General features: G+C 38.4%; 2 protein-coding genes across 3 annotated transcripts; one reads left to right on the forward strand and one right to left on the reverse strand.

Moving 5' to 3' along the window:
* Window positions 1-39,518: 39,518 nt before the first annotated feature.
* On the forward strand, window positions 39,519-45,635 carry LOC145998102 (tubulin alpha-1 chain). The gene is made up of 4 exons (XM_083134669.1): window positions 39,519-39,614; window positions 40,836-41,058; window positions 43,176-43,477; window positions 44,660-45,635. Exons 1-4 carry the CDS (start codon window positions 39,612-39,614, stop codon window positions 45,482-45,484), a joined length of 1,353 nt encoding a protein of 450 aa, XP_082990795.1. The 5' UTR covers window positions 39,519-39,611; the 3' UTR covers window positions 45,485-45,635.
* Window positions 45,636-51,066: 5,431 nt separating this feature from the next.
* Window positions 51,067-101,525, reverse strand: LOC145984607 (uncharacterized). 2 transcript variants are annotated; one of them, XM_083118218.1, is made up of 8 exons: window positions 101,350-101,525; window positions 96,225-96,400; window positions 86,264-86,312; window positions 76,729-76,859; window positions 70,675-70,851; window positions 68,848-68,998; window positions 66,716-66,831; window positions 51,067-51,335 (listed from the first exon to the last, which is right to left on the reverse strand). In XM_083118218.1, the coding sequence occupies exons 2-8, from the start codon at window positions 96,396-96,398 to the stop codon at window positions 51,264-51,266; spliced, it is 870 nt and encodes a 289-aa protein (XP_082974344.1). In that variant the 5' UTR covers window positions 96,399-96,400; window positions 101,350-101,525; the 3' UTR covers window positions 51,067-51,263. The 2 variants fall into 2 exon arrangements, with proteins under 2 accessions (XP_082974344.1, XP_082974343.1); XM_083118217.1 differs by having other exon boundaries at window positions 51,067-51,354.
* Between the last annotated feature and the right edge of the window lie 9,273 nt (window positions 101,526-110,798).

Here is a 110,798-nt window from a genome sequence, read left to right on the forward strand (position 1 = left end):
CCACTTTAAACTGTAGGTCCAGTCCCGATTAGCCTTCCTGTGCGTAAAGTAAACTTAAAACCACAAATCAATCAATCAATTTTACAACTTATTTCTATTTAGATCGTTCGGCGCCTAGGGCCGACTCCCACCGTCCCCTAGCAACACTTGGCCGTAAATGTTTGCCCCCCCCCAGAACTCATTTCCATCCAAGGTTGGGGGGGCAATGACCCCCTGTGGTTGCGCCACTGATTGTTATTGGTGTAGATATGTTAATGGTCTCTTGAAAAATAAAGAGAGGGAGAGAGAGATTATGAAACACTCACAAAGACACAGAGATAGATAGAAATACATTATCCCTCGTTCTTTGTGTGCGTTTTCTAATCATTTCTCTTTTATCAGGACAAAATTGTTTGTGGTGGGAAAATTCCCCCTGCACGCCCCCATCCAGGATTACGCACTCTATGGGGGAGAATGGTAGAGAGAGAGAGATATGGAACGATAAACAGACGGATAAAGCTAAAGAGAAAGGTATAAAGAAGAGGCAGAGTAATAGGGAAAGATAAAAAGAAAAAGGGCAGAAAAGATATGGGAGAGAAGGATGTTAAAAATATATAGAGTAAGAAAGAAGACGGATAGAGAGATGGGCAGAAAAGTAGAAAGAAAGAGGCAGACACAGCATACGTAAAGAAGCAGAGAGAGAGAAAAGGATACAAAGAAAGAAAGGTCGAAATAAAGAGAGATACAGAGATAAGAAGCAAGGAGGATTACAGAGGCAAAAGAGAGATAGAAAGAAGACAGAAACTTTAAAAGTTAGAGAGAGAGAGAGGAAAGAGAGAAACCTAAAGTTTAAAGTGGGATCTGAGATCTGAAGTACTGCGAATCGAACCCTGAACCCCTCGATTATATACGCACCCTACTCACATTTTTCTAAAGTAAAAGTTTTAAAAACATTTCTAGAAAATTGTGTGGTTCTACCAAAGGCAAGCGAAGTATATTGACAAGCAGAGTAGAGATGTAAACGAAAAATTTACAAGACGAATCAATACGTTCTCTCTGAAACTTGGGCACCAACCGGACTGGCGGGTCTTAAATTCCCATGACTCATTGCGTGTTACCGATAGCCCCTGCATGAAGTGGGTCAATGCCAGGTGTCTACCGAGGGCAGCCAGCAATAACCAAGGATAGCAGCGGACGTAGAAATCGCCGCAGTGGGGCAGAGCTGATGGAAACTGCAAACCTGAATCTTTCACCTGGAAGACCACGGTGACGTAGTCCACATTTCTGGGGGTGGGGGCTTATCAACGGTGTACGAAATACTTTCAGTGGTGGTCGTAGCTGGTTATATACTCTGAAGCAATGGGAAAAAAACAGGGGCGTTTTTTGCCAGTCCACATCACTTTGATATTCTTTATTTCAATTCCGTTTTCTAACACTTTTGGCTAATCACGAATATGAGGATGAATGATGATATGATGAAATTGGCGAAGAGACAGTCACAAAGAACACCCATGCCCAGGGTTCGAACCCGGTGTCACAGTTTATATGATCCCCTCAGGAAATGGTAAGGCAGGACCAAATAAACCAGCGAATATGGTCCCCCTCGGACCAAATTTCACAGCAAGGGGGAACGAATATTTGGTCCGCTACCAGAAAATACGGTTCCCTAAGAAAACCATTGGCATTAACCTGCAAATGGAGAATGGTCCCACATGCGAAACAAAGTCAAGCATTTACTGGGGGGGACGCATTCCACCAGTGAAATAAGGTCCCCCTTGGAAATAAATCCGAAAAAAAAACTTTAGAAGAGGAAGAGATAAACATTTACACCAGGACAAACCGCATCCTAAAGTTCAAATATTTTTTTCTCGCAACATAATAATAAAAATGTAATTGTTAAGAAGCCATTCTCAAAATACAAAATAGAATATAGAAACTGCACCCATTCAATCAGAGATCAGTTTCATTCTATTGATTGAATTGCTTTATTTAACGTCTCATTTCGGCACTTTTGGCTAATCGAGACGATGCGCATGAATGATGAAAATATGATGTTGATGAAAGGACAATTGCAAACACTCATGAACAGCACAGTCTAATATTTATTTTCGAAAACATGCGCTGAGTAAAACATCATCCCTCCCCCCTTCCTGGCTGGTATGCCACTGGTCCTACGTGACCCTTTACAAGCGAGGGTGATGAGAAATGCACTTGGAAGTTGGAACCCAATGTTCATTTGCTTGGAACATATTCCAGGCTGCGTTAATAAAAGGGGTGTAATTTAAAAAGACTGCCATAATATTTTTTTCGGCAGCCGTGCGTAAAGTGACAAGGGTAGATGAATAAGCAATTGAACACTAAAGCCAGTTAACTGGCTGGCGACTCCAACCTGTGTCATATGAAACGCATGTGCTTCTGCGTTGATGATGGACTCATTAGCCTGAGTAACGCTAGGGCACCCCTAGAACGGGGTTAATGAACTGTTTTGCTACAATTAAAGACATGGCCGCAAGCAGCCTTTTTTACGTACATTGGCAGTTGCTTGGTCGGAATCGCAATTACACGTTACAGTTAGCAAAGCGGACATAAAAAGGAACATACTTAGTCGACAAATGAAAGCCAGGTCCAGTTAAATTTTGAATAATTATCTTAATTAATTTCTCCCTTGCATCCTACGTCGCACGCTAGTGCAGATGGGGGGGGGGGGGTCGAACCACTCGGTCGATCCCTCCCCCTTGGAATTGATAACCCTCGCTTCAAATACAAAATAGCAACAACAAATATTTTTTTTATAATTGATAAGAAACAAACTTAGAGAGTTTTTGTATAAACAATAAACACAAATAATTAGTTTGGGAATCGAATATACTTTACTGGAATAATATTGAAAACATACACAAAGAACAGACAACAAAGAGCCTCATCTCTAAGGACGCTGAACCCAGTAATCCCCAGAACAAGGAATTAGACTAACTTATTATTTCCTCTCCATTTCTCATCGCCTTTCATCAGCTACCGCAAAGTTTATAAATATATTAATAAAATACATAATAGCATTTAAATGCGAATTCTTTAATGTCTCTTAATTTTTGCCCCTTCCCCCTTAGTCACGCCAATCATCGTTCATATTCATAGCATTAGGAGTATATTAAAATATTCAATTTGCAATCGTATTTTAAATGAAGGACAGTCGATATATTCTATATTTTCTAATATAATTTGATTATTTAATAATTGACACACATTTAATGACATTATATATATATATATATATATATATATAGTGGGGGTCTGTCTCCTCCTCCCCCCTCCCCCCAATCTGCAGTGATTTCGCACCCTGCTGTAGAGCTGTAACCCACCCAATAATTTGTCTGATTGGTTAATTTAGTTTATTTTACTTCACTTTTCTGCTACTTTTGGCTAATTGCGAAGATGGGGATGAGTGATGATATGATGAAATTGAAGGGACACTCGCAAGCACTTGCCCAGGCCGGAATTCGAACCCGGGATCCCTATTGTCGAAGCGCGGTGTGATAACAATAATTTACATGAAGAAGCTTTCTAGGGGTATCAGCCAGCTGTAACACCATTAAGCCTTGTTTTCATGATATGAAAACATGCTGACCAAGGCATTAATTTATTTTATTTTAATAGATTTTAGTTTATGTTTTAAAATAAAGTAAATTTCTGCCTTAGTCAGCATATTGAGTTTTTCAGCCAGCTGATTTCCGGATAGGCTTCCGAGCATTCCTGAGCTAACATCACTCTCATCTTCAGGGAGAGATGAGAGTGACGTTAGCTCTCTGAAAGCTCGGAAACCCATCCGGAAATCACCTGGCTGATACCTCGAGAAAACTTCTTCATCAATAATTTACATGTTATTATATTTTGTTTTAGAAGTAAAGTCCCCACGCTTGAGAAAACAAAATGTAGAAAGAATTATCATAACTTAATTACCGAGTGTTATCAAAATAGTTCACAATAGTTTGGTACAACTTGTCCTATATTTTTTACACTATCCGATCCGTGGTCCCATAGCTATTACGAAAGTAAGGGAGGAAAAGGACTTATTACCAGGATGACGATCGATAATAGGCACTACAAACTCTCAAATTAGTAGGCAAGCATAATACGAAATAGGCAAGGAAACGGATGAACATCGACAGATTATACACTCAAAAAGCAGTTAGTACCTTCGAAATAGGCACTTAAGACTAAACCAGACACTATAAAACCCATATACGAGTTAAAAGATTTTTGAACTTTATTCCTACATTTTCTAGTCAAGGAACAAAAAAGGTATTTTAGGGAAAATTGTCAGCGTACTCATGACATAAAATTGCATAAAATTATAAAACAAATCTCCGAGTTCAGCCCACCCAATGTTTCTCTAAAATTAGTGTTTGAGTATTCTGACAGAATAATCTAATTAAAATTCAAGAAATTAGTACAAAATTCAGGAATCCGGTCCAAACTTCATGTTTTCATATTATTCCATTTCCAAATATTAACTAGCTCCATGAGTGTTAAAAATTCTAAAACTGATAATTTTATTTGAGAAATCCCACAACATAATTTAATGTTTTTAAAATTTTCCCAAGCTATCCAAATATTATTCTTGAACTAGAAAAATTAATAACAAAATAAGATCTGGTGGATTAAGAAGAGAAGATTCTCACAAAGAACATAATAATAATAATAATAATAATGACAATTAGAAATAATAGATAGTATTTCTTATTGGCTTCAAACAACAGTTTTATGTGAAGGGTCTGACCCTCCGGCCCTTGCAAACATTTCTGGCTGGTACTACTTATGTATTCTCCTACTAGTTGAATGAACATTCATGGTACCAAAGAATACAATAAACTGATATTTGATTTAACAAATATTAATAACAAAGTAAATTAGTCCTCTGTAAAAAAAATGGAATATTTGGTAAATTAATGGGGAGAAAGATGATAAAAAAATAGAATCAAAATAATGTCCATGTCATTACAGAAATCAAATATCTTTACAAGTTAACCTTTTAGAAACAAACTCTTCACAAGTGTGATGTGGTTACAATAGTAAAACTCAATTCGCAGGCGTTTCCCAAGGAATGCGTGGCAGAACTGTTGGCAACATCGCAAGGGAGGGGAGACGCAGGCATGCAGCTGTCTGTGGGAAAGAGACACGGCGGTCTTGCTGCAGCATGTGCTGTGAACATAGCTGTGACGTAGACACTGAGAGTAGGAACCGGTCATTGCACCTTTTTCCCTCGTGTTTTTTCGGCTGGCATTTTGTCAAACTCTCCGTACTGTAGTTCTTCTTGCAGTGACACAGCTTTTCCCTCCGCTGTTCACAATGTACATGTCCCTTACACTTACACAGGCCCGTAGCCAGGAATTCTTTGTAGGGGGGCAAATTTTTAATATATTGTGTCGCATTGGCAGATATAGCAGGGTACACAGAGGCACTTGCCCTCTCCCCCAAAAGAGATAAGTAACAGAAACAACAACAAACAAAAAAGACTTCGAGCAACATCAAATAGCAATATTTCGATAATTACCTTTCCAGATTGCCAAAGAATATAAAGTTTAACATAAATAGGCTAATAGGGACTGTATCTACTTGATATTTACAGGTCGATAATGTTAATAGATGATTAATATGTACCAACAGCTTTGGGTCTCTCTGCAGAACTGATTAAGGGAGTCCTTTATAAATCATGCTTCATAATGATTCCCTCTTAGTTTCCAGTATGCAAGATTTTTACGCACAAAGGAATCTAACGATAATCCAACAACACCATTGTGTTGTGTTATGCAAGAAAAACCAAATTAATTAAATAATAATGGTTACATATTATCTACACTTTGATGACTTGTGTAAAAATTTGTAATACATTTTTTTGTACTTGCTAAAACATTAAAACATGGGTCCATTGGTCCCCCACAGACTCTATTTCCTTCAAAGGGGAGACTTTTGCATCATTACAGACGATGTTTGCCTACTGGTTACATTAACCATTTTGCAAAATATTGTGTGAATTGAATATTATATTATAGTTCAAATACATGTTTTGACACCTGACAAACAAATAGGAATCCCTTGATTGATCAATGACTTCTTGGATTACAATGTCATCATTAATATTTCATATTAAGTTTCATAGAAAGAAATTGTTTTAATAGGGCGCAAATAAATTTACGGGGCGCAATGGCATTCTCTTTAATATTTTTTTTTTCATATAGATTGTTTGGCTTCCAGGGCAGACTCCCGCCGCCCTATACAGGATCTGCAGGCCAGGCTCTGAACTTGGACTATAATTATAGCAGAGATTGCGAGCGACGCGAACAAGAAAATTTTACGAAATGTATTTTTATTTGTATAAAATTTGAAATCGAGGGGGGGGGGGAATTGTCCCTCTGTGCCCTTCCAAGTGCCCTTGGCCGTCTGGAAGAAAAATGAAAGGAACACATAGAAACTAATTCCATCATGAGTACCCAATTGTCCTGCTATTCTGAGATTCTCCTAGTCTTGTTTTTTTTTAGTTCAATGTTTGCTTCCCCTAAAATAGACTTCCGTCCTAGGTCGGGGGGGGGGGACAATGCCTTCTGCCCCCTGTGGTTGCGGCACTGTTTATGAGTGTCTCTTCATCAATTTCACATCACTCATTGTTGCGATTAGCTAGAAGTGGCAGAAAAGCAACGCTAAATAACAAATATCCAATATCCACTCTCTGTATCTGCCACAGAATCACTATTATCAAAAGGTAGACTTGGGAAACAAAAATGTAAGCAGTTCAAAGTTCATAGCAATAGATCCAAGAAAAACATCCAAACACATTAGACACCTTTAATACAGACTACTCACACTGTCACAACTGTTCTAGATATTGAAAATTGCAGAATCATTTCCCGAAGTCTGAATCTGGACGGGAATTTTTCCTCCCAATCCTGATACGACATTATATGGAATCCCATACACCCTAATAAATCACAAAATCAATAAGTGTCTTTGTTATGTTGCTAGAGTAACACATGATATAATTGTAAAGATTAGTGAGAATTCCAGGTAGGGATGTGTTCTGTATTTTTCACAGGGGGGACAAAGCAGGCTCTCGGGGGGGGGGGCAGTTGCCCCCCTGCCTCCCCTCTAGCTACGGACCTGCACTTACACAATATTAAAAGCACAATTCTGTAAATCGTACATTTAGTGCACGAACACTAGCGTTAGAAATGATGTAGAGAACTTGCGGAACTCTTTTGCTCCCACAGAACGTTAATTATAATTATGCGTAGCGTACGTTTTATGTAACAAATATTCGATATGACCGATTTGAATTAGTAACGAGGTCAGGAGTACTAAGGAAGGAGCAGTGCGGTGCATATTTACCCATAATACCACACACAAAACTCATATTTGTATTAAATTAATATTTATTCGCAGGGGGGGTTATAAACTTTGAGTCCCTAGGCTACCCTTTGTTCTGGGCCGATAATATTATTATTTATTATTATTATTAAGTTTTGTTATCATGGTGCTTCACTTCCACTAATTGCTTGCTCTGTATTAAAAATACTTGTAATCCTTAAAATGTAAGCACTTTTGATTAAAATTATTCATTAAACTTCGATGAAACAATACATTTAGATTTAACAAGAGAACACAAACTAATAATTGTTTCCTTCTGGCTATTACGGCATGAAATTGACGACTCAGACACTCAAAGTAAATTCTGCCCCTTCAGAATCTAATTGCTGTCCCCTTTCTTTCCCCTGGATTTACGGCTCTCGTCTGGTTTTATTTGTTTGACTGGTCGACTGCGGAGGTAAGGGAGGGGGGGAGTCCAACCAATCGGTGACGTCCACATTCAGGATGTCCTGATTCAGGATCTCTTTGAAAAGTGTCTCGATTCGGGATGTGTTTATCACAGATTTGATGTCAGTGAAATTTGTCCGGATTGAGGATGTCCTTTAATTGCCCAAGGGAAAGGAGGGGGTAAGACTGGTTTCTTGAGAATTTCGACCTTTAGGAGCAAGGGGAGATCAAATCACCTTGAAAAGACAAAATTGCTTGCCAATACACATAACTTTAACAAAACATACAGACACAATATTTTTTATTTTGAACTAATAAACAAGTCAATACAGTATTTCATTTAAAATTTAATATAAGAAGAAATGGAAAGTTACTATTAAACTGTCTTTCCTTGAAAACTTTATTTGGGTTGGTTTTGAAATTAATATAAAGAAGAAGAGGTATTCAAAACATCATAATTAAAACTTGTAGTACATTTGTTACGTACCTAGTAAAGTATGAGAATAAAATATGAAGTTTGATTGTTCTAGTTAATGAAAATTTACGAAAAGTAATTAATGTAACAGACTTTTAGCCGCAATTTGCGTTTCCAGGGAACACCGCGGGGAGGTAGTTTGTTGTCGTTCCCCAAAAGTTCTTATTTTTAAAATATTTTTTTTACATTTTTATTGCCTTTAAAGCCATGGAATCCATGTTGTCAATTCATGTTTTCAAAAAGTGTTATTCTTCTGTTTCAGTCAAATTCCCCCTCCCCTACCTACAATACTACAAGGGAATTTAGGAACTATTCTTATCTACAAGAAAGCTCACCAAATCAATGGCTCAATAATACATTATTCCACGACGACTACCTATGCTTCAACGACTCTTGTTAACACGATATTCTCTATTTTTACAACAAATGCATATATTCGATTTAATGCATTTTTGTAAATTGCCTAAACATTTTGTAAAGTTACTAAGTCCAAGCTACCAAAAAGCATAGGGAATGTGACAAGCGGCTGTATTAGATAACGAACTTCACTTTTGATTTATCACTGGGAAATTAAAAAGAAGAAAGTTTAGAAGGAAAAGGATTACTTGTAGTAGATAGCACTATCTCAACGCCCTTAAGCGATCTCCTACCCCGGCGAAGGTCTGAGCATTTTCTATGTAAGCTTATGGGATGTTTTCGGTATTTTGGTCACGATTATCTCGAGAACCAGTCGACAAAAATTTTCCAAATTTTGATTGAACACTGAGAAAGGATGTTTCTAGAGACCCACTGATTAATATTTTCATTTTTTGCATCAACGTCCCGAAAATTAATTAATTCATTTTACTCTATTTTCACTTTTCTTGACACAGCAACCCTGCAGAGCCCAGTCGCCTGGCTCTTCACGGACCCTCGTTCACGACTAATGAGCCGGGAGGAGAAGGGAGGGAGGCCGAGGATAACTCACCAGATGTTTTCGAGCTGTAGAAATCTGCTTCAGGTATAAATATCCGGGGAGGAAAGCTCTCGGAAGATTTAACTGAGTATTTTTGAAATTATAGGGCTAACTTGAAAATGGACAAAAGAAAGTGTTCAGGAATGCGAATAGAATCAGCACAGATATATATTCACTTAGTCTGGAGTATGAAATTTCTCGAAGTACCGGGATGGCGAAAGTATGCTGTAAAGCATTGCTGTTCTCAAGGAGGGGTTGAGGGCAGCATATTCCCCAGTATCTCAGATGTCAAGAAGAGAAATAAATTACACAATGTCCATTTCAAGAATATTTCGGCAAAAATAAAGCGCAGGTTAAGTAGTTCATGAATATCTGGATAATGAACTTCTAACAATTGTATAGATCAGTCTCCCACCCCATCCATGACCAATAGCGCGTCCCCCCCCCTTAGATCATGCCATAATTCCCATAAAGTATTTTATTGCGACACTCTCCTATTACTGAAAGTCATTTTTTAAGATTTACTGAATAATTTACTTGATCTGCCCCTTCTCCCAATTATTCCTTTTCTTCATCTTGGAACCAATTATAGTGAGTTGAATTAATTACTAATCAAGTATGTTCCTCTCCGCCTCATCGCACACATTGCACAACGATGTCCTTTTTATACATATATTTTAGAAAAATATATTGAATTTTATGATAGTGAAAGGAAAAATATTCCTCACCAAGAATTTAGATGGGGCGGTCTGCGTCATTACCCCCTCACGCGCGAAGCGCCTAATAATCCGGGAGGAGGGGGAGACCCAAGAGAATAAACCCAGATGCACTCGACCTGCATGCAACCGGTTTCGGGTATATGTAACAGGGGAAAGACCCCTCAAGATCAATCTTGGTATTTCTTTTTCTAAATTGTGGACTGGAAGTTTCGGAGCAAACGTTTGATGAATAGAAACAGAATAATCGCAGATAGTGTATATTCGTGCTTCCGGCAAGGAGGGGCTGCGGGCGGCGGCATATTCCCAAGAATACAGATCAATTGCGCTAAATCAATTTCAATTTCAAAAATATTTCAACAACGACCAATACATTGTTTTGTTCCGTGGTGGAGGATTCTCCCCGATGGCACATTGTTAGCTTCATCGCCTTGTAATCAAGGCGTCCCTGGTTTAATAACCGGTGGAGACACATAGTACTAGTTCGGATCCCACTTTAAGCTGTAGGCCCAGTCCCGATTAGCTTTACTATGCATAAAATGCAATTAAATCAATGTTTCATGGTCGCAAGAGTGTAAAACATCTGAGTCACATAAAATATAACGTTTAGCTTGAATTAACAGTGTTACCTTCTCAAAGCATTTAAATAGAAATGGCATATGCATGGTTTCGTTACACATTCCAACTTTAGGCCAAAACCTAGTTTTACTAAATTAAAAAAAAAAATACTCTCAAAAGAGGAACACTGAAAATTTTGTTTAAAAGCAGATTTTCATGCCCCAAATATCGTACTAACAATAATATTACATACGCGTTTATGCATAATCACACAATAGCAGTAAAGTGGAAAATAAAATACGAAAATTGTATTTATTTTAATTCCACATACATACATGCACCTCCATAAGTGTGTTATGTATTATGTATCTGCATGTCTGTGTTAACTTATATTTCTGTTATTGGCCTGCAACCGTGGCGGAGTGGTTGACACAGCGCTCTACGACGCCATGGGTCCTGGGTTCGAATCCCGGCCTGAGCATGGATGTTCTTTGTGATTGTGCCTTCATCAATTTCACAATATCATCACTCATCCTCATTTTAGCGATTAGCCAAAACTGGATTAAAAGCGACGCGAAATAACAAGAAATCAAAATGATCCGTAAATATGTTTCATGCTTCAGGACGTACTGGTAACCTTCATTTTTCACCCCCTGGAAGTTCTTTTTGCCCTAGTCCATGTCTATGCAAGAATACGTTTATCTACGAATACGACAATTCTATTTATTACGTAAGGCATTATACAATATACCCCGAGGAAATATCATTATTTACGAGATTTTCTTCTCTCAGAAGATGTAAAATTGGGTTTTCATGTTGTTGTTTTTCCGTGAAGCACTGTTCTTCCGTCGAGTAGCTAATCTGGAGTACGTACATTTAATAAATCTTCTTACACATCTCACTATGTCCGAACAAACTGTCGTACAACATGATTTTTACTCGCCAAAATTCGTACCATTTGTTTTTATTGCGCTTTCTGTCCTGCCAAGACAAGCAGAATGTCCTATTGCGCATGAAATACATATATAACAGCGATGTACGTAACGTATCTAACCGTTATGGCCAGGGTTATGTATGTCCGGTTGTCCCTATGCTAAAACATAGCACCAGCTATCGTAAGGCACAACCAGGGACTGCAGTTGAAACCTACTTTCAGTTTCAGTTTCAGTTCGGCTCGGAATGAAACATTGCAGTTCACTTTCAGTTCTCGAACTGAAACTGGAATGAAACCGGAGTATATATGTCCGAACCAGAACTGGAATGATCTGGGGTTTTAGTTTCAGTTCGGCCCGGAATGAAACCTTTCGGTTCACTTTCAGTTCTCGAACTGAAACTGGAATGAAACCGGAGCATATCTATCCGAACCGTAACTAGAATGATCTGGGGTTTTAGTTTCAGTTCGGCCCGGAATGAAACCTTTCGGTTCACTTTCAGTTCTCGAACTGAAAGTGGAATGAAACCGGAGCATATCTATCCGAACCGTAACTAGAATGATCTGAGGTTGTACTTCTAGTTCGGCCCGGAATGAAACCCTTCTGTTCATTTTTAGTTCTCGAACTAAAATTGGAACGAAACCCGAGTATATCTACCCGAACTGTAATTGGATGGTCTGAACTTTCATATCCAGTTTGGCCCGGAATGAAAGTTTTCAGTTCAGTTTCAGTTCTCGAACTTAAACCGTTTCCAGACCCAAATGTTAAGGATCTGGGCGCGTTTTGCTATGTTTGAGATCGAGAAAAATACTGAGTAACGTTTACATTTTCTTCATTTAAGAACTGTATCTCATATTGTACTGACAATTGTACTTTTTTGTAATTATCTGTGAAATGAAAACGAAAAGTTTATATGAATCCGCCGCGTCACTTTTACCTCAGTTGATTCAGTTCAAAATGGCATCAAACAATGGGATGAAAATTAACTGTGGAAAAAGTTCATTACAGTAACCAAATTGTAGTTAATCAAACATACATTTCTGAAAGTAGCGTATGACATCACAGCACAATAACCAAAATGTAGTTAAACAAATACATTTATGAAAGTAGCGTATGTCATCACAGTACAGCAACCAAATTGTAGTTAACAAAACAGATACAATTCTATGTGAGCTGTGGCTAGCTTCATAAGTGTGTCCATTTTCGCGCAAAACTACATCAATAAGATTAATACACATTAGATTTTCCTATGGTTTGGTTTTCTGAATTACTGAAAATAGAAAATTAAAATAGTGTATGAACTGTTAATTTATGAAAAACGCAATAAGCATCTATCCTCGATGGATATTTTCACATCTACAAATAACCATGGATTAAAGAAAAAGCACTTAAAAATATGCTTCACAAACTTTGGTTGATTGTAAATGATACATGTCATAATTTTGTAGTAAAGGTTCCTCCTCCTCGTATGTAACATAGTATTTGCACTTTAACAGCTATTATTTAAATTTTGAATAAAAAAGGAAATTAGGTCATACATAAATCTTACAATGTTAATATTTTAAATGTCTTTCCAAACGAGAATTATGAAAAACGACAGCAAACATGTGAGCATGAAAGACAATGACTATTCACCTTCCTCCTCGACGAACTCGTAAACACTACTGGAGCTAATAGAGAAACTGAAAGAATTTTCATCTTGGTTTAAGGCTAGCAAGTGCTGATCAGAACGCTTTTGGAATAAAGCATTCGTCCGCAAGACCATGAGATCATCAAGTGTTGGAGAGGAAAGGTTGTACCTCAAATCTGACATTACAAACTTCACACTTGAGAACAACCGCTCCACGCTTACCTGGGTGGCTGGTGCAGCCAAAACCACCGGTGTCGGGAAAAATGCGCCCGGGAAAAGTGAGCTCTCGCAATAAAAGTGGGAAAATTCGCCCTCCCAAGAGTAACTACAATGAAAAGTGGGGAAAATGCGCATTGCACTTGCCTTACCCAGTTACCCATTGAAATAAAATGTATTGTGGTTTAAGCCGACAGTGTGTCGATCCAACTTCTTTCGTGACCGCACAACCAATGACCACCACTCTTGGACAATGCCGATATGAGAATTGTTTCTTGAATTGCGCTGCAGCTGTGGTGAAAAACACGATTCCAATGTGGATTTGACTAATATCTTGTATGAACAGGGTTATATATAGTACCTGGATTTAAACAGTTTGATGGCATGGCAGTCGGGTAGGAGGCCAGGTGATTGGTTGGGAACGGGAATGCAATGCGATGTAAGGCACTGTTGGAAAATACATACTTCCTGTTCCCTTCCTACAGGTGGTGACGCAATAGGAACTGGACCGGACGGACGTAGTGACTAGTGAGTCACCTACTGACTATTTGAATCAACAATGTTATTTTTTTTATGTTGTAACAATATTACATTTATTTTGTTATAATTGAAATCTGGGCTATAAAATATGAAAAATGACACCAAACACGACCAAGATATACGAATTACAAACATATTGCCACTCAGAAGTAAAAACTACGTATCCATATTATTATGTAGCGTATTGGAAGCAATGAGTTCGTGTTTGGTGTCATTTTTCACGCTTATTTCATACAATTTTTAGGTATATAAAATATTGAGAATTCAGGGGGTACACAAAAAAGTAAAAAAAAGTAAAGTGTTCCCCTGTGCTTAGCACCACGCCATGAAGGCGTATAGGGAGTGTGGGGGTAACGCCCCACACTTTCTTGATCCGGACGTGAGTGGGGGTGATGTGATCAGCATCACGCCCCTGACCGCCTTTACCCCCCAGGGTTTCCCCCAAGTACCCATGTATTCGACGCTGGGTGGGCGCCGGGGCCGCTTTCACCGTTAGAAAAGTTCCCGGATTTGAACCGGCCGGGGTTCGAACTCGGGACCTTTAGCATGGTAGTCAGACACGTTACCGACTGAGCCACCGCGGTACACAGAAATATTCAATTATGTCAAGGGGGACTCTCAGGCAAAAAAAATATTAGAAACACTGCCTTAATGGCATTTCGGATCTTATCTGTTTCCAAATATTCGGATCTGGCAGCCCCCAAAATACAAAATTGTTCACTACGAAGTTTTATTCCGAAACAAAACTGAAAGTACAAGGAGGGTTATGGTGCACCAGAATGTAGCGAAACATTTCAGTTCAGGTTCGGGTGCGAACCAAAAGTGTTCACAATGAAGTTTCATTCCGGAACTGAACTGAAACTGAAAGTACACGGAGGGTTATGGTGCACCAGAATGTAGCGAAACATTTCAGTTCAGGTTCGGGTGCGAACCAAAAGTGTTCACAATGAAGTTTCATTCCGGAACTGAACTGAAACTGAAAGTACACGGAGGGTTATGGTGCACCAGAATGTAGCGAAACATTTCAGTTCAGGTTCGGGTGCGAACTGAAAGTGTTCACAATGAGGTTTCATTCCGGAACTGAACTGAAACTGAAAGTACACGGAGGGTTATGGTGCACCGGAATGTAGCGAAACATTTCAGTTCAGGTTCGGGTGCGAACCAAAAGTGTTCACAATGAGGTTTCATTCCGGAACTGAACTGAAACTGAAAGTACACGGAGTGTTATGGTGCACCGGAATATAGCGAAACATTTCAGTTCAGGTTCGGGTGCGAACCGAAAGTGTTCACAATGAGGTTTCATTCCGGAACTGAACTGAAACTGAAAGTACATGGAGGGTTATGGTGCACCGGAATATAGCGAAACATTTCAGTTCAGGTTCGAGTGCGAACTATAAGTCGAACTGGAGCATGTTTCAGTTCGAGTTCAAATTCGGTTCGCAGTCCCTGGGCACAACCAACACCCCCCAGCTATCAATTTTATCTTGGAACCTTGAATATATGTGTACGACAGAAACACACTATTAGATTGTAGTAGAAAAGGTCATATGGTTCAAGAATAGTAGAATTTGATTACAAGTAGCAAGAATGATTTCGAAGGATTTAAATTTGAAACAGATTTTCGTAGTGATTAATTCTGCATAGGTATAATAGTTCTGCAGATGTGATGGAAAGATCTAGTATTGAAATGCAAATTGGAAGCCCTTTTAATACTAATCTTTTCATCACGATTTCCCTCTATTGATCGGTCTTCGGTCTGATTTTCCGTGTGACTATGATATGTACCGAGATTCCATGTAACACTTTCCTAGTCTTCCACGTTCATGACAAACATGCCGCTCTCAATATAGCAACTGCTACCGATATTTTCATTTGATACTACAAAATTTATGAGGATAATCCGAACTTTTTCTCTTGGAAAGATCGACATCTACCATTTATTCCCGGCCGGTCATTCACGCCAAAAATAGTTTAGGCCTAGAGGCCATACCAGATGCGCTGTCCTGTTGAGCCATCATATTTCACGGCATGGTCCACTGCGTTCTTTCACCTCGTGTCAGTTCAAATGTGTGTGATCTTCCTTCGAGACAAGTGTTTCGGAAAGCAGTGTCTGTCGAAGATTTGTAAAATGAAAAGTGGCGACGTTACCAGCAGAAAGAGGAAACGGTGCTACTCTCGGCTCCCGAGAAAGAAATCCCGACAAGCTTCTGTACTTCGGGCATATTGGCAAACCCACAGGTAAGTGAACATTGTTAAACTTTTATTTATTATAATTGTAGCATTTTAAGAATATGGCATGGTGCAATCACGTATCAGAATTACAATTATACTAAATTAATTCTGAGAATATACAGTCACCGCAAGAATTCCCAGCAATTAAAGAACAGAATATTTACAATAAAACTGAATTCCTTGATGGAACGTGTAACAGGATGAAAATTGAGAAATCCTGGGATTTGATTCTATGTGTTCGTCCCTCATCTAATTCTTTAATTCACCATCACCATTTATTACGACTGTTGCGATCAAGACGAACATTCCATATACCTAATCAAGGGGTGGGAGGCCAACATTTGGAACATTTTTTGGTATTGAACATTTCTTGTCAAAATAGCGAGTGTGAAAAAGGAAGATACATACATGTATACTTGGAATAGAAAGGGGTGGGCGGGTGTTTTGTAGCTCTCTCTTCCGAAGGGAATGTTCGCCACTGGTTGCAATTAATCTGGAGAGGTTGACATGCGATGGGAGGTAAAAAGAAAGAGCATAGTCCATTTTATCTAGGAAAGCGTTTGACTTACCTGTCAAGGACGTATTTAGGGGGGGGTCCAGGGGGTCCGGACCCCCCCGAAAGATTTATCAAGTACTAAAATTAAATAATGAAAAAAAATATTCTTTTAGCTGTTTGTGTTTAGGATTATATTGGGATCATTTCTGCTTTGAAGGTCAAGAAGGACGTATTCAGCACATCACTGCTTTGTATAAATAAGTCGAAATATATGATTTTCTGTTCAATTTGTAGGTTTATTTTTCGCTGTTCCTTGCGCAAATTGTTATTAGTTTATTTAAGTCCGATGTTATTACAAATACTTTTTAATTTGCAGAAAGACTAAAACAAATTGTCATGCATTATTAAAACGTGGGAAGTAACAGACGGGATAACACAATTAACAATAGATTAGAGTGTTTTCGCCGTGCTGTAGACTACTTTCCTCCCTGTTTTTTGGACTCGTTTACGGCGGAAAATGTCGTAAATCTCATATCACCTACCTTCTGACTATTCTTACAAAAGCTCCCTTTTCGTTATAATTTTCGGAATGTTCCAAAAGAACATCATCATCACCACAAGTATTAACTAAGGATGACCAGATCCAGACCACGGGTAATAATGGATCCGGATACCTACCATTGGAAACCAGGTTCTGGCCGAGCACGTATCTAGAAATGTATTTCGGAGGAAGGGGGTTGAACCAAGTTCCTAAAAATAATAATAAATTAAAACAAAAATAATTATAATTATATTAAATTAATAAAAATAGTAATAATTAAAATATTCAAATTAACTAATACTATATTTTTATAACAGCTTGTATTCATTATGTAGCTTACAGATAGTTAAGCTCTGCAATATTTGAAAAAGAAACAACTGCCCTGTTAAGAAAATTAATGTCAAGTAGATAAAAAATATTTATCAAAAAAGGATGTTAGATCCAGTTGACGAAAAATAAAGTTCCTGGTAATATTTTATGCAATTAACATAAGTATTGATACATTTTGCATAAATCTCTTTTGGTATTGTCAAAATCGTATGATCCCAATATAATCCTTACCTTCCAACAAGTTCGGTGAAAATAAAGAAACCTTGATTAAACAACAATTAAATTTACATTATTTAATCTTAGTTGTTTCATTCTAGTACTTAGTAAATCTTTCTGGGTGGTCCGACCCCCAGGATTCCCTCTCTAAATACGTCCTTGGTACCCCCTCCTGCATATAGTACCGTGCCGTGAAGGCACATTTAGGGGATGTGGAGGTAGGGCCTACACATTCCTGATCTCCTGACACGCACATTAGACTTTTTTTCAAAGGGTATACATACCTCTAAGCGGTAGTATACACCATTATTGACTTTTTCCTCAGTTTTACACATGTCATATTTTAACAAATTCTCTGTTTAGTCATTTTTACAAACACAAATATCCATGTCTGGGATTCGAACCCGGTACCTCTGGCTTCGTAGCGCGCTGCGCTGACCACTAAGCCACGGAAGCCGAGAAAACTGGACCGGCCGACTAGACCACCACAGCTTTTCTTTTGGCTAATACAGGTTTTAGATAATTGAAATATGATATTAGAGTAAATACAACATTTCCTGTGTATAATGATTTAATTCAATAGTGATAAATGATAAGACCGAAACGCGAAACTATTGATCTAAGGGGCTATTATTTGTCAAGGTTCACAATCCGAAATCGGGATACTTCCATCAGAACTATGACATCTAGTCTTCAATATGTATATTTGTGTTTATTTCATGTTATAGTGTGTAATGAATTGTTCGGAAAGAGCCATTAAAGTGCCCCTTGCCATTTTACGAACATTTATATGAAGTAAATAATTTAAATGAATTTTATAGACTACACAAACTGTTAAATTCCATCAGAACTATGACATGTAGTCTGCAATATGTATATTTGTGTTTGTTTGTGTTTATTTGTGTGTTATAGAGTGTGTAATGAATTGTTCAAAAAGAGCCATGAAACTCCCTCTTTTCCATTTTACGAATATTTATATGAATTAAATGAATTATATAGACTACACAAACTGTTAAATTTCATCAGAACTATGACATGTAGTCTTCAATATGTATATTTGTGTTTGTTTGTGTGTTATAGTGTGTAATGAATTGTTCGGAAAGAGCCGCGGAACTGCCTATTGCCATTTCACGAACATTTATATGAAGTAAATAATTTAAAATTAATTTTATAGACTACACAAAGTGTTAAATTCCATCAGAACTAGGACATATAGTCTTCAATATGTATATTTGTGTTTCATTGTGTGTTATAGTGTGTAATGAATTGTTCGGAAAGGGCCATGAAACTGCCTATTGCCATTTTACGAACATTTAGCTATATGAAGTAAATAATTTAAAATGAATTTTATAGATTACACAAACTGTTAAATTCCATCAGAACTATGACATGTAGTCTGCAATATGTATATTTGTGTTTACTTGTGTTTATTTGTGTTATAGTATGTAATGAATTATTCAAAAAGAGCCATGAAATTGACTCTTGCCATTTTACGAACCTTTATCTGAATTAAATTAATTCTATAGACTACACAAACTCGTTCCCCCAGAACTATGACATGTAGTCTGCAATATGTATATTGTGTTTATTTGTGTATTATAGTGTGTAATGAATTGTATGGAAAAAGCCATGAAACTGTCCTTTGCCATTTTACGAACATTTATATGAAGTAAATAATTGAAAATGAATTTTATAGATTACACAAACTGTTCAATTCCAACCGAACTATGTCGTGTAGGCTGTGATACACACACATATTTATGGGTGTCGGAACCAGAAAACAGAGGCGATGAATTTGATGGTTTGGCTGATCATGCGTCACCCAATTAAAAAGGCAATGTGGCAGGCCCTGGCCCATAGCTGTCGCACCATCGAGTTTACATATGTCTGTAGTTTTAGTTTCTGTGTGTGTGTGTCGGATTACGTTTATTCATCTTCCAAACCTTTGGAAAGCACTCGGCGGGAGAAACATGATACTTCGGTGGTGATTCTCGGAATTTGACCCCAGCTGGCAGGTCCTTCCAGTTTCTCCACCGCTGGAAATCGGCGATCTGGTGGTATAGGTAGGAGGGAAAATGCCAGAAGTAAACAATAATAGCTGCAGAAAACAGATCGAGGTTGAGAAAAAGGATTTCTGATGTTTTACAGTCTTGCAAGAGCCGAAGTGGTCTATTTTGTCTACCCCCGTCGCGAACCTGTGAATGCAGCGCGCTGTGACGCCAGAGTCCCGGGTTCAAATCCCAGTTCGGACATGGATGTTTGTGATTGTTTGTCCTCAATGAACAAGTCGAGATTTGACATCAATTGAGATGAGTTTTGTGTGAGGAAAGCTGCCCCTTAGGGGCTTCACTTTAATAAAAAGAAAATAAAAAGGATCTGACTGCCATGCGAAAAACCCGGGTTTGATTTCCGGGTAGGTGATCTAAGGTTGGAGTTTTTCCGGCCTTGTACCCGTATAAAGTGGCTCTGGGGCTGCCCCAGCCTCAAATCAATGGGTACCTGGAAGGGGGGGGGGGGGGCTAAAAGCTGCAGTAGTATGGGGCTGATCACCACCTCCAAAATGGTCCAGTTCGAGAATGTGTGGGGCCCTATCCCCACATCCTCTAAATGTGCCTTCATGCCACAGTGGTACGCACAGGTAACTTTATCTTTTTATAGTGTTTGCAATGGAATTGAAATATTAAAATATTATACTGGCATAAATAGGCTACTTGTATTTTGTGCATGAAATGTTTCATTGCATTAGTGATAAGAGCTTTCGAAATGATTGATTTAATAGTTAATTGGTTCTAATGTAGCCATTATGTAAAATTCATACATCCACAACCCGAAATCCGGACAGTCGGGCCGACCTGCGTGAGAAGTGATTAGCATAGCGTGCTAAAACGCCGGGTGTCCTGGGTTCGAATCCCGGCCACGGCGTAGAAGTTTTTTTGTGAGTTGCCGTTCAACAATTTCATCTAATACGCATTCTTCATTATTGTTGCAATTATCCAAGTATCAGAAAGCGACGAATAATAACAAAATTAATCAGTCAATCAACGGACACTCGGTTCTAGGATCAGATCCAGGTACCCGGTTCCGGTTAATCCGAACTTTATATTGTTTGCCATCTCTAGTATATACGTATGTAATCATGTATTATTTATACGCGGATCTTCCCGATGCCGTAGTGGTTACGTCGTCGTCTTGTAATCAAGGAATCCCGAGGTCGATACCCGGTGCAGGCACATTGTGGTTCGGACTCCACTTTAAACTGTAGGTCCAGCCCTGGCTAGCCTTTCTGTGCATAAAACAAATTTAAAAACAAACTCTACATTTATTTATGCATATATAGTATGGTCCGTTATCTACATTTATAATGGAAGAATAGTGTGTTTTACAATAATAAAAATAATGTAGTAACCAGCCCTGTTACGGAAACGCCACTGCTTTAGAAACATATTTGTCTCTCAGACTCAAACTCTCGGACCAAATTCCAACTTCATATTTTTCTTGGTCCGGAACACACTTCACCAATTTCATGCCACCACTTCCAGTCCATAATTTAAAAGCTACCCAGTTAAAAGACAAAAGACATGTTGCTTTCTTTTCATCTTCTAAACCTGTTGTGTGTTGGGACGAAACCACCCGCCGTGTTCCAAACCCTCTTTCTACAAGGTCATTAGGCGACCGCGAGCAGCTGCAGTGAACCTGCCGGCCGGCAACAGGGTTGCCCTGTCAAGAAAAGTGAAAAAAAGTCTGATATTTCACAAATAAAATGAATTAATTAATTATGGAGACGTTGATACAGAAAATGAAAATATCGATCAGTGGTTCTCTAGAAACATCATTTCTCAGCGTTCAGTTAAAATTTGAAAATTATCTGTCTACTGGTTCTCGAGATAATCGTGACTAAAGTTACGCCCATAAGCTTACATGGAAAATTGCTCAAACCTTCGCCGGGGTAGGAGATCGCCTTAACGACAAAAAATAAAATGAATGAGAAGGTTGAAAGAAGCCATATTTTCAAATATTACATTGCAAAATGGAGCGTAAATGGCATTGGAGCATGTGATAAGCCGGGCCCGATATTTATGAAAATACATATTTCCCCTTTGTAGCCAAGGATTTTTTTTTAAAAAAAAATATCAGTAAAATACACTATTAGGAACGATATCCATGAATTTCGTGTGACATTTTTTTCAGTTTGTGATATAGATTTTCCATTTAGGCTACATGCAATGCAATATTTAAGCTATTTCTCTAGTTTTCATTGCGTAATGCAGACTTGTGGCACAAACATTCCGAATACGAGTTCTTTAAACAAATGTCGGTAATATTTATCTGATTGTGACAGACCCGTTATCTTACTTTCAATTGATCTTGTTTCAGGGACGTCGTTAGGGGGGGGGGCCTGGGGGGGCTTTGGCCCCGGCAGTTGTAACTCTGGCCCCTGCAAACAAAATTTTGATCGATTAAAAATTATCCTAAATTAATACTACATATTATTTTCTGGTAAATTTGTATCAGAGTTGGAAACACTGTTCCGAAGAAAATCTTCGGAAGCAAATGTAGGACAGCAAAATTCCACCCTTTCCTTGCTTACCAGATTATAACCAAGGTCATAAAATCTGCCTGCTTAGAGGTTATTACCCTTGCCCTAAGTTCCTGGAAACCAGAGATCCGACCCTTTTGTTGCAAATGACCCTTCCAATACAGATGGAATCAAAGACTCCGCTGTGGCCGAGCGGTCAACAGTAGGTGGTCGAGCGACATAGGCTATGGAGAGAGTTCTCCAGTACTGACATTGTTCTGAGATTTAAAATTGCTCTATGCTTCAGCTTCACAGCCACAGATTAGCTTTGTGTTCTTGCTTGCGAGGAAGGTCTGCTATCGGGTTCATACGGTCACTGTGTATTTGTTCGTGTGTGGGAAGAGTTCTAGCGTTGTTGTGCATTTCCATCTTGAATGGATAAATTTATCAAAACCGAATATTTTAAAACTATCTCAAAACATGTGGAAGATGACGGCAATGAAGAGGGTGTTGGTCCAAGTTCTGACGTTCGAAAGTTAGACAAAACAAGTGAATGTACTAATGTGAAAACAATTACTGATCTTGGGGTAGATAATCCTAGGCAACCACTTTTGCAAAACTATCCAAATACTACGTTCGGAAAGCGAAAGCGGTCATTTCAAAAACACTGGTTTGCATCTGCGCCGTGGCTAGAATATAGTGTGGAACTTGACGCATGCTTTTGTTTTCCATGCCGTAAATTTGGCACAGATTCAGGATATGCAGAACCAAATTTCAGGAAAATAGGAATGCGCAACTGGAAGAAAGCATGTGAAAAATCAAGGAACACAAAGGAACGTCATACCATCTAAAATGCATGGAACTGTGGGCGAATTACAAAGTGAGTACCAATTAGTTTTGTAAAACAATTATATATGTGTGTGTGTGTGTGTGTGTTCGTAGATTAAATTAAAAAAAAATAAATATGTGTATGTCTGTATCCAGTGTTCAAATTGAAAAAAATGCTGAGGGAAAAATTTCACAGCTTCCCTATTCTAATTTTGAGAATTGTACCTGATGGAAAGCCAACTGCGTTGGGCAGAAATTTCTCTAGAGGAGGGGTTTCAAGAATCCAGTATCTAAAACATACGGACTGATTTATATAAATTTCTTGGGTTCAAAGTAAATAACACAAATTTTCCAATTAGTGTACAAGGTTTCAGTAATCACTGATCTCGTCTCAGTGGACTTTTATTTAATATCAGAATTATTTTTCTTAGAGGAAGGCAAATTAATCAGGAAATATTTTCTCATTAAATATATATTGTAATTTGCAAACCTACAACAGTATTAATTTTAATGTAAAATTTAGTTCAGAAACTGACAATATATATATGTTGATATTAATGTAACATTTACTTGAAATTGAAAGAAATGATTGCGTCAAATTCTGAGCAATGGCAAAATATTTATTTATTTATTTGAGAAAATTTCAGATACAGCACAGGTGGCCATTTTACACTGAAATTGTCAACAATGAGAAAGCAATAATTATAATAAGCATAAAAATAAAAAAATAAAATAAAATAAATAAATAAAAATAAATAAGAAATAATTAAAAGTAACAAAACAACATAAAAGTGAATAGAAAATGAACAAAAAAATAAGTAAGAGATGGCACTATGTGATATTAATTACAAGTATTTCTTCTGATAGAAGACCGAAAGGCAAACTCGGAGGAAAATATGTCAATACTTGAGGGGAGATCATTGTATTGTGCTGCAAGTCTATAAAAGAGAGATCTTTTTTGAATTTCTAGTCTAGGTTTTTTAGTATAAAATAACCTTGTATTGCGAGTTGTGCGCATAGGTACTCTAAAGTGGAATTCCTCAAGGAGTGTGTTGCAGCGGATTTTGCCATTCACAATTTTGTATAAGTAACTGAAATCATTCTGCAAACGTCGCTGATAAGCAGTTTGTAAGTTTAGAAAAGACAAGAGATGCGGAGATGAAAAATTGCGTAATGAGGGAACCCTGTGACGGACTATAGCTAGGAAGAAGTTAAAGACTGAATCGATTCTGGAGAGGTGAGTGGGACATGCCATGGACCAGACGGGAGAGCAGTATTCTATTATTGGGGAGATGAATGATTTGAAGTACAAAGTGAGGGCTGAGATGTCACTAATTTCAGTGAAACGGTAGAGTAAACCTAAGAGACGCATGGCCTTTTTTGTGGTGCCTAAAATATGTTCCTCAAATGTGAGCTTTTGGTCGAAAACAATGCCTAGGTCCTTGTGAGAGGATACTGCTTTGATGTTATTGCCAGAGATGGAGTAAGATGACTTTAACAGATTCTTCTTGAGAGAGATAGTGAGAGTAGTACACTTGTCAGGATGTAATGTAAGGCCCCATGTCAGGCACCAGGAAGTAAATGTTGCTATGTCATTCTGAAGAAGATGAGTATCGTCGGAAGTGGAGATTTCCCTGAAAATTTTACAGTCATCTGCGAAAAGAAGGTAATTGCTAGAGGGAGCTGTGAGATGGTCGGCAAGGTCATCGACGAATAATATGAACAAGAGAGGTCCTAGAACACTACCCTGTGGAACTCCAGAGAGGACAGGAAGAAAGTTAGAAACAGTTCCAGGAAGAACGACACGTTGTTGGCGATCGCTAAGGTAGTCTGTGAGAAGGGTGAGAAATTTGCCATGAATGTTGAATCTATTGCATAATTTGTGAATCAGAAGACGATGACTAACAGTATCAAAGGCTTTGGCCAGATCAAAGTATATTACGTCTAATTGTGAATTATTTGAAATGCATTCCATAGCATGTGAGAGTAAAACAGACAGGTTTGTAAGACAGGAGCTACCAGGAAGAAAACCATGTTGCTTAGAGCTTAAGTACGGAGAAACAAATTTGTACAGTCTGTCTTTGATTACTTTTTCACAGATGATGGACAGAGGAGAGAGTAAGGAGATTGGTCTGTAAGATGAAACAAAATTTTTGTTACCACTTTTGTGAATCGGTGTGATGTTAGCTTGTTATGATCTACTTGTAGAATATACTTATGAGGGTAAATTCTTTACATGGTCAGGAGTTAAATTAAAAACTCCCCCCCCCCATTTTAATTCGAACACTGGATGTACTTTGATTTTCGTCAAAGATATGCAACGGTGATACAAGAAATTAATGAATGGACAGTAACAAAAGGCACGCCTGCCTGTCCAGGGGAGGACATCGCGTAGTGGTAATGTCGTCACCATATAATTCCATATATATCCTTGGTTCGATATCTAGTGGACGCACATAGTGGTTCGGATCAAACTTTAAACTGTACGTCCAGTCCCGATTGGCCTCCTATTTGTGCATGAAGAGGACATAGAACATTTGGGGACAAAATCGTAATTCGGGAGCTAACGTGATCAGCCACTGAGGCGGCTAAAATTCAATAGGTTTCCATTTTGGCTATTTTACCTTTTTTCCTACCTCGTAGGTTAATTTTTACGACAAGTCGATGTGCATTGATGAATGATGGACGGATGGAAAAGTGATGGGAGCATAGACAAACAGAATGAGTCACCAATGGCTGGTGGAGGTTTGAACATGGGATCTCTGATTTCGTAGCCCTTTACGCTTACCACTCCGCCACGAACACTGGAATACATTAAATAAGTAATGCCATGGTTTAGAATGAATGTCGGAGAGAGTGGAAGCCGAGATAATAACTTGTACACTAATGCATTGTTGGCATTGCTAGCAGATGTTAACGGTCTACCGATACCTCGCAGAACGGAGAAATAATTTTTACCTATATTTGCATTGTTTTAAAAAATATATACAGCACTGACGAACGAAGGAACTAAACTAATCTCCACTGTCTAGAGCAGTGTTCCGCAACCTTTTTTTACTCACGGCACACCCCAGACGGGCCTAGACTCAATACGGTACACCAAAATGTCTGTCCCATAAAAATCATATGAATCTTAATATAATTACGAAATATTACGTCGTTATGTAATCAATTATTATTATCATAATTTTTGTTGTTCTTATTATTATTATTATTATAAAACGTGAATAGACATGCATTTATTAAAAATGTATTAACTTTAATTCACTGTAGAAAATACGCATTTCTAATACGAATTTTAAAGTAAATTACTCTACTCATACCTTCAATGTGATACTTGAGCCTGCTTAGCTGCACACAGACGGCTGATTCGTGGCGGAATAATTGACAAAGCAAGCCTCATTTCTTCATCGATGGATTTGAGTCTCTCTCTCTTTGATGTTTTAATTGCAGTCAACGTCGAGAAGCACAGTTCACACAAATAAGTAATTGAAAATGGTAATAACACATTAACTGCCATCTCGGAGATAGCCGGGTATTCACTGCTTATTGACAACCAAAATGTATCCAAAGGCACTTCGAAAAATTTGAATTTCAATGTTCTGTCTGCTTTCAAATCTGCCAGTTCCTCTTGTAAGCGTAAATTTTTCGGAAGATATTTCAAATCCATACTGAATGGATCACGAACCCAGTCAAAATCTTCAACGCTCTCTCCAAAATATTTTTTGAAAGTCTGCTGCAAGAGTACTAAATGTTCTTAAATTAAGTCCATCAACACCTTGTTATCGTCAGCAAGGAGCCATACAGTTTGGAACATCTCACACGATCTACTTTCAATTGTCTGTATCCACAACTTCAACTTATTAATAAATCCTTCAATCTTATCCATACTAGTCAGAATATTTTCGTTTCTACCTTGCATTTTTCTGTTTAGTTTAAGAAGCGCCGACAAACAGGCACAAAACAGCCAGCCGTACACAAAAGATGCAGTGTTACAAACAAAGACCTCGCTTGAATAGCTCTATTGTATGATTGGTGCGGGAAACTAAAAGGCTTGCTAAAAGTCATACGTGGCTTTCTTTGCGGTGAACACAAAGCTTGCTGCCTGTAACCCATCAAACCGGCCCAATATTACAGGCGAGAATACATATAAGATGAGAAAACTACAACAATATTGAGTAAATAAATTACATTTAATTTCTATGAAAATATAACAGTTATCAGCAAGAAAAAACAAGCACCTTCTTACTTAAAATCAACAATTAATTTCTTACAATATTACAATAGTAGGTAAAAGTTCGCGTCACACCTTTCACCTTGTGACGGCACACTAGTGTGCCGCGGCACACCGGTTGCGGAACACTGGTCTAGAGCAGGGGTTCCCAAACATTTTCGTTTCACGGCGCCCTTCGTGTTTCACGATTCTTCCACAGCGCCTACGTCATGAATGTAGGCCTATCTAGTACTTGCTTTGATTGACTGAATTGATGTTTTACGTCCATGCATAGTAAGGCTAATTGGGACTGGACCTACAGTTTAAAGTGGGATCCGAACCACTATGTGACTCCACCGGGTAACGAACCCGGGACCCCTTAATTACAAGGTGGCGAACTCTAACACTACGCCACCGGGGAGGCCCTATCTAACACTTGTAACGCTCTGTTAGTGTGCTTACGTTGCTTGCCTTAAGTTAAAAATAAACATATTTAAAATTCAGAAACATTTTTTATGTAAAATGTTCTAAATAAGAACATGTATTTGGAACAATCATATCGATGACTGAATTTCATTGAAAATATTGGAACATCACGCGGCGGCCCCGTAAGCCTACCAGGGCGCCGCGGCGCACTCTTTGGGAACCACTGGTCTAGAGATTACAATTTCTGTAAAACTGAGTGCTAGGTTTGAATCCTGAAGGAGATATTATTTTCTTTCATTATTACAATAACTTGTCATCGTAATCAAAAATAGTTTAAAGTCCATTTTATGCTCAAATATATTAATTGGAACTGGATTTATAATGTCAATTGGACTCCGACTCATTGTGTAATGTGCCTCCATCGGGACTTGAACCTGGCACTCTTTGGTTATAAGGGAACGTGGTAAACCACACCTGGGAGGCCCGCCGTGGTGAACGTGTCGTTATAAGAAATATGCAATATAAGGCAAAAATGTGAATTTATGCTTGAGAATGTTAAAAAACAACAAGAAAAACCAGAATATTTGAGTCGCTAATAATATTCTGCATATTACATATAATTGTGATGGCCGTTTGCGAGTTTCCCTTCATTAATTGCCATTCATAATCGTCAACATTGCGATTAACTAAAAGTAACAAAAAAGCGGTACAAAATTTGAAAAATAAAATATACATAGAATAAAAGTAAATGGCAATTAATGAAGGAAAACTCACAAATGAACTGAAAAGAAAGGTAATAACAAGTTGATATTCACTACCTATTTTTGGGCTTTTTGAAGTTGTCATTTTTGGCGCCAATTTACCTGTCTATTTAGCATGGTTTGTGGCTATTATAAACGCGTTCCCTACTGATAACACGAACTGAGACAGAAATAAACAAAGTGTGAAAATACCTAAGTCAGTGTCTTCATGACACTTGTACAAACCACCAACGTCGTTTTGCGATAATGCAGGGTGCAAGTTTAGAGGTGCACAATTTTCGAAAGAAAAGTGGCACGCGTCCTATTTTTCCTATTACATCTCGAGGCATTGGTGTACACATGGGGGAGCTGATGAGGCTACAACTCTCCCGAAACTTTGAGAAAAACAAAATTTTGAAATGAAATCTGTAAAGAACTCGGGGAAAAAACAAATTGGTAAGTGCAACCCCCACACCCCCTAAACTGACCCTAGATACCATTTCTCTCTTTGAACAACTTTAAAAAGGAATCCCAAAAGTGGTAATTACCAAATATTTTATATTGTCTCTCTCCACCTCCCCTCCGAAAGAAAATCCTGCGTACGTTTGTGTCTGGAGGAGAGTTACAAATCACTCGCGTAATGTAAAGTGCTGCTTGCGCTGGAATACTGCTAGAATTTAAATTTGAAAATAATTTCAATGTTAAAGGCGTCATCATTATTACTATTATTAATATGATTTTGTAACGTCCTATTATTGTTATCATTACGTCCCTGCCTAAATTCGCAGCCAGAAATACGATTGATTGATTGAGTTATTGTTTTAAGTCCACTTTATGCACAGTAAGGCTAATGGGGACTGGACCTACAGTTTAAAGTGGGGTCCGAACCACAATGTGCCTCCACCGGGTATCGAACCCGGGACCCCTTAATTACAAGGCAACGACGCTACCACTGCGCCATCGAGGAGGCCCAGAAATACGAATAAAACGCGATCTTCTATCTTCAGGAAAGCAACGTCTTGACAAGGCACAAGGCGGTCCTAAGACCAGCACAAAGCTTGAATGGAGACAATACAACAAGCTTGTTCAACAAATGTTGGCGCGAAGGTTGCGGACAACCAAAGGCGGCACTGCGTCCCAAATACTCTCTGAACTGCCTGTCATAAAATATTCCTGGGAGAGGACAGTCGTCACCTGTCGAACCTGACAAATTGCAAGGAGCGGTCTTTCTTGCTTTAAGGGAACAAGGGAAAGATGGAGAAGATAAAGGGAAGGAAATGACAATCAAATGGTAGAGAAGACTTATCCCTGGGTTGTACCCCTGCTGTTTGAGAGCACAGTTTCTGAAAGGCAACACGCAAATATGGTTAAATTTTCCCTTCCCCAGTAAATCTTTGTTTCCGATTCATTTTGTTCATTCTGCTAGATTTTGCTTCTATCCAGGGTGCCAAGTACCAGAACGGTCCAATGACCTCGGTGGCCTCGAGCAAGGAATAACTTGAGTGAGGAGGCAGGAGGGCTTTGGGGAAGGGTGGCGGGGCAGATGCAAGAGGACTTAGAAAATGTAGCAGTTTACTTACATGATGACTCGTGAAAGTAAAATTGTTATTGCTTGCTTGAAAGAATGAAATTAGTAATATTTTTCTAGTTTGCTTCGCTCTCAATATAAGCGTTTCTAATAAGTAACAAATTATAATTGTTATCCCAAAAAACTGTGTATGTGTGTGTGCGTGTATGTAAGATGTTTTGTTAATGATGACATACTGGATACCAAATAATGTAAAAAGTAAAGTGCTCCCCTGTGCTTTTCACCACGCCATGTAGGCGTATAGAGAGTGTGGAGTTTGGGCTCCATACTTTCTTGATCACGGCCGAAGGTGGCCGCCTTTACCCGCCAGAGTTCCCCCCATGTACCCACTTTATACGACGCTGGGTGGGCGCCCGTGCCGCTTGAACAGATTGGAAAAAATCCCGGTTCACCTCCGCCGGGGATCGAACTCAGGTCTTTCTCATGGTAGTCAGACGCCCTAAGTATTGAGTTCTAGGACACCAAATAATGACTAAAACTATATGCGGGAGTGCTCTGAAAATACTAAATAGTTAAAATCTGAAAATGTGTTGTGCTTATTGATACATAGAAATTATTCTCAGTTGTAATTAATAATGGTAATTATGAAAATATTTCGTTGTGGAATTGTATTACAATTAAAGAACAGGTATAACAGTTTATTCAGTGATTTTATAGTAAAAACAGTATGCTATTCAGCGCAGCTTTGTGTTTGTGTGAATTCACTGAAAACCGCAAAAGTAGCTTCTCTACGCCTAGCTGTATCTTTTCTTCGTGTTATTATTGCTGGAACCAGAAGTGTGTTTTTTTTGCATGTCTCAGCAGAGAGGAATTTTCAAAAACATCTCTCCTCTGAAAGTGCTAAGCAGATTTCGTAAATTCTGAAAAATGAATATGTGTAAGATTTCATCTGTAGGTTTGTTTGTTTGATTTGTTGTCTTCACTTTATGCACAGAAAGGCTAATCAGGACTGGACCTACAGTTTAAAGTGGGATCCGAACCACTGTGCCATTATCTCCACCGGATATTGAACCCGGGACCCATTGATTACAAGGCGACGACCTTACCACTACACGATCGGCGAGGCCATTTCACCTGTAGGTTTGGAAGAATCCTCATGATGGTTGCATTTGTAGCTGTGTTGAAAATAAATGTAGTAGTTTTGTCTTTCCGGAAACTTAATATCAAATATCTTGACAGACAATAATGCAATCCACAGGAGGATTCTCCAGAATAGCTAAATAGGAAAAATCCTGCACAGAATAATTTATCAGATGTCAAGAAATCAGCTTAGCACTTCCACAGTAGTTTCGATAAAAAAAGAAGAAGTTGTCATTGAGACAGGCAGAAAGTAAAATACATTAAGAAAACTGTAAAGTAATAGTTTAATAGTAGTACTTTCATAAATTGATTTGCTTCCTGAAAATTCTTGAACTCTAATGTTTATTTGACCTCCAGTATTCACATATATATTATATACACTTCGTAGTAGTTTTATATACCAATGCACTATATATGTAGCAATATTATAATGTAATATAATGTACATATAAAACATTATATATAATATATATATATATATATATATATATATATATATATATCTGTGTGTGTGTGTGTGTATCACACAGAGTTGTTTAACTTTACTGTCTGGTAATATTTGCATAGGAACAAATTTTAGATTTGGCCCCCCCGAACTGATCAACCTAGCTACGTCCCTGTCTTGTTTCAAGCCATGAAAATCGAACCAAAGAAAGCTCCTTGTACTTCGTTCTTCACTGCTACCATGTTTCTGCCCCCTGGCCAGCCCCATCGAAGTTCCCGCGAATAGCCAAAGAATAAATATGTATATACAAACTTACACCTCTTATTTCTAAGAACAGTGAGTGTAAGCCACAGGCACGTATCTAGAAGTACATTTCGGCGGAGGGGGTCCAACCAAGTGTCGCAATAATAATAATAAATAATAATAATTAGAATAATTATATTTAACTAAATTAAAATATTAATTAAATATGTAACTTAACTAATATTGTATTGTTATTATTACATGAATAGGTAAAAGATAGTAAAAGAAGAGATATATCCGCACGTATTCATTATCTAGCTTACGTGTAGTTAAGATCACCAAGATTTGCATAAAAACAACTGCCCCGGCATGGAATTTAATGTCAAATAGAAAAATAATTGAATATTTATTGAATAACAAAAAAGGTGTTAGATCCAATTAACAAAGAGTAAAGTTCCTGATTTATATTTTATGGATAAATCTTTGCATCCCTTCAAAGCCGTATGAGCCAAATTCCTTGCTTTCCAATAAGTTCATCGGAAATAACCATAGATTATAACAAATGCTAAACAATTATACTTTGATTATTTACTTTTACTACTTGGTAAGTCTTTCGAGGGGGCGGTCCGGACCCCTCCCCCTAAATAAAGTCCTTGGTAAGCCTGAAGCCACTAGTTCAGACAACGATCCTGATGGAATTTCCGCACGATTCGCTCGAATATGAAAAATAGAACATTAATGAAAGAATGAAGGGAACTACCGAAGATAGCAAAAATATTTTTACATATTTACATTCAGTGGCGGCGATTAGGGGGTTGTAGGGGCAACTGCCACATTCTGCCCACATACTATGTGGCCTCTTAATGCTAAGCCTTGTCTACCAAGAAAACAAAAAAACAAACAAATAAACTGTCCTTGCCCCCCAATTTTGGCACCCAAATTTACATGAGTTTAAGTTCTCTTTATGCACAGATAGGAAAATCGGTACTGGACTACAGTTTAGGGTTGGATCCGAACCGCTATGTGGCTCGAGAGGGTATCAAACCGGGGACCTCGATATTATAAAGTGACGCCAGTAGCAGCAATTGGGTGCTAAAACTTGAAGGGGGCAAGAATATTGTACTTTCTCTTGGTAGACAAGGTTTAGCATTGAGAGGCAATAGTGCGGGGGCGAAGTGCCAAAAGGTTGATTGATTGATTGATATGGTGTTTTAAGTCCACTTTATGCACTGTAAGGCTAATCGGGACTGGACCTACAGGTTAAAGTGGAATCCGAATCACTATGTGCCTCCACCAGGTATCGAACCCGGGACCCCTTGATTACAAGGCGACGACGCTACCACTGCGCCATCGGGGAAGCCCTAGTGCCAAAAGGTGGGGGAGGCAACTGACCCCCTCGACGCCACTGAGTGACGACGTTACAAATACGCCATCGACGAGGCGCTAATGTACAGTGGGATCCATGAGTATTACCGTGCAAATTGTCTTATGTATATTTAAGTGATGGATTCTTTTGTATGCTGGTGGAGAAGTTGTCAACAACCTGCCTTGAGTTTTCTTTTAATTCTTGAAGCTCTTATTTGGCCAAATAAAGGGCACAAACATGGTGATGGACAATTTGCACGGTAATACTCATGGATCCCACTGTACACCCAACGACGAAAGAAACAGTAGGCCAATTGTCCACCGCCATTTTCATTCGGTCTGAATTGCACAGTGTGATGACAATGAATTGAAATAAAAACGCCAATTAGCAGAGAAAAATGCCTTCTTCGAACCAACATTGGATATAGAATAAAAAAGTAATGAAAATAGCAGTGGACAATTTGCTTACCATTATTTTTGCCGTTGACTGTGCTCCTTTTACATATTTCAGCAATATTTTCTAAATATTTAAAATGTTTAGGCAATGTAATAATCCCGGTCTTAGGTACAGTATTTTACATGCCTTAGATTTAGGGGAGAGAGAGAGAGAGAGAGAGAGAGAGAGAGAGAGAGAGAGAGAGAGACAAAATAGATCAAGAAAGGAAGAGATATGATATGAATGATGTCAAGAAACAAAGAAGAAAGAAATGTAGAGAGAAAATAGAATAAAAGAAAGGTGGAAGGAAGAAAGAAAGAAATGCAGAAATAAGTGGAAGAGAGTACGAAATCCCACCCCCCTCAAAATTCCAAAGGTAACGAGGACGACATTCAAGCTATTTTTGTTGTCTCCTTAAGATTGCGATAGACAGTGTGCCGTGCAAGTTGAGTTATTGTTCTCTAGAAAACTTTTCGTGCCGTTTTTATGATCGATTGTGAAACTTTATCCACTTCGTCATTTCCATCACGGCAGGAAAAAAAAACAGCTTTCACGTTGACACAGCAAACGCTGCGTAGCAAACATTCGACTAGCTAATCGATAAAGTTCTTGCATAAAACAGACGCTGTTTTAAGGTTATGCAACAAGAATTTTTAAAAAATAAAAGTCGCACGCGTGGATGTTATTTTAATACATGTACTTAGGAAACAGAACGCTCGTCAAACACAGACAGTACAGAAAGGGCTAAAGTACACCTGTGCAGTCCAGACAATAAGTGGAAGGGAGTGGGTAGAACAAGTTTAAAGAAACGTGCTGACATGTTGCACTAACCTAGTAAGGTAACTTGGCTCTTTCACTCGACGAGGCCTTGTCCATATAAGGACTGGGTTATGTCAGTACTGTACACGTCATATGCCCACGCGCAGACGCTTTGCATCCTACAACAGGCCGTGAAGATACTAACCCGAAACTGCTTGAAAGTTTAAAGCTTTCTTATTAAATGTAAGACACCACATGTTTTTTAATCGTTAAATTGAAGCAATACGGGACTAGCAGGTTAGGTTAGGTATTGTCAACATTGCCCTTGAACCTAAAGAAAGCATTGTAATAAAATTTTCGCATTACAATTTAGAAGGTGCATTACGATATTGATAAAAAAAAAGATAAGAGAGGTTCAAAACTTACTGGGTATAGTGGCGTGCCCAAGTGAGAAGATTGAGGCTTATATTCCGCTCCTTTGGAGATTTTATGAAAAAAATAAAGGTTATATAGCCTAAACGGGGGACTGTACTTACTTATATGACTCACACTCCCAAAATAGTGCAGATATAGCATCAGATTTGCACTTCACGTTTAACATAGTTTATTACAACTTTTAATAATGCAAAACATTATCCCATTGTCATGGCAAGATGCTTTGAACATGTCTCGAAACTAGTGGCGTACTCAAGGGGATGGGTGGTGCGGGTCATAAGCCCCCTTTGCCCCAATTTCCATAAACAAAAGAATGTCAAAGGAAGAAACAGATGGAAAAATGAAGGCTGACTTCTAAAGAAAGTGTACGTAATCCCCCGCCCCTTTCGAAAATCCTTGGCGCGCCGCTGCTTGAAACTTTATTATCAGAAAACTCAATTCTGCACACAGATGTAACTTTCTTGCCCAACTTTTCTTATTACGAAACAAATTCAAATCTACTTTAGATTACTCACTATTTATGGTGTGAAACTGACGAAAATAAGAATTTCTGTAATTTGTATGCATGAGGTTCTATTTTTTACAGTGCATTTTCGATTATTTTAAGTAAATGCATTTTCTTATTTGTTTTCACTTTTAAAAAAGCTCACAACATAGTACAGTCACGGACAGCAAATGTTATCGCTACAACTCAGAAGTGTCCGTGACTGTACATCACACCAGAGCCAATTTCTCGAAAATCTGTTAAAAAAACAGAATAAATGATATGGGTATGTTTTTGTTGTCGTGTGTGTGTGTGTGTTCGTATTCTGAACCGAGGGAAACCCATCCTCCTCGTTCTCAATTCGATATTGATTTGCTTGAAATAACCGGAGGCAGTGACCACACATATCATTTTGGAGGTCTTTCAGTTCGTGAAAGGCATAAAAAAAATCACCTAAAAGCAAAAGGATAACGAAAATTCCGCATCCAGAATTACACAGAAAAATGACGACTGTTTACTTCTTGGATAATTAATTATCTGAAGGCATAAAACTGAGAACTGAAACTAAATCTGAGAAAAACGAATCCAACTGATACGATAGCCTACATAATGTAACGTAAATAAAATACTAAAAAATGTAAATTGACCGAGGTAATAGACTTATTTCGAGGGTCATGTAACATCGACTAACTTTAGGATCTAACCTGGATCCAGGATAGTATTTTGGGGAAAGGAGGGGAATTCTGGAATCCCCCTCTCGTTGCAAATTTTATCCCACATTTGGTGATATGCAGACTCATATCATCTTGTCAGGCTGGCTATGAACAAACCTGCAGGGTTTACGTACACAACACACATACCTATACAAACACACAAGTGAACTTCCGTTTGGTGTTAAGTTTGCTAATGCTTAATTAGAAATATTATTTCACGGTAACTAGGTGGGTAAACGTTTAGATCAGACCAAATGTCTGCTTCCTGAGTACAAAAATGGTTGAAAAAGTTGTAGTTTGATAATTTCACACGACTGTTTCTTGTTTCTGAATGCTAAGGAAGGAACAAAGGAATATGGTGTTATTCTTCTCAGAAACATTCATTCATGAGAAGTAGTCTCCTTTCACCTTATCTGCAATCTGACGTTAGCCTCTTGACCTATTTATTACGGGCTTCAACTACCCGAAAACAGCTTTTCACAGTTTACATTTCATCCCAACAATCCTTTACTCAGTTTTACTTCCCATCCATTGTTTGATCATTTATCCTTTATTGCAAGTGTTTTTTAAACCCAGTGTACGAAGTTGTTTATAATAATTAATGCAATACTATCGGGTTGAAATTAAATGAAGTGTGTAATTTTCGATTGGAATTCACTTTATGGCGGGGGGGACGACTCCTGCTCTCCCCCTCGTTGGACGCTCATGCTGAATAGGTGAAGCGAGCCGCCAACCACTTATTTACAACTGTAATTAGCAACTCACATTGATTACGAAATCAAACAGAAGTTATAATGAACAGAATGTTTGCAAAAAAAAGTTTGCTCAAACCAGGGAACCCTTGATTGCGACAGCGAAATGGAAGATTTGAACGTGCGCCAATTTTTTGTTATTTACTTACAGTTTGTTAATTGCCGCTTATCTATCTACATGATAAGCACACCCTTATCACGATGATAAACCGATTACATACTTTTTTCACTATAATATTTCATATTTCTCGAGTGGACTTCGAGTTACTCGCTGTTTTGCCAGAGGTCCTCGGTTGAAATCCTGTGGTAAGGAATGGATGCTTCTTTTGTTTCTTTATCGTAAAACACAAACAGCATAAAAAAGTATTTCTAGTATTATTTGTACATTTGTATATCGGTATCGTTGCATGCAACTTTGATCAGGAGGGGAAAGGGAATCAGCTCGGTTATTTCTTCTCAACCCCACTGCGACGTTCTACATGCTGACCTACATTTCGGCTGTTTCTTTACCAGGTTAGAGTTAAAGTAGGATAGGGTAAAGTATCATGTTTTCAAATATGGGCTTATTGCAGGTAGTTTTATTTTACCGTTAATTGTGTTTCCTCATGATTGTGGACATTATCTCCAGGAAACTAAATTTGTAATAAATGTGCGAAATTCACTTCTCTCTCAGATCAGGAATATATTGACTTTCAAATGAAATTCGTCGCGGTTTAAACGCACGCTTTGGATTTTTAAAATTACAAACGAAATCATTTTGGCGAGAGGAATTTCACCAAAAAGTCTCACCTCTTAGAATCCCACGATCGAGACAATAGAATCCGTCGTCGCCTACCTCCTACACTTACTTCACACAAAGCCAAAGCCCTTATTCGAAGGAACAAATCAGAGGTCTTCCCGCCGAGTTGCCTGCACGGTTGATGATCAACAGTGTAGCCAAACGAGAGTATTAAAAGGAGCTATATTGATGTGTCCTGTATATTTGAATTTTTAATTACCTTGGGTAGAACAAAATAACTTACCCCCAAGGACAGACTGGCTAAATCAGAATAGGGGTCCAGGCAGCATGGGAGAAATTCTAGGTTTTCGTGACCACTGTGAAAAGTACCCTTCATATACAAATTTATAAGCTCTTATTTGTAAATTTATAGGATTTATAAAATCCTGATTGTTAATTGTCTTCGCGCGATCCACTGGCGGTTTATACATAGCTGCGTTCTAGTGGAAATAGGGGACATTTCTAGCCTTCGTTTTAAAGGTTGTTCAAAGACAAACATCACAATCATTGACACTTTGGTTTTTCCAGGGTTCTTTACAGCTTTCATTTGAAAATTTAGATTTTTCAAAATTTTGGGAGGGGTTGCAGCTTTATCAGCTTCCACTGGGTACGCCAACCCCCCCCCCACACAAATATTACATAACTTTATTCTCTTTACGTACTTCTCCATTCTTCCGTGACTGAGTTGTTATCACTATGAGCTACGACGCCAGGGGTTCGAATCCCGGCCTGCGCATGGGTGTCCTTTGTGAATGTAGCTTTATCAATTTCATCATGTCATCCATCACTCATCCTCATCGTCGTGATTAGCTAAAAGTGGAAGAAGAGAGACGTAATTAACCTAATTAAATGAATCAAACGTTTCACCATCTTTGCCGAAAGAAATGTAATCACTGTTCGACACTAATTACATAATTTTACTGATGATAAAGCTACATACAATTCTATTCTCTGGAGTTTGAGTTTTTAAAGTCCACTTTATTGCAGATGTAGGCTAATCGGGGCTAGACTTACAGTTTAAAGTGGGATCCGAACCAGGCCCGTAGCCAGGCAGGGGCCAGGCGGGGCTGAGCCCCCCCTGGCATTGCCGTCACCCCCCTTGACATTAGGTAAAACCATTTTGTACAATTTATTTGCAGTGAAGAGTGAAAATGTAGACAGCAGATATTATTTGCTCACAACTTTGGTGAAGGATAAATTCACAGAGCATGAACAGCAGCGGCAAGTATTTAGAAGATTCTCTTCTCTAGACTTTAGATAGTTCCTTCATAGGGGAATTTCTTTATCTGTACCTTTGCTGCCTCTGTTGCAAACTCCCGTTTAGACAGAAATCAGTGACTTTGACGTCATCATGAAAATTCCCTCCGCATCTGCGTCTAAGGTTAATAGCTCCCAAGTTTTGGGAATGAAGGGTTGTTTCATTGCTTCAGCCGGAGGTAGAATGTACTGTAGGTACTATGATTAAATTTTGTCCATTTTTTCTTGCATGATATAAATACGTATCTGTATTATCAAAAGTAGTATGGAGTGTGTAGTAAGGGACGATGTAGAAAAAATGTAATTAGTATCTGAATATTTCTAAAATGTATGTAACTTAATGACCCCCCCCTCCAACACACACACAATTTGCCTTCATTTAATAATGTTAAACTTTGGAAAATGGACTTGGTTTACAAAGCCCCCCCTGATAACCCTTGAGCCCCCCCTGGAGATCAATTCTAGCTACGGGCCTGATCCGAACAACTGTGCCACCACCAGGTATCGAACCCGGGATCCTTGATTACAAGGCGACGACGTTTCCACTACGCCATCGACGGAGGGAGGGCTCTGGAAACCTTGTACGTGATTATATAAATTATTCCGATGAACTCTCTGCATTTTCAAAATCGTATACTACCTGTCAACCTGATATTACTCATAGTAGTTTATCGATGGACAGTACGCCCTTGCTTGTATACAAAACGTCGAGATCTGGTTTTAAAATATCCCGGTTGGCAACAGTTAGAATCAGACCGCGCCCGTATGACTCTTCACATGAATTTCTTTCGAGTTTAACCAATGGCAATGCGCCATTTGTATGACGTCAGGAAGTCTATATAAGCTTGTAACCGCTGAGGTGAAATCACAGTTTGTGCAGGAAGATAACCAACGTTACTCGGTGTACTTCCTTAACTACAAAAACTTCAAAATGGTAAGTTACGTTTGTGAGAATTTGTAATTAAGTTATTTTGCAAAAGTGTTAGGGTGTGTGTAATTGTATTTGTGCAGCAAACTTTTGAAGGAAGTCGCAAATTGCGGTAGAATGAGAATTGTGGAAATTTCTGTGCTTGCTAGAATGTTCGACATGGCGCCATAACTGTATTTGCTACGTACTGCAAGCAAGATCTTCCGCCATCGGCGTGTAGACATGCGATCAGACTTAAATATATGTGAAATCTTGTAAGGCTATGAAGCGTAATAAAGGGTAATTGTCATATTTACTAATATGTATGGACACTAAAAGCCTATAATAGGTTATAACTTGCCGGGTGTAACCACGTCTGGTTAATAAGTTGCATGTAATCTATTTTAACAATGGTTCGTTCTGATCTGTATATGACGCACATGTTTGATTTGGCAATTTGTAGCACTCTTTATTTCGCTTATTTTTATTGAAAGTCTGGGAAAGGAAGTTGTGCGCTCGTGTTTGGTGGAGACTAATGTCAAACTTGATAGGCATCAGTCATTTCGGTATTAGACTGAATTTGCCCCCTACGAACCGAATATTTGAATAGGAATAATTTTTTGGAAGACTGAAGTAGCCAATCGGCTTCGACAGCCATTTAGCTTTTCAAGCAATTTCCAGGGACTTATTCTTAACCTAATCGAAACGGAGAAACTAACCTTATTTCCTTTGTTTGCCAGTGCCATCAAATCTCGAAGGTTCGTGTTGAATATTGAAGAGTGAGTTATGTGCAAACTGAATTATGTAATACCTGGGAATGAAAGTAGCTTCTCTGTGTATGAAGAAAGTTGCTGGTCTGATGTAATTAACGTTAATATTTTGTTGCAAATTGTGAATCTATATGCATAGCAATAGCCGGGTTATGCAGTTGTTGGAAAAGCACGCTAATCAATCTCTAAGTATCTTGACAACTTCATTTTTTGCCCAAAGTGAATGTGCAAAGTATGCAATTTCTCGTGTTTAATAATTTTCTTGCTAAAAATTAACTTTGTTTTCAATAGGGTAATTGTCGTCCGGTTTTTCAACAAGCAGTAAAAGAAAGTATTAAATGTGACATTTGGAATGGAATTTAAATAATGAAACTAGTGGTGTGCACTAAATGTTAGATTTGCTACCAATAAGATTTTTTAAACCTGAAAGTAGTAGTGATATATCTATATTTTCATAACACAAGTGTTTTCTTTCCAGCGTGAATGTATCAGTATACACGTTGGCCAGGCTGGTGTGCAGATTGGCAACGCCTGCTGGGAGTTGTATTGCCTTGAACATGGCATTCAACCAGATGGCCAGATGCCCTCTGACAAGACTATTGGAGGAGGAGATGACAGCTTTAACACTTTCTTCAGTGAAACTGGTGCTGGAAAACATGTCCCACGAGCAGTATTTGTAGATCTGGAACCTACAGTTGTTGGTGAGTAAAATTTTTAAATCTTGTATTTACTAAAGAAAGCTAGAATTTTTCACGTTACCTTGTTAACTTTCGGTTCAAAAAAATATTTTGAGCTCTTATTAAAAGTTCCATTTTAAATAACTTGGAGTACACTGAATTTTTAATGTACATGTGTTCATTGTATCAAGTGTATCATTACATGGGATTATAAATCTTGTGCACTGTTAGCCAAATTTCAAAATCTGCAGCGATATATTAGAATGTATTGCATAGTTAGGGTCGGGTACCCTATTCTACACCCTCTAATTTTGAATTTTTTTTTTTTTCATTATGAAGGTTGTGATCCTATTTGTGAATAAAAAAACATTGGAGCGCGGAAAGAAGTATTTACGACTGTACAGCCGTTTAAAGTGGCGATTTTCTAGTTTGCAATTCTTGAGTCAAAATTTCCCACTTGTTCCCGGCTCCGCCCCTGGGGTAATTGACTTACCGCCCCCTACCGCTACCGCGGCCCCGCCTGTATCTATAGTGTCCCTTTTAAAGGCATGTTAGAAATTGGGCGAAGTCACCTGCCCCAACACTATTTCTCAGTTTTCCGCATTGAAGGCTAAAATTAAACCAAAGAAGGTAACTTGCCTCTTTTTACCAAGGCCAGGTATTGAATTGTGGGTTGAAGTTCAATTTGTAAGTCCAAAAATGAAGTAACTCCTACGTTGAAAGTCCTTGTCCTTTTCCACAGAATACCAACCTCTACTCCCTTCCCATTATAAAAATTAGAAGTCTCAAATTATCCCATCCCACAAGTCATTTAGAAAAAACAACCCTCCCCTTTACGGCATGCAGTTGCCAAAAAAATATTATTTCCAATTTCTTAAGTCGCATAAATGAAATCGAATGTCTGAAATGTCAAATCCGCCAATGTCACACAAAGAACATATCGCAATCGCAAATGTTCCTATTGCACAAGTCAATCATAAGAAGAAAAAGAAAAAAATCAGACGTGCGCCTGTGACATAAATCGATCATCCGAAATCTTCAGACTTGCGCCTGTGACATGAATGCATCATTCGCCATCATAAAGTTGTGAAAAACCTTTTTGACGTTACGCAAGGAATTTTAATTTAATGAAAAACGTAAGTTTCGTAGCACGTAGATCTCAAAAATTTATTTCTGCGCTATTTAGAAAAATCGTTTATTATGAACTAATTTTTGTAACGAGAATATTTGAAATGTGCGAAAAATCGAGGGTGTAGAAAAGGGTACCCGAGCCCATAGTCATGCTGTTACTGGTACTACCTTCTTTAGCAAGACCACTCTGTTGCAAGAATTAATTTTAATCCAATCTTGTAATAATTAACATGAAATGTTAAGGTAGTATTTCGTAGCTTGTGTGGGTCCATGTCAAAATCTTACACCCTCTTCATTTATTTGTCCTGCTAATTGTGAATAATAAAATTTGAAAAGCCATTTGAAGTTGAGATGCGGTTGCTGTGTTGAAATTTCCCACTTTCCGGGCTCTGCCCCTTGGGTAATTAGCCTACCGCCTCCAACCGGGAACCCACCTTTCTGTATAATCCCTTATGAAGGTATGTTAGAAACTGGCCGGAGCCACCTGCCCCTAAATACTATTTTTCGCACGACACATTTAGGTACCAAAGAAATAAGGCTAAAATTAAACCTCAAAAGGTTTACCTCTTACCTCAAGTGCAGGCTGAATTGCAGGCAGAGTTAATTTGAGAGTCCAAATGAGAAGTCAATTGTATGTCAAAACTTTGTTTTAGAAACCCCCTTATTTGACTAAAACATTTTTTTATTTTAGTCTACCCTAAATTAAATCATGCTTGTTCTTCAGAAGTATCTTTAGTACTTCTAAATTTAGTATTGTGGGAAGAGCTAATCTGCTTATTTGAAGTGTTCATGACAGTAATATCAGAATGCTATCAGAATCATTAGAAAACTGATATTTTTCTTTAAAACTGAATTAGTATTGCAAGAGATTTCATTTCACTGCTAGCATGAAATTCTTGTATGCACTTTTTTCAATTTGTTAATGTACATAATGTGATGTCTCCAGACACTTATTTTTTTTGGTTGTTTGGTTTTATAAAGTGTTAAATTGGCATTTATTTTCCTTCCAGATGAAGTACGAACAGGCACATACAGGCAACTATTCCACCCTGAGCAGCTGATCACTGGAAAGGAAGATGCAGCCAACAACTATGCACGAGGTCATTACACTATTGGAAAAGAAATTGTAGACTTGGTTCTTGACCGAATCCGAAAGTTGGCTGACCAATGCACAGGACTTCAGGGATTCCTCATCTTCCATTCCTTTGGTGGTGGTACTGGTTCTGGATTTACCTCCTTGTTGATGGAAAGATTGTCTGTGGACTACGGAAAGAAGAGCAAATTGGAATTTGCTATCTACCCAGCCCCACAGGTGAGAACATGGAAAACTTTTTAAAATTTTGAAATCCAGTAGTTTAAGGTAGTTAGTTTCCTGGATTCCTTGATGTTCAGGGATCCTAGACTGTACCCTCCTCGTGGATTTGTAAATTTTTTAAATTTATTTCGATATTTTATTTAACCAAATATTTCGGGCTGTAAAAACTAAGATATTTGACCCCAAAGCATGGCTTGCATAAGAACCTATCTGTAACTACTTCACTTTGTGAAAGCTTGGTAGTACACAAAACTGAATAGTTTCTTGCAAATGCATGTAATGTCAACAGGCGCATGAATGAATGACATACTTCTAGTAAGATAAAACCAATTTATTTCACTACATGTCCTCTCAAATCTTAAACCGTGCAAACTTTCCCCACTTTTTTAAGAGAGCAGAAGGTCAAGGTTACATACAATGTTTTATGTAGCAAATATTGTTATTGGTTATATGGAATCTGCTTATTAATTAATAGGCTAAATTATATTTTGTTTTCCTAATATACACTGGAGTTGACTAATCACCCACTCTCATAACAGTGTAGTATATTTGTGGTGCATAATGGTTATGGAAAATTTTATACAGTAAAGTTAATATTCTAGTTCATTATGCTTTCATATTTTGTGCGTGTGCGTATACCATAAGCAGTATTACTTACATTATGCGAATATGTTCAATTTACCAAACAAGGGGTTGAGTCTACTGCTCCCTTCAGGTTTCTTCCTAGGCTAAAGTTATCACCTAAGTTTCTTCCTGGGCGATAACGTGAGCCTAGGAAGAAACGTGAAGGTAGGGAGCAAGCAGTCGACTCCCGAAACCTTTGGTAAAGGGAACATGCTCACATAACGTAAGTAATACTGCTTATGGTATTTTATTAAATAATTTGTCATTATGCGGACTTAAAAATCTTAACTAGAGATTCTTTATAGAGCTTGAGTGAGTTCGGAAATTTCATTCAGTATTACCAGTGCAAAGACTGACAATTTCCACTGCTCCATTTTTTTTATAAAATTCAGTTATTCTGTCAGTTTTTATGGGAAAGTTACAGGTTTAGTTACCAGTTAGCTGCAAAATGTAGTTGCAGAAGTTTTTTTATTCCCATTACAAATAGTAATTACAAATTTCTTAAGCATAGTTGTATGGAATCTTACGGGAGGTATTTTTTTTGTTTACTTGCAGGTTTCTACCGCTGTTGTAGAGCCATACAACTCAATCCTTACAACCCACACAACTCTTGAACACTCAGATTGTGCATTTATGGTCGACAATGAAGCTATTTATGATATCTGCAGAAGGAATTTGGATATTGAGCGACCCACCTACACAAACCTGAACAGGTTGATCGGCCAGATTGTTTCCTCTATCACTGCCTCTCTTCGCTTCGATGGTGCCTTAAACGTTGATCTTACGGAATTCCAGACCAACTTGGTACCATACCCCCGCATCCACTTCCCCCTCGTTACCTATGCACCTGTGATATCTGCCGAGAAGGCATACCACGAGCAGCTGTCAGTTGCGGAAATCACCAATGCCTGCTTCGAGCCAGCCAATCAGATGGTGAAATGCGATCCAAGACACGGCAAGTACATGGCCTGCTGCATGCTGTACAGAGGAGACGTCGTACCAAAGGATGTGAACGCAGCAATCGCAACAATCAAGACAAAGCGTACCATCCAGTTCGTGGATTGGTGTCCAACTGGCTTCAAGGTTGGAATAAACTACCAACCACCGACCGTTGTACCCGGTGGAGATCTCGCCAAGGTCCAGCGTGCAGTCTGCATGTTGAGCAACACGACTGCCATCGCAGAGGCATGGGCTCGTCTGGATCACAAGTTTGATCTCATGTACGCCAAGCGAGCCTTCGTCCACTGGTACGTAGGCGAAGGTATGGAGGAAGGAGAGTTCTCAGAGGCTCGTGAGGATCTTGCTGCTTTGGAGAAGGATTACGAAGAGGTTGGCATGGATTCCGTTGAAGGAGAGGGGGAGGGTGCTGAAGAGTATTAAGTGCTCTGATGTAAGTCTTCCTGCAAGGGCCCAGACCGTTCAAAATTCTTTTTTAACTTGGTTCTTCCATTCTCTCAGCATTCCTGTTTTTATTCTTGAGATAAATTCCTGTTTCTATTGAAATAAAGTTTTTTTTAAGATACTGGGCAAATATTTTGTTTAATTTGCAATTGTTCCTCGTATTTGATTTCTGTAATGTTTAAATTTGCTCCAAATTTATGCCAACAAGCACGTGCCACACTTTTTTAGTGCATGTGCATATTGAATGGGTAAGAAGTGTAAATCTTTCTACAAACCAGGTGGCTTGGTAACTAATTTGCGTAACACAATTCTGAACATTGGCTCCATATGTGGATTAGTAATGGAGGCAAACTAATTGCATAAGTTCTTCCAGTGCATACATGTGAATTTTTTTGCAGATTAAATAGTATTTGTAATATCAGAAGCAAAGCATTCGGATTCATATAAATGCTCTGGAAGGAATTCTTTGTATAATTTATAGTGGTTTTGACATCATGAATGGTTTTCCTGCCATCAGCCAAGAGGTCCAGCCGAGCCTGAAGTAGTTGCACTAATTCTGGTACAGAAGTTTTCAATTTGTTGTATTTTAAAATTCACAAACCTTATGCTATTGAAAATGTTTTCCACTCAATTTGATTTACATCCAGTTTTTGTGAGGACCCTATTTTCTTGCACAAATGTCCAATGATTAAGATTGAATATTATTTATCCTCTACATTGGAGATTGAATATTATTTATCCTCTACATTGGAGACTTGTTGCCAATTCTCCTGGATGTTAGTGTAGAAGATACTTTTGTTGATTTTCTTTGCTCAAAACTGAAAGTGAATGTATTACATGGCCACAATTCAACATAGAAGTGCATCAATATACTGTATAAAATGCACCATATTACTAACTACTTGGGCTCGGTACAGAATGAATTTTACACAAGGTTTAATTTCCTGTAAAACCACCTTTCTGGTCATTGTAGTCATTAGTCTAGTATTGCAAGGATTAGGGTCAGTTATGTTGCAGTGAAGTCCAGTAATGAAAACTGGATACTCTTCAGTCAAGGTAAGTGCTAGATTTTTTTATGTAATAGACCACTAAAACTTGTGTAATTTGTGTTGCAAAGCTGTTTTTTCTTCAGCATAAGAGAACATGAAGAGTAAAATGTTACTATAGGACAATTATCACCATTCTCTCAAATACAACATGCTGAAAAGTAATGAAGCATAACATATAGCAGTAACAGCAGTCATGTTTTACCATTTTCACTTTTATAGAGAAATCTTGAAAAGCCCTTAGTTTGAACACACATCCAGAAAAGTTAATGTTTTCATCAAAAATGTGGAAAGTGGCAGACATTGAAGGGCTCCACCATAAAGAGAGCATTTACCTCAATGTTACTGTTTGAGGTAATGTTAGGATGGACTTTTAAATAAAAATAGGAACTTTATATAAACAATGCATTAGTAATAAACATTTGATAAGCTTTTAATATTCTAATTGTTACTATGCAATACATAACTCAAGTAATGTTTTTTTTTTTCCTTTACTATGCTATGCTTTGAAAATAAAATTTCCTGTATGTTCAAAACCTCGGGTGTCACATCAACAATTGCAGACCTTTGTAGTTCAGCAAAAAACAAAACCTGCATCATGCAAAAACTGATCTAGTTTCGTAGAACTCCTGGAGGTTCTGGCCAATTCTAACTTTTCCCATTTTGATGCTTGTGTAGTGCAGCACTTTCATCCAAAACCAAAGCATAACAGTTCCTTTGGTTTCTTGTGTGATTTCTCAAGATGCACCAGTTCAGTCTCCAAAATGTGCTTCCTTGCCATAGTTACATTGTGTGTGTGCCACTAGTTTGAATGCTTTGCAACCCTCCTTATCTAATTTGAAACAATACAAAGAATAACTTGGTTTATTTTTACCTCACTTTTCTGGCTAATTGTGAAGATTGGAATAAGTAGACCAGGCTGGGATTTGAACCTTAGGCCTCTGGCATCATAGTGTATAAGGTAGCTCCATCTGAAAATTGCGAATCATGCAAGAGTGCGTGACGTCATATGGGAGGCTGCTATAATTTCAGTTTCAGAGGGGGAAAGTGTTTCATTACTTTGAGGGGGAGATATTAATTATCATACTTCGGGATGGTATTGAGGTATTCTTTTAATGATTAGCAACATAATTAAAACATGCTACTTCTAAAAGTGAAAATTGCACATGCAAAAGTATTGTAAAAATCATGTTTCTGAAACCTGATCGATAATTGCAAAGGTTGTCGTCGTTCTCATTAGCATTTTGGATTTCATCATTTCATAAATCTTATGATTTTAATGAAAACTTTGCATGCTAAAGAATTGCATAGTGAGAGAGTTACAAAGAAATAATTGATTGACAGATTTTGCTTTTCAGTCTTTAAATATGAAAAGAAAACCCATAAGCAGTAGTCCCCCCCCCCCCCCCGTCGTTCTGTTTCCACAAGCCAGCCTCCTTGGTGTAGTGGTTAGCACATCGTGCTTCAATGCCAGGGGTCTGGGTTTCAATCCTGGCCGGGGCATGGACGTTTGGGAGTGTTCATCACACATCCCTATCTTCGCAAATTAGCCAAAAGTGGCACAAGAAGCGAAGCAAAATAAAGCAAATCAATCTTACCCGATTAGATTCGAACCTGGCATGGCATCCTAGTGCGCTGTTCTAACAACTCCCCCACAGAGATCGACAGAGGCCTCCGATGTATTGCGGGTCTTACAGAACGTCACAGGAGTATTATTGGATTATAAATTATGGATATTAAAGTTTGGATAATAAATAAATAAAAAAACACTCGTTCTTTGTTTATAGAATTTCAAAGAGCGATAGTTTGCTAAACTAAAAAATATCCTATTTTGTTCTCACGTTGATAAAAATAGAAGGCATAATTGAAAAAAAAAATTGGTAACTATATAGATTGACACAGAATTGAATAAGCTGAATTTTGATGTAACTCGATTTTATGTAGTTCTACTGGTTAACTTTTAATGGGAGTCCGAACTTGAATATCCATAAGTTTTAATCCGATAGTAGTCCGGTATAATCTATTTACAACATTTAACACAACGCAGTACAAAAGCCTAATATTTAGTTTTCAGACTGAATCCTTCCTGCCTTATTCATTCAGAATGTTGCAATCATTTCCAAGAACATTTCAAATTTTACATAACATCAGAAAGTATTAAAATAATACTGATATACTTAGAATCCAATCTTTACATTCTCCATCCATAATGTAACTTTATTTCTCAAATTATCAAGTGAAAGTAATTGAGGCCTCCTAATCACAAATCATAAGTTAAAATTTGTCGGAAACGTCTAGAAATTGCAAAATAAGTGAAAATAAGGCGTTAGTTTTCGGAATGAAAACTCTCGATTTTCGTGAATTTTTTTGTTTCACAACCAAATATATATATTCCTGATACTACCACGACACCAAATTTCAACTATGTTTGCCTAACCTAACCACGTGCCAATGGTTCGCAAACACCTACGCACCCATCCATTGCACTCTGTCGCGACTTTATGCAAAAAAGTTCCACTCAGGTGTATAGCCAAAGGCTTTCTCAAAAAATAAGAAGCGTGATATATTGTACTTATTTTTGAATTGTACTGCTGCATATCAGATAATATTTTATGTTAAAAACAATTTATATAAAAAAACAGCATAATAAAAAAAAACACTAGTTCTTCCACTTTCAATTCAATCTGAATCATCATCAGGGCTAACGCCAGCTAGAAGAACTTCAACCGCATCCCTTTTGTCGTCTATGGCCTCCCCTCCCAGGTTCGATACCTGGTGGAGGCACATAGTGGTTCGGATCCCACTAAGCTGTAGGTCCAGTCCCAGCCTTACTGTGCATAAAGTGGACCAACTCAATCAACCTATCATCATTTCTCGACCAGCCCAGATGATACTAAGATGGAATTGAAAGCTTGGAAGAACTATGCAATTTAACAAATATGTTGCCAGCACAGTTTTTTACTGTCAATATTTTACCTTTGTTTAGGTGTGAGTACAAGCTTTTAGTTCAGTGTTGGATGCAAGCATACTATATATATTTATAATTTCAAATATTAATTGCATGTTTTAAAAATTGATCTTTTAATCATTACAGAAGATCACCATTTACCAATAGTTGTTCTTTATTTAGAATTTTCATGGACTTCTTGTTAATCTCATAAAAGAGAATTTTAAAGGAGTAATTTAACATGAATTTAATTTTCTTATCTGCTGCTAGCGAGCACCAAAGTGGGTTTGATATAGCTTAGACTGAAAAATAGTGATTTGTTCCTTATCCACCAGTAGTACTTGTTGCTTGTTATGGTCAGGACAAATATAGAAAACAGACCATTCCTTCAAAATTCGCTCTCCCACATCTCCGAAGCTGTAGTTTAAAAAGCAGGGGTTCCACCAGGATCAATTTTAGGACCACTCCTTTTCACCCTCTACACCGTAGACTTAAATAAGGTTATAAAATTTTTCACACCACATTTCTATGCAGATGATACACAACTGTATTCTTTGACTAGATTAGATAGACTACAGTGCTAGGAAGTAGTATTTTCTCACTCAACACCGATTTAAGAGTATCTGCAAACCATTCACAGATAGCCCCATAAAACATTCATAAATGGCCCCACGTACCATGCACGGCAAGGTTAGGTTAGGTTGTGTTAGGTTAGGCAGTTAAAATTGTTTTTTAAAATTAGAAAAATTGAAGATAATTTATTTTTTGGGACATTCCAATTCCTTCACAATTCCATGGTGAATTATAAATTCTACTGGATCTTCAACGCCGTGCAATTTCACCATGCATCCTGTGTACGTCATGTTGTCGCAAGTTCGTAATCAGAAATGATGAACAGTAACGCACATTTATTTACGTTCTACAACTGTTACACAGTTACAAAACTGCATATTTGGAAACACTGACCGGTTGTTATAGCATGTCATTAAAACGCACACAAAAATTTGGTTCACGTAGTAGACGGACATCAAGGGAACAGCTTTCGTGCATCGGAGTGAAATTAATGTCGAAAATTACATGATTTAGCGGCAAAAAAATTTAAGTGAGGGGAAAACACACTTCCAAGACCTTCCTAAAGTATAAATAAACTCATTTCGGTAAGTACTTTCTCCTGTAAATTTGAAGAAATATGTTTTGCTGAAATGAAAATTTTACCCAAAGTTGCCTATATTTGAATCAGGACCTGTTTCCAGCTAACCACAAATTGTACAGTTGTACAAAATTTGGTCGAAGTAGTGCGGTAGGACACACAAAAAGAGCCGGGCATCACTATTTCCATTCCTCTCTCACATTTTGTATGTTTTAAAGGAATCAAATTGTACTAATACTATTGCAGAGGTTGCCTTTGGGGTAGATGTTGAATCTCACATTGCCTGAAACTGTGAATGAACACGGTGGTGGACAAATTATTTGGTACCATTTTATGCATCGCCTTTATAATGCATTTCTTATGATGGATAGGGAGGTTTTCATTGGCTGGTATAAGGTGATGTAATCAAGAAAACAGATACATGCTACTTGTTTATTCACACTAGCTACAATAATTATACAAAAATCAGATTGAATTGTTACAATGTTGTTTCATTCAGCAACCCGGATCGTTTAATGGTAATTTTATTCTTACCCGATGCCATAATCTGCTCCATATACCTTGGCATTGGTTCTCGCAAGACCCCATCTTCGACCAGCTGCTTCATGTATTTTACTACATTTGGGGCCTTGAATGTAACTTGCATAGGGAATGGTGTCTCTTGCATGGCAGGAACAATGTTGCCAGCTGCAAAATTCCCTTGACACTACACAAAGAACATAAAAAAATGCAAATAATAGCTTATGTGCTATGTGAACATGATTGTGCTTTAATTCTGTTACATGTTTCAAGGTAGAGTAAACATGACTGTCCCACCATGGGTCCTTAGATGTTTTTAAATATTCAACTTTCCAAGTATTTTAAAATCAAATTTCCACACCATTTTGTAACATTTTAAGTTACTTCAATTAACCTTAGCTTACTTGAAGGGGCCGCGGTGGCTCAGTCGGTAACGCGTCTGACTACCATGCTCAAGGTCCCGGGTTCGATCCCCGGCCGGTTCAAATCCGGGAACTTTTCTAAGGTTGGAAGCGGCCCCGGCGCCCACCCAGCGTCGAATAACATGGGTACCTGGGGGAAACCCTGGGGGGTAAAGGCGGTCAGGGGCGTGATGCTGATCACATCACCCCCACTCACGACCGGATCAAGAAAGTGTGGGGCGTTACCCCCACACCCCCTATACGCCTTCATGGCGTGGTGCTATGCACAGGGGAGCACTTTACCTTTTTTACCTTTTTTACTTGAAGGGGTCTGTCAGGCCCACCTCCTCTAATTTTTTTGATGTTTCAACTGAATTTTTTTGTCCAAAATTGAAAACAAACTACATTATTTCCTAGGATGTGCCCAATATTTCTGTAATACTTTTGTTCATAAAAACATAAATTTAATGTAAATAGGAGGCAAAATGCACTTCAGGTGCCATCTTTGAATGTGTGTCATTCGAGGCACTCATGCCAGTGACAGTATAATGATTGTATTTTTTGTAATTATTATAATTAATAAACAACTGCATCTCTATGAACAAAAAAGCATTAATTTTAAAAAAAATCTGTGACAGTATTTTTTGTAATTATTATAAATAACTGCATATACATAATCAACAAAGGAAGCAGTGATTCAATAACAAATTGGTTCCTTGAATTTTAGTGATAAGTTAGATTCTCCTATGGCATGGGTAAACTAGTTAATGCTTTAACCTTGGCTGGTAGTGGTCCCAGATTTGAATTTCACTGTAAATTCGAAAATTTGACCCAGCATCATTAGGACAACTGAGGAGCTACTTCAAAGCATTAGTGACAGGTTCTGGTCTCGAAAGTCAGAAAACGGTGGCGACTGATTTCAACTTAGCTTCATCCAACCAATGAAAAGCCAGTTGATAAACCTTGTGGCCTTAAAGGGCTTTTGCCCCATAGAGTTAGGGATGGTTGGTTGATATATTGGCCACGACTGCATCATTTATCCTGAAACATTTATCATGAACAAAAGTACACATGCTATCTCAGTTATGTTTCCTTTGTTCGTTTGTATACACGTATGAGGGTATGGCATACCTGAATCACAAAACTCAATCGTTAATATTTTTAATAAACGATTCCTGAAAAAGGGTTTTTTTTTTCTTTTCAGAAAACAATGTGCAATGTAACTCAAAACAGTTGTTTGGTGATTGGTTGATTTATTTTACTTCGCTTTTTGCCACTTTTGGCTATCACGAAGATGAGGATGAAAGACGATATGATGAAGGGACACTCACAAAGAATGCCCAGGCCAGGATTCGAACCCAGGACCCCTGGCATCGTAGCATTCTTTGATAACCACTGCCATGGAGGTCAGCAGTTTCTTGCTGATATGTTTTACTTATAACTGCATTAATGACTAATATTATGTACTATGAGACAGGGCTGTTTTCTTCGCAGTGCAGAAATTAGAGCTCCAGCAAGAGGTGCCAGATTTTGAAAATTTAATGGAAATTATAATTTTATAAAAATTACCCACATTTTCCCCAGAAATAGGGAGTTAAAAATTATGTGGTATCGAAAACTGGCCTTCGTTGTTCATTTCTGCAAATTTGATGCATCTAGCTTCCATAGGGTGATGCCGGAAGCAATTTTCTGAAAATCATGGCCAATAGACCCGTGTATTAAATGCTTGTAATAAAAAGATTTGTTAACCTTTTCGTAACACTTGAAGATACATATCAAACAATCTTAGATTACATAAATAAATTTTTGATAGCTCTTACAACTATGATGTCACAATATGAGATCTATTACAGTTACTGTTTTCATGCATGGTTGGAATTATTTGGTACATTTCTTTACCCCCCTAATGTTGTAAACAATAAATGTGCCACATAAATACATGTTTAAAATGGCCATGCTTCACTTAATTTTTTGTGTTTTAATCAAGATTTTGCAAAATCTTACATAAAAAGAGACATGCACAATGCACTTGAATGTTTGTTCTTGAAATGTTCAAAAACGAACTCTACAGGATATAGAAATAAATGTAACATTATGGTAATTATATTAAAAACTTTCAGGGTATAAAAAGGTAAGGTTAAAAACTGTAATATATAGTAATGTTAAAAATGTATGAGCATTTTGTTGATGATATTTTTTTTTGTTTAGATTTTCATCTTTTAAAAGAATGTAAGTTTTTAGCTTCTTTTCTAACTCCTGTAGTAGCCCAGTAAATATGGTGTTGAGAGCTGAAATAATTTATAAAAAGCTAATTTTTGCTCTTTGTGACTTCCCAAATAAAATCCCAAACTCCCCTAAAATCCGATGTGCATTGAAAAATGATTCTTTACATATGTAACGTAATTTTTACAAATTTCCACATATGTGTCAACATCAGACCAAATAACAGTGTGAAGTAGGAAGCCACCATCTACAATATAAGTTAATTCTGATGGTGGTTGTACACAGGGTTCGATACAATATCCATAACTACAGATTTTCTGTTTTTTCTCATTGAAATGTCATCAAATAAAGATGGAGGGTAAGGTGCTAGTTTGTATTTAAAATATTCCGGCAGTTCTTGATGTGACTGCAGCACAGCAGCAATCCGACTGAATAGCTTTCACTTTGATGTCAGCTACTAATCCGGTTGCAATATTGATGAGGTGCTCCTATTGCTTGGTCTGTTCAAAGGGGTTGTGAAGACGGAACCAATAAGAAAGCTTTATGATGTCTTCATCAATTCTAGCTTGGCGGGTGATGTCTTCATCATCTCTAGCTTGGCGGGAAGGTCTAAGTTCTACATGCTGTTCCGATGATGACAACTGTTTTCCACAGGAGTTTTCTATAGCTTCACTCACCTCCATGGTTATAGGAAATGACAAAACCCAGTGAGCCAATGTGGAATCCATAATACCTCGGCCATGACTCAAGCCTCCTGAAACTTTCATCGCCCTCATCAAACTTTGCTCAATTACAATATCTGCTGCAGTTCCACTCCAAGAACAGTCTTTCCTTCGAACAGTAAAATATCCGTGGTGAAAAAGTTTCCCAAGTTCGTCTGGTTTCATTTTATTTCCCAATTCCTCCATCTGTTGCACATAAAATTGTACAGATTTTGCATAGTTCAGATGTCCAGCTGCGTGAAAGTATGGAAGCATGCACTTAAGAGCATAAACGTAAAGGTCCCAGTCTCCAGGTGCTCTGCTTGAATATAAAGCATTATCAGTCTTACTTGTTCTAGGTACTGCAGCCACAATTTTGCTGTTCGGCCTTTATCCTTAATTTGTGCCTTTATCTCGGCTAGATCTGCTATTAGTTTTATCATGTCTGGATGATCCTTTGGTCATTTAAAGTTTTAATGCCGTATATCAAATCTTCACAACTAGAACGTATCCTACTTTCCCTATCCATAGCTGCTGGTAGACTTCTATGTACGTCAAAAAATGTGCTCTTGCGTATGCAGTTCCATTTAACATGTGAACATCAGTATTTTGCGCGTACAACAAAGCCCAAAGTTCTTCAAGGACACTACCTGACACAATGTGTCCAATGGTACCGAAATATGACATTAATAAGTGAAATCCTCCCAGTTTGACTACTACTTAGCTAAATCACTGTCTGGGTCAGCTGATGTGACAATTCCTACAGGCTTCCAATAAAGAGGCTGGTCAAAGGTAACTTTCTTTGCAAGCAAAGAGATGAGAAGTATAAATCGTACTGAGGTTTGATGCTTCCATATTAAAGAAAGGGACTGCAGTTACCAGTGGCAGCTCGTGGTGAACCAAAATAGAGGGGCGACAGCTCAAAAATTTGCTCTACTTGTAATGCGAGTTTAAATGATGAATTTCATATATAACAGCTAACGTGATAAGAAATTGATATATTCGAATATCATGTTTTGCACGTTTGCACATACTATGATAAATTATTTATTTATTTATTTATTCAAAGTTTCAGATACAGCACTTTTAAGGCCATTTTACACTGAAAACTCTAACAAATAACAAGAACAAGTTAAGATGGTTTAAGGTAAAAACAAGAAAAGTTAAATATAAACATAAGGCATAAACAAGGAAACAAACAAAGATTTTCATATTCATTTCTAGGGAAGATCGGAAAATGCTTTCAAGGGCAAGAATATCTATGTTTGTGGGTAGTTTATTGTAGAACTGGGGCAGCCTCTGGAATAGAGTGCGCTGTATAAGGGAAAGCCTAGCGGTAGAGTTGTGGAACAATTCAGCGTTTCGGGTGGATCGAGAGGGAACTCTGAAGTTGAATTCTGTGAGAAGAAATTCAGATCTTAATTTCCCATTGATGATTTTATAGAAAAAATTCATATCGGCCATATCACGTCGGGTCTGCAGTAACTGAATGTTCAAAGTAGTCAGGATGTCAGGTTTCTGAAGATGCCGCAAAGAAGGAATTCTAGGACGAACAATGGCGGTAAAGAAGCTGAGGACGGAATCCATGCTAGAAAGATTTGTATTGGAAGCCATGGCCCAGACTGGAGAACAGTATTCGAGAATCGGAGAAATTAATGACTTGAAAAACAGGCTAAGAGAAGTTGGAGTATCAATTTCAGTGAATCTGTAGAGGAGGCCCAAGAGGCGCATTGCACTTATAGTTGTAGCTGCGATGTGTTCCTTAAAGTTCAGTTTTTCATCTATGATAGCATCTAGATGTTTTTGGGTTGCAACTGTAGTAATATAATTGTTTTCAAGAACATAATGAGAATGTATTTTGTTCTTTTTTAAAGAGACTGTGAGGGAGGAACATTTCTGCGGGTTAAGTTGTAGATTCCACTGCTTACACCATGTGACAAGTTCGGAAAGAGTATTCTGGAGAATCACAGCATCTTGTGTGGTTGAGATTTCTTTGAAAAGTTTACAGTCGTCAGCAAACATGAGTATATTGACAGGTGGCTTTGGGGGGTGGGAGGTGTCTCCCTTTCTCTCTCTCTCTTGAAGGAAGTGAGGAAAGTCTTTGAGGGAGATCGTCCATGTATAGGATGAACAAGAGAGGGCCTAAGACGCTCCCTTGTGGCACCCCAGACAAGACAGGAAGAAAATCAGAAGAGGCACCTGAAAGGGTGACACGCTGTGTCCGTGAGTGTAGATAATCCTGGATTAAGGAGAGAAATTTGCCATGTATGTTAAATCTAGTTCGTAATTTGTGAATAAGAAGTGCATGGTTTATTTTGTCAAAGGCTTTAACAGTAATGCGAAGATTATGAAAGATGGAAGAAGAAATAGAATTCTAACAGATTTAATCGTAGCATTTTTTTGACTTAACAGAGGGGAAAATTCAGAAGAAGGGACATTAGTTTTTACACAGCTTGATAAGCACAATGACAAATGTTTACGTGCATTGAACGTGAAAATTACTAGTAAAAAAGTTTCCTGTCCAACATGACTAATTTATATGTGAAATAAGACAGCAAAGTAAATATCTCACTGGAAAGGTGATATCTGTGTTACCAGAAGCTCTACAGTAGAAACTTCAAAATTACCAGAAATCTTCTTGCGACATGCTTGTTCTAGATTCAAATTCGGCCTAGGTTTTTCATATTTATTTTTTCATTCTGGAAGAAAAATTCGCACCAACAAGTTCTCCACACTGTTCATAGCAACAAACGCACAACTACAGCAACAACACACTACTACCGAAAAAGCTTCACTTCTCCATGGAAAACAATGAAACAAGTGTCAAAGTCAATGCTATCGTCTTCCCATCTGGTTGTTTTATTGCCTAGGGGTTGCCAGACAATTTTGCCAAATTTTCAGAAATTTGTAGTTCACAGGTTGTAGCGGCTCTTGCTTAGTTTAGATGACGAGTTTCTAATTTATTTAACAGCCAGCTTGAAAAGAAATTGCGACAACTTTGTCACATTATCAGGAATTTTTTGAAACATGCTAATCAAAACATGTAATTAAATCTAAATAATGTACTCTACGTCATTGTAATCCAAATGTACTTTCCACTAAACTCAGAAAAAATACAACGCATACATGTGATAAGTTCACAAGTAATAAAAACCTGTAGCTGACTTCCGTGACTGTAGAGCGACCAAAAGGAAAAAAACCTTGGACGAAAAGTCCCTGCACAGCTTTCCCTTCTTCCCTTCAGCTCGGGCCATAAGGAAGCATGTGTCCACTCTCCCAATCCCCTCCCGGAGGGAGTACGGTGCACAGGAGTTGCGGGTCTGCGCAGGTTTCTTTGCTTGTGGTTTCACTATAGCATACTCCAATGCAAAGCCAGGGGTCCTGGGTTCAAATCATAGAATGGGCATGGATGTTCTTTGTGAGTGCCCCTCCATCAATTTCATTATATCATCATCATTCATCCTCATCCTCTTGATTACCAAACAGTAGCAGAAAGCAACGATAATAACAAAAATCAAGCAAGAGCGTACTTTTTCAGTTACCGATATTTTATTTATTCATTGGAAATTGCATTATTTATTGCTCTACTCTTATGTCATAAGTGAATAAGTTTATGGAATACAGAATGATTTTCTTTCTTGTGTTAACTCTATTGCTTCTGGCAGTTGTGACAGTCTGTGGCGATGGACGAGTGAAGTGAAGTGGCTTTGGTGCTCCGACATTTTGTGTAAATTTATCTAGTTTGAAGTGAGTGATGGCAACAAAAGTAAGACACGGAGAACAGTAAGTATTACTAATGACAACTGAATACAAATTATTCATTATAATGATGAGTTAAGCCAGCAATTCAGTTAATATTTGCCTTGCGGTAAGATACGCAGAATGTAAACAAACAGTATTGCCAATCACAAAAAAAAAAAAAAAAAGATTTATGTGGAGCGAAGTCACTAGTCGTTTGAGTATATATATACACAGGAATAGGGTTAGAAATGGTGCCAGAAGGGCGGATAAATACAAATAATGAAGGAGACAGTAAACACTTACCACACGAATAGAAATAATTCAATATTTCGCGATCTGAGTCGCATTTTCAAGAAGGTAGATAAAAGATCGACGACACTGTGAGTAGAGGTACAGAATACTGACCGTAGCATCTCTACGGTCAGTGTTGCCAGAAACAGTTGAAAGGAAACACAAAATACTTTAGCCAGTGTTTACTGTAAGGTGGGTGGGTAGTTTCGGGGAGGAGAGGAAAGAGTTACTGGTTGGCTAGATTGAGTCCGGGGGGTATAGTGGCGTGCATGCCTGCTATATAGGCCCTTTCCCATCGCCTGCGGAAAGATGTGTCAGAGCGGGGGGGTAAAAGGTGGATGATGGCAACACGGAAGCAGTTATTGAAGGTGGTGTTATGGCTGTTGGTGTGGATGGCAACTGTGAAATCGGAGTTTTGGGTGGAGGAACGGTGATTATTTATCCTTAGATTCAAGGGGGTGGAGGTTTCGCCTAGGTAGAAGTTGCCGCAGATTTGACAGATGAGGGTGTAAATTAGGTTGGATGAGTGGCAGGTGCCCTTGGGGTGAAGGGTGAACTCACCTGCCGCTGTAGGGATCAGGAGGGTGGGGGAGGTGATGAGTATGGGGCAGGTCTTGCATCTGGGTTTGTTGCACCTGTGGGCTGGGGGAAGGGGTGCGGAAGGGGTGGGGGTGTTTCGGACCAAGATGTTTTGGAGGTTGGGGGGGCGACGGAAGACGACCCTAGGTTTTTCCCGAAAGATGTCTCTGGTCTCGGGATCACTGTGCAGGATGGGGAGGAGGGAGTGGAGGGTATGTCTGATTTTCGTAATGTGAGGGTGGTATTGGGTGATCAGACTTGGAGGGTTGGTTTTGGGTTGTTTGGTGCGGTTGTGGGAGTTAGCTCTAGTGATTTGTTTGTTGATGAGGGTGGAGGGGTAGCCACGGTTGGTTAGGGCTTGGTGCAGGCGTAGGTTGTAGTTTTGGCAGGATGAGGGGGATGAGTTGAGGCGCTGGCCTCTGAGGGCAAGGGAAAATGGGATGGCTTTTTTGGTGTGGTAGGGGTGTGAGCTGGAGTAGTGGAGATACTGGAGGTGGTTGGTTGGTTTGATATGTATGGATGTTTCCAAGTGGTCTCCCGCAATGTGGATGTCCACATCGAGGAAGGTCACTTGGTCTTTGGAGTGGAACCAGGTGAATTTGAGGGTGGTGAACTCATTTAGTCGGTTTAGGAATGTTGTGAGGGAGGGTTCGCCATGTGTCCAGAGGAGAAAAATGTCATCAATGAATCTTAGCCAGAGGAGTGGTTTCAGTTGCTGGGAGTCAAGGAATTCCTGTTCCAGCCTGCCCATGAACAGGTTGGCATAAGAGGGGGCCATGCGGGTACCCATAGCTGTGCCACGTATCTGCAGGTAATGTTGGTCACCGAAGCAGAAGTTGTTGCAGGTAAGTACAAGGTTGGCTAGTTGTATCAAGAAGTGAGTGCTGGGATTGTGGGGTTTGGGTCGGCTGTTAAGGAATGATTCCGTGGCACGGAGGCCATGGGCATGGGGAATATTTGTGTAAAGGGATGTGACATCAACTGTTGTGAGGATGGTGTTGGGTGGTAGGGATGGTAAGTTTTGGATGATGTTGAGGAAGTGGTTGGTGTCACGGAGGTAGGAGGGCAGGGCTTGGACGAGGGGTTGGAGGTGAGAGTCTAGAAAGGCTGATATGCGTTCAGTGGGTGAATTGTAGCTGGACACAATGGGTCTCCCGGGGTTGTTAGGTTTGTGAATTTTCGGGAGGAGGTAGAAAGTGGGGGTGCGGGGGTTGTCAGGTATGAGTGAGGAGATGGTGGAATTGGATAGGCCTTCAGGGGGTCCTCGGGAGAGGACAAAATCCCGAATTTTGTCTAGGTGTGTGGTAGATGAATCAACCGTGGTGGGCTTGTAGGTCGATGAATCAGAGAGTTGACGGGAGGCTTCCGCCACGTAGTCAGAGGAGTTCATGACTACTGTGGTGGACCCTTTATCAGCGGGGAGGATTTTGATGTCTGGGTTGTTGCGGAGGGACCGGTGGGCTTGGTGCTGGGCTGGGGTTAGATTGTGGTGGGAAGAGGGGTTTTGGAGGTATGTACTGTCGGAAACATTGTTGACAACAGAGGTGATGTATCTTTCGAGGGGGTGGTTGTTGGGAAGGGAGGGGGGCAGAATTGGAGGAGACTGGGATGTATGTCAGAAGGATTAGCTTTGGAGGGGGGATTCTTGGCCCAAAAGTATGTCCACCTAAGTCTGCGGGCGAAAGTTTGTATGTCAAATAATAGCCGGAAATTGTTAGGGGTGGAGGCTGGGGAGAAGGTAAGACCTTTGGAAAGTACGTCAATTTCGGTGGTTGTGAGGTTGTGGTTGGAAAGGTTCAAGATGGAGGTGCAGTCAGTGGGTGGTTGGGGGTGAGGAATGTCAGTATGCTGGGGGGATCTTTTGTCCGAGGACTGGTGCTCTTCTGTGGTGTGGTGGGAGGGAGAGGCAGGGTTAGAGATGGTAGGTTGGGGTGGAGTGGGTAGCGGCAAGGGTGGGTCTGGAAGTAAGGGACATGTGGTTTTGTGTTGGTGTTGTGGTGGGAGGGGGAGGGGGAGGGGGAGGGTGCATCCTGCATTCAGGGCTTGTCTGCAGAGAATGGAAAGTTTTTGCAGGTGTTTTTGGTTCAGGTTGTGGGCAATGGACTGGGAAAGGTTCCAGAGTGTGTTATATATATATATATATATATATATATATATATATATATATATATATATATATATAAGTATCGACATGAGTATGAGTGTGTGCGTGGAATGTTCTAAAGCCGTACCAAGACAAGACATTACATCAAAAATACAGTGTTGTGACTGTTACAATTGGTTTCACATAAAATGTGTTGGTCTAAAGGAAACTGATGTAGAATATATGAAGTCCGTAAATCAAACATGGCGGTGCAAAAAATGCTCAAATACGAGGAGTAGCAGCTTGCAAGATAATAACATGCCACTACCTTCGCATTCATCAACTCCATCAATATCAGATGTTTACAACATGTTACGGGATTTAAAGACAGAAATAGAGAATTTGAGGAAGGGTAATGAGGAGACTGAGCGTGAGCTGGGAAAATCCCTAAACCTGGCACATGAGAAACTGGGCGAGAATGCGAACTTTATGAAGAAACAATCTGAGAGTATCAGTGCTTGTCTAGCACAAATTCAGGAACTGAAGGAGGAGAATCTTCTCTTGAAAAAACAACTGAAGGAAACTCAGGAACAAATCGATGATCTCGATCAATATGGAAGAAGAAACACGCTTGAAATCTATGGTATTCCGGAGAAGAAAAATGAAGACCCGTATGAAATTGTAAAATGTGTGGGATAGGGCATTGGATATTGAGATGACAAATGATATGATAGATGTGTGTCATAGGTTAAGAAAACTACCGAATCAAAAAGCAGGAGGTATAATTGTTAAATTTGTAAGGCATGCAGACAGGGATAGGTTTTTGGAAAGGCGAAAGGTGAAGAGAAATTTAAATTGTATTCATTTAGGTTATGAAAGCAATGAGATGGTATATGTTAATCAGAATCTTACCCCATATAGAAGGAATATTTATAGTGAAGCTAGGAAACTTAAACGCGAAAGAAATTACGCCTACCTATGGGTGGATAATTCAGGCACTACTAAATTGAGAAAGAATGAGGGAGAGAAAAATGTATATATATTGAGAACACTTGAAGATGTATCTAACTTAAATTGATGTCATTACCACTAATTACTTCTAGATGACGACTATTGATAACAACAGTTTATTATCAAAATGTAAGGGGGCTTAATACAAATACTCAAGAATTCTATGTAAACAATATTAAAAATGGCTATGACATAGTTATTATTACAGAAACCTGGTTACATGAAGGTGTCTTTAGTAGTGAGTTGTTTAGTGATAATTATAAAATATATCGTCACGATAAGAAAAACCGAAATAGAGGAAGAATGAATACAGATCCGACTAACCAACGATCTATAAGCAACGGAATATTTGCAATTCTGACAATGTAAAAGGTAATATATAAATGTTAAAGTAATGTTGTTTATTCACACGGCAGTGTGGCGTCCGTATCGTCCTTATGAGTGGTTACCCTGCTTATTTGAAACTCCGAGTGGTCATATTGAGTGATAGTGTGCATGAGACCATTCCAAGATGGTTTAGGTGAATTTTTCGTGAGATGCATTATCAACCAAACATTATCTGTAAAGAGAGCATGCTGGAGATTAGGTATTGTCATAGCCTCTGCTGACACCAGGCTCTTTATTTCAATATTTAAGAGTCCACTCTTTGTTGGTCTCTTGTAAAATTTTATATCCCTTCTTGCAAGAGCAGATACCATATCTGCTGGAGAAGGTACAAGACGTTCTACATGCATATCTTGGAAGATTTTCTCCAGAGGCATAGATATTCTTATCCCACCCATACTATGGCAAGTACCCTGTGGCAAGTACCACCTAATGTTCTCGTGTTGATATCTGTGTTGTCAAATACTAACTGGATCAAATTTTCTGAAGATTGAGGTTCTGTTGGAATATTTGAGCACATTCTAGAATATTCGTATCTTCTTACTTCGCTGTAGCTGGTCGACATTCCAAGACTGAAGGATGTCTACCAATTGTCGAGATCCATAATGTGGCAAACAGTAAACTCCAACTGCAATTGGTGATATAACAGTACGTTGTTGACACATTGAAATAATTGAATGGCAGATCATGAGACTTTCCAACACAACACATTCGGATCTCCTTTTTTTGCTTGATGTCAAGGCCTCAACAAAAATTTTCAAAGACACTGGAATGAGATCATCTTCTAATTATTTTTGCAGCCATTTTAACAATACGTCCTCTCTCATTTTGCTCGTTTTGTTCTCTCTTTTTGTACCAAAATTCATGTAGCAGCTTTTTTGTTGCACTTTTGATCATACAACTGGCTCATTGAAAATTGGCATTCATCTTCATCAACAAAATAACAAAGTTTGTCAAAAGCCTGTCGCTTTCTATCATCAATTGGTCTTCCCGCTTTCACAGATGTTACAGTTAAAAAAGAAGCAAAACAGTAAACTCCAACTGCAATTGGTGATATAACAGTACGTTGTTGACACATTGAAATAATTGAATGGCAGATCATGAGACTTTCCAACACAACACATTCGGATCTCCTTTTTTTGCTTGATGTCAAGGCCTCAACAAAAATTTTCAAAGACACTGGAATGAGATCATCTTCTAATTATTTTTGCAGCCATTTTAACAATACGTCCTCTCTCATTTTGCTCGTTTTGTTCTCTCTTTTTGTACCAAAATTCATGTAGCAGCTTTTTTGTTGCACTTTTGATCATACAACTGGCTCATTGAAAATTGGCATTCATCTTCATCAACAAAATAACAAAGTTTGTCAAAAGCCTGTCGCTTTCTATCATCAATTGGTCTTCCCGCTTTCACAGATGTTACAGTTAAAAAAGAAGCAAAACATTCTCTGTGATACTTTGCTTCAGCGGCCACCAAGTCCACTACACTGTTCACTCTAACAAGCACTAACCTACCCCATTCATCATTACGTTTTTCTGCTTGATCAATTATACAGGGGATGTTCAGCATATATTTGACCAAACGCGATTCCTTCCCTCTGCACTCAGAATGAACTCACCCAACCTTGGTCGGGCATGTTTGTCAGTGTAGTGTGTGAGCTGTAAAAGTGTGGTTGTGTTTTCTCACTGGGCCAAAAATCCCACCCAAACTGAGCCACTTTTGGGAGGAGTGCATTGTATAACTTGTATAACTGCCAAAACAGTCGCTTTTGGGAAGGTTGTAGCCTTTCGCAACGCAAAGTTCAGTGTGTCAATGATCAGGAAGTAGTGTAAGAGCAAGGATTGTGACGTTAGTTTGATTTTATTCAAGAATGTGATCGGCAAGTATAAGGATTGCATGGCCCCAGCGTTCGGTTCTCCAACAAAGGGGATGAGAACACGGCCGTGCACACAAGCCACCACCAGTATGCAGGCAAAACTTCGCAGAATGGCCATGCAAGAGAATCCACCGACCCAAAGACAGATGGAAAATCATCTAAATATGTCTTTGGAAACTGTAAACCGCACCTTGCACCTGCATACTGGTGGTGGCTTGTGTTCATGGCCGTGTTCTCGTCCCCTCTGTTGGAAAACTGAGCGCCGGGGCTATGCAATCCTTATACTTGCCGATCACATTCTTGAATAAAGTCAAACTAACGTCACAATCCTTGCTCTTACACTACTTCCTGATCATTGACACACTGAACTTTGCGTTGTGAAAGGCTGCAACATAACCTTCCCAAAAGCGACTGTTGGCAGCATTTTCGGCCAAGCGAGAAAATGCAAACACTTGGAAAGTTATACAATACACTCCTCCCAAAAGCAGCTCAGTTTGGGCAGGATTTTTGGCACAGTGAGAAAACACAACCACTCTTTTACAGCTCACACACTACACTGACAAACATGCCCGACCAAGGTTGGAGGAGTTCATTCTGAGTGCAGGGGCAAGGAATCACGTTTGGTCAAATATATGCTGAACAGCCTCTGTAGTCCTCTTAATGCTAAGCGTAGTTACTTCATGAATTGACCTTCGACATTTCTTATGCTTTTTAGTTTTGATTTCAAATGACACCTCTTTGGAATAAAACTAGCAATTCCTTTTAAAATCAAAAGGTGATGCCGCAATGCGTGTTGAAACCCTTGATGTACTGGGGGTGGCAGTTTCATCTACCTCAGATTTTTTCTTAATATCCTTTTTAATAGTAGACACTCGAGTGTAATTCTTACGACAGTCAATATGTACACAAACACTGCTCACATGTTTAAAATCTGTATCTAACTTACCAGAGCTGTTAACCCTCGCGTAGTTATATTTACAGTTTTTCCAGCACTCAATGGTATCTTGCAAATAACGCAGCTATCCAGTTCTACTTCCATCGTAACATTCATAGATCACAACACGAAGAAACACACAAGGGCGGACACCTACAAACACACATATGTATGCGAGAAAAAAAATATTATAGTAATCAAATTACAGTGTTTTATGTTAAATCAGTTTGAACGTTCCACAATGACAGATCGTGGCGGAAAAAAAATCATTCACGAACCGAAAACATGCCAGACAACAATGAGTAGAACTTCTGAGACGGAAGTAAACAACTGCTAATAAGTGCAGATCACGTGGTGAGTGAGTTGTGCATTGGTACGCTTCTATTTTTAAATACACCTTTCGACAGAGTTTATGAGTTAATTTTACATGCACCAAGAATCCTAGTGTTTGTTTTCCGAATGTGATTACAACGAAAATTTTCCGTTACTTGTTATTTAAGAGCTAATGCATGTTAATGAAAGTGGGTTATCTTGCAGTAGTATGAATGATGTGAATGATACGATACCAACAAACTACACATATTAAGCCTACCAAGCAATATTATTGGACAGAATCATCTTTAAGAACTTCCTCCTATGTGACAGAAAAAAAATGAGTGGGCCTCTTAAAAAGTGCAATATGCATAGCTGGGTGAACAACAAACAGCTTCACTCGTGTCTCGTTAAATAGTCCCTTATCGCTTTATCGTAAGATAAATTTTATTTTCAAGAGCATCGTTTTGCAGTCAGATAAAATCTCTACGGATTCCATTTCGAATCTTTTTCATTATTCTCTCAATTTTATAGATATATATATTTAAAGGTGGAGAAATGAAATTGTATGGAAATAATAAAGTAACATTTTTGTTGTTAGTATCGTTAAATATGTATTTTCTGGATATTTTAATATATAATCTGATTCACCAACATTTCTTGAGTAAAATAGTGAAAACAGGAATGACAGCTTTAAATTATCGATTAAAGAAAAAAGGACAACATGTGTTGCAAGCCCGGCCACTATCTTTGTCCGCCATTTTGGAGGTGATGCGCACATGGCATTTTAGGGGTCTTTTGGGATTTCATTTGGGAAGTAACAAAGAGCAAACCCTAAAAAAAGTAGTTTTTTATAAATTATTTCAGCTCGACACCAATTTTCGTCCTTCATTTACTGGGCTACAGAGGTTGTTGAATATTTGGAGAAAACATTCAAGTATTTCGGTAAGTAGGTCCAGGCCCTCAATGGGCTGTTGCACCATGGGTTATAATTATTATTAATAGTACTTACCGCAATAGTAAAGTTTTCAAGGCATGGAGGATCTGAACCAAAACAAAGTTCTGTATATGCTTTCCTTTTACTAGAATTGGTCCTATCTTTTATACAAGGGTGGATATCTGGTACATCTGTAAAATAATAACAATAAACATTTCACCTGTTCTTCTAAACTGCAATAATTTCAATTCTGCCAGGAAAATCTGATATCAAACACTTCCCTGATGTACAAAGTACATTTCAAAAGTAAGGGCAGATTATTTATAAAAATGCAATTGTCAACAGTGATTGTATCGCGCCTGCGCAGTAACATCAACTAGTCCATTGGTGACCCAGCAGTAATATTTTCGCCAGTCAGCTGTTGGTTATCCGTTAGAGCATGTTAAAATGGCTGCGCGATTACACAATCCCGCGAGTAGAGAAGTACGGTCTGTGATTTGATATCTTAACACCAAAGGTCATAATGTAGCCGAAATTCATGGAGAATTGTATGAAGTGTATGGTCCAAGTGTAATGAGTGAAGGAAAAGTACGGTAATGGTGTAGTGCGTTCACACCCACCAAAGGAAAATGTTCAAGCAAATTCCATCTGCACGAAAAGTCATGGCTGCCATTTTCAGGAATCAACAAGGTGTTCTTTGGGGTATTTCATGAAGCTGGGGAGAACAATCCCGTCGCAGGCATACTGGGAAACACTATACAAACCAGACATGCCACACAAAACCAATGACGTTGAATGCTGCGATCAGGAAATGTTCTTATCCATGACAACACTAGACCACACACTGTCTCTAGACAAGTCAAGAGATTCGGATGGGAACTTTTTGATCACTCCTCAAATGGTCCGAAACCTGCACCTAGTGTTTATCATGTCTTCCTGTATCTCAAAAAGTGGCTTATGTCTCAAAGATTTGAAAAAACTGAGTTGATGAAAAATGGTAGCGTTGGATTAACTGAACTCTCAGATGGCAAACTTCCATGCGGAGGGTATAAAAACCTTGTTCAACAATACCAAAGTGATTGCAAAATAATGGTGACTACGTTGAAAAATGAAGTGGATATGTAGGTGTTTGTAACCACTAATACATGATTGCTACACTTCTTTTATTGTTTGTTATATTCAATCGGTCCTTTCTTTTGAAATGTGCCTCGTACAATAGTATTCAATCAATATGTAGACTTTCATTAGAATAAACTGCAGAAATTAAAAACATAAGGAATTAACATTTCTATATTATATTAAAAGATATGAATTATAAAGCATATCTCATATCTTGTCCCAACATCTTATAAATAAGAACATAAGTGGTTTCTAGATTGTTTTTTTGGGATTCAATAATTTTTAGTACAATGTTTCCACTGTTCTAAAATAGTCTTCACCTGGTGGGTTGATGAAAAAAGTTTATCTTTATCAAGTCACCTGATGAAGATTAAAATAAAGAAGAAAGAAAGTAATTAATAATTATGTGCCACAGACACCAATAAAGTGTAAAACTCTATTAAGAGACCTGAATTATTGAAAATTGTTAGAATAACTTGTACTTTGACGTTATTATCCTTTAGAGGCATAATTTTATCCTAGTTCCCAAAACAAATGGTTGGATTGATTGATTGATTTGGTGTTTTAAGTTCACTTTATGCACAGTAGGGCTAATTGGGTCTAGACCTACAGTTTAAAGTGGGATCCGAACCCCTTCATTACAAGGTGACAACGCTACCACTGTGCCATCAGGGATGCCCCACAAATGGTTGGAAACGGATATTTTATGTGGAATAAAATCATTATCTTAAGCTGTTTAGACAGTACAATTCCCCTATCCCCCCTTACTGGAAATTTCTTAAATACCACATTGTATGAGTGTGCGTGTATTACAGTGGAACCTCGACTTTATGTTTTTTAGGAAGCCAGGCTGAAAAAAAACTTAAAATGCAGGAAAAATGTAAAATCTGGGTTGCACTGTATGTGGATTGAAATTTCTGTTGAAAAAAAATATCTGTCTACATGGAAAAACAATATTTTCAGGTCAGTTTGCTAAGTGTTGAGGTAAAATTGTAAACTATTTGGCCACACAGGAGCCTATGCAAATGTAAAATGTACATTTCAGCACAAAGCAGAATACATTATTTTGTATTGCTTCATAAACATACCTGGTATGACATCACGAGGGTCAGTGTTAATTGAGTTGACGCAAACAGCTTTGGATTCTTTCTGCTGCAGCATTTTCCGGAGGGAGTCCAAATTATGACCCTTAAGGCCACACGGGCGAATGTCATCACAGTCAAAAGCTTCTCTCCAAACCTTAAATAAAATCACAAAACATTAGAAATTTTTCACTTCTTCAGAGATTCAGAAAATATATAAAATTAGTATTGCGTTACTGTAAACATCAGCAAGTAAGGCAGAAGTGTGATGTATTTTAGGAGAATAATGGAATCACTTTTTGTCGGTTCAACTTCCTTGAACTTCATTCATGGGTTTTGTAGAGATCAGAGACAATGCATGTAAATTCACTGATATAGGTTGTTAACCACTGCTATCCAACAACCTTCCTGAATGGTAGGAGCCATAATTATCAAAAGTGAAAGCAAATAAAGGACATTTGAACAGGATTTTGAAGATAAAGTTAATTTTGGAGGTTTGTTTCATCAGATATCTAAAAGCCACATATCGAACAGTGGAGTATTCTCCCATGTGATCTTAGATCTGTTTGTATTTTACTTGCATGCCTGCATTGGTGTTTTATTTCCATTATATCTAATTAATATATACAATAAATAAAAATTGTTGTAGTAAATGAGGTAAAATTTCCACTGATATAAAAATCTAAATGACTAATAGAAATTGAAATTTGGGTAAATTTGATATCCAGTGATGTTTCTTGAACTCTTAACGTATTAGGCAATTCCCATCAAACATTGAGAAATAACGAACTATTTCCAATTTAAAACTTTTCCTATTACCATTTTTAATATTAATACATACTTTAACATGTTAGTTTACATGTTTTCAATGTAGTTGTGCTGACCTCAATGGCTGAGTGGTTAGCACATTATGCTACAATGCCAGGGGGTGCCAGGTTTGAATCCCAGCCTGGGCATGTGTGTTCTTTGCGAGTGCTCCTTCATTATATTATCACTCATCCTTATCTTTGCGAGTAGCCAAAAGTGGCAGACAAGTGAAGTAAAATAAACCAAATCAATCCATCAATCAATATATTTGTGTGCAAACTATTGGCAACACTAGTTAACTAATCTTTCTTGTATGTCTGTATTGTATGTATTGTAGAATTATTTCTCTTGTAGTTTACAGTTCTTACGAATATATAAAAACATTATTTAATGAAACATTTCAGGAAAACAAATGCTCTCTTCAGCAGACATTTAAGGGCAGGAGAAACAGTTTGTGTCGAGCCAGCCGCGAGATCCTAAACTGCTACTCCCCCACGGCGAGCTGGGAAAACAGAGGTCTGTGTGCTGGGTGTTCGTAGGAGCAGGAGAAAACTTAGCATTACACTTATGAGACTATTATTTTATTTGTTCTCTTGGGAATATCAAATCCCCGATGGCACAGCAAAACATATCAATGGAAAGAACTCATCTTTAAGATTTCAGTTGTCGGAGGAAAAGTCGAAATTCCAATTTGATTAGCCATAACTTGAAGTTGGTTCTCCATAAGTAATACATGAGATTCTGTAAACACTTATTATCATGTTTTTACAGATCGTATCTTGCTTAATAATCAACTTTAAAAATCGATTCCACTTGCAACATGGGGAGAAATTCATACTCTCTTATGTAGTCCGAGTTTTGTAAAGTAGAGGTGCCCATTCCGACGATATTGAAATAAATCCATACCTGGTGCAAAAGTATCACTCTTTCCCTTAATGGCGTTACACCAAATATTGTGTTTTTATGCTTGTAAGAACCGTAAACCACATGAGAAATAAAACTAGTTCAATAGTCTGTCTATCTCACCTTTAAGAATTCTTTATTATAAGAGCAGAAAAAGTACTTTTCTGAAGGGTGATATACAAATACGGACTTTTTCCGCGGACCATGGACAGATTTTGCACCCTTCTTACCCTTTGCAGGACGACGTGTGTGCAATACGATTATCCAGCAGGCTGAATTGTACAGTTCAGTCTCAATAATCTGTAAAGAAAAACAATCACAATCAGTTCTTCCAATTCGTTCCTACTTCTATAGTAGCACATGACAAGTCAAAATCACACAAACTTTCTGTAAATGTGTGATTTCTATGTCAGCGTTTAAATTCAACAAATAAATAATTATCATAAGAAATAATCCAAACTTAAGAATTGAGAACAGTGTTTATTATCTTCTAGCATGTACGTATTGCTTTCATTGTAGAACTATTAATCTTGAAATTTACTGTTGTTACAAACATTTAAACACACTATGTAGAATTTTTCAGAATCTGTAGCCTTTGAAACACTGTAGACGTTGACATTGCCCGGTTCCTCTCAGCATAGAGATGTACCATTGCGGTAGCACTAGTAGAGACGATTCCACACAGGCTGGCTCGGTAGCTCAGTGGTAGAGCAATGGCACTGTATGCCAGGTTCAAGTGCTGGTTGAGCCTGCATTTTTTCGCTGAAAAATTTTATGTAGTACATCTCCTGTGTGTGCCAAATCTTCATGTAATTTAAACACAGTTTGATGTAATGTTTAGGGAGAACACACGCTCCCATCATCTGACATTATTTTTAGTTTGATAAAAATAAAGAAGAATACAAGACAAATAAAGTGTTTGATAAAGCCATTGGTGGATTAGACCATATTCATCTAGTTCCTTCCTTTTCTTGGTTACACTACACACCATGCATTTCTTGCACCACCACTACATATGCAGGCACTAGGATGCAGACAGACATTTTATTAATTTTCATGATCTATACTGACTACTTCATACTTTCCCCAACTTGTTTTGATTGATTGATTGAATTGTTGTTTTAATTTTAAGTTCACTTTATGCACAGAAAGGCTAATTGGGACTGGACCTACAGTTTAAAATGGAATCTGAACCACTATGTGCCTCCACCGGGTATCAAACCCAGGACCCCTTGATTACAATGCGAGGATGCTACCACTGTGCCATCAGGGAGACCCGTCTAACAACTGGCATTACATATTTGGGCAACCTGGAACCCCTGGCATTGTAGTGTGCTGCGCTAACCACTCTGCCACAGAATGCACCGAGGTGTTAATCTCAATAATAAGGATTAAATGACGGAACAAATACAATGAAACTGGCTGGAACTCACACCCAGAAACTCTTGATGTGACTGCATGCCCAGTGACCAAGGCAATTTCAGATATTTGGTGCAAATTCTATCCATATACAATGTGTATGTATGATATTTTTATGTACACTTCGCAACATCTTATTTGACCGACCCGAAAGAATTCTAAGTCCCGAAATCGTAAACTTAGCAACATTGCACTTCAGCTCCAGGTGAGAGTAGCCAACTTTGAGTGGCCCTTCCACTAGACGAAAAACGCTGAGGTGATAGGTTTTCAATTTAACACTTTCCATGAACTTAGAAACTATAAACCGCTATTATAGTACACAATCAAACAGAAATAATAAATTGGAAAAAGAAACTTGAGGAATTTTTACGATTCTGCTTGCGCAACTTGAAATTTGAGGGGTTTGAAACACTGAATACAGTTTTCTCCACCTGGAGGAAATTGCCATCAAGTTTGCGCAGAAAGAAGCAAATTTATGAGGAGTTTATGCGACATTTCATTTACAATACCTTGCATAATATTGAACAGTTCTCAAAAACATATATTTTACACGACTTGTCGAGAAAATGTGCTTGAAACACAGGAAGGTGGGAGTCTTCATAAACGTCAACATGTTTTTAAGGGTATAACGTCATTAAGTTAACGTAGAGCAGTTGGTTAGGCACTGCTATCCTAATTTTTCATCAAGCGTGAAAGGTCGCGGGTTCAAATCCCACCCTCTCCTCTTTCTTTTCTTTCTTTTTTTTTTGTTTGCTGAAAAGATACCGTTGATATTAGAATATTTAAAAAATAAATCCGATGCACACTTGAGGAACGTCCCTTCTGCGCATATTTCCCCTTAGAAGTTGGAGATTTCCAGGATTTAAAGTTAAAACTTTTCTTTTTAGTTATTGTTCATATGTTGTGTTAACACACACATCATGATTAATTCACAAATCATATATATGTATTCAGGATTAAAAATGTAATGTTATTTAAGTTATGTATTGTTTGTTCTTCACTGACACCTAAATATTGATTATTTGATTTCGATATACTAAAAAAAGATACACAGTTATGTTAAGTAGTGATGTAGTGCAGTACTGTAACGTAGGAGAGCGTTTAATGAGTTCAAATTGCTAAGATTGGTAATTTTATGTCCATTCCTTCGTAATGACTGTTGCCAATCCCCTCACCACCATCTTACCATGCGTCTAAAACTAATAGTAAATTGCTAATTAACATAAATAAATTGTTATTGCGACGAAGGCCGATTCGATAAGAATCTACTAATAAGTATTTATATAGTGAGTGACAAACAAAAAATTCAAAACCTCATAATGATCGTTAATCCCTCACTGCTTTGTATCTAAAATGTTTGTCTTCTTTGAACAGAAAGTACGAGTATCAGATATAACAAATTTTCCCCACTAACTTTGCAATATTCGAAACCACCATTACAGACTTAGCTCTCTGTAACTTGATTCTGCGCATTCCACGTGGCATGTGACTTCCTCCTATCATCGAAATAACTTTCTCTTACTACTTCCTTTCCTCTCGTGAAATACAGAGACCAATGTTAACTTCTTAGCACGGTGAATAAACTTTACACCCAACGATATACTCCTGAAAAAAAAATCTGCCTAGGTGGAGAATCGAACCTACGACCTTCCTCGTAAGAATCAAGCACGCTACCTCTTCTCCAGGTAGCTGATGTTAAAATTTGCTACCAGTTTGAAGAAACCAATTCACACATAATGTCATGACTATAATTTCCTCATGGCAATTTTCATGAGGAAACGAATTCAGATAAAATCAAGAAACGCTGAAAGGGAAAAAGATGAACATATCTATTGGCGTTTTGTCATGTTTTGTAAATTGTGTAAAAATTCTGTGTTTTGAACAAGCAATCGTTTAGTTACGAAGTATTTTGTTGTTTGTTTAAAGTAGGAACAGGAGAGCGAAAAGGAGTCATTTGAACCAGACCCCGTTTGACAAGAAACTTCAGCTTTTTTCCAAAGACTGTATGAAAAGAGAGAGGAACGTATGAAATATAAAATATGTGTGAAATTAAAACAATGGAAACCTTGAAAGATAATACTAACAAACTTCAAACTATGAAAAACATATTTTCGTGGTGGAAAACTGCAAGTCATTTTCGAAATATGAACTTGATGTTTTTCTTTATTATGAAGTGGAGATATGGGACGATATGATCCCTCAGCAAGAAAATTTTAAGTAAGCTACCTCCAACTTTTTCAATGGTCATAATTACTAATTAGGGTCCGGAAGTTGATGAAAAATCAACTTTTTTTCTGACCCTTAAAAACAATGCTCGAACTGATATCATATCCGTTTCCCTTCAGTTAGAGCCGGAAAACACTTTCTATTTTACATTTCTTTATTTATTTTTTTATTTTTTTTTGCATTTTTCGGCCTTTAGTTTATTTGTCAGTATTTGTAACAGTTTTTTTTTTGCATTTTTACTTATTTTTGAGGTTTATTTTTCTCCTCCCCTGTTGTTTCGTGCATTTTAAATGCATTTACTAGTAAAACTTACATATTTAGATTTCTTGACATGGTCCTTTTAGCAAATTCACCATGAATCGAAAATACGGTCAATGGAAAAGCATAATATTATTCTTAACTGAAATGTTTGGCAATGGATTAAAATACTTTGTGTGTAGACTACTTTGAGGTTCTTTTTCTGGACACTATTATCGCTTTAATATGTGGTTTTAAAGTAAAATTAGTCACAATATTAAATGCAATTACACTCTGGTATATGCGAAGCAGAACTGTATTTTCAGATGCTGGCCGACTACAGTGTCATAGAAGGCTAATCGGGACTGGACCTACAGTTTAAAGTGGGATCCGAACCGAGTGCATAAAATAACGTGAACCGTGTGGTATAGGGGGATCGTTTGCTTATGGAATGGAAGGTCATGGGTTCAAACCTACTTCTTTGCAAAATCTTTTTCGGGAAGTAAAAGGCTTTGGACGAGAATGCTTATCTACGTTTCTTGGATATTTCCGTTGATATTTATGCGATTTATGTCCAGCATTACCGGATGCAGAAAGTTGACATGTAAGTTCTTAATATGTGTTAACTTATAACAGCTGAATGAAAGGAAAAGCATTTCCTAAAATCCTGCCAATCACTGAAACATTAAAAATATTAGTAGAAGCATCACTTGAGGCATGCACAGTGGAGACATTTTATGGAGTGTGGAGGGGCAGATGACCCAGCACTATGCTAAACATTATCTACCAAGGGAAATAAACTGTCCTTAACCCCTCCCCCATCCCCCCCATTGCCCCATCAGTTTTGAAACCCAATCGCCGCCACTGAGCATGCATCGCATAAATATTTACAGTAATATCATATAATATTATATTACGTTATTAGAACACTTCGAACTCGGTAAATAAAATGGGAAAAAAAATAAGCAAAGGGTGGGATTTGAACCTACGATGTTTCGATCTTGACGAAAACTGTAAAAAAAAAATGAAAGTACTGTCATCTAACCAACTACTCCAGGAGATTGCTAACAGATATCCCAGTAAAACACGTTAATCTCAGTTGAAGCAACATTGTGCCGGAGTTTCGAACCATTTTTCGCCAAGAACCAAGGGAAAGACACGCTTTGCAGAATCGTTTGGTGTTGTGCAAGGTATCTTTACTAAACATTTCGCATAAAATCATCATAAATTTGCCTTCTTGCATTCAAATGTGACTGCAATTCTTTCCACGTGGATGAGAACCTGTTCAGTGTTTCACAATGCACATACATTTTCCTATTTTCAAATTCAGAACGAAGAATCTTGAAATATTTTCAACATTCATATTTCTACTTAACATTTTTTTGTCTACTCATGTATTTTATTACTGCTTTAGAGTATCTTTACTTTATGGAATGTGAAAGAATGAAAAAAAAAATCACGAGCGTTTTCATTCAGGAAGAAGAAATGTTGCAAAGTTGGCTACTCTTAGTTGGCTCTGAAGCGTTATGCTGCCAAATTTACGAATTCCGGACTTTGAAATTTTTCAGGGCGGTCAAATAAGATGTTGCAAAGTGTACATGTCAAAGTTGTCTGTATTCTATTGTATATCAGGCCCGTAGCTAGAATTGATCTCCAGGGGAGGGCCTTTGCAAACCAAGTCCATTTTTTAAAAGTTTAATAGTATTAAATGAAAATAAATTATGTGTGTAGATGAGGGGGGGTCATTTAGTTAATATAAATTAAATATTTAGAAATATCATACAAATACTAGTTTTTCTTATATCTTCTAAAACATCTCTTGGAGTGTTAATTGACTGCTACTGACATCATTCCTTACTACACACTCCATACTACTTTTGATGATAATAGAAAATGACAATACAATAAAAAATGCACAAAATAAATATGCCTACCATACATTCCACCTCCAACCGAAGCAATAAAACTTCCCTTTATTTGCAAAACTTGGGAGCTGTTGACGAAGGTACAGATAAAGAACCTCCTCTATGAAAGAACTTTCTGAAGTCTAGAGAATCTTCTAATACTTGCCGCTACTTAGACTTCGCCTCATAAACAAGATGAACGAATGTAATAGCTGGAATTCAAGTTTTGAAAATTTATCCTTCACCAAGTTGTGAGCGAAATAATATCTGCTGTCTACATGTTCACTATTCTGAGCCTCCTCCTGGCCCCTGTATGGCTAAGGGCCTGTTGTATATTATTATACAAGTGAAAATTTAGTGATTAATCAATTATGAATGATCATCTACTTACCGCATTGTATCCAAATTTCTCACATGCCCTAGAAAGCATCAGTTTGATTTCACTTTTTGTACAGTGTTTTGTGTCGCTCTTCACTGCCATCATTGCTTCCCATTCAATTCTCATGCTATGCAGCATAATATCTAAAATAAATGTCTATTTTAAATTGCAAACATACAATTCAAGAACAGCACTTTGTTTTTTTGACATTTAAAACATGAATAGTAACACTGTAAAATAACTTGTAAAAATGCCAAATAAAAAAGGTATTTATGACCTAAAAATAGTAAAAAAAAATCCAAAAATTTAAAAAATAAAATAACCGATAGGGGTATTTTAGTGTTACGTGTGTGACATTCAAACACAAAATGTAAGGTTCTAGACATGCGATTGGATTAAAATATTCGTGCTGAACAGATTTCATAGAATTATGAAGTGCTTTGTGGTGTCTGCTAAAAAAAAATAACGAAAATGTGTCACGTGTGTGACACTTTAAAACTGTAGCAAAGTTTGACTTCATTTGTCTGTGAAGCATATGGGCTAGTGATGCTAATAATTTTTGTTATCAAATATGCAATGAAAAACATATAAACCTTAATGCAATTAAAAAAAAAAATCCAAATTAATTCATTTTGTTATTCACGTGGAGTAGGACTATTTTCCGTGGAATGCCCCAATAACTTTTTAAAGTCATTTCCCTATTATTAAATCCTTAACAGGTAATGAATCATTTTTAGAGAGCAATTTAATGGACGACGTTACAAAATGCTTAAATTTACTATAAATCATTTCCCTGGACATCCACCCTGTAAGAAACACATTGATTACTGCAGAAGTGGCAAATATATGCAACATAAAATCAATTTACACAAAATAATTTTATCCAGTATTGGCTTTGAAAACACAAATAAAAATGATTGCCTATCTTCTGCTAGTAAAGGCATGTACATGAAGAAGTTTGTTCACTACCGCCACTGAAGCAATTGACTGGATTTAATTCAGTCAGAAAGAGAAAATGTTTTATCTGACAGAACTTGAAAAATAGGAGCAGGGCTTAAAGTCTACTATGGTTCCTGGATATGTTGTTCATTTATGTATGGACAAGCATTAACAAGCAGAAATATTCAATTATAAATAAAATCTTACAAGGAAAAATGCCAGTGACTTCCGGAAAACTATTAAAAATGCTCAAAATGACCTAAAAAGTGACCAAAAATGATGAAAAATGCAAGCAAAATGCCCAAACAAATTGCCATTACTTAATTAATTATTTCATGATACACATTTTTATATATTTAACAGGGTGTCTACCAAAATAACAATTCCAAAATTCTTGACCTTTCCCCCCCTTTTTCTTAACATTTATTTAATGGCCTCCTACTTAGGTATAGTTGGAAATTAAGAAATTAAGAAAAACCCCTACTACAAGACCGGTTAACATGAAAACTGAAGCTCACAAGAGATTCGGACTTACTTTAATTATTAACGCATGTAGAAATTTATGCTGGCACGCTTCATCCTGGATTGGAAATGGGCACATTACTTTATTTAATATTTTTACAAAACTTCACACATACAAGAATGTAATTCTTAAGAATCAAAGTGAATAAAACTTAACCACATCTGAATACAATTTTGATTTTCAAATATTCAATTTTATGAAATCCCAGTACGTAAATTCACTATACTGTAAAACAAAATAGCAAAAATTCTTGACCGCAAGCATAATTTCTTATCTTTTTCTTGACATTCTTGACTGGTAGACACTCTGTTTAAGTAATCTTTCAACCATTTTGTCTTAAAAAAAAAAAAGCAAAATCATCAAATATCTTGCTCTAATTATAATGCTAAGACTACCAAACCTGATCCACTTAATCTACTTATGAAACCATTCAGGAACAGAATGGAAAAAACCCGTTCTGCTTCTAGGCAGAAACACACTAAAAACATTTAAAACAGGCCCTTACAAAGTCCTTTTAAAATTAAAAAAGCACCTAACAGACAATGAACACTTGTTATTTCAATTCTCCTTGCCACTTGCGCACTTACTGTATTTTATTTTTCTTATTTTGAATCATTTTGCCTATCACAACAAGGAGGATGAATAATGATTACATGAAACAAATAGTCTACTGATCTGATATTGGAAAATCCCACCACAAGGAACTTGAATCAAGACAATGATTGATTAATATATTTCTTCACAAAATTAAAAACTGGGTCATTCCATGTCAAATCGAGTAATTTGAGAAAAGTTTCCAGATCATGGTTTTTTGATTTGGATGAAATTTAGCATGAAGGTTCATTCATGTCTGGAAGGCTTGTATTCCAAATATTAGGTTCCTCCGAGAAATAGTTCTAGAGTTATAGCCTGTGGAAGAAGGTGGTGCGCAACAGAAAATGTGATCCAATTATGAGAAATGAGCCTCAGAGCTAACTTCAAGACTCAATAACTTTGGAACTATTGATCACAGCCTAGTGATATTTACACACCAAACAATCCTCTCACCAAGGAACATGTGTATTGCATCAAAATAACCTCAGCTTGTTTACATTAGCAAATAAAATACGCCAAAATATGCCTTAAAAAGCCTTGTGGGAAAAAATGCATATTTTGTGTGCCTGCTGTTACAACTGTAATCCAACCAGGAAGGTGGCATTAATTTTTCTAGTAACCCTGATGTGAGCTCAGTATGCACACATTATGTCGTCTCCATATATATCACCCAATCCATATCATATGTGGTTGAATATGCAAGAAATTGAAAAATCACCGGAAAATGGTGGATTTTTGAAATAGTGTAGCACAAAAGGGACAAGAGATATCCAAGCCAAGTTACATAATTAGACCTTCCTGTAATGTATGTCAAAATTTCAACTTGTTATTGGAAGGCCCTAGTGCATAGTAAAGGTAGACACTTCAACGCCCAGCACGTTTTCAGGGGGAAGTTTAAAATTGCACAGGGTTTTAAATGAAGCTTTATATCTCTGTAACTATGAGTGCCATACTTACAAACTATAGCTTGTTTCTTTCAGTACAGTCTCAGCTACACACCTATTGTTGAAAAGATCCAATTTGAACTAACCAAATAAAAGAAGATGATGAAAGTTAATAATTTTATTTTTTCTTTAGAAAATTTCAATTTCGTCGGGCCCCCACGTAAGCAACGCCAGGACATAAGGGTTCAAAACAGTTCCTGCGTATTGCCTAATATGTATTTCATTCTCGTATCAAGTATTGTGCACTTACTGATGACACTTTCTTAGAAAAATATTTTCCAATATAAAAGCCATGCTTTTTAACGGGAAATTCAAAATTCCAAAAATTGTTATCTCGGAAACAATGAATCCTAGAGTTAAAATGTATATCTCGTTTTCTTTCGTACACACTAGACAATATGCCTATGGTTGAATAAAATTAATTTTCATTTATCAAGTAGAAGAAGAAGAAAAAAGTTAAATAAAACTATATTTTTACGAAATTTAAATTTCATCAGGCCCCCATGTAGGCAACGCCGGAACGTTATGGTTTAAAATGGAACTTGCATATTGACAGGGTGAATTGACTATCATAGGACACCCTTTCATTTCAGAAAAGGAATGGATAATTAAATATTCGAGTACCACAGGTAAAAAGGTGTGACGGGACCTACCTTTCAAGATATTAGAGGAAGGTCTAATTATGTAGTGTATGCAACTTGGCTTGGATATCTCTTGTCCCTTTTGTGCTACACCATTTCAAAAATCCAACATTTTCCAGTAATTTTTCAATTTCTTGCATATTCAACCACATATAATATGGATTGGCTGATATATATGGAGACGACATAATGTGTGCATACTGAGCTCACATCAGGGTTACTAGAAAAATTAATGCCACCTTCCTGGTTGGATTACAGTTGTAACAGCAGGCACACAAAATATGCATTTTTTGTCACATAAGGCTTTTTAAGGCATATTTTGGGGTATTTTATTTGCTAACGTAAACAAGCTGAGAGTAATTTGATGCAAAACAAGTGTTCCTCGGTGAGAGGATTGTTTGGTTGGTGTGTAAATATCACTAGGCTGTGATCAATAGTTCCAAAGTTATTGAGTCCTGAAGTTAGCTCTGAGGCTCATTTCTCATAATTGGATCACATTTTCTGTTGCGCACCACCTTCTCCCACAGGCTATAACTCTAGAACTATTTCTCGGAGGAACCTAATATTTGGAATACAAGCCTTCCAGACATGATTGAACCTTCATGCCAAATTTCATTGAAATCAAATAACCATGACTGGAGTCCCTGGTCGATCTGACGTGGAATGACCCAACTATACCTGCCGCAAAATTAGTTTGGTATTGAGAGCTGAAGGAACACGCATCACGGTGTTGCCATATCATGCGGTACGCTACGGCAGGCACGTATCCAGAGGGGGGGCTTAGGGGGCTCGAGCCCCCCCCGAAAGTTTTAGTTTTACACTAGATAAAATGAGTTTTTTTTGTTTCTTGTGGTGTGAAATAAAATAATGTGACAATAATTTAAGGAAAGAAATAATTATCGAGGCAAGACGGACCATGTTTTATACCCCTGTTATTATTAATAGCACGTTGCCAAGGTGGGGATGAGGTGGCTCGAGCCCCCCCCTCAGGAAATGTTTAAATTTACACAAGATAAAATTAGATTTTTGGCGTCTTGAATAATGTGAAGATAATAAATTTATAAATCTGAGAGAAATAATTATCGAGACAAGACGGAGAGTGTTCTATAACCCTATTATTGTCAATAGCACGTATCCAAGGTGGGAATCAGGAGGCTTGAGCCCCGCTTCAGGATTTTTTTTCTGTTTACACTAGATAAAATTAGGATTTTGGCTTCTTGAATAATGTCATGATAATTTGGGAGAAATAATTATCGAGACAAGATGGAGAATGTTCTATAACCCTGTTATTGTTAATAGCACGTATCCAAGGTGGGGTTGATGTGGCTCGAGCCCTCCCCCCCAGGATTTTTTTTATTTTACACTAGATAAAATTAGGTTTTTGGCTTTTTGAATAATGTGACGATGATTTAAGGAGATAGACAAGTATCGAGGCAAGACTGAGAATGTTCTATAACCCTGTTGTTGGTAATATTGCACATACACTTTTCTTACGCTTTCGGTGTTGACTCAGCGCACTTGAGGACTATGTAGAGACTTGTCAGCATTTGGAAGCTGCACAACAAAGGTAGAGCCACACGTAGGGCGATTCGTTGTAATTTCTAATCTCTGGAAGGCGAGAGAGGGTACGTTCTTGAATGAGAGAAGGAGTCAATTACTGGCGATATTAACGAATCGTTTTATCTGCGGAACGTTCTACAATATAATGAGGATATAAATACGCCGATTCAATTTTTCGATTGATCTGTACAAAGAATCGGTTAATGAGATTTCAGAGGTAAGAGTGACAATTCATACAGTCGATTGGTGATCAGATCAGTCAGCGTCCTCTGGTTGCTTCATAAGATATTGTGATTCGAAAATGAAGACATTGACGACACCAGAACTTTCGGGACCTCAAAGTAGTGCTAGCTCGGTTCGAGGGCCGAAGAAATCAAGGCCTCTCTCTCTCTCTCTCTCTCTTTAAAGTGAATATTTCATCAGTACCGGATATTAAAACAGAAATAAACTGCATAGATCAACTGAAAATCAAAGTTTTGAGTGATGATTTAGTTTTGCCAGAACTAAATGTCGTATATGCATTCTGAGAATTTCATGATATAAAAAATACTTTTTTATGAATGTCGATAAGAGAAAGCAAGAAGATGTTGCATATGTAGACATGTTAGGCGGAAATTGCAGGCTCTACCAGGACCCACATCAGGGCTCTACCAACTGAGCCACCTAGTCATCCTTGACTTCAACCGATTTTTCGTTAAAATGTCTACATAGTACATGTCCTGTGTACATCAAATCGTAAGGTGTTGCCTGTATAGTGAACAAGCACAGAAAATATAGGAGAGAGAAGAAAACTGAGGAGCATTATCACCGGTTGAGGATAATTTTTTTCTGTGGTCAACAAGAGCTACTACTTCAAAGTGACAATGACAGTGGCCTAATAAGGGAGATTTCACACCGTGTCGCCTGAAGATTAGGTTTGTGCGGCCTTTTGTGTCGCTACGGTGTGAAACGTTGCTGTTGATTGGCCCATTCCAATCGACATGTATCGCGTGTCCCTTCGGTCTGAAACCTTCCTAAGTCTTGAAAATCCAAGTCACAAGGATGGAAAATTAGGGCCTTGTTCAAGGTTAGGTGTGAAGGCAGGCAGACGACAGCACCCTAAAGGATCATATCCAAACCTGCAGGAAGAACACATCTTACTTCAACCTCCAATACGATGATAAAAACTTCTGGTGAGTTCATTTTAAAAAAATGTGTCCGAGATAAAGAGAGGCGTGCCCAGGATTTTCGGAAGGGAGAGGGGTTACGCATACTATTTTTGGTAGTCAGTCCTGATTTTGCCATTTTTTCCGTCTTTGACGTTCCTTTTTTTTTTTTTAAAAAAAAAAAGGAATACTGGGTCAAATGGGGTTATTACCTCACCAACCCTCCTTTGGGCACGTCACTGGAGATAAATGAGTAAGCATTTGATCATACTGGGAGACGAAACATTAGATGTGTTGGGAACGGAAGGGTTTTCATTATGCAATAATTGTTTCCTGATCCACCTGTATTCGAGAAAACTTCCTTTGTTTCGTGCCGATATATAACAAGACAGCGAAAGCTGTGACAGGCATTTTTGAACACTTGTGAGTACAAAGGCCTGAATCGGAACAATTTGGTTGGGTTTCGGCTTTTATAAGAGCTGAAAAAATGGGAGGACAAGACACGTTAGTGGTGTTCAGGCTCGAATCAGAGAGAAATATTCGAGAGCTGTCTGCGTCCAGTTCGCAACCCACAATTTGAATCTCGTGTTGTCGAGTGGATTGTCCATCCCGTGCATGTGTAACAGCTTCGTAGAAACACTCAAAGATACCATAGATGTTTTATACCTGATGAGAAGAAATGGACAAACACACATACTGAGATGGTTCCGGCACACATTATTAATGCATGGAAACAGAGGAGTCGAGTGGTAAAAAATTTTCCGATTTCACGTTCTGATTAAAATGATAGCCTTACAGTGGCAACGATTTAAGGGATAATTGCTCCCCATTTTTTATTTTTTTGCCTCAACATTATGATCTCTTAATGTTAGCCTTGGCTACCAAGAGAAAGTAAACTTTTCTTACAACGCCCTCTGCACCCCCCCCCCCCCCCTGTTTTGGAACTCAATTGCCACCACTGGTCTTAAACACACAATTGTGAGGTTCTTACTATACCCCTTAGAAAATAGTGTTGAGCCCCCCCCCGAAAGGAATTCCTGGATACGTGCCTGCGCTACGGTAGGTACGCAGTGCAGCCGTCTGACGCTGTGTCGAGGAAAACGTGTTATAAAAAGGAACAATGATGAAATGTGTTGTTGTTTTTCGAGGAAAACGGAATAACAATGATGACAACAATGATGAATGTGTTATTGTTTTCTCTCTTCATTTCCATCTCCCTTACAACATGAACGAATTAACGAAACGAGCATTGTTTACAGGTTACCTTTTCAATCCATTCTGTAAATACACTTTCAATAATCATTTCTTTCCGAAGTCCCCGTTAAAGTCTGCCCGTCTTTCAATTATACCGCAACTGAGTTGGTGGGGCATCTGACTTTCACGTGTGAGACCCGCGGTGGTTTGTGGAACTTTTTCAAATATCCCGAGCGGCTCCGGGGTCGACTCAGTCCAAGTGAGTACCTGGCACAAACCTGCGGTAAAGGCGGTTGGTGAACCACATCACCTCCATAATGTGGCCTAGGTCGAGGTCGAGAATGTGTGGAGCTTTACCTCCACATCCCCATATGCCTACATACTTTACTTTATTTTGCGTCCACTGTTTTTTTTTGTATGAGAATCCCAGATATTTTATGACTGTCCTTAAAGATGTTTCCCCACCTTGAAAAAATGCCGAATCTTTCAACGAAACTCGCAGTTTCCCAACTGTGGGATATTCTTTCCTCCTATAATAAGAGTAAATATGGCGACGAATAGCATATTGCTGAAAAATATCTAAATTTGTCACGCATTTATTGATATTCCTCTTCTTTCCTGGGGTTTCCAATTTTGAAGCCTCGCATTTATTTATTTATTTATTTATTTCTACCACATTATATTTTTATTTCCCTATGGTAACAATAGTGTTCTTAGACACGCCGAAAGCAGCAGCAGTCCTGTCCAGAACTTTATTTACAGAAATGATTGGAGCCCCATTGTTTCTCTCTTGCTCAAATTATTTGCGCTCAGAACAAACCATCTCCCGCGTTTGTCCTTTGAGAAGAATTCCTTTTTCTTTTAGTGCATGGCCTCTTTGGTACATTGTCATCTCGAGTAATGTCTCCTGTGCTTGACATTCTTCACACAAGCTCACGACACACTCAAGAACACAGAAAATTATGTACAAAAAATAACAACGAAAACAACACGCTATATACAACAAAGAATACTCTAAATTAAATAAACACTAAACAACGGACCGGTTAAAATATCACAGCAACGCAACAAACAAACAACACGTCCTCTCCCAACAACATGAAATCTGATCGCAGGAAGAATCGCCCGATAAGCGGCAACACCGAGATAAACGTTTTCTGTTGCTAGGTAACCAGGGCTTGTGTGAAGCACTGGGAAGATTTTGATTGGCTCGCATGCCAGCAACCCACCCTCCCGCAGTGCCATACACCCGATTTCAACACGTGCTTCCCAAGCGTCAATACCAAACTAATTTTGCGGCAGGTATAGCTTGTGATGATGCATCTGCATTCACTGAAAATAGAATCAACAAGTTTTGAATAATTTCCAGATATGTTATTTAGTATAGTACGACAACTTCTTACATCTATTTTACTTGTGAATAATACATTCTTGTGCTACAAATAGTATACAATTGAGACTTCTGGCCCATGATGTACATAGTGTGCTACATTGAGGGCTTTTTGCTCTAGCGTCTAATAGTTCGCAAGTATGACAGTAGATAGCATATGTAATCGACAGTTTCTTCGCTCAAGCGAATAACGCTTGAACAGGCAAAACAATCAGTATACGCTCCAAGCCCAGCAGTTCACATATAACCGTATTTGTCTGTGACAGTGGGCCCTCAAATGTGGATCATGAAGTGAAAGATGCAGTGAAATTTAAAGATAAGAGAACATAGTCATCATCTCCATGTTAAAATGTAGTTTTGTCTATCTTACCAATACATAGTGATATATGAAAATGAAAGATGATTATGGGCTGAAACTACCAGGGCAGATTTTTACAAGTATATTTCTATGATTATTGTCACATTGAGATGACATTTGACTGATGATATGCTCGAGCGTGGGAGATTTGACAACTATGATCGAGTGAATGTGGTCCCATGCACTACTCTAGTGTACAGTCACATATTTTCATTTGTATATGTATTTATGCATGTAAATAAAAAGTAACATTACATACCATACAACTCAATGACAGGCAACTGCTGATCAATATTGATGTTGTCATCCTGTAATAACAACATTTGTAAGTTTAAGAATTACTGTGGGACATAAAATAATTAATTTTGGAAGATAACAGGCAAGTGTGAAAGCAATACAATATTCCTACACATAAATAAAGAATGGTACCATGCATTAACCTTTACCTAGGTATACTTTAATTTCCTACAGTTTTTACTCTCTTCAAGAAAGTGAGTACAAAGGTAAGATTTAGAATTGAAAATGGAGACAATCCAAGTTAATTAAACATTATTGGAACTTATGATAGCTTATTTGCTTGCAGAAAACAAGGGGTAGTCAGAAAGATCCAGGAATTGTGGTACAGCACTGGAATGGTAGGACATATGGCAATGCTTACCTAATCACATTCAAAGTAGGACCCTTGCACACACACACACACATGTTCAATTGATGCTACCATTGTTGGAAACACCAGTGCAAGGCTTGGGAATATTCCAGAGTTCGGCCATCACATGCAATAAGATGCGTTCCATAGTTGCGAAACACATCCCTAGAGGCCATTTTCACAGCAAGAAGCAGCCAAAAATTACTCAGAGCAAAATCCAGAGAGTGGGGTGGTTAGGCAAAGACAGGAATGCTTCTCACGCTGAAGAATTTCTGCACAAGCAATGTGTGACTCAATGCATTACCACTCTCCCTGCCAATGATCATGTCATTTCCTCCAAACTTGGGAAAACTCAAGGTAGGTGCATTGCAATTATGATGAGTAGTTTTAATTTTATACTGTATTGCCAGACTTCCAGGTCATGCTGGACATTTGGCTAGCACCAGCACGGTCATTTTCTCTTTTAAAAAAACTGCTATGATATTCTAAATTCTAAACATTGCATCTATTTAGAATTGCTACTAGAGGATTCAACTGCAGACAACAGCAGAATAAAACCACACAAAGAATCAATTGAGTGTTCTAGAAAGAATTCTGGACACATGAACATTTTCAGACAGCCATTTTTTTGAAAAGAGAGGAATTTGCAAAAACGAGTTAGCTGGCACAGGCCAAACACCCAGTGTAGACTTAAGTCTGATTGATTGATTCATTTGGTGTTTTAAGTCCACTTTGTGCACTGGACCTACAGTTTAGAGTGGGATCCGAACCACTTGTGCCTCTATCAGGTATAGTCTCTCTCTTTCTCATAGAACCCAGGACCCCTTGATTACAAGGTGACAACACTACCACTGCACCATGAGGGAGGCCCAGACTTAAGTCTGGTAATGCAGTTTAAGATGAAAGCATCTCAAAGGAGAGGTAAGTTTGTGAAATGTCTTTCATAAGGTGACCAGATTTTTAAATCAACAAAACATGACTTTTTCAGATTTTCCTGAAGGAAAAACAGGATGGCAAAATGTACAAATTTAATATAAAAACTGTTTCATCATAAATACCTATGAGTGAAATCTAACTAAATAAATACTTTGTAAATAACTTACATAGTATACTAATATGCCAGCAGCACTGAATTCCTTTCAATTTGTTGACGGAATTTATATACAGGAATAGAGGTCACGAATGTCTAAAGATAATGATCTACCGCAAAGCACTACATGCTACCTAAGTGTGTTTTCAAAACAGATCTGCTGCTGATTCAGAGCTACGAAAGTCAATTGCTTCTGCAGACTTCTAATATAAACCGTGCTGTAGTCAGATATGAATGAGTGAATGTTACTATGTCATAGTTCATAGATTACTTAAGTAGAGAAGGTGTATTGTTGCAGTAAGCGTATGCCAATAAGTCAGTCGCAAAAAGTAACATTTTGGCATTCCATATCCCATTTTACATTTAAAAAAATTCGGGGCAGACTCAAAAAAAGGGAATGTCCTGGTTAATACTTGGTCACCATAGTCTTTGATCTTCCTGACTTTGTTGATCAATGAGGGGACAGCAGACACAAATGAGACAAAGTGTTGTTTATAACAAGGGGTAAAGCAACAAAGTGGCAACATAATAATGTTCGGGTCTTCTCACATTTGGAATCAGGCTGTGTAACTGTTCCGTACCTTGTGCTTTTCGAGCCAAGATGGCCACCATGTTATTCTCTGGAAACAAGTGCCTACTGAAAGTGAGAGAGAGTGAATAGTCTGTGAAGAGAGAAGCGACGTGATGTAAGATACTTAGTGCAGGTTGGCTGCAAATAATGTATGTTTTGCGACGAATACATCAGTTCGATGTAATTGAGTGTCTCATTTATGTGTATTAGTCTACCTACAGCACCATTACCTTCCTGGAAATGCTACAAACAGCGGCCGAAACAAGAAAAGTGTTTTCTTGTTGGATGACGGGCGCGAACATGGTCCTCCTTGTGCCGGATGTTGGCTGCGATCAGCATTCGTTGTGTGTTGTGTTGAACTTTTGTGCTAGCGTGCATTCGTGAACTGTGAATAAATACATTGACATACTGTTTGCTACGTGTAACCAATTTCAGTGCACCTTTTGTAGTGCCAGGAAGTGTTTCATGCGTGCATTGTAGTTTGGACAACAACAATCCGTGCGCGACTCAATAAACATGGAAGCCAAATGGACAGCAAAGACTGTGCTCAAGTGAGAAGTTACTCACCTTGAGAATAAAGTGAACGCGGGTTTATTGGACAATGTGACAATCGTGTTATCGGTAAACACAGCCAAACAATTAACGGACGATTGTTGAGTTGAGTTGGTGTTTTAAGTCCACTTTATGCACAATAAGGCTAATCGGGACTGGACCTACAGTTTAAAGTGGGATCCGAACCACTTGTGCCTCCACCGGGTATCGAACCCGGGACCCCTTGATTACAAGGCAATGACGCTACCACTGCGCCATGGGGGAGGCCCTAACGAACGAATGTAAACAGTTCTTATTAGACCTGGCTAGTGCGTGTGATGATGCAACTTTTGAGAGTTATGACTGTGCAACCATGTGCAGGCTTTGTTCGTTGCAGCAGCAACAGACTCAAGCTACCGTGACGTCATCGACAGAAGCACGAACAAGTGAAGTGCGTCTCCCGAAGCTCACGCTGCCTGTGTTCACGGGACAAGTACAAGAGTTTCTTTCTTTCCGTGATTTGTTTATCGCGTCGGTGGACAAAAACAAACAGTTATCCAGTGCGCAAAAGCTACAGTATTTGAAAGCTTCATTCAAGGGGCAACCTGCATTGCTTGTCCAGTCCATGTCGGTGACTGATGATAACTATGCAGAGGCGTGGAACATTCTAAATTCACGTTATCAAAACAAACGGGAAATTGTTATGAAGACAATCAAGCGTTTAGTCGCGCAACCCAAAGTGCAACATGAATCTGCAGCAGCCTTACGTAGCCTGCTAGACACAACTACCCAGTAGCGTACGCAGGATTTCATCAAGGGGGGTGTTATTTCTAAAACTTTTTTCCAAATTCACATTACCATTGTTTTATTATACTTTAATTAAATAATAATCATCACAATTAATAATACTTATAATTAATTAATTAGCTAAATTAATACTAATAATACTACTAATACCACTACTACTACTATTAAGTAGTAGAGATCTACATAAATATAGTATTTATGAAAACATTAGAACGAAATTACTTTCTAGTCATTCGATTTTCTTGTTTCTTTGTTACGAAATAATTGTCTGGTCAACGAGGTGAGACATTTCAAGAGTGAAGAAGATCCATAAATACAAGAAAATATATTAAAATAAATTGAAATAATCGAAGTATGGAACTCATCCAAGGAGCTGCGGTGATCTGGTTGGTAGAGTGTCTGAGAAGCGACAATCACGCCAGAGATCCGGATTCGATTCCCGAAATTGGTTGGAAGTTTTCCGGCTTCTTCCCGGCATAAATGTCCCCGATAATTTACATCTGGATTGTCTCCCTGTTCTTATCAACAAAATATTTTACAATAGTTAAGCTTATTGTCCTTAATTGTCTAGTCTAAAAGGTGATACATTTTAAAGAGACATTTAAACATGCTGCGGTAAACAATACAATGGGAAGGCGAATTGGTGTGACTGTATTCTTGTCCGCCTAGCCTTTGTCTATACATTAGCCTCTTAGAACGCACCAAGAACTTTATTTAGTTAATTCTCATTGTTCACACACAAAAAAAGTATAATGAACACTGGCGTACGTAGAGGGGTGGCCGATGGTGTTCCAGCCCCTACCGAAATTTTGAGAAAAATCAGAATTTTCAAATAAAAAACCGTTAAGAACTTTAAAAAATCAAAATGTGTAAATGCCAAACCTCTTTTAAAGTGAATCCCGATGACTATTTTTGTCTTTGAATACAATTCTAATAGACTGAAAAGCTCCAAAAATACGAAATATTTTATTATGCATCCTGCCCTCCAAAACGAAGCCAAGTGCTACCCACATTTACCATTCCAGCCTCTCCGAAAAAAAAATCCTGCATACGGCAGTGTATTGAACATTATTGCAACTGAGATACAAATCAACTTTTTTCTCTTTTAAATCACAGTTACCCTAACCTAACCTCATAAACTCGTGTTTATTTTCAAGGCATCACTCTGAAAGACGCGTGTGTTTGGAATGCTGTGCTTTTCTCCATGCTGCATGGAAATAATAATTCAAATTATTATTATTATTATTATTAGTAGTAGTAGTAGAAGTAGTAATAGTAACATTATTGTCCCAGATCTTTGACTGTGAAAAATTGGCCATTTAATTTTTTTCTACAGCATTTTTCATAATATTTCACAAGCTCAAGGGGGGGGGGGGGTTTAAACCCCGTAAACCCCCCCTTGCGTACGCCACTGCAACTACCGAGTGTGTTTGCGTGTTGCAAGTGCTTGACATTCCCATAGAACATTGGGATCCTATCCTAGTATTTCATGTGACAGAAAAAATGGAGGTGATACTAGACAACAATGGGAACTTTCATTAAAGACACTCGAGTTGCCTACGTTTCAGGAGTTGAGTGACTTTCTTGATCAGCGTTCTCGTGCATTATCAGCTTCAAATCTCAGTGCTCAGAGATTGAAGCAGTCGACTCACATTAGCTCCCAGTTCAAGGGTGTGTATCATGCACTGTCGGATGATACCTGTGAAAAATGTAAACTGCATCATGCGCTATACAAGTGCAAAGACTTCAAAAACCTTTCGGTGATGGACAGAATGAGATTTGTTAGAGAATAGGGTTTGTGTTATAATTGCATTCAAAGTCATCATTAGGGCATCGGTATACGACTCAGGGGTGTGCTGCGTTTGCAATAAAAAGCATCATACATTGTTACACTATTATAAGCAGAATGACTCTAGTGAGACAACAACTTCCCCCCAAGAAGTTTCTTCTCATGTGGCTGGAGAAGGGGACAAGGGACTAAAGCCAGTGTTGCTATCCACTGCAGTTGTGTATGTGCAGGGAAGAGATGGTGTTTATCAACCAGTTCGTGCGCTCCTAGACTGTGCCTCAGAGACTTCCTTTGTCACCTCACGCTGTGTGCAAAGGTTAGGTTTACATCAGCATAAGGCAGACATCACTGTGAATGGGATTACAGCAACAGGGATTACAGCACTTGCAGGTGTAGGCAGTGCAGTAGTGAATCTACAATTCCAACCCAGTAGCAGAAGGAAAACATTCACCACAAGGGCAATCGTACTTCCTAAAATAACAGGAAACATTCCCAGGGAACCTTTACCAGACTTCAGGAAGTGGACACATATTCAAGGACTGAAGTTGGCAGATCCAAGGTTTTATGTGATGGAACCGGTGGACATTTTACTTGGAGCAGATTTGTTTCCTTTTCTTATGCAAAGTGGCAAACGTGTTGGGCCAAAGGGAACACCTACTGCACTATGTACTGTTCTTTTAGATTCTTTGTGGCAGTGTGGACTTTCCCAAGGTAAGGGCAGTAGCATCATTTCATGCATCTTGTAGTCTTGATAGTGCACTTCGCCAGTTCTGGGAGGTATAGGAGGTCCCAAGGCAAATGCATCTGACATTAGAGGAGATACAATGTGAAGAGCACTTTTCGGTGACTCATGTTCGAGAAAACAATAAGTTCAGTGTGAGCCTTCCATTCAAGGAAGACAGTCCTCCCTTAGGATACTCACGTGAAACAGCTGTGGCGAGATTACAGCAAATGGAACGGAAGTTTGCAAGGTCTCCTGTTTTTCATCAGAATTACTCATAATTCATGCATGAATATTTAGACTTGGGAAATATGGAGCCTGTTCCTGCAAGTGAAGTGAAAAATAAACCATGTGATAGTTTCTATTTACCGCATCATGCTGTAATCAATCCAAATTCCACCAGTACACCTCTTCGTGTAGTTTTTGATGCCAGTTCAGTGACTTCAACAGGGATTAGTCTCAACGATAAGCTTCAAGTTGGGCCAAAATTGCAAGGTGATATCTTTCCATTGTTACTCAGGTTCAGGAAGCATCAAATTCCTTTGTGTGCAGATATTTCCAAAATGTATAGACAAATATTGATCCATCCATCAGATACAGACTTTCAGCGAATAGTGTTCGCGACAATCCTAAAGAATTGATAAGGGACTATAGGCTACTCATGGTGACATATGGGACATCCAGTGCACCTTATCTTGCAACAAAGTGTCTTCAACAATTAGCTATTGATGAAATTAATGCATTTCCATTAGCAGCCCCAGTGTTATTAAATGATTTTTATGTTGACGATTTTGTATCTGGTGCCGGCAATGTGGCAGAAGCTATCGAATTGCAGTCACAATTGATACAGTTACTAGCAAAGGGTGGTTTTGAGTTATGTAAATGGTCCTCTAGTGAGCCACAAGTGTTGACAGCAGTACCTGTAGAGTTGAGAGAAACTTATGTGCTTTTAGATATCCATTGCAGTGAACTTGTGAAAACGTTAGGTCTAAGGTGGCATTCTGGTGCTGACCACTTCACTTTTCTTGTAACTTTACCACCAAAACGTCACACATTGACGAAAAGACTATTGTTATCTGACATTGCAAAATTGTTTGATCCTCTTGGTTTCTTATCCCCAACAGTCATACAAGCAAAAATACTCATTCAAGAATTGTGGAAGGAAAGGTTGGGCTGGGATGAGGCATTATCCATTGAAACATGCGAACTGTGGCTACATTTTTGTAGTGAACTTCCTGTACTGCAACGATTACAAATCAAATGTGCTATTGTATCTGCAAATGCTATAGCTTGTCAATTAGTGGGTTTCTGTGATGCATCAAAACAAGCATACTGAGCGGTAGTGTACCTTCGCTCAGTTTATGTCGATGGTCATGTTGAAGTGAGGTTGGTAGGAGCAAAGACTAAGGTGGCTCCAATCAAGCAAATGTCTCTACCAAGGCTAGAACTATCAGCGGCAGTTTTATTGACACGATTGCTCGTAGTAATCTCCAATGCACTATCCTACAAATTGTCAGATGCATGTGCGTGGACTGATTCTACCATTGTGCTTGCTTGGTTACCCTCAACACCAAGCAAGTGGAAAACATTTGTAGCAAATCGAGTGGCAGAAGTGCAGGAGAGTCTTGGTCGTGAACAATGGTCTCACATCATGGGAAAATCAAATCCTGCAGATCTTGCTACAAGAGGTATCAGTGCTTCAGCCTTAGCTCAGTGTGAGTTATGGTGGGCGGGACCAGAGTTCTTATGAGCAACTTCATTGGCAGCGTTTGATCATCATGAGACAAGCAACAAAATTTTGGAAGAAGTTACAAAAGAAGAGAAGAAGATTGCCATTACAGTTATGTACATTACAGTAGAAGAAGATCTGATCAGCAGATATTCAAGCTTTTCTAAAATGCAGAGAATAATGGCATGGATCCAACGATTTGTGTTCAATGCTCGTCAGTCAGTGAATCAGAGAAGGCAAGGAGCATTGGCAACTGAAGAGCTTATGACAGACACGACCTTTCTTCTAAAACAAGCTCAGAAAAGTGAATTCTCAGCAGAATTACATTGTTTACAAGCTAAAATTCCTCTGCCAACAAAAAGCAGGTTATTGTGTTTGGCTCCCTTTGTTGATGAGGTAGGTGTCATTCGTATTGGAGGGAGGCTACACAAAGCAAGAATAACAGTGGACCATAAACATCCAATGTTGCTACCTGCAAAGCACAAATTGACTCACTTATTAATTAAAAATGAACATTTACTTAATCTTCATGCTGGTCCTCAGTTAGTGTTGTCCTCATTGCAACGAACATTCTGGATACTGAGAGGGCGAGATACAGTGTGTAACATTGTGAAGAAATGTGTAACTTGTCATCGCTTTTGTACACAAGCTGGGGAACAATTAATGGGTAGCTTACCAGAATCTAGGATCAATCCTTCTCGTCCATTTATAAACTGTGGTGTGGATTATGCAGGACCCATACTGTTGAAGGAAATGGTTGGATGCTCTCGTAAGCAGTATAAGGGTTATATTGCCTTATTTGTTTGTTTCGCAACGAAAGCAGTTCATTTAGAAATAGTGAGCAGTGGTACTACAGAGACGTTTTTGGCTGCACTTAGGAGATTTGTATCTCGTCGTGGAAAACCCAGTAATATTTACAGTGATTGTGGGACAACGTTTGTTGGTGCTAATAGAGAGTTAAAGGAATTCATGAGATTGGCAAAACAACCAAAGCACAATGAAACTATTTCAAGTGCTCTAAGCAGCTTAGGCATCCAGTGGCATTTTAATGTTCCTCGTAATCCTCATGCAGGAGGTTTGTAGGAGAGTGGTGTCAAATCAGTTAAATACCACCTCAAAAGAGTTGTGGGGAATGCCATACTTACCTTTGAGGAATTGTCTACAGTATTAACACAAATAGAAGCATGTTTGAATTCCAGACCATTAACTGCTCTATCCAGTGATCCCAACAACATGCAGGCACTTACTCCAGGCCATTTCTTAATAGCAGATGCATTGATAGCTACTCCACATAGGGACTTTGCTACAATAAAAATGAACAGACTGTCGAAGTGGCAGCTCGTGCAAAGGCTGACGCAGCATTTCTGGCGCAGATGGTGTAGGGATTATCTTTCTCAGTTACAACAACGTCCTAAGTGGAGAAGGGAGCAACGGAATCTACAGGTCGATGACTTGGTTGTGGTCAGAGATGATCAACTTGCACCCCAACAGTGGAGACTTGGCAGAGTAATCAACGTTCATCCAAGTGAAGATGGATTGGTTAGAGCAGCAACAGTGAGAACCAGTGAAGGAACCTACAAGAGGCCAGCAGTGAAGCTGTCTCTGTTACCAGTGAGTGAAGTTGAACACCAATGAGAAAGAACTTAAACTTTCAAACTTATGCATAACAAGCAATCATTGGTTTGTTCAATTTCTTTTTAATTTTGTGTTGTCATTTTCAGTAGGAAATTTTGGGAAAATTGCATTCAATTTACATTTGTTCATCAAAAATGTGTTCTATATTGTGTATTTAGTAAAGTGTTAAAATTAATCATTTCAAGGTGGGCGGTATGTTCCGTACCTTGTGCTTTTGGAGCCAAGATGTCCACCATGTTATTCTCTGGACACTAGTGCCTACTGAAAGTGAGAGAGTGAAGTCTGTGAAGAGAGAAGTGACGTGATGTAAGATACGTAGTGCAGGTTGGCTGCAAATAATTGCGACGAATACATCAGTTTGATGTAATTGAGTGTCTCATTTATGTGTATTAGTCTACCTACAGCACCATTACCTTCCTGGAAATGCTACAAACAGCGGCCGAAACAAGAAAAGTGTTTTCTTGTTGGATGACGGGCGCGAACAGTAACCTACAGGAGACTACCACTCTGAAACGTCTTTGTGAAAGTAAATAACCTACAAATGACTCCAAATATAAAGTACTTATATTGGCAAATTACCACTTAAAATAATGAGAAAATTTTGTTTATTGAAAAAATGCAGCCAAAATGTTTTAATGATGTTGTTAATATAATGGAAGAAGACATTTTAAAAGCACTAACAATTATTAAGCTGCACTTACCCCTAGCTTCTTTTCTACAACTTGTGCCAATGAGGCCCTTGTCAATTTCTTCTTGGAATGGATCACTTCTTCCACTAGTGATTGCCATGTAATTCCTGGGCATAACCTTGGCAAGAACTGTTTCAACTCAGGTATGTCAAACCGCACAAGCAGACTCTTCAAAGAGGGAACCATGGCTGGAAAATTTACAAAAACAGAATAACATGTCTAGTGTGAAGCATCTGAGTGATCTGGTGTAACATTTTGATGGATTTTGCCTTTGTAATTGTAATTATAATTACAAAATACAGGGTGTCCCAAACGAAAGTATATCCAAAGGTTACCACCACTTTTGTTTGGGACACCCGGTACAATATTGCATCATGTAGAAATTTCAGAAAAAAAAAATGCAGGCTCGATCAGGACTCAAACCTTGGTCTCTGGCACACTGATATACAAACCGAGCTACCAAACCATCTGGGCTTTGCCTAATTTTCTACTTTCACCGTTTTATCTGTGTGGTAATTGTATCAACCTATGATACAGCAATGGCACATTATGCAAGAGATCTGGGTTTGAGTTCAGGTCAATGTGCATTTTTCGCTGAAAGTTTTATGTACCTAGTACATTTTTTTGGGTGTGCCAAAATGTTTTAGTACATGTAGTAGATATATAAAGGCAGGCTCACCCATGACTTAGCACGTGTTTCTAGCACACTGTAAAATTGCTCTACTGTCATTAGTGATCGATGTTGTTCCAAAAAGTTTGCACAATCACTGTTGGACTACTCTTCTTGTCTTCCCTCTCCTCCTCCTCCTCCTGCTGGAACTGACCTCTACCCTTCCTGTTATTTGGCCTGATGATGTTAACACTTGTAAGTTACAGAATACAATAAAAAAAAAGCTGGCTCCCCCTCTCCACATATATGTAAATAATAATAATAAGTACAGAAATAGTACGGCTTCAAACTACACCTTCCTAACAATTCAGATTAAAAATGTTGGACACATATCAAGTAGAAAAAGAACGTGACGAAAAATGAAGGGAATCCTTCCTAACCTATACGTTTCCCTGTGTTTGCAGGTTCAAATCCTGGCATGGACATGGGTGTTTCTTGAGTGTGTCCTTTCATCACTTTCACCTAATCACCTTCCATCCTATAATTTGAAAATTCAAAAAATATGCAAAATACTCAAATGTGTAGAATCGCTTGGAACATGTAAAATAAAAAAAGAGCGAATGTAGAATATAGAGAATGTCTCTAATTTCGTTAATATTTGGTATACTAACTAAATTTGGCCTTTTAATCACGAATGTGTTGTTAAAATGCCACGGACACGTCTGGAAATTGTGAAAAAAGCTGATGTAAGTTGAATTTTTTGGTAATTATGCGATATCGCCCGAACACCTCTCACTCGTTTATTTCTATAATTTTAGTATTGATACTTACCTATTCTGTATTGCGGAAGATTCTTTAAGGTGAAGTTATGGTAACACTTTCATATAGGTGAGATGGATTTCTTACTTTTTACAGGAGAAAGTATTTACGCAAATCATTTTCATTAGTGTTGTTGAAGTTCGGGAATGTAGTTTTGATCCATTTTAATGCAAAAAATCATGTGTTTTTCTGCAAAAATCTCTCTCCCACATACTATTGCTGCTGCCGCCATTTGCTTTCTGCACAAGAGCACAATGATCCGTGTCTTAGATGACGTAAACCCCATAGTCAGTGTTTCAAACCACGTTGTGTTTTCGCTATAGACGTGTCGAGGATGCATCGTGAAGTTGTTGCCGGGTGTGGAAGATGCCGTGGAATTTGTAATTCAACACGGAATCTTGAAGAAAGAAGTGGAATGCTGAACGTAGAAAGTTAAAATTCAAAAGAATTCTGTGTATTTTCTTTCATCGAGAAAAACCGATGTTGTCCGTATATGCTAAATTGAATGAAATGAGTGCTAATGGAACCTAACCTAACAGGCCTAACCTAACCTCGTAGGCATACCTCGTCCCCGTGATGGTTCGTGGGGCTATTGTGAATTTTTGGGGCTAAAGTCAATGGTTTTTGAGGCTACCCATGGATGGTTTTGGGGCTAACATCAATGGTTTGTGGGGCTACCTGTGGGTGTTTTTTGGGGCTAACGTCAATGGTTTAATAATTACTCTTTACGTCAAAAATTTAACTTTTTTCGTGAAAAAATAGTAACACTTTCATATTAGCATAATTTCAAATCCAGGCACGAAAGTAGGTATTTTTCTGTGAAAAAGGTTGCAACACTGCATGCACACTCCAAATCGACAAAACACTGGCACAACGTGCGATGAACGGGTACGCTATCGCCATATTGTGTGTGGAAATAAGGAAGAACAGTAAGTACTCATTAATGTAAGAAATAGATATTATTTTCGTTAGAAATTAATTATTTCACATAAAGAAATGTTCCGCAATGCAGAATAGTACGTTAGCAATGTAAAAAAGTGTGAAATAAATGATTTATATGTGTCTCACCTATATGAAAGTAGTACCGATGTTATGCCTTTTTCCATAAAATAGTGTCAACTTTTCATATAACGAGTCATTATTTGTCTTCCTTGTTCCACTTGGGTAACAGACAATATGGCGTGCACTCATCATGGATCATCACGTTGTGCTTGTGTTTTGTCGATTTGGTGTGGTTATGCAGTGTTTCAACCTTCTTCACTGAAAAATACCTACTTTCGTGTTCATTATGTCATCACAAACCATTGACGGATAGCCCCAAAAAAACATTCACGATAGCCCCACAAACCATTGATGGAGAGCCCAAAAAATTATTCACGATAGCCCCACGAACCATTGACGGATAGCCCCACAAACCATTGATGGATAGCCCCACGGACCATTTCCAGCAAGGTTAGGTTAGGTAAGCATAGTTAAAAAAAGAAGAAAAAATTCTCATAAAAAAAAGGCACGTTTGAAAACACTGGCGAGACCGCATGACTTTCGATGCTCGCACCATCTGCAGGTACATAATGGAAACAACGGCATAATGTTGTCGCTTTACAGAAAATGCAAGCTCCTTACATAAAAAGTGATTATTTCTTGTTCTGCATGCAGCATTCTATGGTGAAGTTTTCAGTTTCCGTGAAAGAAAATACCTCTAAGAACTTTGACAATGCTACAGAAACGGAGGTAAATTTCTCGTATCGGACAAACAGATTTCTTCAAATTTGCAGGAGAAATTACTTACCGAATGCAGTCTCTTTAGACTTGTGGAAGTTCGGGGAAGTGTTTTCTCGCATCGTTCATTGAATTTTGCCGGTAAATCATCTATTTTTCGATATAAATGTGTGACCGATGCACAAAAGCTCTTGCATCCATTTACTTCCAGGTGGATGTAGCCTGGAACGTAATCCCGGTCAGTGTTTCCAAACACGTGTTTTTGTAACTGAAGAAGGTACGTTTCCGCAAATGGTTTGTGGGGCTATGTGTCAATGGTTCATGGGGCTATGTGTCAATGGTTCGTGGGGCTATGCGTCAATGGTTCGTGGGGCTATGCGTCAATGGTTCGTGGGGCTATGCGAGAATGGTGTGTGAGGCTATGCATATTTTTTTCGAAACCAATTTTTAACTATTGTAACCTATAGTGACCCTACCTAACCTAACCTTACCGGAAATGGTTCGTGGGGCTATGTATGAATGGTTCGTGGGGCTACGTAGGTATTTTTGGGTGCAGTGGGGTGGAAACACTGTATACCGAGTACGGTAGTGAAACTGTGACCGCCATTTTGCGTGTCACCGAAGGCAAAAAGAAACGAAGAAAACTTACTCGATATGTCGCAAATAGAGCTTATTTCCGTGAAATAAGCGAAATGCCACTTTCAGCAATGTTTCTCAATGCAGAATACGTAAGTACGAATATTCAAATTAAATGAACTAGCCAATTTCATCCGTTTGTCCGATACGAGAAATTTACCGAAACTGATTTCAGTAAGTCGTTTCGGTAAAAATCTGATATTCCCCGGACACCTATAACTTCTTCGTTTTGTCAATTTTTGACATTTGTACTTACCTATCTGCTTCGTGGAACATTCTTTAAGGTGTATTCACGTTTTTCGTCCGGAATCGATGGGAAATTTAAACAAAAAAAATATTTTTGTTTGAAATTTTTGAGTCCAAATTTCCCACCGATTCCGGGCTCCGCTCCTGGGGTAATTGACCAACCCCAACCGCTAACGCGGCCCCGCCTCCGCTCCGGCTCCATCTATAGAGTCCCTGTTAAAGGCATGTTAGAAATTGGCCGGAGTCACCTGCCCCCAAATGAGCCCCAAACTTTTAAATTTGAAGAAATCTGTTACATCACACAAAACACCTTCCAGATGTTAGACAATGCTACAGGAACTTATTACCGTAAGTAGTTTCTTCTGTAAAAATGAAGAATTCTGGGTACTTGTTTACTACCCTTCGGACACATTTATTTGTTTTTACATAAGAAACTACGTACCGTAATAAGTTCCTGTAGCATTGTCGAACATCGGGAAGGTGTTTTGTGTGATGTGGGAATGTTTCATAGCTCAAATTCATGTTGTTCGTTGAAAATTAATTAATTTTCCTAACAATTGGCGCGTGGATAGGTTAGTTCTGTTAGGTTAGGAAACATAGTTAAAATATGGTGTTGTGTTAGTATCAGGATCTAGAAATTGGAAATAATTGCGAACCATTGGCGCTAGCCCCACGAACCATTTGCGCGTGGTTAGGTTAGTTCTGTTAGGTTAGGAAACATAGTTAAAATTTGGTGTCGTGTTAGTATCAACAACGTTGATACACCTTCAGGAATGTTCCGCGAAGCAGATACGTAAGTACGAATGTCAAAAATTGACGAAACGAAAAAATTAGAGGTGTCCGAAGGATAGTAAATTTTTACCGGTCAATTACCCCAGGGGCGGAGCCCGGAATCGGTGGGAAATTTGGACTCAAAAATTTCAAACGAAAATAATTTAGTTTAAATTTCCCACCGATTCCGGGATGGATAGCCCCAAAAACCATTCACGGAATGTTCCGCGAAGCAGATAGGTAAGTACGAATGTCAAAAATTGACGAAACTAAGAAGTTATAGGTGTCCGAAGGATAGTAACATGTTACCGCAGATTGTTAAATTATGTATACTACCTTGATTACTTTGCACGTCAAACAACGAGAAATATCAAATCAAACGCACAGACATTTTGGTTCTAATAAGCTTCGATTGGATATTTCCTTATTTTTTCATTTCAGAGAAAGAAACACAGATTTCAAAACTTGCTTTGATAATCTCTAAATTTTCCCATACGAGCCACAGATTTCAAAACTTGCTCTTTGTTAATCTCTTACAAATTTTCCCACACTGCATAGAGGTATATTTTGGAACGTGAAATTTAGAATTTCCCATCTGATCCACGCAACAATACTTTCGCATAATTAAACTTATATGTTAAATCGTTTAAGTGAAGTTCGTGCTGGAGGAGATCTAGTTTTATATTATTAGCAGCCACAAATCATATTATCAAGCTGCTTTACGGAATGGGATAAGTCGTATATACCACAGATTAGGTATATACTGTAAGGACATTAATGAGCAATTCTGCAATCCATCTGTCCCTCTGCTGGGCAAGATCAATCCAATCTTTTCCATCCTTAGCCGAGTTCCTTTAGGTCCATTTCAACGCCATCCCTCCATCTTCGTCTTGTCTCTTATCATCAGGTTTCTCAACAAGAATCCTGCAAACTCTTCTTCCCTCTCCCATTCATGCCCACCTAAGTCTTCGTGATTTAATCATTCTAATAATATCTGGAGATGAATACAAATTATGAAGTTCTAAATTATGTAACCTTCTCCACTCACCTGTCTCCTCATCCCTTTTAGGTCCAAAGATTTTTCTAAGGATTTTATTTGGCCGAGTCTGCTGCCACGCACGTGTCAGCAGTAAGAATAAGCGTCAAATTTGCTCCTGCCACGTAATTCGTCTGCTAAGAGGATGTTACAAATCTTAAGAACAGATTGAGACGAGAGAAATGCAAGTTTATGATTAGTGGGAATGAATGTACACGTAATTTAGAACCTTTTTCTTTAGAAAGCATTTAGCGTTATTATTTTAATGCTAACAGAACCTAACTACGAGAGCATTTAGGTTTAAGAATGCTAAGGGACATAATCTTAAAACATTTTTGTGAAAGTAATCGCTACAACTTCACAGTATGTGTTACAGACGTAATTGCATACATAGCATGATGAAATCACGATAAGACAAAGACCGAGTCTGCTGCCACGCGCATCTTTTTTGAGGTTCCAGCAGAAAAAGAATGTGGCAGCAGACACTACCATTTTATTTTCAAATACTCTTAATTTATGTTCCACTTTCAATGCAAGAGACAAAGTATCGCATATATAAAGATTATTATTATTATTATTATAACACTACAGACAAAATTACTGTTTTGTATATTTTAACTTTTAACAGTGACGTGCGGTGAAGTCGACACTTGGATAGCAATCAGTGGCGTGCTCAAGGCAGGGTTGGTGTGGGTCATACCCCTCCCTCCTTTAGGGCCCAGTATACCTAAAAAAATGTCAATAACAGGAAAAGATTGCAAAATGATGAATGAGTACTAAAAAAAGTACACGTAACCCCCCTCATTCAATAAAAAACGATTTGATTTGACTACAAGCCAGAGATCCTGGGTTCGAAGCTCGGCTTGGCCATGGTTTATTCTTTGTGCGTGTCCCTTCACAGGGGCGCCGACTTGTCAAAATTATTGGGGGGCTCTGATCACTGAAATAAATTAATGAATGACTCACTCCCTCCCTTTTTAAAGTTTTGGCCTCAGTCTTCGGAATCTCATAAAAGCCCATGAATTCCTAAAAAATATCAAAATTTTTATTCACAGTTCGAATGCAGAATATTAACTGTCCATGGATGGATGGATATGTCAGAAGTTTCGTCAACCATAATAGCAAAATATTCCCGACTTTTAATACCTGCTACCACGGAGCGCAAAACAGATCTCCCTAATATATCAATGACCAGGCACGTATCCAGAGGGGGGGCTTAGGGGGCTCGAGCCCCCCCGAAAGTTTTAGGTTTACACTAGATAAAATGAGGTTTTTTGGTTTATTGTGGTTTCTTGTGGTGTGAAATAAAATAATGTGACAATAATTTAGGGAAAAAAATAATTATCGAGGCAAGACGGAGAATGTTCCGTAACCCTGTTATTGATAAAAGCACGTATCCAAGATGGGGCACAGGGGGCTCGACCCTCTCCCAAGGAAATGTTTCAGTTTACGTTAGATAAAATTAGGTTTTTGGCTTCTTAAATAATGTGAAAATAATGTAAGGAGAGAGATAATTATCGAGGCAAGACGGACCATGTTTTATACCCCTGTTATTATTAATAGCACGTAGCCAAGGTGGGGATGAGGTGGCTCGAGCCCCCCCCCAGGAAATTTTTAAATTTACACTAGATAAAATTAGATTTTTGGCGTCTTGAATAATGTGAAGATAATAAATTTATAAATCTGAGAGAAATAATTATCGAGACAAGACGGAGAGTGTTCTATAACCCTATTATTGTCAATAGTACGTATCCAAGGTGGGAATCAGGAGGCTTGAGCCCTCCTTCAGGATTTTTTTCTGTTTACACTAGATAAAATTAGGATTTTGGTTTCTTGAATAATGTCATGATAATTTGGGAGAAATAATTATCGAGACAAGATGGAGAATGTTCTATAACCCTGTTGTTGATAATATTGCACGTACACTTTTCTTGCGCTTTCGGTGTTGTCTCAGCGCACTTGAGGACTATGTAGAGACTTTTTGATTTTTTTGATTTGATTTGATTTAGTTTATTTTACTTCGCGTTTTGTGCCTATTGGCTAATTTGCGAAGATGGGGATGAGTGATGAAATGATGAAATTGATGAATGGACATTCACAAACAACCAAGCCCGACCGGGATTCGAACCCGGGACTATGTAGAGACTTGTCAGCATTTGGAAGCTGCACAACAAAGGTAGCGCCACACGTAGGGCAATTCGTTGTAATTTCTAATCTCTGGAAGGCGGGAGAGGGTACGTTCTTGAACGAGAGAAGGAGTCAACTACTGGCAATATTAACGGATCGTTTTATCTGCGGAACGTTCTAGAATATAATGAGGATATAAATACGCGGATTCAATTTTTCGATTGATCTGTACAAAGAATCGGTTAATGAGATTTCAGAGGTAAGTGTGACAATTCATACATTCGATTGGTGATCAGATCAGTCAGCGTCCTCTGATTGCTTTATAAGATATAGTGATTCGAAAATGAAGACATTGACGACAGCAGAACTTCCGGGCCTCAGTGTGGTGCTAGTTCGGTTCGAGGGCCGAAGAGATCAATGCCTCTCTCTCTCTCTCTCTCTCTCTCTCTCTCTCTCTCTTCTCTCAAGTGAATATTTCATCAGTAAAGGATATTAAAACAGAAATAAACTGCATAGATCAACTGAAAATCAAAGTTTTGAGTGATGATTTAGTTTTGCCAGAACTAAATTTCGTATATGCAGTCTGAGAATTTCATGATATAAAAAAAAATCTTTTGTTTAAGCCTACTGGGTTCGAAACACATTCAAACACTTAACTATCATAAAGAGACAGCCGAAAATTTTATGAATGTCGAGAAGAGAAAGCAGGAAGATGTTGCATATGTAGACATTTTAGGCGGAAATTGCAGGCTCTACCAGGATCCAAATCATGGCTCTACCAACTGAGCCACCTAGTCATCGTTTACTTCAACCGATTTTTCGTTAAAATGTCTACATAGTACATGTCCTGTGTATATCAAATCGTAAGGTGTTGCCTGTATAGTGAACAAGCACAGAAAATATAGGAGAGAGAAGAAAACTGAGGAGCATTATCACCGGTTGAGGATAATTTTTTCTGTAGTCAACAAGAGCTACTACTTCGAGGTGACAATGACAATGGCCTAATAAGGGAGATTTCACACCGTGTCGCCTGAAGATTAGGTTTGTGCGGCCTTTTGTGTCGCTACGGTGTGAAACGTTGCTGTTGATTGGCCCATTACAATCGACATGTATCGCGTGTCCCTTCGGTCTGAAACCTTCCTAAGTCTTAAAAATCCAAGTCACAAGGATGGAAAATAAGGGCCTTGTTAAGGTTAGGTGTGAAGGCAGGCAGACGACAGCACCCTAAAGGATCATATTCAAACCTGCAGGAAGAACGCACCTCCAATACGATGATAAAAACTTCTGGTGAGTTCATTTTAAAAATATTGTCCGAGATAAAGAGAGGCGTGCCCAGGATTTTCGGAAGGGAGAGGGGTTACGCCAGCGGCGTGCATTCAGGATACGCAAGGTACGCACTGCATACCCACAACACAGTAAGAAAAAATAAACATTTTTTCGTCTTCCCCGAACATGAAAATTCAACAATTATCGCTCCGAAAGCAGTTCCACTGCAAGAAATTCCGATTTCCGCACGAACACGCTGCTGCCTTCCTGAAGGCAGTCCCGAATGATCCCGATTGTGACTTCGGCACCCACCCGATCCGCGTTGCCGATTTCCGCAAAAAGGCCAGAAAGACGCTGTTTCTTCTGCTTGGTACCCTAGAAATTCGGAAGGTAACCCCATTGGCTCATATCAGCCTCGACCACGTGTTTGGGTCTGCCCGCGCCTACCCTCTCTCCCACTTCTTTCCCGGTTCTAAGCATCGAGGGTACCCAAGATTTTGACAGCGTATGCAGTGTTGACAGTAGTCAACATATTTTTTTTCTGGACTGCTTAGCTTACTAGCATTTAGCAGCCACGCGTAGATAGATCACTGTTGGGTTGCAATAAAAATACATTATAAAAGTGATACAGGAATCAGACAGGAGGGCAAGAATATGTAGTGGTGGAAGATCATATTTAATATACGCGTAAACTATCACATATAAAATATTTATGTGAGGTTAAAGTTACACTAGCAAGTTTTTTTTTCGTATAGGGAGGTGAGGACCAGAATGGACTGTCACTGTGTCGAGGGGAAAGTATGTGAACAATTTGCAAGTTTCGCACAATTCTCAGAGTATGAAAGTATCTGTTTATCTCCTTTCGGGATCAACATTTCCTTTGAGTTCCATAGCATGGGTGTTGATTGTTGACCCGACGATATGAATGAATGATAAAAGAAAAACATAATAAAACACAATGCTTACAATGGGATTAGAATGAGCCCCCCCCCCCCCTCCCACCAGACATTGCAAGGTGATGTACGGTAGTTTAGCTTTTGAAGTGTTCTGGGATGTATGCTGACGTATTTTCTACTTGTCCTTAATTATCTCCCTTCTACAAAATACTTTGTCGACTGGCAACTCCGATTCATTCGTCCACAAGAACGCGTGTTTTTCGAGCATAGCGGGACCGGACACAACGTACCGCGTGAGGTTGTCTTTTGCTTTCTTCTGTCGTGTGAAATTTGCAGCGAGTGTTTCGTTCATATTATTTACATTACAGGATCTCGATTGTTTGTCGGTGCTGTGAAGTGATAAAATAGGGGGACCGGGAGTTATTGATGACATACTGGAGAAGGGATTTTCGGAATTTACGAAAAAAGTGTAAACAATCCGAAATGGAAGGTCTGTTCCTGATTTGGAAAAATTGTTTCAGGTAGGAGTTGTGAAGGATGGTAAGCAGTATATTAGGCATTTTGATTTTTGAGAAGAAGAAAAAATATCTCTACAGAGTGATTGACTGAGTAGAAAAACAGTGAAACTTTATTGTTGGCCTTATTCGTTGGTTTCCTCTGCGAAAGGGGTGAAATAGTAGAGGATACTGAGATTTATCAAATTTATTACATGAAATTTGAAAGGACGGAAAATGATTGTGCCATTTCCTTCCCGTTCAATGTTCATCGCACTGCATGAAGGAAATAAACAAAGGTGAATTGTTGGACTCTACGTAGCCACTATCAGAATATATTTGCAAATATAAAATATCATACATATATTTTACCTCGTTACATTTGGATATTGATACAAGGATGAGAAATTTCCCATTATAAAATTGTAGAAAAAAGTTATTTTCTGAATAACATGATGGCCAGGGAGGGGGGGGGGGGGTTCTGGCCCCCATAATTCATTTCGGTTGGCCCATGTTGCGTACCCTAGTTTAAATGTCACCGCACGCCACTGGGTTACGCATACTATTTTTGGTGGTCAGTCCTGATTTTGCCATTTTTCCCTGTCTTTGACGTTCCTGTTTTTTTTTTTTTTTTTAAAAAAAAAAGGAATACTGGGTCAAATGGGGTTATTACCTCACCAACCCTCCCTTGGGCACGTCACTGGAGATAAATGAGTAAGCATTTGATCATACTGGGAGACGAAACATTAGAAGTGTTGGGAACGGAAGGGTTTTTCACTGTGCATTAGTTGTTTCGTGATCCACCTGTATTCGAGAAGACTTCCTTTGTTTCGTGCCGATATATAACAAGACAGCGGAAGCTGTGACAGGCATTTTTGAACACTTGTGAGTGCTAAGGCCTGAATCTCAACAATTTGGTGGGTTTCGGCTTTTATAAGAGCTGAAAAAATGGGAGGACAAGACACGTTACTCGTATTCAGGCTCGAATCAGAGAGAAATATTCGAGAGCTGTCTGCGTCCAGTTCGCAACCCACAATTTGAATCTCGCGTTGTCGAGTGGATTGTCCATCCCGTGCATGTGTAACAGCTTCGTAAAAACACTCAAAGTCACCATAGATGTTTTTATGCCTGATGAGAAGAAATGGACAAACACACATACTGAGATGGTTCCGGCACACAATGTTAATGCATGGAAACAGAGGAGTCGAGTGGTAAAAAATGTTCCGATTTCACGTTCTGATTAAAATGACAGCCTTACAGTGGCGACTATTTAAGGGATAGTTGGTCCCCATTTTTTTGCCTCAACATTATGGCCTCTTAATGTTAAGCTTTGGCTACCAAGAGAAAGTAAACTTTCCTTGCAACGCCCTCCGCACCCCCCCCCCTTTCCGTTTTGGAACCCAATTGCCACCACTGGTCTTAAACATACAATTGTGAGGTTCTTACTATACCCTTAAAAAATGGTGTTGAGCCCCCCCCCCGAAAGGAATTCCTGGATACGTGCCTGTCAATGACCTCGTTATGAATGCCATGTGAGAGTCATTTATAGCCAGAACGTCCCATCCACTCCCCTAGTTCATGCACATCGTCAATTGAAACTCTTTTTAGTAAAAATTTTAACAATACTCATAATTATATACTTAGTATATAGTAATATGTCATGTGTTTTGCTGTCTCTGGTCATAGCCCCCCCAAAGTTGATGGTGTAGCGGTCTCAGCCCCCAAAGTTGATGGTCTAGAACATTTCAAATGTGTATTTAAAGTTAAGTTCATGTGGCACAATTCAGAGTAAACTTTACAAGAGAAGCAAAAATAATACATTAGATCCTCTTAAGTAAGATTATTGGGGGGGGGGGGGCTCTGCCCCCACATCGTCAACATTGGGGGGGCTCGAGCCCCCCCAAGCCCCATGGAGTCGGCGCCTATGTCCCTTCATCAATTTTATCGTATCATCTTTGCGATTAGCCAAAAGTGGCGGAAAAGCGAAGCAAAATAAACCAAATCAAGCTATCAATCAATGACATTGTTACATTTGGTTAATTGCGAAAATGATAGGATAAAATTAATGAAGAGACAAACACAAAGAACACCCATGTCCAGGTCGGGTTTCGGGTTTCGAACCCGGAACTCCTGGTGTCGTAGCGCGCTGTGATAACCACTCCCCCCACGGTTGGTTGATTTGGTGTTTTAAGTCCACTTTATGCACAGAAACAAAACAGGTAACAAAACACACATTTTTGTAGTTTCTTCAATAATATTCATATGGCATTTTGAGTTCTGAGATACATTTTTTCATTCCAACTTATTTCAATTCACTGCAGAACATAGGAACAAGAATGCGTGCTCATCACGTGCTCGAATCCTGGGCTGGATTGTTCATATGAGGCCCCTTCATCAATTTCATCATATCATCAATCATCCTCATTTTCGCGATAACCAAATGTCATAGAAAAGCGAAGTAAATAAACCAAACCAACAAGAATATGAACGCGCATTCTCTTGCCCAAATGAATACATCCGTATTTATGACTGTTAGAGGCCAAGAGATTGGTATATTTAAATAAAACACTACTCAAACGAGAGTGAGAGAGAGAGCCTGAGCACATATTTGTAATCGAAAAAAGAAAGGAATGAAAGCCTAACATTATTGTCTGCACCAGGGCCGGCGGAGGATGGGTGGGGGAGGTGAACCGTGCCACCGCCCAGAGCGGCAAAATTTGAAGAGAAGGAAAACAATAAGCCTATTGAAAACTTGAAACTTATAATATTATATTATATTATATTATATAACTTGGAAGTTAATATATGCCAACCCACCGTTTTGAAGGAACATATCAGTAGTCTCACTTTAAAATCTCTGAGTGCTGCGACAACTACAAGGTGTGCGACGCGTGTCACCGCACTCATATATTGTGCAAACGCTATTGCACTCGAATAGAAGGAAAAAAGCATAATTGTTGCGAAAATAAAAATTGCGTCATCACTAGGGCTCGGGGGTTGAAGAAAAATCATTTTTCCCCCTAGTGTCCGAAGACGAGGCCTAACATAATATACTGTATAATTAAGCAAACAATATATGTTATGTATTTGTGATACAAATATTTGGAACACTATATTTATGTAGTAGCTACTTTGTTTATGATTTCAGTAATTTTGGATATGTTTAAGTATGTCAAAATAAGATACGAATGCAGGCTATATCAGATTAGTTACTTAATTGGAAGCACCAGCATCCTATAAACTCGTAAAAAAAGTGAACACAAACTATTATTTTTATCTAGCGCGGTGTTGCCTGGAGAGCGGGGCCTCGGGTGAGCGCCCGAGTTGCCACCCCTGGGGCCGACTCTTGCTGTCATGATCCCCTTTCCGTATTTAGTGCGTTTTCTGGCAGAAAAAATACTACATATCAACAACAAGGGTAAATTTCTTATACATGGCTGCGAACACACAGGATAACATATTTTTTTTCTAGGGCTTGTATCGCTAAAACAAGGTGTCAATCAGCAGTCAGAAAAGCTGGTTGCCAAATTTTAAAATTTTATTAGTGCTTAACGGCGATACTGCGAACGCGCGCTCGTGCTTAACAATAGGTAATAATTACACAATTCTAATAACCAGGTTGGCGCTAGAGAAGAATTTTACGAGATACGGATGTTATCGATATTTTAACATTACATAACACAAAGGCTTCGCGGATATGGTTCGCACAGGGCCTCGCGTTTCCTAACGGCGGCCCTGTGACAGCGTGGCTTTACATCCCTTTGCTCACTAGTTATCTGGTATGACTTTTAACTCCACGTAATGTAATGAGCAAATGTCTTCTAAGCATTAATCTACGATTTGTTAGATGCTGTTAGACATGGCCCAGAATTTTTTTTTTTTGGGGGGGGGGAGTGTTCACTCATAATTGTTCCCATGGGATTCGCAAGAAATATGAATAGAAATAATAACAACAATAATAATAAT

The sequence above is a fragment of the Lepisma saccharinum genome, chromosome 1, assembly GCF_977018435.1.
Source record: "Lepisma saccharinum chromosome 1, izLepSacc3.1, whole genome shotgun sequence".
Taxonomy (NCBI): Eukaryota; Metazoa; Arthropoda; class Insecta; order Zygentoma; family Lepismatidae; genus Lepisma; species Lepisma saccharinum.

Excerpts from the sequence above, each read along its gene's own strand:
- LOC145998102 (XM_083134669.1), top strand. Across the intron at positions 41,059-43,175 it reads TCTGGAACCTACAGTTGTTG|ATGAAGTACGAACAGGCACA; the intron begins GTGAGTAAAATT and ends TTTTCCTTCCAG. Across the intron at positions 43,478-44,659 it reads CTATCTACCCAGCCCCACAG|GTTTCTACCGCTGTTGTAGA; the intron begins GTGAGAACATGG and ends GTTTACTTGCAG.
- LOC145984607 (XM_083118217.1), bottom strand. The coding sequence starts at position 96,398 with ATGGTTCCCTCTTTGAAGAGTCTGCTTGTGCGGTTTGACATACCTGAG. Across the intron at positions 86,313-96,224 it reads TTGTAGAAAAGAAGCTAGGG|GATGACAACATCAATATTGA; the intron begins GTAAGTGCAGCT and ends TTGTTATTACAG. Across the intron at positions 70,852-76,728 it reads AGAAATTTGGATACAATGCG|ATTATTGAGACTGAACTGTA; the intron begins GTAAGTAGATGA and ends TTTTCTTTACAG.